Below are 138,987 nucleotides of genomic sequence, written 5' to 3' on the forward strand. Positions count from 1 at the left end.
AGTCTATAGGGGCTACTAAATAACCAATCACAACATTTATTTGGCACCCCCAGGGACATTTTTCATGCTTGTGTTGCTCCCCTACTCTTTTTTTATTTGAATGTGGCTCACAGGTAAAAAAGGTTGGGGACGCCTGTACTAGACTATCCACAAAACAGGACTTACTTGCTAACAGCCCTTTTATTACAGAATGGTAACTCTATAACAAAACAACAACTTTGCCTTTTTTAAAAGAAAGAATTGGGTTAATAGTGCATACAATATGAAAATGATCATCTAAAAGTCACTCAATCTGAATTCACAAGCTCATAGTATTGTGTAAGAGAGAGAGAGAGGAAATGCTATTGCACTCCCTTCTATGTGTATAGAGGTATGTTATGTAACAAGTACACGCAGGGCTGGACTAGGGGTAGGCAGAAGAGGCAGCTGCCCAGGGCACAACAATTGTGGGGCGCCAGGCCTTCCCCCTAGTCAGAGCTCCTTTGTCACTGGCCCCAGCGCTCGTCATTAAGTGGTGGGGCAATGACCAATCGCATTGCACCCCCGCCGGAAGTGCACGTGTGCGCCAAAGTACATACGCGAGGGGGGGGGGGAAGTGCAAGGGTGAGGCCTGCCCCTGAGTACAGGCAAAAACATTCTATAAGTGTGTACAATTATAACTTGACATTAGTTGGAGTTCTACTTTATCTTTTCTTTTAATTTTTCTGATGAAGGTGGCCGCCCCCCATAAGAACAATATTGCCAAACCCAGGCAAAATTGTATTCTTTGTGGCAGCCACAGGTCTCTGTGTTCCAAAAGGACTTTATGCACTGCTTTGGAGGTAATAAATAGGTAATAAATGACCCCTATATACCAATATTTGTTGTAACAGCATTGTCCAACAAAATTCCTTGGGTGATATACCAGAGTTTTTGGATATCACATTCTGGCACAGGCACATCTTTTAATGCTGTTAACTTTTTCTTTAGAAGCAAAGCAATTAGAAAAGTACAATTCACATTAATGCAGAAATATGCAGCTTCAGAGAGATCGAGAGGATCACACACATAAACAGGAGCAGGAAACTATAGTCAGGAAGCAAACTGAACTAATAAGAAATCCTCTACATCCCACGCAGGAAATGGCATACTAACATATAGCAGAGCAATTCTGTGGCCTCTAGAATTCTATATATCAGATAACTAACATATAAGGGCTCATTTGCGTCCACAGATGCAGTGAGCAATTAGTGGTTATCCTCCCAGTTGCCCCTAAAACCACTTTGATTTAAGGTACTTGCAACCAAATACACTCTGCACATTTCTGTATAGTTGCACTGAGCAGTGATTAATGAACCCTTCTGTGTTTATTGCCACACGGTGCTTTGTAAACTCTGGAGCTTCCGACACCTTCTGACCAGGCAGCAGCTTCATGTAGCAATGCGCATGCAAGGATGCATGAGTTCTGAGAAAAACAGGTACATTGTAGGAAAAAACCATGCCAACTGCGTTCAAAAGTGCACTTTGTACACTGCATCAGTGCAAGTGAATGCGCACGCAATGGAAGATCATGTACTCAAAACAGAAGAAAATAGTTCCTAATCACCAATTTGTACCACCAAATATGTGCTCCAGCGTTATTAGTTGCAAGAGGGATTCGTGTTTGAAACAGTTGTGTCCAGTTGTCATCATTTCTGGTGTTCGGACAGAAATTGCACTGCAATTGGCAAGATATACATTTCAGACATTAATCACTATATTTGCAGTGCAGTGTTTATTCCACATAATTCCAGTGTAATTGTGTTTATAATGCTAGTTCAGTTACCACAAGTCAGTTGCAGCTACTGGCACAACCTCCAAAGGGAACCATGGAAGTACTGGCAGGTCCAGGCTGATGGTAATGTCAGTGGCAATGTGTGCAGTCGCTGCAAGTACCCTCTGAATAGCGTCAATGCTCGTCCACATTTGTGCATTTAACATTTTGTCTTTGCATTGACATGTGACAAGTTGCTGAAAATTTGTAGTTCATTTGATATTTTACCATGGTCGAAAAGCTAGGGGAGAGGTTTTGCTTTAGAAATATGACCAGATAAGAAAAGATAAGAAATGTTAGTTCTGTGCTTTTTATGATTTTTTGTAATTTTGTGTTGTGCAAAGCATTCTTGGCTCTTACTACCTTTTTATGAACTGACATAGCAACATTATGGCACAACATCTGTCAAAACAGGGGAGGTGTCTCAAAAGTTCTTTGTAATCCAGGAAATCTAATCTGAGAATATGCAAAGGAGAACCAGAAGATAAGGCAAACATTCACAGTATTCACAATATAGACTGTGCATCAAATACATTTTATTCCTGTGCCCAAAATCTAACAGAATCAACAGGCAAAAGCATGGTAAGCATAAGATTTTTTTTAACAATTAATAAGTTTATCTTTAATATAGTTCCAAGCAATAGAATCCTGTATTGAAAAACAGCATCATTGGGCAATTTCCCTAAGGACTTGCAGGGGGATACATTTTGTACTCTATTCACAAAAAATTTGATTTTTTTAAATTTGCATTGGTCTGTTGAGTAATTTTTTTGTGCCATCCCCTAAAATGGGGAATAAAAAAATCTTAACAGCCACAGTACAAGTAAGAAGCCTGCTGCAATGCCACATATAGCATAGCCCTGGAGCCTATACCAGTATGCCATGGGAAGGAAACAAAAATAGATCAAATGGATCTGAAGTTCCAGAGCAGTTTGCTGCAAATGCATTTAAATACTACTGATCATGAGTGTTAAAGGTTTAATTAAGAAGAACATGTAGTTTATGTAAGATAAAGTTGCTATATTATTATTAATTGTGCAAAATACTGATGGCAAAGCATTGGCCTGATTTGCGTGTTTTTACCTTCTAGTTCAGAATTTTCAAACAAAAATCCATTGTAATTTGCCTGCTGTAAATTGCATGAAAAATATCTATCAACATGTCATTATGTATGTTCACTGGAGTCCTCAGCACAACTGATCTACAATGGGAATCTTGGAGAGTAAATAGACATTCTTTCCAAACTCACCATTAATGGCCACAAAGTGGTTATTCATATTTAAAGGAGAACTAAATCATGCTGAGAAGCTGAGCTTAGGGGTTGTAGCAAAATATCAAGCAGAAAATGAGGTTGGTCTGTCATATAATCTGATGCTCCAGGACTAATTACTAAATTCTGATCCTAATTGCACTGGTTTCTGAGCTGCCATGTAGTAATTATCTGTATTAATTACTAATCAGCACAGAGCACAGAGCAGGGAATCAGCAGAAAAGAATATGGGGAGCTACTGGGGTATATTGGGAGGCACAGATCTTCTCTGCTAAAGGGCTGTGGTTGCTTTGGATTATATAGAAGCCCAAAACATAATGTACAACATTTCTGTTTTACTTCTTTAATTAGGCTTTAGTTCTCCTTTAAGTTAACTTTTAGTATTTTATAGATTCTTAGCAACTTCTTATTTGGTATTCATTTGTAATTTCAAGTGGGGGTCACTGACCCCAGCAGCCAAAAACTCTTTCTCTCTGAGACGACAATTTATTGTTACTGCTACTATTCAGTCTTCTATTCATATACAGGTATCGAACCCCTTATCCGGAAACCCGTTATCCAGAAAGCTCCAAATTACGGAAAGCCCGTCTCCTATAGACTCCATTATAAGCAAATAATTCAGAATTTTAAAACTGATTTCCTTTTTTTATGTAGAAATAAAACAGAACCTTGTAATTGATCCCCACTAAGATATAAATAATCCTTATTGGATGCAAAACAAGCCTATTGGGTTTAATTAATGTTTTATTAATTTTTTAGTAGACTTAAGGTATGGAGATCCAAATTATGGAAAGACCCCTTATCCGGAATACCCTTGGTCCCGAGCATTCTGGATAATGGGTCCTATACCTGTACCAGTTTCTCATTTAAAACACTTCCTGGCTACTAGGGTAATTTGAACCCTAGCAACCAGATACCTGCTGAAATTCCAAACTGGAGAGCTGCTGAACAAAAAGTTAAATAATTAGTGAAGATGAACTTTAAATTGTCTCAGAATATCAGTCTTTATATTATACTAAAAGTTAATTTAAAGGTTAAGACTGGGCTCCCAGTCACTGTTAAGCCCCATTAAGGAACCTTATTATTATTTGGTAAATCTCTAAGATCACAAAGCCCTGATCTCTATTTGGCATATTTATAGAATGCTGGCCTTCCTATTTCACAAATATACTGTATGAATCCATAGCTTACTATGCGCGCACACTTTTAGGGGAGTGGGAAGGCTGGAAAGGAGAATAGTGACTCCGTACCACAAAAAGGGGCGTAAGAGTTAAGCTGTACATCTTTAGTGTTGATAGTTAATATTTGTTATGTGCGTTTAATACAATAATCAACAAATATTTCAATAATAAACAGCACTCATAAATGTTGACACTGCGCTCAAAGCAGTGAGCTCTGTAAACACTACATGCAGTGAGTAAAGCAATAGGTAGTAACAGGACTCTTTAGTGTCTCTATGGGTGTCTTGGGGCAGAGAAGCAGGCCTCCTGCCCATGGAGAGCCTCTCAGAATTCATTCCGTGGTGCCTGCTGATCCGGAGCCACATTGCAAACAGATGAGGCATGGGGTTCAGTGGCGCATTGGTGGTGCATTAGAAAACTCAATGAAGTGCTGGCTGCAAGTCTCAATGACTGTAGAGGGCAAGGAGGAGGCAGAATAAAGAATTTCTGCTCTGTTGCATTGATATTGTTGGCAGTGCCTTGGAGAGGGCTCTGCTTAATAGAGCTTACAGTCTAAAATATACATCTATTTGTAGGTGCAGCATGCTTCATCAGCACAATAGAAATGTAGTGGGAAACTGATTTCTATGCAGATATTGACCACATTTTATATCAGTCATTTACACCCTTCTTATATCATTTGCTTAGTTATAAATGTGATAATATATTCATTTTTTTTCTCACCACCTCCACATAATCTCTGATGTGGCATAGAATACAGGGTGTGTGAGATGAGGGTTATCAGTGCTGGGGAAGGGGTTGTTTCCTGTTTTTTTTCCGCCGGTGCCCACCAGAGACTCATTCTAGTTTTTTTCTTTCCATTTTGTGGTTTTCATCATGACATAATGATAATAATATCATAATATAGCAACTAACAAAAGGTGATTCCATTTTGAATCATGGCAAACTACATCCAATACAGACCCCAGATTCCCTTAGGGCTTGCAATAATTCTACCTGTGTGGTGGCTACCACCATGCTTGCCCTGCATTCTGTCTATGTGTCTCTGCAAGAGTTGCAATTACTGTGTCCTCATTTTATGTGAAAAAAATGACCCTACAATTTATCCTGGATGGTGAATATGCCCTAAACACAACATTATCCTGGGGTTTCGAAGAGTACAAACATATGGTAATCATATTGGAAAAAATTGCATTTTAGCTAGATTTCCAAGGTTTTGTATTTTAGCAATAAGAGATTACACTGTATTCTAGATTATCAACAGTATAGCTGATATTATATTTTGCTAGATTACCACCAGTGTAGTGACTATTGTACTGTAGCACCAATATACAGGGGTGCTGCTATGAGGTAATTTGAAAAACATGCCTCCTGGTAACTTAAAGAGCCAAAAATCAATTTTTCAGACTCCTGGTTATTCTAGTGCTGAGAGCATTATTGTACTCTCTGCACTGGCGATTTAACCCCCCTTTAACCTCTCCAACGCGAAAAAATGAAGCATGGAGGAGCAAGGTGGGCGCCATCTACGTGGGCGGCAAGAAGCCCTGAGATGGCACTGCCGATATAACTAGTTTTGTATTATTATACATATATAGCAGGTATTGTGTCTATATTTATAGCCTTTAATAGGCAGGGATACATGTAGCTGTGTAGGATTTCAAATGGGTGCCATTTTGAAATAGATTACCAGAGCACAGAAAAATCAGATGTCCATACACAGGGGGATTATCTGAGTTCTGGGAATCTAATTTTTCCTGTTTAGCTCAAAAAATAACAAAAGCCATAGTTTTTTTCTAAATTAAATCAATAGGCAAAATGTCTGTTAAGCAGTTAAGTCCCATTTACTGAACCTATGTTAAACAAAAGGATGTACTGTCCCTTTAAGCCTTTCGTGTTGCAGTATAGCTGGTTCCCTCAGTTCAGAATAAAAATTGAGGGGTTTTTTTCGACTCCACAGTTGGTGGTTTTTTCACTTTCTAGGTTGCTCTGAGGGAAACAACTAAGCCAGTTTATTGGGCAGAGCTTCACTTTTTACAGTCTATTCTTTATTCATGAATCAATAGCTGCAATTTTGTTGTCCTTTTTTTTTTAAAAACAAATTTTCATTTAAAGAGCACAGATTAGTGAAGTCTTTTCATTGATTGATTAATTAAATTAATAATGTAAATCCTGTATCTTTATCTATCCCTTCTTTACAGCATCAGAAGAACAGTAAAATATGCCTGACATTTGTTTGGAGGGCTCTGAAAGTGTTTGTCACTCTTTTTGTCTTTAATGGTAAGTAAAAGGAATATTTACCAAGTAAGTGCAATGACTGAGCTTTCTAAAACTTGCCAAAAGTTCTTTCCCATTGGCATTGTTTCAAAGCAGAATAAGTGCCTAGTACCCACATATATGGTCCAAAATGTTTTGATGCATCTTTAGTATCATAATCATCAATACAGGCAAACTCACCATAACAGCAACAGGAAGAGACCGATCAGTAGTACCCAATGGCTTCAGTCTGTTCCACTGAGGGCCCTGAGAGATACAGGGGACCAGTTCACGTCAGTCTCATAGAGTCCTGCTCGGTTTTCCTAATTTGGAAAACTGGGCAGGCTGTTTTGACCTGGACAGCCCTTCCGAAAAGCTGGCAGTTCGGGTCAAAATATATACTTATTTTATATATAGTATATATTTTTTAAAATTAAAGGGGGAAATGTAAAATAATTAACAAATAGTTTTCATAAGAAATTGCAACATGCTGAAAGATGAGGAAATTGATAGCACGAAAATAGAGACTTTTTCATTAAGAAGTTTTATTATATAAACTGCACACTGGCAAAGGCAAAATTCTAAATATTTATTCGCATTGCAAACATTTTTCCAGTTAGCGACTCATATTACATTCCTTAGGGCCAAATTCATAGCAGGAGGGGGGCTCTGACAATTTTGTAATGTGGGCCCCATTATTTCTGATGGTCGCCCTGATGATGAATAATGGGTGTTTTGATCATTACTACAAATAGCAACAGTCAATTATTTTAACCATTTGCCCCCCAAAATGATGTGTTTATTAGAACATTACAATGTACTGCTCATAGCAAGCAACTGGATCCAAGGGCAGTCTGGGCCGTCATAGGAAGCAAGAAGAACAGTCACAGGCCACATCACATTGCAGTGCTCTGTGAATGAAATAGGAATATTGCCAAGCTTGTGGTTACCTGTTCACAAACCTTTAAAGGAGTGGTTCACCTTCATGCCCCCCCCCCCCCCAACTGACTAAAATTGGCTATCCTTTGCCTTTGGCCAATGTACTACTTCATTACTATTACAGTATTGACTAATATGAACCATTTTCTTACGTTTACGCCATAACAACCAATTAAATATTTGCTTTTAAACAGATGACCAGTAAATACTACCTGCTGGTTGCTAGAGGTGACAAGACCTGCAGCAACATTGCACCTTTTATCACATGATGCCAGTCTCATACAGTGGTGTGAAAAACTATTTGCCCCCTTCCTGATTTCTTATTCTTTTGCATGTTTGTCACACAAAATGTTTCTGCTCATCAAACACATTTAACTATTAGTCAAAGATAACACAAGTAAACACAAAATGCAGTTTTTAAATGAGGGTTTTTAATATTTAGGGAGAAAAAAATCCAAACCTACATGGCCCTCTGTGAAAAAGTAATTGCCCCCTGAACCTAATAACTGGTTGGGCCACCCTTAGCAGCAATAACTGCAATCAAGCGTTTGCGATAACTTGCAACGAGTCTTTTACAGCGCTCTGGAGGAATTTTGGCCCACTCATCTTTGCAGAATTGTTGTAATTCAGCTTTATTTGAGGGGTTTCTAGCATGAACCGCCTTTTTAAGGTCATGCCACAACATCTCAATAGGATTCAGGTCAGGACTTTGACTAGGCCACTCCAAAGTCTTCATTTTGTTTTTCTTCAGCCATTCAGAGGTGGATTTGCTGGTTTGTTTTGGGTCATTGTCCTGCTGCAGCACCCAAGATCGCTTCAGCTTGAGTTGACGAACAGATGGCCGGACATTCTCCTTCAGGATTTTTTGGTAGACAGTAGAATTCATGGTTCCATCTATCACAGCAAGCCTTCCAGGTCCTGAAGCAGCAAAACAACCCCAGACCATCACACTACCACCACCATATTTTACTGTTGGTATGATGTTCTTTTTCTGAAATGCTGTGTTACTTTTACGCCAGATGTAACGGGACACGCACCTTCCAAAAAGTTCAACTTTTGTCTCGTCGGTCCACAAGGTATTTTCCCAAAAGTCTTGGCAATCATTGAGATGTTTTTTAGCAAAATTGACACGAGCCATAATGTTCTTTTTGCTTAAAAGTGGTTTGTGCCTTGGAAATCTGCCATGCAGGCCGTTTTTGCCCAGTCTCTTTCTTATGGTGGAGTCGTGAACACTGACCTTAATTGAGGCAAGTGAGGCCTGCAGTTCTTTAGATGTTGTCCTGGGGTCTTTTGTGGCCTCTCGGATGAGTTGTCTCTGCGCTCTTGGGGTAATTTTGGTCGGCCGGCCACTCCTGGGAAGGTTCACCACTGTTCCATGTTTTTGCCATTTGTGGATAATGGCTCTCACTGTGGTTCGCTGGAGTCCCAAAGCTTTAGAAATGGCTTTATAACCTTTACCAGACTGATAGATCTCAATTACTTTTGTTCTCATTTGTTCCTGAATTTCTTTGGATCTTGGCATGATGTCTAGCTTTTAAGGTGCTTTTGGTCTACTTCTCTGTGTCAGGTAGCTCCTATTTAAGTGATTTCTTGATTGAAACAGGTGTGGCAGTAATCAGGCCTGGGGGTGACTACAGAAATTGAACTCAGGTGTGATAAACTACAGTTAAGTTATTTTTTAACAAGGGGGGCAATCACTTTTTCACACAGGGCCATGTAGATCTGGAGTTTTTTTTCTCCCTTAATAACGTAAACCTTCATTTAAAAACTGCATTTTGTGTTCAATTATGTTATCTTTGACTAATAGTTAACGGTTTTTGATGAGCAGAAACATTTAAGTGTGACAAACATGCAAAAGAATAAGAAATCAGGAAGGGGGCAAATAGTTTTTCACACCACTGTATCTTTGTTGACTAAAGTTTAATAATTTTCCATGGCAGCTATGTTGCAGGTTTCACCAGTTCAGTGCTGGACATATCACTACTCCGTAGAGAACATGAATTATGATCAAGCCCGTGTGTTCTGCAAGAACAGTTACACTGACCTGGTGGCCATTCAAAACAAAGAAGAGATAGAATACCTAAACAAAGCCATCCCCCACAACCCAACATATTACTGGATAGGAATAAGGAAGATCAGTGGTACTTGGACTTGGGTGGGTACCAACAAAACACTGACAGAAGAAGCCCAGAACTGGGGGAAAGGGGAGCCAAACAACAAGAAGAACAAAGAAGATTGTGTAGAAATATATATTCAAAGACAAAACGATACAGGGAAATGGAATGATGATGCTTGTATAAAAAAGAAGAGAGCTTTGTGTTACACAGGTAAGGAAAACTTCAGCAACACTAGCAATGTTTTGCCAATCGGCCCGTGGGCCAAACGCAAAGATTAAGTACCATATGGGTATAGACAACAATGCTCAATTATTATTGTTCATTGTAGCCAGTGGCCCAAATAATCAGATCTGATAGCAAGTCTGCCATAGCAAGTTCTGCCGTGCCACGTGCCTGCCAATAAGTACATCGACATGTGTCATTTTAAATTGGACAGATCAGTTGAGAGCCTGTGGGGACCCTGTTACCTTAAGGTGGGCAATATCAGCTTGATATAATCGTTCGGGCCTCGGGCCCTTGGAATAGAGGCCATCGGGATGAGAGCCGCGTCAACACACCAATGCGCTCTTTGTCCCCGACAGGATTTTTATACCTACCTGATCATCATCTGCATGCTTTTTGGCCAGACCTTGGTTAGGTTGGCCTGTCTGAAGGCCTCATGTACAGGCTGATAACTGCCAACTCAGACAGTCAGCAGCTTTTATCGGCCCATGTATGACCACCTTTAGTCTGTGTTCCTGTTATGGGTGCTGCAACAGCATTTACACATATTCAAAGTTAAAAATGACACAAGGGCTCTTTATGATTTCAGAACAAGGTGCAAAGCTAGAAAACCCATGACACAATGCTCCATGTATTTTGTATTCTTGCTCCCTCAGGTTGAATTTTTTTGTGCTCTAATACTTCTTGAGGCAGCGCTGCCTACAATAGTCATACAGAGGGTGTTGGAAGGTGGGCAGCAAATTGGCATCTCCTGGAATGCCCCTTAGTTTGCAAGTCATATGACAGGCAAACAGTGTTGTACAGGTATGTACCTGTATGGATCTGTTATCCATAATGCTTGGGACCTGGGGTTTTCCAGATAAGAGATCTTTCCGCAATTTGGATCACCACAAATTCAAACACAAAATAAACCCAATATGATTGTTTTTCCTTCAATAAGGATTAATTGTATTGTTTTATTACTACAGAAAAAAAAAGTTATCATTTTTAAAAAATTGAATTGCTTGATTAGAATTGAGCCTATGGGAGATGCTTTCCTGTAATTCGGAGCTTTCTGGGTAATGGGTTTCTGGATAAACCTGTATTCTTCAAGTTGTGCATTACTTAACAGGCTTCCAGAGTTTGAATGCTTCTACAAAAGCAGTACACAATACATTATTTTTATACTTTTTTAACTGCATTTACCAAACCTAACTAACCCCTAAGTATATGATAATCTATAGGATATAGGAAAAGGTAACAGTCAGTCTTTCTTTTTACACAGCTTCATGTAACAAAAGAATATGTGGTGAACACGGAGAATGCATTGAAACAATAAACAACTATACCTGCAGCTGTCATGAAGGATTTTATGGGAGCCATTGTCAAAATGGTTAGTTTTTTTCTGTAACAAAAATGGGGGAAATATTCTTCCTTGACTAAAAAATAATTAGATAAATGTAAATTATAATGAGAAAAAATTGCATGCAACTGACCTAGCTGACAATTAGCATGATATTTTACTATTAGAAAACCCTACAAATTGTTTTCTGGCACAAGAATATCCTTTGAATCCTATGAAACTAAAGCTAGCTTATAGGTATGATATTGTGTACTTATTTTGCACTCTCATTGTCCAACAGTGGTGAAGTGTGAGGATCTTAAACATCTGCCTAATGGACATATCAACTGTACTCATCCATGGGGGGAATTCAGTTATCAGTCCTCCTGCAGATTTGCCTGTTCTGAAGGATTCCACATAAATGGATTAAATGAAACTCAATGTTTATCTTCTGGAGGTTGGAGCAGAGAATCTCCCCAATGTACAGGTAACAGCTCCATAGTATAGGAATGTCTTTTCCAGTCATGCCATTACTACAGCATAAGTAATGCCATTACTCCAGCATAGGTTTACACATGCACTCTACTTTTTTTACCCTGTAGATATAGAAGTAATAATATAAATGTCTGTTAAAATTAAAGGGATACTGTCATGATTTTTATGGTACTTTTTTAATAAATTACACTGTTTACATAGCAAATAATTCACTCTTCAAGTTTACATTTTATTCTTGAACTATTAGATGTATTTTTTTTAGTTGTAATATTGGTGTGTAGGCAGCCATCTTAGTGCATTGTGCCTGAGTCTGAGCTTTCAGAAGGGCCACCGCTACACATTAGAACCTATTGTTTCTCCTACTCCCATGTAACTGGAGGAGTCCCAAGCTGGACTTGGATTTCTTACTATTCAGTGCTATTCTGATATCTACTGGGAGCTGCTATCTTGCTATATTCCCATTGTTCTGCTGATTGGCTGCTGGAAAGGGGGTGGTGATATCACTCCAACTTACAGCTCAACATTATATTGTCACTGAATTTTATCAAAAGCACAAGTAACATGGTTGTGGCACCCTGGGAAAATGAAGAATATGGCTAGGCCCATGTGAAATTTCAAAATGAAATATAAAAATCAGTTTGTGTTTTTGAAAAAAGAATTTCAATGCAGGATTCTGCTGGAGAAGCTCTATTAACTGATGTGTTATGAAAAAACGTGTTTTCCCATGGCAGTATTCCTTTAAATAAATGTAGCACATAAATATGATCTTACTGCTTCAGTACTGCTTATTATACTGTTCATTCCATGCAGCTATACAGTGCGAGAGTCTGCCAACCCAACCCCACAGATATATGAACTGCAGCCACCCGCTGGGTGAATTCAGTTTTCAGTCTTCCTGTAAATTTGCTTGTTCTGAAGGATTCCATTTAAATGGATCTCATGAAACAGAATGTTTATCTTCTGGAGCCTGGAGCAGAGAACCTCCACATTGCACAGGTAATTTGTAATCCATGAAGAAAACTACACATTATTTAAGCTAAAGGGGCAACTTCTCAGTGATTTCATTCTCAATCCAACAGTGGTGCAATGTGAAAGCCTTTCAGGCCAAACACAAGAATATATATATATCAACTGCACTCATCCATGGAAGGAATCCAGCTTCCAGTCCAAATGCAGATTCAGATGTTCTGAGGGATCCCATCTATTTGAACCAGATGAAATTGAATGCTTAGCTTCTGGAACATGGACTAGATCACCTCCGCACTGCACAGGTAATAGGAATTCCAATCACTACTGCATAGCAAGTTTAAAAAAATACTCTTATTCTTATTCTGTTCTGACTGACATTTTTCAAGCCAGTTTAAGATATATATTTTAACCCTTTATTATCCTTACTGTCTGGGAAAACATCACACTCAGGTACAGCATGGCCAACATTCTTAGGGCTCCCTGATGGTAGGAAAGGTTGACCTTCATTTTATAGTATAATAATCCCAATTCAGTTGAACCTTGTGGGCATTACAAAGTAATCTTCTAAAGAATACAGAGAACTACCTGAGATGTTTCAGGAAATACCCTTAATTATAAGCTAATTCATACCACTTCCATCCCCAACACATGGTTAATGCAGTACATTCTCTAGAGAATAGAAAAATAAATAGGCACACATTCATTCTAATAATGGCTGATAAGGTGTAGGATTAGCACAGATCATTCATTACTCTGGCAATGACCAGGGGGGGGCTGACCATAGGTCCCTAAACTACTCGCTAGTTATAGATCACTCACTTACATGTGTATGATCCTGATCTGTAAAGTTTTACAAAGAACTCTAAAACGCTGTATTAAAGGAAAGTCATTTTGGCATTTTACTGCCAATAGATTAGCCACATTAGTGCCACCTAGAACGCTATATTTATTCTGCAGAAAACATTACCATACCTGAGTAAAGAGCCCTAGAAGCTTTCTCCATTAGTTTAAGACAGCAGCTTGCTTCCATTTTAAGTAACTTCCTGCTTGCAGTCTAGTGGTTGTTAGCTCAGATCACACATTCCTAATGGAGGGGGGAGTTCTTAGCTTTCTTGTGGGAGGGGGAGCAGGAGAGAGGAGAGAGCTGCGCAGACTCTGGCCCCCGGAATGAAGGATTTTTCTGAGAGAGGAAGTCAGATCCCCTAAAAACATGTTTGTAAAAAAAGGAAACAACAAATCCTTTGTTTCTTTTGATCGAGGACACAGTGCACCTTTTCTGTGTGTGCTTATGACTGTATTTAAAGCTTACTTAGTTTTTACCTTTCCTTCTCCTTGAAAAACAGAATTTTATTTTATTATTTGAGAAATCAAGCTCGCTCAGGGAAAAATAACTAAACTAGTGAGGTACCAAAAGAAACCAAAAGGCTCCAACAATTATAAATCTGCCTCTATGTGGCAGAAAAAGTGTCCAAAGAATCAGTGATTAGTGTCAGTAGACATCACAGTAGTGAGATTCAACTCAGTGTAAACTAAAAGTAAAGTATTAATATTAACTAAGAACTACTAATACAACATCCATTATTAAATTCTGTTGCAACATGATTTGAGTTAGAATGGCTCCACTTCCGGGATACATAAAATGGGAAGAGCTACGCTGCACAGTGGAATGAAGGGTGAGCTATGGAGAGGGTTGGGGAAGGAAAAAGGTAAAATTGTGGGAAGTTAGGGAAGATAGGGGTCAGGGCTCATCTTAAGGATTTTTAAAATGTACCAGCAACTACATTATATGGTAGAGTGACCCAAAAAATGAGAGAAAATGTGAGTTTTCCCTTTAAGTTCTCTCTAGTGAGAGATGTTAATAAACAGAGAATGTTTTCTGTTTAAAGGGTTTTGCTGTCTGGCCCTGGAAGCTATAGGGTTCTGGAAGGAACAAGCGGATGAGGTGATCCATTCCAGTAGTCCAGCTCACCTATTGGAGCTTACTTTCCACAGGAAGGCTGTCCTGTGGAAAGGTATTTAATTGTATGGAAAGGTGGGTAAAGCTCTCTCAGAGCAGGGCACAGAGCAGGGAGGATACCTGTCTGTGTGTTAGGACCCCCAGTGGGGCTGGGAGTTTTCCTGCCACTTCAAGGAGCAGAGGGAGCCTTGCCTTGACTTGAGAAAGTGACCAAGAGACTGGCCATCTAAGGAGCTAAGAGTAAAACCAGGAGGCTGAGCAATTCCCTCAGAAGTGTTGTGAGTACAGGGGTGACCCTCAATATTTGGGTTTCCTAACTGGTAGTCCACAAGGGGCCCAGGTTAGTGAGGGAACTCATTTAATGTGTGAAGGTAGTGTCCAGAGGGCAGGATTTTTATGATTTGTTTTGTATGCTGAAATGGGCACCCCTGTGTAAATAAACAGCCTCAAAGCTAAGAAAGTGTCTGTCGTGGATCCCGCTAGTTTACAATTGCCAGTAAATTTGTAATTCCAGCCCTGGCCTTAGCATATGTTTCCTGGTTAGACTGGTAAATTACCAGCTGGGTGGAAACCCTGCTTACACCTACACAATTATGCCCTCCAACCAACCCCTCTGCCTAGCATTACACATACCCTGACCTGCCACTAACCCCACACTATGCTATTACCCCATCTGCTGATAAGATGGCAGCATAAATTCTAGTTCAGCCTATTTCAGATGTGCATGTGAAATATGAGAAACAGGAAGCTCCACCAAAAACTGCCATCTTTCCTAATTTGATCATTGATGTTTGAGAAAACATCTTCTTTTGCCCCATTCAACAAACTTCTGGTTAGGGCTTATTGTATACCTTTCCATATTTTACTTTAAAAGGGGGACTTCCTTTTCAGGTACACCAACAAATTAGCCAAACTACACCTGTATCTAGTAAGCTACGCCCACACCATTTTTCATCAGGAACACTTGGAACTCTTGGCAAGTACGCCATTTTGCCTGAATACCTAGCTCTATGGCACATATAGCAGAGGATTAAAGTGATTGCCCATTTGATGTTGTCTTTGCCTTCCAGTTTACTTGCATCTGCTGCTCACTGTGCACACAGAATACAGGTGGATATATTAGAGCATATGTACATCCACAAGTGCCATGAGAAAAGTGCAATTTTAAATGCAATAGCCATCTTTTTTTCTCACAATGCAGTATTTTCTTTCATAATTCTGGCATCATTGTGGTCACAAAGAGGCATACTTTCGAATAAATTGCTGTGTGTCTATCACAATGGTAGCAGATTCACCACAACTTTGGGTCTTGTCCAAATTGGGCACAATTGCACCAAATATTTTTACAGTCTGTCTAGTGTTGTTTTCAGTGTTCACTGTGCTAGTGTTGAGTGCACCCTATTATTTTGGTGCAACTGAACTGTGATTGACGGCGGTAGCTCCAGGTCCCTGGTGCTGGTAGTTATGTTATTGTATTATACTGTATATTTCCCTTAATAATTCCTAACAGGTACAACATGCATTTCTTTCAGGTCAAATGGCTTCCCACAACCATGAACAGGATCACTCCAAATTATTAGTTATAACAGGTGGAGCCACAGCTGCCAGTGCTATTGCTCTTGCATTAGTAGCCTGGCTTATCAGTCGAAAACTAAAGAAAGGTAAATCCAATTCACTTTACTTCTTCCAAAGTGTTATGGGTTCCTGTGGTTAAGAGGTGGTTAACTTCCAGATCTGTCTTTAAGTAGGGGATCTATGTATGGGCAATTTCCCTGGGCTCTACACCTAGGGGCTGATTTACTAAGACACGAATTCGAATCCGAGTTGGAAAAATTCCGATTGGAAAACGAACATTTTGCATCTTTTTCGTATTTTTTGCGATTTTTTTCGGCGCCTTTACGACTTTTCGGAAATTGTCGCGACTTTTTCGTTACCAATACGATTTTCGCGAAAAAACGCAAGTTCTTCGTAGCCATTACAATTCGCTCGTATCTTGTCGCGACTTTTTCGTATTGAGCGCTCGTAAGCGGCGCCCGAAACTTTCAGACTTAGCATGATTTTGGAAGCCTCCCATAGGACTCAATGGCACCCTGCAGCTCCAACCTGGCCCAAGAAAAGTCACCATACTGAAGCTTGAATGAATCCGAACGCTACAAAAAAAACGCAACATTTTGCGAAACTTTCGGAATGGCTACGAAAAAGGCGCGACTTTTCGCGCAAGTTTTAACGCTACGAAAAAATCGCCAGATTTTACGCAACATTCGGATGGCAACGAAAAAGTCGCAATAATTTTCCGAAAAAATCGCCAAATACCGATCATTACGAAAAAAACACAATCGGACGCATTCGGCCGGTTCGTGAGTAAGTAAATGGGCCCCTTAGTGAGGCCTTTCAGAATAGAAACTGTAGGTGGACAGATTGTGGGAAAACTAAGTAAAGTACCACAAATGTCAATAATGCTATGTATCAGTGTTGCCCAACAAACAACACTTTATTTCTTGTCGAAGTTCAAATCCCAAAAGATTTAGGATCTAAGTATTACTGTCTTTGGCTTATAATATCTTGAATAAGACAAGAATTTGTAGACGTTTCAAGAGACATTAAGGCACCAAAATCTTTGTTGCTTTGAAACACAGCTTATAGGAAACATGCTATTCTGCAGTGCTGTAGAATGAAAGGGTTAAGAAGGTACATGAAGAGTTTTATGATGCTGTTCATTTTATGAAGTGTACATATGTATTGTACACTGGTACAGTTGGATTTGACTAATAATGCATTCTGGTGAACCATTTTTAATTTTAAAAATCCACTAAACTGTAGTGGATGCTTAATAATTACTTATTCAAAAATCAGTGTGCATTCACCACCCAACAATTTCTACAGTAAAAACAACTCAGCCTGCTGCTTTTAGCTGGTTGCAAACTGCTGACAAGAGCTGGAATCATGAGCTGAAATAATGTGAAACAGATTTATTTAATACTTATCAGAGTTTAGTGAAATGTAATATTAGAGACAGTTGCCCTTTTATAGGTAAATATTAACATAATGTGGGTAAGGCCTGCCTTTGTCTGCCATCTTATCTGCGCCAAATATAACTTTTGTAGAAATAAGAAAGGTGTACAAGTTAGCTGTGACTTCATCCCATCAATGGTTGGGACATCTCTCTTCCACTTGCCATTAGAGCATATTAAAGGGGGCCTAATGAGTTGAATCCATATATTTGTAATTAGCAGAATGCATGAATGGTTTGTTGTCCCTACAGTAGATGGTAGCAAAAAATATATATATATTTATTTATGTTTAGACTATGTTTATTTATAAATACAAACAAATAATTATGTGTGTATTTTTCACTAGGCAAAAAGAAACTCAGGTGAGTAATGCTAATTTATCAATATATATTATTTACGTTTGCATCAAGCTTTAGGGGGGTCCTTCATCTTATTCATCCTGATTGGTGCTGTGCAGTGTCCTGAATTGGCTGTAACAGTATAACAGTGTGCTGGAGCACTCTAGGGTAAATCAGCAGAGTGCCCTCTAAGGTAGGAGCACTCTAGGGCAGGGGTCCCCAACCTTTCTTGCTCGTGAGCCACAGTCAAATGTAAAAAGACTTGGAGAGCAACACACGCACCATAAAAGTTCATGGAGGAGCCAAATAAGGGCTAAGATTGGCTATTAGGCAGCCTCTATGCACACTATCAGCTTACAGGGGCTTTATTTGGTAGTAAATCTTGTTTTTATTCAACCAAAACTTGCCTCCAAGTCAGGAATTCAAAAATAACTACCTGGTTTGGGGGCACTGAGAGCAGCATCCAAGGGGTTGGTGAGCAACATGTTGCCCCTGAGCCACTGGTTGGGGATCACTGATCTAGGGTATATTAGAGCCAGTGGTATAGCTATACCCCCCATCCCCACAAACCCCTGTTTATTTTAGCTCTTAATTATAATAATTCCTGGGAATTGTCATACAGGAAAAGCCAATTGGGAGTCATATTAGTTGAGAGGAAGAGATATGAAAGTGCAGGGTAACAAGCTAAAATAGCAAATTTGTGGTTGATAATCAACCGTAACACATGTATATAGGAATTCACATAAATGATGACATTTTTGTTACATGCCTGTAACTAAATGATGGTATTTATTTCTAGATAATTTCTTTCTCTCAGCAGCCATGGTTTCCTATTGTTCTTTCCTCTTGGAACTTCCACATTCCACACCTTAACAAACCCAGTGGAATTAAAAGGGGTTTACTGGAACCAACAAGAAAATGACCACCACATACCCAGATACCCCAAAACGTGGGGGAACATGAAAAATTTCCACACAGATGAACATATACAGTATACTGAAATTCCACATTAGTCATAACCCCTACAGGGTACTGGGTCTGCTGCACCTGTAGTTACATCTCAGTACACTGGCATGTTAAAGGATTCAGACATCAGAACCACTGTACTGGTATATTCTTTCATGCCTAGGATATAGTTCACCATGCCCCAATCTGACTGGCAGCCCCCCAGCTTGCTGCCATACATACTTGTCAAGGGTGTAACAGTGGCAAAATAAATCAGACTGCTGACTGGGGCTGCTGTGGGGCCCTGTAGAAGTGCTGACAGATGCTCAATTTCAATATGTATATGTACAGAACCCTAAAAATGATGCCCTGGGTTCTGTTATTCCTAATTACTGCCTTGTTGTTTGCCACATGTTTACCCATATCGAATACCTTGTTTAACCATCCTTCTTTTCTTCACACAGGAGTGCCTCATATTAAATGATATAACAACAGCAGTCGGATTCTGATGTTCTACAGCATTGCTTTGCCATAAATGCTATCAAATCAGTTTACATTTCATTTCTACCCACATGGCTGGATAAACTGCACAATGTTACTTGCCAGACTGCCAAATAACTACCCCAACCCTTTGTCCACGGCACAAATATATCAATAGTCTTAAAGTTCTCTCTTTTCTAAATGACCTGGATTTTATTTAAATGTTGGAGAAGACTGAACCCTTCAGTTTCTTATTACTCTAAGCAGCATATAAGATCATTGTGGTGACAAGAAACATCTTGCTACAAAATGGACATAATCCAAGGTTAATAAAGATCAATCCACATTGTTTCTATGTAATATATTTATAACAAAACATGTCATAGTACTGTACTGTTGTACATAATTCACTTCCAGCTAGGAAGTTTCTTGTTTTATACTTGTCTTATGTATTTGCAAGAATATCCATCTTTAAAGGACAAGTAAAGGCTAATTCACCTGGGATGGGCAGTTCCAATGTTAGCTAATGCTAAGCCTTTTCACCACTCCCATTTTACAAAATATGGCAGGTTATGTAAAGTTTGAACACATTTGTGGTGGTTTTGGGGTCTTTTTTATGTATTACAGGTATCGGACCCCTTATCCGGAAACCCGTTATCCAGAAAGCTCTGAATTACGGAATGCCCGTCTCCCATAGACTCCATTATAAGCAAATAATTCAGAATTTTAAAACTGATTTCCTTTTTTTATGTAGAAATAAAACAGAACCTTGTAATTGATCCCAACTAAGATATAAATAATCCTTATTGGATGCAAAACAATCCTATTGGGTTTAATTAATGTTTTATTAATTTTTTAGTAGACTTAAGGTATGGAGATCCAAATTACGGAAAGACCCCTTATCCGGAATACCCTTGGTCCCGAGCATTCTGGATAATGGGTCCTATACCTGTATTACAGTTTTGATAATGATGGTGAAATTGCCCTTTAAGATGCAAGTCTCAGTTCCCCCAAGAAACCTGTTTATCTTATTAGTTACAATTGTATCTAAGTGTAGCATTCTGGGATCTCTGCCTAAAACCTCTAATTAAATTTGAGAAACTTTGTATTTTTTTGCATTCAGTGCAGAAGATCAAAGGGCAATGAGGGATTTTTCAATAAGAATCCAGGACTGTGGGCTGAGCTGTTAAAATCTGGACTGTCCTGTGAAAATCTGGACAGTTGGGAGGTATGACATTTAGGTTTTCTAATGACAGGCAAGATTTGTAAAAATCACTGTAGGTGGTGAGAGATAATGATTGGCCAGCTAGCTGAGCAGCTGAGGCTCCAATGAGAAGTAAGTGGACAGGACCCTAGCAGTACCTTGCCAGTCAGCTACACAGTCTGTAGCGAACTAGAACTAGGTAGGTGCTGTTGTCACATAGAGGGCCCCCCTAATGCAAGCTGTATCCTGTGCCAGAAACATGGGAGCTGTAGAACCACCTGATCTGAAGGAAGAGAATCATGAAGGTAGGCAGCAGGAGAGGCCCAAGCAGCCTGGGAATCTTTGTACAGTACAGTAGTCAATTATATTACTGTTGGGAATTGTGTGAATAATTGAGACTGGAGAAGCTGTGCTAGTGACTGTGAATAAAGCTCTTATTGTCTTCATCAGCAAGATTGTGTGGACCTCCAGTTTATTATCCAAGTGTTCAACTGCACGTCTCTCATTCTCTGTAACAGTGTTGTGGTCACTTAAGGTATTAATTCAACCAATTACTACAAAGGTTCATAGCACACACTCTACACTATGTTACAAGCTGGTCTAATGATGAGTCAATGAAATAATGTGCTAGAGGGTGCCTACCAAAATAAACATATTTCCTGCAACTTAGATGCAGTTCATATAGAGTATATTTTAATATTTCTATTATGCCCCCTACTTTGAGTACATTCAGTACTGTATCCAGGCCTTCCAGCCATGCCACGGTGTATAAAGGATAAATACGGAAATTGTATGTATACAATTTTAAATATCCTTCCATCTCTAAGGTGCCCATTCACTAACCATTGGATTTTTTTTTCCATTCGGATTTTTAGTGCTTAAAGTTGCAGAGATTTACTATGCATCAAAACGGCTAAAAATCTGAATCTGACAATTTGCCAGCTACTGTAAAACTTGCCGAGATCATGTCGAAGTCAATAGCTGATATCCCTTCCCTGGAAGATCCTTATTTTGCTTCAAAACTATAGAGGTTTCAGATTTTTGATGCTAGTTTTATGTGTGACAATTTGAAAAAATCGCAGTTTTCATGCAGCAAGACATCGTAAATATGAAATCTTCATATTCAAACGAACGGAATTTTCGAGACTTTTGCAATCATCAGAAATTATCGGATTTCGTGATTTGCATTCGTACTTTAATGAATGTGCCCCTGAGTCTGTAACTGCCCACTTAGGTTTCCTCCCACACTTCAAAATCATACAGGCAGGGTAATATATTGGCTGCTCATAAATTGACCTAAGTGTGACCTAAATAGACTTGAATGTGTTGTTGTATAATGCTTTCACATCCGCATATGCAGAGGCATTTATCTTTTAAAGACAGCCTAAATGATATTATTACTGTTCCTTTATTAGGGCTCTGGCACATGAGGGAATTTAGTCGCCTGTGTGTGCCAAAGCCCTTAGGAATTAGGGCCTTAAAAATACCTACCATACACAAATCATCTGCCTTGATTTTTGTGTTCCGCCATATGAATTCATGGAAGCGAGCAGCAGATGGGACACCGTGCTTTCCAGCTTTGACCTCTCCTGAATGTAAGTGGTTAACACAGATCTTTATCTTTGTGTTTTGTAAGAGGCACAGATAGTGTCCCAATGACCTAGATCCGGTAAAGGTTACTACACAGGAAATCTGTAGATGCCTGTGTCACCTCAGAATTCAAGCAGAAAACATCCATTGTCATTGTTCACACATTAATTCAATCATCTGTGGGAGATTCCTGTCCAGGAATAGTGACATATACCAGGGAATTTCCCTTGTAGCCTATAGCATAGCATTCTTAAGAATAACTAAAGTACTCCCTCATGTCTGTCCACTTACAGGAAACAATATAACTGTTCATGTAATTTATGGAAAATCTCTATTATGTATGCTGTTTTCTCTTACAGCAGTGCTGGCAGCCCGCGGCCCCCTCCGTGTGGCTCCCCACCTGTCTGGCTGCTGTGACTGCTTATCTAAGCTTTAAATGGTATCAGTACTGAGATTAACTGGAATAGAAAAAGAAAGGAAAAAGTATAACCTACAATGTTGCACATCCCCCTCTTTTAACACATTAAAATGGGTCTAATTGCTCTATTAAGACTTAGCCTTTATTAAAGTATAGCCAGTACAGAACAGACTGAATTGTCTGTACTTCTTTGGTTTGAGTAATACAGGTACATGCTTTCTCTATATACCTGTACAGTGAAGCTTATGATATTGCTCCCCCCCCCATATGAATACATTGTTAAACTTGTTCTGTGCATAATGTGCAAATTAATATTACTTTTGCTTTAACAAAACTAATTACAGTTATAATAGTCATCAGCTTTCTTATTCAGGATACAAGAACAGTTGCCTTGAACTTAATACTGCAAAAACCACAATCCAGACCACACTGAACAAGGACATGAAGCTTCTACACAGACACGGGTGCATTCTGACGTATGGTTCTTTCTGTGCTTATGCAAGTGGCTTTATCTCCCCAGCTTCTGGAACCACAATGTACATTTTGTAGTAAAAGGCAGGAACTGGGGGTGCCCGATAGGAAAAGTATTATAAACAATGATGCAGTGGTATAATTTTGCAAAATAAAAGCACAAAATGTATTTTTATCTTTTAATATCTATCTATCTATCTATCTATCTATCTATCTATCTATCTATCTATATATATATATCAATAATATATATCAAGTTAACTTTTTTTATCTCAGTATCTCACCAGGATCTATATGAAAGAATGAATCCAAGGGCCACTCAATATTATAAGTGACTTATTTCCCCCAGAGTGAACAATATACTTCCAGCGTCTTCTGAAACCAAACGTTTTACCCAAGGTGGTACTGCGTGAGTGTATTCTATATTTTGCAGAATTTGAAGTTCTTAACAAAACATTGCCCTCTGCTGGGCTGAGAACAAATTTAACATGGATGCACATCGCTGGGACACATTTTCAGTCCAAAAACCATTCAGGAAGGTTGATGGGCTATTGAAGGTGAATGTGACTGGGACCATATATTTCTTTTCTGGGAAAGGATTATGAATGATCAACAATTGCTGTTAAATATATATATATATATATAGACTGACATCAACAATATGAAATTGTAAATACATATATTTTGTTGTCACAATATACATTTTGGCAGCAGAAAAGAATTCTGTGGACACAAAAAAAGTGGTAATTCGGCATGTGGTATATTTAGACATATCTTGGAAAATGGGGGCTGCATTCTACTTAGTTAGCAGATAACAGACTGTAGGCTAGTAAACCACCCACTAGAGTGGGAGGGCTCTTGCACCTTTCTAGTTTGAGCCCCTACAATTTCTCATAGTGGTCCTGGCAGAATTGATGACAAATTTGATTTTTGTGATCAAAAAGGTTTTGTGGCAGTGTTGGTTTTATATAGGGATGCACCAAACCCAGTTTTTTGGGTTCGGCTGAACCCCCAAACCTACCCTGATGGATTCGCCCGGATGCCAAACCGAATCCTAATTAAAATATGCTAATTAGGATCCAGAAGGTTTCAAATCAGCGCAATTTTCCCCCATAACATTTAACCCTTCTGAATGCTAACTAGCATATGCTAATTTATGCTAATTAGGATTCGGATTCAGTTCGGCTGAACCCTGCCCCTAAAAGGCTGAATCCTGGCCGAATACCAAACCGAATCCTGGATTTGGTGTATCCCTAGTTTTATAGAATTCATTGTATGTTAGTAAAATTCCAGGTAAATGTATTTCGTTGCAGAATGTTCAAGTTAAAATGGAACCTCATCCATTTACACATTGTGCCTTAAGTTTCAGGCAAGTCAACAATTCATTAGCTGCTTGCAGCCTTTAATGACCTATCACCATACCAATACAAGTTATTTCCATTACCACTTTGATCAGTTTCAGCTTCACTATAACAAAAGGTAACTTAATGGTCTATTCCATCCAATAATGTCCTACTTTATTTATACAGTACATGTACAGTGTGTGATCTGTTAACTATAAAGCTAGGCACATGGGCTTTTGCTTTGTTTTATGGGACGAGGTCCTTCCCAAAATGTGGAGATTTCTGCATAATTGGTTTCTCTATAAAAGACCTCATAACTGTGGGGCATGGGCTTTTGCTTTGTCTTATGGGATGAGGTCCTTCCCATAATTTCAAGCCTTTTGGATAACTGAATTCTGAATAAAAGATCTTATAGCTGTACTACCTAATAACTTTAAAGCAAACTCCAATACCAGCTGAAAATGGTTTTGGAAACAGGGCCGCTGCTGGCCAAATGGGTGCCCTAAGCAGAAATTTACTTTTGTGCCCCCTCCCCCAAATATTACGGAAGTAAAAATAAAATAATAAATAAAACACCTACTATAGGGGCCCCACACACAGTGCCCCCAATTGCCCCCATAGATAATGCCCCCATAGTAAGTGCCCCCAATAGCCCCCATAGATAATGCACCCATAGTAAGTGCCCCCAATAGCCCCCATAGATTGATAGAACTATCCGGGACAGCGGGATGCGCTATAAAAACCGGCGGGACAGTGTTGGGGGGTATGTTATAATATATAAAAATGTTTTTTTTTTTTTGGAGCAGCTGGGATGGTGCCCCCCTGGGAGTTGGTGCCCTGTGCAGACTGAGTACTCCACTTATAGGGAGCGGCGGCCCTGTTTGGAAATGAATGGGAATACTTAACAAGCTGATAGCTTATATCATATTTAGTGACCTATTAAAGAATCTTGCCAAACTGGAATATATATATCTGTAAATATTGCTGTTTTTCATCCTTTCCCTTGAGCCACCATTTTGGCTGTGTGGGGCTGTGTGCTCCCTCAGAGATTACCTGACAGGAAATAATGCAGCTCTATGTTTAACAGTTACCTAAAAAGCAGTTTTCTATTTGGGATTACCAAATGGCACATACTATTAAAAAAGTATATATTTATGATATTTAGATGAAGCGGGGTTTTCCATGTGAGCTGTGTTATGCAGTATATTATATAGAGAGCTACACTGTTTTGGGGTATAGTTTTTCTTTAAGAGAGTGTCGGCATGTATAAGCACTTTCGAATTTGTATCCCTTAGTTCACCAAGGCAGTGCTTGAATAATAGCACCATACAGATCCATAATACAGGTAGGGGAAGCTCTGATTAATCCACAATTACCCAGTGACCGCCCACCCAGTTTTTCCGCACTAAAAGACAATCCTTATAAGTGCTGGAAACCTTTACACACAGCGGCTGGAGGAAGTGTGCACATTAAAACAGGAAAATATAATATTTTGGTATAAATACTTTAAGACTGAAAGACAGAATGTCCCCCTGCTATTGAAAGATAAATGGTAAGTGAGGTTTTTATATTGTAATCTTAAATTATATTTCTTATGTTAATATACAGCTGACTACCAGTCACAATGCTTATAATTTCTATATTTGTTAGAAACAAAAAATGCACTGGGTCATTGTTAATAATACAGGTATGGGATCCATTATCCAGAAAGTTCCGAATTACGGAAAGGCCATCTCCAAAACAAAAAGATTTAATTTTATGATAAATGTCTAGCATTTGTGTAGCATGTTTCTCACAGAAAACCTGGACTAATTATAATTACTAATATAGTAATAATTATTATTAATAACATTTATTTATAAAGCACCAACATATTCCGCAGCGCTGTACAATAAGTAATAATAGCAACTTCTATTGTCTTTTCATTTTTGTGTTTCTCTTCCTTTCTTTTCTATTCTCTAATTTTTTTTCCTTCTTTCCCTACCCCTCAAGTTAATTCTCTTCACCTTTAATTTTTTCACATTTTTTTTTTACAGCTTTATAACTAATCTACTTGTGTCTTGTCACACTTTATAACTGACCTTAGATCCTCCATCTAAAAGACAGGGAACCTGATTTTCTGAAGTGCAGTTGGTCGGGTATAAAGAGGACCAGAGAGGAAAGAGTTGTCGGTGATGGGGTCAGGGAAATGACTCAGGGCAAATTTATTTCCACAGATAAGTGGAGAATCTAGAAAGACTGTTTATTATATACAGCTGGCAGGGGATGTTTCTCGGAAAGAATTTGCACAGTGTAAATGAGGGAACAAGAGCTAATAGATTCATCAAACAACTATGTAACCTTAGCTGTTAACCGCACTGGGATAGAGATGTTCTGCCTGCACACTGTCTCTCCCTGCCTGTGCCTATGCAGTCTGTCTGTATCATTTGTATTGCTCTGTACTCTCACACAGCTTGTACTAGCAATAATGCAACAAACAGAACTCATAGGAGCTGAACAGATGGAAACATAGAATCAGTCCTGAATTTGTCTTTTTGGGAGCTGCCACTCTGGTTGCTCTCATATCTCAATGAATAAAATGTTCCCCATAGACTTCAGTGAATTGGCATCTAGTGGGCAAAAACTGTGCTTTGTTGGATATATTAATTCACTTACATTTAAACAATAAACTTCTTAATCATAGGGGTACCAGGGTACCATTTCTCAATAAGAGAAAAAATGGTTTTAGGGCTCCAGCTGGTGGGCCTTTGGTGCCTCAGTTTCACACTGACTCTGAGAGATCAACTAGCAAAGAAATTGAAATAGGAAACTAAACCAAATGTAAAGGACATAACCAGGGTAGTTTTAAAATGTGTAATTTTATCGGAACTGTAAGTAACAGAAAAGTGCCCATCGCTATTTATGCTTAGAAAAAAACCAAAAGGAAAACAAACACAGGCATTTTATGCTGATAGTATGAAATTTATCAAAAGCTAGAACTCAAAACAAAACTAACAAAAGGTCTAATTCAGTATCACAACTTCTAGGCGTCACCTACAGTCAACATAATTGAAGACCACATTGGTTGGCGACTGAAACATATCCAGTTGCTCTGGTTTGCTGCTGTTACTTGTGGTAAGATATCTGCAGCTTTCTCTTTCCTTTGCTCAGATGGTGAAACATAAGTATTTTGCATAGCATGTTACTTAATGTGCTTGTTAAATATAGGTAAAAAATTAAGTTATGAAGAGTTTCCTTTAAGGAGGAGGATTCTTGTGTCTGCATGTACCCTTATAGAGTTAAGTAGTGTAAATAGAGGCTGCTCACTTTTACTCAAAAGGTGTAATAGTCACAAATCCCTATTTGTTAAAACAATATATATATATATAATTGCGATATTGAAACTGTGTTGTTCCTTGGGTTTAAAGAAAGCCTCCTGGATTAAAAGTTATTACACTGCATGTGTCCTCATAAATGATTGCTAAATTATTAAATTGACCCTGTCTGGTACATGGGATTGGTTGTTTCCCCCCCCACAATTCCTACAACAGTGTTCCCCAACCCTCACCAACCCTTTGGATGTTGCAGTTGGCTCAGATCAAGTGCTCATTTTTGAATTCCTGGTATGGAGGCAAGTTTTGGTTGCATAGAAACAAAGTATAATGCCAAACAGAGCCTTCTATTATTATTATTAAGTAGCCAATTATAGCTCTTATGAGCACCCCCAGAATGCTTTTTCATGCTTGTGTTGCTACCGAACACTTTTTCCATCGAAATGTAGCTCATGTCTATAAAAGCTTGGTGATCCCCGCTCAACAACATTCTGTGTGCTTGAAAAGCTTAGTGACCCCTTATGATTCAAAAGAAAGAAATATCAATACTAATATCCAAGGGAGGACTAGCAACTGTCAGCCTGTGGTTGATGAGGACAGTGAGAGAGTACCTGGATTAAATTTTATCACAAAGAAGTTCATTTCATAATTGTACTGTGGAAAAGCTTTTACTGAAATCTCATTAGTCTTAAAATATAACAGATTTAGAAACAGGATGTCCCAGACACAACCAACCAATCAGTGATTACCTTTTTCCTTTTACCTTTTTCAGCTAGCTGCAGGTTGAACACTGAATGCAATCATCTAATTGGTTGCCATAGGTTACTGCCCAGGTGAAAATTTGCCCAGTGTTAATAAATGACTACCAGTGACTCCGTGGCCCATCGAGCTGGGTCAGGGAAATGCAACAGTAAAGTTTTCACCAGGTCTACTAACCAAAACTATCAGATATTTTATTTTAAACAGGTGACCATTCAGTGTTGCCTATTGATGCTGTGGTTTACTAGATCTGTTGCAAAATTGTGACTTTTATTATCTTACCATAAAAGTAAAGTGACTCAACAGTTCACCACTTCTCCCTCACCAAATGGCACCCATTACTTGTGGAAGCCTTCAGTTATTTTATATGAAAGGAAGCAATAAATTCATTGTGCAGTTGTACTGTATTTGTCATGTTGTACTGTATTAGAGGTACAGTGTATTCGCTGAATCCAAAAATGACTTTTTTACACTGTTGTTGAAGTGTAAAAGCTGATTAATGATTATGCATTTGTTATATTTAGGGCTTATTAAGGGTACCAGAGTATCTGCATGGACATATCATTATAATACTGAGGCAACAACATGGGATGCAGCCCGTTCCTGGTGCCAAACCCATTTTATTGATTTGGTTGCCATACAGACCAAAGCAGAAAATGACTATTTGAATGAAATAATTCCTTTAAATAAATACTGGGCAGGGATCCGGAAAATAAATGATATCTGGACTAGAGTCACAACTAACAAAGCCGTCACAACAGAAGAGGAAAACTGGGCAAAAGGGGAGCCAAGTAATGCTGGAATAGTTTCAGAAGACTGTGTGGAGATTTACATAAAGAGGAGTAATGATAGTGGAAAATGGAATAATGAACGATGTGACACAAAGAAGAAAATAGCACTGTGTTACCAAGGTATTGTGTTTTGTTATATATGTCAAGTGCTCAGGGCAGGGCAGGGGGAAAAGTCAAGTAGAATGAATCATGTTGCTTGAAAACGGAAGGAATCAATATGCATTGCCAAGATTCTTATAGACAAACGTATGTATTAAATAAGAAGCATATTACATTTAGGAAACTGCTATTCCCAACCACACTGGGAATGCTTGAGGTTCCTAACTACTCATAATCCCTACCCCTTAGCTGAGATATTTGGTATAATTTACAAACACAAATGCAGTTGTCCCAGCATTTAAATTTGATCAGTTAACAGCCATGTAGGAAATGAAAGCAAATGTCTGGATGGTTGCTCTGGGCGACAGCACTGGAACAATTTAGCATAGTAGATCAGGAGTTTTCTTTCAAAAATCACCAGCACAACAGGACATCATGATGAAGGGGTGTTTCCTCAAAACGTCACATTTGGAATAAACATGCAGGGTTAATCCCGCTTGAATTATGACCTGTCCATACTGTGCACCAGGTTTACTGTTCAGAGAGGCCGGAGTGTGCTGGTGATCCATTTTAAGGATAGTAAATCAGCCCACTTGTCTTATCTCAGGTTTTAATGGCTCAGAGCTAACATGAACATACATGGACTCACATTTTTTGAGATCACAAAAAATTATACTTTTACAAAACTATTTATTGGTTGAACTAAACTTGACCATACTCATAAATTGCTACTTCTTCAAACACTGAGATCATAACACCCCACTATAGAATACAATTTGGGGCACTACAGAAATCACTGTATTGTTAAGGCATAATGTCTTATCAGTACATGGCAAAATATAAGGGACACCATAGGGAGACATCCACCCTCAATTGCCGTTGGTCACCTGGCACAAACCTTGGTGCTTTCTATTTACCGGTATGTCAATGGGAAGTGATCTGAGACAGGCAGCAGTAGTTTTGATTGCCAGCATATATAATGTGGCAATGAAAACTCTGTTTCTTACCAGAACCCTGACTATTTTAGCCAGAAGAGTACAAGTCCTAGGTTGCAGAACTTATGTTTTAAGGCTATTTTTGGAAGTAACCTCTTGCTGGTAAACAATGCTTTTGGCTGAAATAAAATAAATTGAAAACATTGTTATATCTTTTAGCCAGCTGCAACACTACATCCTGCAGCCAGCATGGAGATTGTGAAGAGGCTACAGGCAACTATAGCTGTATCTGTCACCCAGGATTCTATGGACCAAAATGTGAAAATGGTTGGTACTGGTTTTAATCTGTATATAGAGCCAGATTCAATTCAATGAGAAAAGTTTTCTCTTAGTTTATCACCTGAAAACTACATTGAAGTTTATGGGAAAGCTGGAATTGAAATAGCTGATATGAAATAGGGTTTTCTCCTTTAATTGAATGTAGCCAATAATGTCATTCCAATTTATTGTTTTAACACTAGAAAAACGCAAAGCTTTAGGTGCTGGGATTACTGGGAACTGGATGTCACATGTTACATTTGTCTGTTTGTTCAAGGATATGTAGGAACACTGGAGAATCCATCAAACTCAAGTCAGAAATAGACAAAGGAAAAAAATATTGTGGGTAAATAGGCTACTAAAGACTAGATTTATTAAAACAAAGAGCTTGAAGCATGTTCAACCACTTTACACTTTCCTTACATTTTTAAATTTTTATAAACAGAATCTTAGGGGTTTAATCTATTATTGGATAGAGTGTGTTGAGATGCTGACACTGCCATTGGTACTACTTTAAGGAGAGCAAGCTGGTGGATTCACATAATGAAGATTTTGTAACCTTTTGTTTTTGTTATTATACTGTATGTATTAAAGACTATGCAGATACATAATCAATAAGAATATGTAGAAAATAATTCAATAACGTATGCCAATCCAAATAGAGATATAATCTCTAAATGCATCCCAGGGACATTAAATGAGTTGGCATTGATTTATACATAGGATTGGTCCGTCTAATCATGAAGCACAAATGTTACCAAACAGTTCTGTAACTGCGACCAGAGAGCCCACTATCAGCTTTGCATGTGAGAAAAACACACAAATGACAGGACACAGAAGTGGCAGAAAGGCAAATAAAATGCCAGGAAGTAGATATTCCCATTTGAGATCCATGGAATATATGCAGGAAGGAAAGTGCATATCAAAATAAGCTTGTATTCGTGCTGCTTCTGTTTTTGAACTATGGTATGTATAATTAATGTTTCGCTAGAATTCTGTCAGGATGTGGGTAAGATCTTATCTAAATCATATAAAAACAATGTGTACTTACTATTCATATTACTTTCCCTTATGGTGGGAAATGGCTCTAACCCTCTCATAATCTCCTTCAGTGCTTCTGCATATCTGTGTGTGCAAGGTCTCTAAAATATGTAATAGATTGCATTCAAATTACAGATAAGAGGTTTGGAGTATGCTCAAGGGCCCAGGTTCAGTTATAATCAGCACAAGATGTTAACATCTGGAACTGCTATTATAACGTACAGCATAATTCTCTCTCATAATACCTGAACCAAGATAAACCCAAAGTGCCCTTAGTTACTGATTTCACAAACATTCAATTTACACAAGGAATACAAGTGAAGAGACTAAAATTCATAAATAATTCTATATGTTATATAGTTATGAGATCTCTTATCTGGAAAGTTCATATCTAGAAAGTGGAAAAGCCATCTTACAGAGCATTAATTTAAGCAAATCATTCAAGCTTTTTTAAATGATTTCCTTTTTCTATGTAATAATGAGACAGTTTTGCAAGTTTCAGCAAAGAAGGTGAGACGCAACTCCGGGACATTACGTAAAACAAGAGCTTTATTCCAGTTCGATTATAAAATCAACACCATAAAGCAATGCCAAAGGCCTGGCATGTTTCGGGAGCATGCACTCTTAATCCTAGTGAGACAGTACCTTTTATTTGATGATAACTAAGCTGCATGAATCCATATTGATGCCAAACCAATAGAAATGGGTTTTATTTAATGTTTAAAAGTTTTTTTTAGTAGATTTAAGGTATGTGATCCAAATTAGGGAAACACCCCTTATCTGGATAAGAGCTTCCATACTGTGTAATAACTAAAGGTGGTCATACGTGGGCATGTACACATCTATGGGGCCCTCCAATGGGCCTGTCCAACAGATATCTGGCCAATATTTATCAGATAAGTTTAAAGATTTCTATCAGTATAAGGACCACATTGGCTTGTACGCCTGCATTTGCCTCAAGATGGGCATATTGGGGACAGATCTTCTCGTTTGGCAACATTGCCAGACGTGGATATTTTAGCGTATGACAAACTTTAGGCACAAAGGTTGAACTTGATGGATGGATGCCTTTTTTACTTCTTCAACCCATTCACACCTACAAAAATCAGCCACTTTCTGTTTTTCTGTGTTCTGAATTTGTTCTTAAGTGCCTGTTACTACAGCCTGTTTGTAAATAAATCCAACCTAATAACATGGCTAAATAAATTAAACCACAAGAGGCCTGTGTCATAAGAAAAAGGACATATATGGTCACATATAAGTGTTATTATAAATGTAAATCGACGGTGGGATGGCATACGCGGCCTTGAGAGGAAACTTCTGCGATTTCACTGAAATCGCGCCCCCGCGTATGCCATTCCACCGGCGATTTACATTTTTGCCGGTGGGATGCCATTTTTAGGGAGATTAGGCGCCCGCGAACAGGAAGATTTGTCGTGCGGGACTAATCTCCCCGTGTGCCAGAGCCCTAAAGGATTTCTGATAATCTGTACACCAGTAATCTGATTATCTGCCTTGTAAAGAACAAGCATTATAAACAGGGATTATCTTATATTTCCCTGTTTGCCATGTTTGCCTCAAGAAATAAAACAAAAACATAGATTTTCGTGATTAAAAGAATAGGCAAAGAGTGTGATATCACAAGCCATATTAAATAAACTCTGGTTGAACAAAGAGATATACTGGCAAATTATCTAGATCCCGGAAAAAAAACGAGAACAAAAAATACTGGCACCATCCGTCATCCAATGGTCCAGATCTAGAGTCATGTGATTTAGGTATAGTCACGTTCTTGGATTGGACCAAATTTACATTTTGCCAATTTGGCTGAATCCCAAACCTAGCCAGGGGTTATGTGCACCAATAATTTAACTTTCTCACACAGAAAATCCTCTTCACATTGTTTTACCTGCAAGTATTGGGATTCAGCTAAGAGCTGAACATAACCATTGAGACCCATTGTGATAGTCTACTGAGAAGGGGGTATTCCAGTTCTATAATTATTATAGCCAAGTGCTGGCAAAATAAGGCATATTTTACATAATATACAGACATATTGGAATGTGCCAGAAAATGATGAAAGCAGATTAGTATCTCGTTTGCTAAAACCATTGCAAGAGCCATGTAATGACAGAAGATCTGTTTTTATTTTTTATTTGTTTTCAATATTAATCTTATTAATTTACTGTCTCATTTTAGCCATTACATGTGATCCACTTCAGAGTCCTCCCCATGGCTGGATGAACTGTACCCATGAGTTTGGAGACTTCAGATACAATTCCACCTGCAACTTTACTTGCACAGATGGTTTTCTGCTGAACGGCTCAAAGTCCATGTTCTGCAACTCTTCCGGTGACTGGACACAGGCAGTACCTACTTGCGCAGGTAACTTCTGTAACCTTCTACAATTCACAGGTGAAACTGTTGGCTCCTATCAATTTCAGTAAATGTAACTGCCCATTAAATAACGTAAATCATATTTTTTTTCATTTTCACGAATCACTGATATATGGGCCTCCTTGACTGACAATATTGAAAGGCCACTATACCTACACTATACTGCCATTTTTATTCTGGAATTTCTAAAGTGAAATAATAATATTTGAATATATACTTACTTGCTGTTGACTGTATTTTGTCCCATGTTTCTGTTTTAGCCTTGTATAAACACTGGGAATATCTATTATAACCGTTTTTCTCTTTATTATTTTTTTTATGTCTGAGACTCCATGGTGGTTTTAGTTAAAGTCTAGGGGTTGATTTAACTTTGAATGTAACGTAAAATTAAGGGAAGCGAGCCACAAAAAAAATATATGGTGACCTTCTATCTCTGAGGTTTTGGCTAGGGATCAGGATGTCCAGAGTGGTCCACTCTAAAATAGCTGGCTTGTTGGGAGCCAGATACAAATGTTTGGTTGGAGGGGCAGGAATAAAGCCCCTACAACACCTCTGCTGATGTTGTGGCAAGCTGATGGTTAATGGCTGTACCCCCAAGTGTTGGGGTTCAGTCAAGTTTTGAACATGGTCATAATATGCAGGCAACTTCAAATGTTCCAGAAAATAAAATAAAACAGATGTTAAAACCAGTATAATGGCCACATAATGACAAAGGATCTATTTTTATATTGATCTTACTAAATTACTGTCTCCCCTTAGCCATTGCATGTGAGCCACTTCAGAGTCCTCCCCATGGCTGGATGAACTGTATCCATGAGTTTGGAGACTTCAGATACAATTCCACCTGCAACTTCACTTGCACAGATGGTTTTCTGCTGAATGGCTCAAAGTCCATGTTCTGCAACTCTTCCGGTGACTGGACACAGGCAGTACCCACTTGCACAGGTAACTAACCCATACAATGCACAGGCTAAACTGTTTGGTGTTCCAGTAAGTATGGCTGCACTGATAACACTATGACTGACATTATGACTATTAAATGGCCACTTAATTTCTATTCTGGAATTTTCTAAGAAATAATAAGAACTTAATATAGACTTATTTGCTATTGGCAGTATTTTCCCCTAAGCTTCTGTGAAGGTATTTCTGGTTCAAGCTACAGTTTTAGCCTTTTCTGAACATTGGGGGCACCTATCATAAATGCACATGACAAAGTGAAGGATTCATGATTCACAATGGACAACTTTAACTTATGAGCGTATATGCTTATACAGGTATGGGACCTGTTATCCAGAATGCTCAGGACCTAGGGTTTTCTGGATAAGGGATCTTTCCATAATTTGGATCTCCAGACGTTAAGTCTACTAAATAGTCATTTAGCCATTAAATAAACCCAGTAGGATTATTTTGCCTCAAATAAATATTAATTATGTCTTATTGGGGATGAAGTACAGCGTACTGTTTTATTATTACAGGGAAATTATTCTTTAAAATTATTTGCTGTATAGGTCTTATTGCCTCACTGTAAAGTAATCAGTTCTGTAAGAACCGATTGGTGCCCTTATTAATGTAAACAAAGCTTCTCATTTAATTGGAGGTCGTGTGCACTTTACCTAAAGGGTCATTAATCTTACAATGAACTTTGTGAGACAGTTGCTATGCCTTTATATCTTGAATCTTAATGCTAGTATGAAAGCAGCAATTACAGGAAATCAAAAATGTGACCATAACTTTCTAAGAACTAAAACAAATTTCTGTTTTCAGTCTAACTTTGCATAACTTACATTCAGCCACTGATGAATATAGTATTGCAATATAATTTTATAATATAAGTGCCATAATATTTATTATCATTAAGCCATCTGGATATTAACATTGCTACTTAAGCCATCCAAATAGTCAATGTGACTTAATATAAGGAATGCACAGAACTCCCATCCTATCAGCACCTTTAGCTATAAATCAGCGTGTGAGTTTGTTTGTGAATCTGGCTTCATTCTGAATGGCTCGCACATAGTAGAATGTACCATCCTTTTCCAATCTGTGAAGGTAGGCTACCAATCATTACTTTCTTTTTTTGTTGATACTACACAATACATTGACATTCATTATGATAATGTTTACAATAAAGGTGGCATACTGAAGCTGAGTAATGAATTAAAGAATGAACAAATAAATCCATTGAAGGGGGTTCCCGCCTTATAATAATAACACCAATAATCAGTTCCATTAATTTTAGCATGTAAAAGAGGTGCTTATGCTTCCCAGAATTACCTTATCTATGATTGTTTTTTCTTTAACAAATTTACTTTATTTGCTCTTAGCAATAGGATGTCAAACCCTACACAGTCCCTCCCATGGCCAGATAAACTGTACACATGTGCTTGGAGAATTTCTGTACAATACCAGCTGCGACTTCTCTTGCTCAGAGGGCTTTGTGCTGCATGGCTCCCAGTCGGTGTCCTGTAGCTCTTCAGGGCAATGGTCAGGTCTGTCTGCTACATGCACAGGTAACTACAGTCATAGGCTACCAAACTGCATTCTTATTAGCTTAAAGCAGTGCTGTCCAACTTCTGTTGTACCGAGGGCCGGAATTTTTCCGACCTACGTGGTGGAGGGCTGATAATGGAAGCCAGTTTTGACCACTCCCCTTTTTGAAACCGCACCCACTTGAAACCACACCCATGTTATCACATGACCATACCCATATTAATGGTTGTAGTACAGCAAAAACCTGCCATACTCTGCCTGCCCTACCCTGCCTGTGTGTGCCATACTCTGCCTTCCCTACCCTTCCTGTGTGTGCCATACTCTGCCTTCCCTACCCTGCCTGTGTGTGCCATACTCTGCCTGCCCTACCCTGCCTGTGTGTGCCATACTCTGCCTTCCCTACCCTGCCTGTGTGTGCCATACTCTGCCTTCCCTACCCTGCCTGCGTGTGCCATACTTTCACTGTGTTTGCCATTCTTGGCTGGTTTGTGCCATACTCTGCCTGTGTGTGCCATACTCTGCCTTCCCTACCCTGCCTGTGTGTGCCATACTCTGCCTTCCCTACCCTGCCTGTGTGCCATACTTGGCTGGTTTGTGCCATACTTGGCCTGTGTGTGCCATACTCTGCCTGCCCTACCCTGCCTGTGTGTGCCATACTCTGCCTTCCCTACGCTGCCTGCGTGTGCCATACTTTCACTGTGTTTGCCATTCTTGGCTGGTTTGTGCCATACTCTGCCTGTGTGTGCCATACTCTGCCTTCCCTACCCTGCCTGTGTTTGCCATACTCTGCTTGCCCTATGATGCCTGTGTGTATGGCACACAGGCAGCCTATAGTGACACAATGCTGGCACTGCTCCTACAGTCTGCACAATAACTATATATTTAAAAACTTTTTAATTGCAGTACCACCTCAATATATGTTCTTTTTGTAGTGTGCAGGGATTATTTGTGGGTTTCTACTGCTCCTGAGGTGTGAACAGGGGAACAATGGGGGTGATTACAGCCTGAGCCTGAGGTGTGAACACTGCAGGGGGTGAACAATGCAGAGGTTAAAAGGGAATTACATATTTAAACAATACAACCTGATTACAGCCTGAATCTGAGGTGAGAACCATGCAGGGGGGGCAATTAATCACAGTACTGATACCATTTAAAGCTTACACAAGAGTAAGCCATCAAAGCAGCCAGACAGGTGGGGGGCCACACAGAGGGGGGCCGCCAGTTGGACAGCACTGGCTTAAAGTGTCTATACATGCATTTCTAAAGGATAGGAGCACATATCAACAATTTACAGGGATTAAGAAGCCACATTATTTAAAAATTTGCACCAAAGAAATAGCTGACACTAGGTACTTCATCTTCTAGCTTTTAGACACAGCAGTGACCTGCTCTTGTATTGTGACTGGCAATAGAAATGTAGCAACACAGCAGGCAGAGTCCTCAGATGTCAATCTTAACGTTATTAAAAAAAAGTAAACATTTTAATAAATAGTGCAGGTAAGCTTCTTTAGCCTGGAATGCTATTCTGCCCATGCCCCTGGCAAACTCCAATAGAGCATAAGAATCCTGCACACAATGTGCTGTAAATTAGAAGAAGGGATCACATGTCTTAAAAATAACTGGGTGCCAGACGTTCTTCATTGGTTTATTAGCTGGCACACGTCTGGATCAGATCTCTCCAAGTAGATTTTTCAAGGTGTTATAACACCATGCAGAGTTACTTCGTTATGCATTAAATTAGAACTTTCTCTGTGGTTCGGGAAGCATACAAAGCCCTTCAGGGCCCTAGGAATTCTCCACTACACTGATGGATCATACCAAAAATGCTAACCCTCTACACTCGGCAGTAATGCTTCAAATAGAATTATGATTTACTCCTACAGTGACTAAACATAGAATGTAGCCTACGGCTAAATTCATTTATATTTATGATTTCACATTGGTTTTTCTTTACATTTTAGATAGAAACAACAGGATGTTTTTTGTACTTAATGTGTCCCAGAAGTATATAGTAGGTCAGGTTTTAATGTGTCCATTATAGTCTGACTCTCCACTCAAAGAGTACCTTTGATGTTTAACAGCTAAGATCTTATACATTTCTGGGAGCAAGTCCTATATTTGCCCAGGTTATACTGGGCTCTTGTCAGGATCTATTCATCAAAACAAGTATTTTTTATCTCGTCTTTATCTACATTCCTCAGTACAATACATAAATGAAAGTAAAGCACATCATGTTAAAACCTGTACCATGACCACGTTGTGACAGAAGATCTGTTTTCAATATTGATCTTTCTAATTTACTGTCTCCCCTTAGCCATTACATGTGAGCCACTTCAGAGTCCTCCCCATGGCTGGATGAACTGTATCCATGAGTTTGGAGACTTCAGATACAATTCCACCTGCAACTTCACTTGCACAGATGGTTTTCTGCTGAATGGCTCAAAGTCCATGTTCTGCAACTCTTCCGGTGACTGGACACAGGCAGTACCCACTTGCGCAGGTAACTAACCTCTACAATCCAGGTGAAACTGTTTGGTGATCCAGTAAATTTGGCTGCATTGATAACTTTATGACAATATTAAATGGCCTTGTTTTAATGAATTAATTACTTACTTGAATGATGATTATACATTCATAAATAGATATAAAAGATTAAATAACTCCTATATTATTATGGGATACCAACAAGAAATTTTAAAACCATCACTCCATTGCCCAGTTAAGTTTCAACCCCTGGTGACTTTGTTTATAAAACAACCTTTGGATAAACCTATGTGAAAGATAACTATACATTAGATAAAACGTTAGATAATAATATTAATCACACTTGCTCCATCTATTCGACTGCTGGATTGTGCCCATGATTTTTATTATAACTTAAATTGCAGCTTTATATGTGCTGGGTTTGAATGACTAGGATCCAAATTAGTTCTTTGCCAGGCACAGTGTAGTGGACAGATTTAACCCCCATTTTCACAGGTAATTAATCAGTATTATATTTAAATACCATACACAGGTATACCTATACCTATACCATATACAGGTACAGGATCTATTATCCAGAATGTTTGAGATAAGGGATTTTACAGATAAGGGATTTTTCTTTAATTTGGATCTTCTGTTAAAAATTCTTTAAACATTAAATAAACCAATAGGATTGTTTTGCCACCAATATGGATTCATGCAGCTTAGTTGGGATCAAGTAGAAGGTACTGTTTTATTATTACAGAGAAAAAGGAAATCATTTTTAAAAATTAGGATTATTTATTTGCTTATAATGGACTCCATGTGAGATGGTCTTTGGAGCTTTTTGGCAGAAAATAACATTTCCGCTTCTAGCTAAATATTACTTGTTTTTCACCTATTTTCTCTTTGAGCTGTTCCCTGCCTGCCTCTTGATCCACCTGATCATGCCCAGATGAACTGCTCCCACCCCATCAGCACCTTTAGCTATAAATCAACCTGTGAGTTTGTTTGTGCCAGTGGTTTCACTTTGAACGGCTCTCAGATAATAGAATGTACTTCAACCACCGAATGGGACCCTCCACCTCCTGCCTGCCAAGGTACTTAGCTGTTTACTGATATTTACTGTGCCTCCAGGATGAAACAGCAGCCATATGCATAAGATTTATAATACTTTGCTTATTATGTGACAAAACCACAACAAATCTGAATGTAAAAATACACCAGCTAAAACTTGTCGAGATCATGTAGAAGTCAATGGCAAATGTACCTTTTATAATTGGAAGATCTTTCTTTTCTTTGTGGTTTTAGAGGTTTTCAGGTATTTTTTTACTCTGTCTTTTGTGCGACAATATGAAAAAGTCACGGTTTAAAAAACTAGTCATTGTGGTTTTCTTTTTTTTCTGTTACTTTTTTTTGTGCCATACGTTGAAATTAGTACAAAAAGATAAAACCACGAAAATCCGAATGTCAACTTCCCCCCCAAATGTAGTTCTTGGTGGTGTAACTACTAAATGTAATAACTAAAATTGAATTCAGAAAGTACAAATGACTGTTTTTACAGTTTTCATCTGCACTGCCCTTTCAAACTCAAAACCAAGGACCATGAATTGTTTTCACCCTAATGGAGGTTTCAGTTATGGTTCAGAGTGCCGCTTTGACTGTACAGAAGGTTTTGTGTTAAAGGGAACATCAACATTAACCTGCATTTCATCCGGATATTGGTCTGATAGTGTGCCCAGCTGTGAAGGTCAGATGTTGTGTAGAAGATCATATGCACTACATAAATGTATTCTCTCCCATTGCAACTAAGTAACATCCATTCAGTACATCCATTCAGTACATCCATAGCATTCCAATTCCTACAGCACAGGCAGAGCTGTCAACCAACCCTATGGCATTAGGGAGATAATCATCCAGTCCTGTTTTTTTAACATGGAATAAGGTCTCAAAGAGAGTACACAAGGGAAAACTCCCCTAGAGTATCACCAGTGGTATAATTACAAGGTTTCAAATTCCTGTTACCAATTAGAAGGGAATGTGAGTAAAATATATCAGGTAAGGGTCCAGCACAGTGCTCCCCCTCCCTCCTATATATTTAAAAAAACAATGCCTTACTTAATCTGTCAGCATTTCAGTGATGGCAACCCATTCAATCAACCTGAGAAAAAAAACAACAAGGGATACAATCGTGCATTAAAGCTTTTAATAATGTATAAATAATTAAAACAGATGTCTACTCACAAAATTAATAAAAGTACATGTGGTAAAAGAATCACAAAGAAGATGCTGACTGCTGCTGGTTTCCAATGTATTTAGTGAGGCTTCCTGACACTTCATCAGTTTCAGCGTGTACAGTGTCTTTGAAGCACAAACAGTTACCATAACTTAGTAACTGTTGCACTAACAATACACTTAGGGGCTGATTTACTAAGACACGAATTCGAATCCGAATTTGAAAAATTCCGATTGGAAAACGAACATTTTGCAACTTTTTCTTTCGTATTTTTTGCGATTTTTTCGGCGCCTTTACGACTTTTCGGAAATTGTCGTGACTTTTTCGTTACCAATACGTTTTGCGCGAAAAAACGCGAGTTTTTCGTAGCCATTACGATTCGCTCGTATCTTGTCGCGACTTTTTCGTATTGAGCGCTCGTAAGTGGTGGGCGAAACTTTCAGACTTAGCATGATTTTGGAAGCCTCCCATAGGACTCAATGGCACCCTGCAGCTCCAACCTGGCCCAAGAAAAGTCACCATACTGAAGCTTGAATGAATCCGAACGCTACGAAAAAATCACAACATTTTGCGCAACTTTCAGAATGGCTACGAAAAAGGCGCGACTTTTCATGCAGGTTGTAACGCTACGAAAAAAACGCCAGATTTTGCGCAACATTCGGAATGGCAACGAAAAAGTCGCGATAATTTTCCGAAAAATCGCCAAATACCGATCATTACGAAAAAAACGCAATCGGACGCATTCGGCCCGTTCGTGGGTAAGTAAATGTGCCCTTTATAGTGGTTGTTTCCTAGCAGGAATGTTTAATCCGTCACCAGTATAAGTATCCAAATCATAAGTAACACAAATACCTGAAGTTCATAGGTGGGGTGTTCCCTATTGCAGTGTTTTTCAACCTTTTTTGGGGCAAAGGCACACTTGTTTCATGAAAAAAATCACGAGGCACACCACCATTAGAAAATGTTAAAAAATTTAACTCTGTGCCCAGCAGCAGTGCCCCCCTAGTACATTGGTGCCAAGAGCAGTGCCCCCCTAGTACACTGGTGCCCAGCAGCAGTGCCCCCCTAGTACATTGGTGCCCAGCAGCAGTGCCCCCCTAGTACATTGGTGCCAAGAGCAGTGCCCCCCTAGTACATTGGTGCCCTGCCTACGGCACACCAGGCAACATCTCGCGGCACACTAGTATGCCGCGGAACAGTGGTTGAAAAACGCTGCCCTATTGTATTGCAGTGCTCTGGACACACAGGATAGGATCAAACATTTAGGGACAATAGTGTGCCCTTAGAGAGCCCAACCATTTATTATTATTAGTGTAGTGACATCTAGTGGAATATCATGATAGTGCAACATATTCACAATGTAATTAGTAATTTTTTGTCCATAATTATAATTCAGATCATAATTATGGTCTGTGATACCTCAAGTCTACACTATAACTTCAATATCAACTCTATTTTACACATTATTTCTGTGTTTGAATTTTACAAAAGTGACTATATGGATAAACTCAACTGAGTTTTTTTCAACTAATGTATGGACTAAAAATTGGACTATATAATTAAGACTAGTAGGACAGAATTCTGCAAGCCCTAGGATTATGTTGAGGAGCCCAAAATTCACATGTTGGCAATTATACATTACTGTTTGTAATAAAGGGGTGAATGTTTCTTAATATTAATAATTTGTATTAATTTACATTAATAACAAATATTAATACATATGCAGGAGATGATAAAACCTTCTGATAAACATTTAGTGAGTAATAACTTACACGCATCCAAGTAATAATAGAATCAAATAGATTTACTTATCTTTGTATGATCATAGTCACAAACATAGCCAATTCTGCATCAATTCAGCACAATCAGGAGGCCCCACAACCTTTGGTGCAAGACCTTCAGGTTCCCGATAACCAAGTGATGATGCAAATGTCCTGGCACTCATTCAGGAGTCCTAGGCGAAGCTACTGACGCATGCTGGAGACTCCCCTTTATACCAGAGTTCTTAGCAAAAACCCCAACACAATGTGCTGACTTGTGCAACATTATGTGCAAACTTTTGTCTAAACATTTAATTAACTTTGTAGAAGGCCTTATTTGTTTCTCAAATAAGTTGTACATAGAGTATATTGTCTATCTGCTGTCTGTTTGTTTATTCCAAGAATATTTGCTGGGTGACAATATCTGCTGTTTTTACTTGACTCAAACCTAAGATTTAATTCATATATCAAAGCAGATGTATACATTGTAAATCATTATAAAATCAATAGAAATCCACTATGCTACACTGTTCTATTTCTTTTTTTTTCAGGTCAAAGCTTTTCCTTTGGGAAGCAGGTTCTTTTATATACTGGTAGTTCAGCTCTAGCTGCAGGTGGGCTTGCCCTTGGTGGTGGTCTAATCATTTTTATAGTAAAACAATTACGCAAGAAAGGTAAGACCATTTTTTGTGTTATATTTTTCTACTGTTATTTTCACCTGTCCCATGAACGATACAAAATGAATCATTGCAACACCTTTACAACTTTACTTTCTCTGGCAGAAGACAATTCCATCCTCCTGCCACATCCAAAGTAAGTGCTTTCTATTGCATGCAAAGTAGGAAACAACTATTTGTTTTGCTCTGTGGTGAATTGTCCATAGCACAGAATCTTATTGATTGTATATAAGGTAGACGCTGTGCCTATGGCACAACGGTGGGGGGCACCAGGCAGGTGCCTCTTCTGCCTTCCCCTAGTTCCGGCCCTGTTTTTCTGCATAGTAATTTAGCAAGTGCATTATATATAATATGAAATAGCGACCTGCATTGGCCATGTCTACCTTATATACAATCAATAAGATAACTTTCCCCTAGTTCCATGCCCTTTTTCCCCCACCGCATCACCCGCCTCCAGCAGCCCATTAACCCCTGTGTGCATTTATAAGTGCACACCCACGGAGGAGTGAGGGGGGCGGTGGTCTAGGGTTGTCCTAGGGCGCCCGGCCGTCTTGGCCAGGCGCTGAGAAGGGAAAGCAAATCTTCTGGAATACAGATTTACTTGTATATTAATTAGTAGTGATGCCATTTTGCTATTGGTAATTTCTCCTTTCTGTTTTTAATGTAGAAATCCTGTAAATACATTTGAAAATCCAGCATTTGTGAACTCATAAGGTTAGTATGTTGTTAATTTCCTTTCCTTGTTTGAACTGAATATATAAACTGTAATTGTTTAGTATTCAGAACCCCTTGGCCCTTTTTTGCAGAATGTTCCTCTTGCACTTGTAGTAAGAATTTTCTGCATTTGTTTATGAATTTGGGGAAAAAATTAAAATTAACCAAAGTATGTATTTGCGTAGACCCACTTACCTTGAAACTGGCATTTTCTTTAGAAAAAATCAATTCCCACAATTATTTACTCCTATCTAGACCTCTTTTAGGGAGTAAGTAACATGCCCATTCCATAAATATATCTGTGAGCTTCCAGGCATATTTTTTACATACAAGAAATGCACAAAGACCCATACCTATCACATCACACACCATAGGGTCAATTTCTTCAAGGGGACATTATCCTATCTGTGTGCTTTTGGAGAGTTGGAGGAAATCAGAGTACCTGGAGAATACCCAAGTAAGCATAGGGATAACAAACAAGCACCTTGCAGATGGTGCCCTGGCTGGAATTTAATCTAGGACCCCATCCTATATCCTAATTCTTTTTCATTCTTTTGCCATTTGTCTAACTCTCTTCAACCAACCACTTTACAAGTGCTTCCCTCCCTAGTTCTCTCACTCATTCTATTCCCTCTTAAAGGGAAAATTCAAAAATTATTTTCCCCAACAGAGGTGTGGGCTAATAGAGTCTCCAGTTGAGAGAATCAATAGTATTTTGACAAGAAAACCTCTCTTGCAAGTGTTATTATACACATGCATGCAGGACTGGATTTGATAACCCGGCACTCCGAGGCTGCCCTCTTTCTCTGTCCGGCCACCTTCCCACATGCATGTACGTCCGCTTAGCTCACATACGGAGCAATGGGACCGCACTGCTCCATATGTGAGCTAAGTGGGCACACATGTGTGTGGGAAGCAGTGGGGAGTGGGCAGGTGGAGAAGGGGGGCAGCTTCGGGGCACCGGGTTATCAAATCCAGCCCTGCATGCATTTGCCCCAACATGGCCGACCATACAGGAAGATCCCTCTCTAATAATGGGTTTTCCTAACAAAATACTATTGTTATTCCCAACTGGAGTAAGGGATCTATTAGCCCACATCATCAGTAGGGGAAATTAGGGATTTGGGGAAACAAACACCTATAATCCCCGCTTGTGTCACTGGCACCTTTATTATTATTTTGTGAGACTCAGAAATGCGATAGATGCAGGTTTTTAGCTCATGTAAAGCATGCACCATGTATTAGACCACAGAACACTTTATTCCTTTTGGTTTTCATTTACAGATAACAGAAGAAAACAAAAGAATACAAAAAAGAAAATACATTTTCTAGCTGAAGACATCTGTAAAGCTGTCAGTGTTGCTACATAAATCCAACAGCTGTGTTTTTTTACTCTACCTTTAGAAATTTTGTGCAAACATCCAGCATAAAGCGGATGTGTCTATACTGGGTTTTAAAGATGCAGGTACCATTCTGTGACCTATAGAGCTCCCCTTGTATACATTCTGATCAGTGGGTGTTCTGGGCTGGAGAATACGAGGCACTGATATGCATACCAGAAAGAAAAGGATGGCTTTGAATCCTTATAGTCCCTAAAGGATAATGGTATTAGGCTCTTAGGAAAGACAGAATTATATTTCCAAGTATTTGGTGAAGGTACCCTAGGCCTATAACCTGCCTTAGACAATCAGGGGTGACAAAGGTATAAACATAGCTATTCCTTTTCATATAGCAAATAACATGAGGCAGGTATTAAGTATTATATCTATATCCATGTATAAATGTATATATATATATATATATATATATTATATATTATATATATATATATATATATTAGTTCTAAGAATATTGCTAATTTCTAGTACATGTCCAAGTGAGAGGACTACTATTCCCAGTGGCAAGGGTGTGTGTGACCCTTGTCCATTTTTCACTGCATAAGATGTACTTGCTAGATTAAACATTAATCATATTGCCAGATATGTATACAGTTCACTAAACTGACAGATTTTATTGTTTTATTTTTGTACATTCTGCATTTTTTTTAACCTCTTTGCAATTCAATAAAGTTTTACAAGAATTGTTACTATTGTATTGTTCTATTCTTGCATTCTCACTAGCTGTTTATTTTTCTCTTGTGGGGATATGTGAGAACCATATGTGAGATGCCAACTTTGATGCCACTTTTCCTGTGCAGAATGGTTTTGGGCCAGTCTGGAATGGTGTACATACAATGTTGGGCATCCCTGCCTGCAAATATATGGGTTGGAATCAGTGGTCCAAGGTCATTTAAACCCCTAAAGCACCCCTGTTACTTATTCAAGAGGGCAAAATTGCAAAGATGTGGGCCCACATTGATGCAACTTTTCCTACCCCAGGTCAGAATGGGCTACATACAATGCAGCGCATCCCTGTCTGCAAATATATAGGCTTAAATCAGTTGCCCAAGGTCATTTAACTCTTTAAATCATTAGTTATGTATTCACTGATCTGAATAAGAAACTAATGACACTTTGGTGCCAGTTTTCTTGCCCAGAACTGTTCACTGACTAAATAAGAAACCAACTTAAAGGCCTGAAATAGAAACTGTATTGCCCTACAACTGCCAAAATGCACACCAGGGCTGATTTAAGATGACAGTGGGCCCAGGGCAAAGATCTTATAGGTGGGCCCCCTATGGCCGCCCCAAGGCATTTATGATAGTGTTACCTTTAAGCAGGTGGGCTAGGATATAGGTGGGCAGTAAAGAACTGGTCTGTGTTTATCAAAGCAGAGCTGAGGTCCAGGTGCAGCTCCCAGACCTAACAGCCATTGGAGTGGGTTAACTATTACAAAATGGGGAAAAAATCTGTCTCTCTCCATGCAGGAGTTGGAATCAGATTTTGACATTTAGCTCTAATACATCCTGGTATGTGCTTTCATTGCCTAACCATTAAAAGTCATGAATTAATTGAGACAAATACCCTATCATATAACCAAGTAATATTGCTCAAAGTACTCTTCTGAGAACTTTTCTATTGCTTAATTGTCTCTCTGAATATTGATAGGGATCTACCTTGGTAGGTACAGATATGGGATCCCTGATCTGGAAACCTGTTATCCAGAAAGCTCAAGATAACAGGAAAGCCCAAAACACTTTAAGCTAGTCTAATTTTTAAGAATTAAAACCTGTTACTTTGTAATAATAAAACAGTAGCTTGTACTTGATGGTAGCTGCATAAATCTATATTGGGGGTAAAACAATATTGTTTGGTTTATTTAATGTTTAAATGATTTTCAACAGTGGTGATCCCATACCTCCCAACATTTGAAAAATGAAAAGAGGGACAAAAAGACTTGTGGCGTGCAGCGTGGCAAATTTGTTGACCACGCCCACTTTGTGGCCATGCCCCAATTGCCACACCCCATTTTTAAAATTCATTTTTTAAAAATAGTTAAAATAGTGCGTCCGATGGCCCAATAGACGGCACCCCCATAGACAGTGCCCTCATACACAGTGCCACATTTGCCCCCATATACAGTACCCCCCATAGACAGTGCCCCCAATTGACCCCATAGATCATGCCCTCAATTGCCCCACAGACAGTAGCCCCCATAGAAAGTACCCTACATACACAATGCCCCCATAGAAAGTGCCCCCATACACAGTGCCCCCATACACAGTACCCCCCATACACAGTGCCCCCATACACAGTAGCCCTCCTTACACAGTGCCCCCCATACAGTGTCCCCCATACACAGTGCCCCCATACACAGTAGCCCTCCTTACACAGTGCCCCCCCATACAGTGCCCCCCATACACAGTGCCCCCCATACACAGTACCCCCCATACACAGTGCCCCCCATACACAGTAGCCCTCCTTACACAGTGTCCCCCCATACACAGAGCCCCCCATACACAGTAGCCCCCCAATTGCCCCCATAGAGAGTACCTTCAATAGAAAATTCCCCCCATACATAGTGCCCCCCATAGACTTCTTGTGGCTCCTGCTCCTTATTCGGCTCCTCGTACGGCGGCGACAGGACCTTTTATACGGTTGCGCCCCGTGCGTACGTGTGACATCACACGTACGCACGGGCGCAACCTTATAAAAGGACCTGTCGCCGCCGTATGAGGAGCCGAATAAGAAGCAGGAGCCGCAAGAAGAGACGGAGTATGTGATCCAAATTACAGAAAGATCCCTTATCTGAAAAACACAAGGACCCAAGTATTCTGGATATTCTGGATTCTATACCAGTCTCAAGGAGATGGTAGTCAGCCTAAATGGAAGCCCCCCACCCATTACAGAACTAGGTCAATGAGATACCATTATCCATCATATAGGCTTTATTATAATACCTGTAGTAGTATTATATCATTCAGTGAGGACATGGCTTGTGGCTTGTTCACCTTTTAAACACCTGGATCCAAGCATTCTATACCTGTGTGAAGGAGAAAGTAGTCACCCTAAACGGACCCCCCCCCCCATTACATAATTATTTAAGCTGAGCCAATGAGATAGGAGTTTCCCCCAGCGCGCGCTACAGTGCGAGTGATTTTTTTGCGCATGCGCTTTGCTTGCTATGAAACGAAGTATTTTGTCCCTAGCCGGCTACTGTAATGTGTAATGTCGTGTTGCTTAGAGAACACCGACGTGTAATTAGTAAGAAGACGGAAACTGGGTGAAATGGCAGCGGTGCTAAAGAGCTGTGTGTTGGGCGGACTGCAGGGGCCCGGCCCGGGCGGGGGGTCACCGGTGGAAGAATTGGACTGGGGTGAGTGACTGGCAGGCAGTATTAACCCTATATATCCGTGTGCTGCGCAGCCAGGAACCTTATGTAAGGAGCTGGAGCTGTCTCCTGAGCTGATTCACTGCAATAACTTCCTGCTGAGGAGCAGCTGTATCTGGGTGTTTTCTTTACTCTCTCTATATTATATATATATATATATGCAGAAATGTGCTAGCTACTTGCCTCCCCCAGTAACGCAAAGACTGTCTCATTGTTTCTGTTTCATTTGCCAAAGAATAACTTTACATGAGTGTTAACCCCCCACCCCTATACACAGAATGCTTGGGTGCTTGGGAAAGCATATTGTTTGCTGGGGAACTACTGTCCATGGTCTCCATGCATATTAACCAACATATAGGCTTTATTCTAATACATGTAGTATTATTATAAGGTGATGACAGAAGAGCTTGTTCACCTTTTAGTTTATTATTATTATTAATAACATTTATTTATAAAGCGCCAACATATTCCGCAGCGCTGTACAATAAGTGAGTTTCATACATTGGACATACAGAGTAACATATAAAGCAATCAATAACCAATACAAGAGGTAAAGAGAGCCCTGCCCAAAAGAGCTTACAATCTACAAAGTTTCAGACCATACACCAAAAATAAAGAATTTCTAATTATTTATTTCTGACCGTTTTCCTAATGTTGAGGTATAAAGTTTGATTTTTCACCTTCTTAAGTTGCCTGGGGGGGGGGGGACCTAGGCAAGTGCCCCTTCTGCCTACCCCTACCCCTACTTCTGGCACTGGTCACCAACTCTATAAACCGTTCTAATCTCATACATTAGATGATACATTTCTTGGCCCTGCTGAGCATAATCCCTGAGTTTGCCACAGATACTGCTGAGACATGTATCAATTAATGTAGCAAATTGTAACACTTCAGAGACTGCACCTGTTCATTGAACTGCCAGAGTGAAATTACAAGAGAGGATAATTTAAAGTTTTTAGACCTTAATTTTACCAAAATGATCAAAAATAAAACCTAGAAAGCCACCAAAAAAAGCCTTGATTGCTGGTATACGATATGAAAGAAACTGAACTGAAAGGTGAACAATTTTGTAGAAAGAAAAGACAAGCAAGTTCATTTTTATAGTTATTTTCTTCTATTCCTTTTGTTTAGTGTCTCTTCTAATTTATCTCTTCTGACCCCCAATACGTGTTTAAAAAGTTCAGTGATGAAAGAATGAAATAAATACCAGCTGCATGTTTTGTTAGAATTCTGTACATTATGTGCTATATCAGAGGTTCAGATTTGCCACCATGTTTCCTGACTTAAATTGAAGTAAGAATAAAACTTTCTCAGACAGTTGTCTTAGCTAAAATATAAGCATTTGTTTCTTGGGAGATGTTTGAAGTACATTATGTTCTTTAGTTTTAATTAGCCACTGTAGTACATATGTTGAAGGGTTTTCAGCTACTGCTGCACCTGCAGGTTTCAGTTATCGGCTGTTTTATCTAGACTGGGCCCCTGTAGTGTTCCAGGGTTGGATTTGTGTAAGGATGTTATAACACTACAGGAAGGCTACGGTAAGTCATAAAGAGGGTTTTTACTATAAAGCTGAAACACCTGTGGATGGGAAGGAGAGAAGCCAATCAAGGCAAAAGAGTAAGGCAGGCAAAGCAAAAGTAATATAATTGTACACTTATTCAGATATTTGTTTAACAAATATACAGGGTGGTAACTGCATGGCTATTCTCTGGCTTTTTCTATTCAGCGCTGCAGAATATTTTAGCTCTTTGTAAATAAATGTTAATAATAATAATACGAATAAAAATCTCTAACTATGAGTAACAGCACCTTTGGCTTTATGGAATGCTCATATCTATTTACACCTGCATTATTTCCCATAGCAGGCTATTTTAACTAAATATGGCCTGACATGGAGTTTCCATTTGAAGCAGCGTAGGGGGTTTTTCACGGTGAGGGCAGTCAGGTTGGGGAATGCCCTTCCTAGTGATGTTGCAATGGCAGATTCTGTTAATGCCTTTAAGTGGAGTCTGGATGAGTTCTTGAACAAGCATAGTATCCAAAGCTATTGTGATACTAATATCTACAGTTAGTATTAATGTTTGTATATATAGTTTATGTATGTGAGTGGATAGATAGGTCAGTATGGGTCTGTATGTGAGTGGATAGATAGGTCAGTATGGGTCTGTATGTGAGTGGATAGATAGGTCAGTATGGGTCTGTATGTGAGTGGATAGATAGGTCAGTATGGGTCTGTATGTGAGTGGATAGATAGGTCAGTATGGGTCTGTATGTGAGTGGATAGATAGGTCAGTATGGGTCTGTATGTGAGTGGATAGATAGGTCAGTATGGGTCTGTATGTGAGTGGATAGATAGGTCAGTATGGGTCTGTATGTGAGTGGATAGATAGGTCAGTATGGGTCTGTATGTGAGTGGATAGATAGGTCAGTATGGGTCTGTATGTGAGTGGATAGATAGGTCAGTATGGGTCTGTATGTGAGTATATAGATAGGTCAGTATGGGTCTGTATGTGAGTATATAGATAGGTCAGTATGGGTCTGTATGTGAGTATATAGATAGGTCAGTATGGGTCTGTATGTGAGTATATAGATAGGTCAGTATGGGTCTGTATGTGAGTATATAGATAGGTCAGTATGGGTCTGTATGTGAGTATATAGATAGGTCAGTATGGGTCTGTATGTGAGTGGATAGATAGGTCAGTATGGGTCTGTATGTGAGTGGATAGATAGGTCAGTATGGCTCTGTATGTGAGTGGATAGATAGGTCAGTATGGCTCTGTATGTGAGTGGATAGATAGGTCAGTATGGCTCTGTATGTGAGTGGATAGATAGGTCAGTATAGGTTGTGTGTGCTGGGTTTACTTGGAAGGGTTGAACTTGATGGACTCTGGTCTTTTTTCAACCCCCTGTAACTATATTATTCTTTCTCCATTACAACATGCTTTGATGCAGAAAAAAACATTTTAAAATGATTTTACCTCCTAAAAACAGCAATATATTAGAGCTGCACAAAGTCCAGGCTGAATAGGGGGAGGTGGCATGTCTTTGTTTTCCCACATGAAATGATCGTAGCACTGACAATCCATTTGTCCATTTGTGCAAAATTCAAAAGGTGGGCAGACCAGGAAGGGCATTTCTAATGCTGTGATTCTTATTGGGATGGCCATGCTGGCCAAAATGCTAGGAGTACTATAAGCCTAGTTGTAGTTAAAAAGATGAGCTAAACTGAGAGCTGATTTGTGACTGAAAGATCATTGAAATGCTTTACACAGTTAGTCAGACCGTTTCAGTCAAAATGGAGCAGTCTTTTTGGAAGTTATGGACAGTGGACAAAATCTATTCTCACAAGCATACGGCCTAGTTAATTTTTACAATGCCAGACCTTTTTTTGTTTTAGAAACTTTATTCATATTCATCCATTTGGGGGACATAGTGTGATGCTCAAATAGTCTAGCTTTAAGTGATCACTGGCGAATCAAGAAACAGTCTGATCCAGTAGTACTTGAGTGCTCTGGAACATGAGGGAACTTATCTTAAAGTCCCTTATGGAAAAACACAGCTTCCTTGTCCTGTGGCAGCACATATGGCTTTCTTTTTTCCTGTTTGTGCAAAGTATGCTAACATACAAACACAGCCCATATTTGGTATCCCCAAATCTTAATTTCAAGATTTTCGTATACAGTGATTTTCTGAGACAATTTTCAGTAAGTCTAATTTTTATGGAGGTTTTGAATTATTTAACTTTTTGTTCAGTAGATCTCCAGTTTGGAATTTCAGCTCCTCTCTGGTTGCTAGGCTCCAATTTACTATTGAAATTAGGCAGTGGTTGATGGAATATGAATAAGAGAGGGCTTGAATAAAAAGAGAAGTTATAAAAAATAACTGACTATAAAATTGTTGCCTCACAGAACAATAGTTTTTTGGCTGCTGGCGTCATTTGAAAGCTGAAAAAAGGCAGACATGGCAGAAGACCAGTTTGAAGGTTGCTAAACTAACATTGTATTACATACCAACTTAAAAGATAAGGGCCTTTTATGCTCCCTATTACAGCCAGTGGGATATGACCCTTACTGACTGACTAGTCAATCAATACCCAACTCTGCAGTGAGTATCAGTGGCATCTGTCATATAGTAGGACACATGCCAGCTTTTTCAAACACAAAAGTGACTATAACAGTTTACAAGTGTAATTACATTTTTCCCTACTTACTCTTATAAAGCATTACACACAGGCTAGACAAAGTTTAAATTATCCCTTTAAATCCAATCTTGTTATAGAACCCCTTTCATATATTTTGTATCTGTAAATGATGAAATATATTCTTATATGTGAGAAATTGTTTTTTATGATTATTATTATTATAAGAAACACAGAGTGGTTAGTGCAGAGGCTTGCAATGTGATTGTATGTATGTATGTATGTATGTATGTATGTATGTATGTATAAATAGCACACCATTGTGGGCCAGTGTGAGCTGGACTGACTTGTTTTATAGGCAGGAATTTGTTACACTGCATTTCATCAACCTGTTTTCAGACATTTGCTGCTTCCTACTCATAGTAAGTAGGGTTCTGGCAGTGTTACATATTGCCATATGGTTGCATCATGTACTTAACCTACTCTAATAGCTCTCTGCTGCCTGAAACCTCCTTGAGCGCAGGGCAAGAAAATGAGAGCAAGGCTGGTGTATGTTATACAGATTGTGAAAATGTAATCACAAATTACTCTTTTCCAAATTACAGTTAATTATATAACTTTAGAACCATTGAAAATGTGTTCTTAATGTATATTAGGATGTTAATTATATTTACACTGGCCAACATTTTATTATTAAGGGTTCTGCTCTCACTTTAGCGTTCTGTTCTTGACTCTCACTAGGCTATTCCTAAACTATACATTTGTTATGCTTCAGCCATTGTTATATATACTTAGTTGCATGTTTCAATTATCGTGAGCCAGCTGGGCTTCTGCTAATGTATAGGTGGCAAAAAATAAGAGAAATTTGCTAAACTTTTCAGCCACTTTTGGTGCTGCTTTTTTATTCTTTTTTTTATTCTGTTGCAATAAATGTACCTAGGAATCATAGATGACTCTCTTTGGTTTGTTCATATCTTTTTTCAGATTCTTCACTCTTTGAAGAACTTACTGATTTGGTTGATGTAGATAATATGTTTCCGGATGAGAAAAATGACCTTTACGTGAGTTTCAAATTCTTTGGTGTAAATGTTCTATTGTATTTAATGTCTTTGTGTCAGGCTTCTCAGGTCAGTCTCTTATAAAACGGATTTTAAATTTTTGCTTTTTCTAGGGAAACCATTTTGACAACCTTGATTTCAACATGGACCTGATGGCATGGAATACTTGTCCATGGGATGTCCCTGGTTAGTACACCTATTAAAACATTTTGTCTCATGTTCTTTCTCAGTACAGTTAAAAAAAAACAAAAAAAAAACTAAACCCTACAAATGTATATGACTAGTAATACCATGTTTTATGTACATCTCTATAACAGTAAGGATCCAGGCGTTCAAAGTTTTCATGTATGTTCACCATCTTGGATTTTGTAAGCGTGTCAGTGACATTCCCATGCTCTGCTCTGGGCAGCTATTAAAAAGCTAAGCTTTGGGGGAATCACAAAAAATGAGATTTGTCATACAAGCTAATGCTACAGGGTTGGTTGTTAAATTCTGATGCTAATTGCATTGGTTTCTGATTTGTTTTGCACTTTGCCCACCCACTGCTTTAGGGCATTGTACGAATAGCTGCAGGCTAAACCTGTAGACTGCTCTTTAAATCTGGCCTGTGTTAGGCTGTGCTAGATTCAAAAGTGCGGGTGGGGTGGCATGTGGTCTACTTTCTTACTATTCTTATCCCCACCCATAGTTCCACTCCAGTAGTTTTACAGTTTTCTTACAAAAGGCAGCAGAGTGCATGGCTTCATAGTCCAGGTGGCATGTCCTTTCATAACTGATGGGTGGGGTCAGCCCAGCAGGGTCACAAATACTTCTTTACCATAAGTAAGACTCCTTGCATTTCCTGATTCAAGGTAAAAAAGGTAACCTAAGAAAATTCCAGGAAACTTCAGTTTTTAAAGAAAAAAATAAATGTAAAAACATTGTCAGTTTCAGTTTGTTACTGTTAAATTACTTGTTGAATTCTTGCATGTGATTGTCATCCAGAGGAAAAAAAAAACAAATTGAGGAATTTAATTAAATATATTATTTGGTCTAGTGTTTATATATGATATACAAAATAAAATGCCATAAAATAAAAGAAAGTAATGGTGTGGGGGCTAACAGATGTTTTCTCTGCTACGTTTTAGGTGACGTTATCAAACTAGATCCTTTGTCTCCTCCATCATCCATCTCCTCTGTGCCTTCCCCTTCATCTGTTGATTCTTTAGCCTCTTCTTCTCAGTTTGTGCCAGTAAGTAAAATGTTCAGCCTATTCTTTCTACGTTAGAAGTTTGGCCATGTTGATGTAAGAATGATTAACTTTATATGGAAAACACACACGTACATGGCTGGCACCAGACATATATAGTGATAGAAACTTTATTCATGTATATATATATAATATATATTATATATATATATATATATATATATATATATATATATACAGTGGTGTGAAAAACTATTTGCCCCCTTTCTGATTTCTTATTCTTTTGCATGTTTGTCACACTTAAATGTTTCTGCTCATCAAAAACCGTTAACTATTAGTCAAAGATAACATAATTGAACACAAAATGCAGTTTTTAAATGAAGGTTCACGTTATTAAGGGAGAAAAAAAACTCCAAATCTACATGGCCCTATGTGAAAAAGTAATTGCCCCCTTGTTAAAAAATAACTTAACTGTGGTTTATCAATTTCAATTTTCAATTTCAATATCAATTTCTGTAGTCACCCCCAGGCCTGATTACTGCCACACCTGTTTCAATCAAGAAATCACTTAAATAGGAGCTACCTGACACAGAGAAGTAGACCAAAAGCACCTCAAAAGCTAGACATCATGCCAAGATCCAAAGAAATTCAGGAACAAATGAGAACAAAAGTAATTGAGATCTATCAGTCTGGTAAAGGTTATAAAGCCATTTCTAAAGCTTTGGGACTCCAGCAAACCACAGTGAGAGCCATTATCCACAAATGGCAAAAACATGGAACAGTGGTAAACCTTCCCAGGAGTGGCCGGCCGACCAAAATTACCCCAAGAGCGCAGAGACAACTCATCCGAGAGGCCACAAAAGACCCCAGGACAACATCTAAAGAACTGCAGGCCTCACTTGCCTCAATTAAGGTCAGTGTTCACGACTCCACCATAAGAAAGAGACTGGGCAAAAACGGCCTGCATGGCAGATTTCCAAGGCGCAAACCACTTTTAAGCAAAAAGAACATTATGGCTCGTCTCAATTTTGCTAAAAAACATCTCAATGATTGCCAAGACTTTTGGGAAAATACCTTGTGGACCGACGAGACAAAAGTTGAACTTTTTGGAAGGTGCGTGTCCCGTTACATCTGGCGTAAAAGTAACACAGCATTTCAGAAAAAGAACATCATACCAACAGTAAAATATGGTGGTGGTAGTGTGATGGTCTGGGGTTGTTTTGCTGCTTCAGGACCTGGAAGGCTTGCTGTGATAGATGGAACCATGAATTCTACTGTCTACCAAAAAATCCTGAAGGAGAATGTCCGGCCATCTGTTCGTCAACTCAAGCTGAAGCGATCTTGGGTGCTGCAGCAGGACAATGACCCAAAACACACCAGCAAATCCACCTCTGAATGGCTGAAGAAAAACAAAATGAAGACTTTGGAGTGGCCTAGTCAAAGTCCTGACCTGAATCCTATTGAGATGTTGTGGCATGACCTTAAAAAGGCGGTTCATGCTAGAAAACCCTCAAATAAAGCTGAATTACAACAATTCTGCAAAGATGAGTGGGCCAAAATTCCTCCAGAGCGCTGTAAAAGACTCGTTGCAAGTTATCGCAAACGCTTGATTGCAGTTATTGCTGCTAAGGGTGGCCCAACCAGTTATTAGGTTCAGGGGCAATTACTTTTTCACACAGGGCCATGTAGGTTTGGATTTTTTTTTCTCCCTAAATAATAAAAACCCTCATTTAAAAACTGCATTTTGTGTTTACTTGTGTTATCTTTGACTAATAGTTAAATGTGTTTGATGATCACAAACATTTTATGTGACAAACATGCAAAAGAATAAGAAATCAGGAAGGGGGCAAATAGTTTTTCACACCACTGTATATATATATATATATATATAATTGTTTAGTAATGCCAAGCAAGCATTGTGCCACTGTTACCCAAATTTGTGTGCTGGGGACTGAATGATATTGCAGATGATATTTCATTTTTACCTAAAAATATACAAGAAACAAATGCAGTTTACAGCAGAATATTTGCAAATATTTTCTAGACATATTGGACAAGTGAAAAAAACTTGAATCTTGTAGGCAATCATGAATCATATATGGTGCTGGATTCACTTAAAAAATGAATACTATCTGTAAAAATGGCCCCTTTATTGGAGCTCCCTATAGATCTGTTATGGTCCCCGTCTTTGTTTCAAATGAGGGGTGGGCTTGTCCTAATGGTCCCTGCCAGAAGCACAGTAGGAGGGGAATAGCCAATCAGTAGGCAGCAGGAAGTGGAACAGATAGATGAGACTAGTGAATTTTTAAAGAAATTTTCAATAATTCAGCCCAAAACACTTATTTTTAAAGCACATTTCTTTTATATTTCGATGAGTTTAATTCATTGGCAAAATATTATTTTTCACACAACATTAAATTCTGCATAATCACTAAATAGGGTGTATTTTCTTTCTGAGGGCTCTCTGAAATAAAGTCAGAATGTCACCATGGAGGCTGTAAACAAAAATCCAGAACTGTTTTTTTTTTTTTCTTCATTTTTTATGTGTTTTCATACATAACAGGAAGATTCTGATGTATCCAGTTCTCAGCTGTCTCCCATATCATTGTACTCTGATTGCTCAAAAAGTCCCAAGTCGCCAGATTTCCCTGAAGAGAAACCTTTAATAAGTGCACGCCAGACCACAGGTATGAGCCTCTGCTTGTAGAAATTCTTCTAAATGCAGCATTTCTGGATATAAATACAAAAAACACTGAGTGCAGTGACATATACAACTATGCATCTGGAGTGTGACAAATGTAACACATTCAGACACAGACAAACTTGGATATTTTCTGCTTCATTTCTGTGGGTCATATTGCAGTGACAATAGTGAAGCTTTAAGTCTATGTCAGTGTCTTGTTCACACTAACAAATACTGATGTAAATACATCTAACAGAATTCTACTGCAGTCTTGTAATGCCATGACTTGTCAACCCCTTGTCTTAACAAAATACAAAGCTTATTTTGCTACATGCAGTTCTTTGGAAGTATTGATGCTATGGATTATAGTGCATAGAGATCATTGGCTTACATTAAACTCCATGGTAAAACTGTGTACTTTTATATTATCATAGTGCTGATCTGAGTCATAACGCTTTGATTTTATTTTGTCATATTATTAAGCCTATAGCTTTTCCTGCCACTTCTGTAATATTGCTAAAATACATTTCTTATGTCTCCCAAACTGGTAATTAATGTCACTTTATTATTCTATACAGTTCATTCCTTCTATTCCTTGCATCGTTCTAACAAGATGGTGCAAAGATCATTGATGCGTTCAGTATTTCTGCATTTGCCCCCTTTCTCTAAAGAACACTAGATCTAAAAGGGAATGTGGTTGTTTCTGTGTAACAACCATAATTTATTACAGGCAAGGCACTCTGTAATTTTCAGTTCCCAGGTATACATGTTGTGTATTAACAGATATAGGTGTAAAGGTTTCTAGAATCTATCATCATAGAATATATTCACAGGGCTTTGGTAATTGGTGAGGCTGATTGTCCTTTTGTCATTTTGTTTCTCAAGGTATGCAATTTTGCTACTGTTAATTTTCATGACTATATATATGTATGTGTATATATATATACATACATACATACATACATACATACATACATACATACATACATACATACATACATACATACATACTCTGGACATGAAAATACGGTCTGATTTGTTCAATTTGAGGGGTTTGCAATCAATTTGGTTGCTGAACTCTGCTCTGAAGCTAATTACACTGACCCATTGATCATCACTGGCAGTTCTCATTAGCCTGTGACTTTTAAGTTAGGCATTTTGCACATGGGGCATTTTTTATGCTGATGTTTTTCAGCTGGGGGGAAGCACTCATGCAGCCTGTCATTTATTTAAATTCAATCTGCCTAGTATTGGTGACAGCCACATTTGGGCAGATTCACACACTTTATGATAGCATTGATATAGCTTGGATGTAAGAATTGGTATTTCTCCCACATGTCTTGCTGTGTTGGTATTTTGGGAAAGGGAAAGGCCAAATATTTTCAAAAAAATCAAAGCTTATTCTTCTTAGACAAAAAACTGTATGAATGTTAGTAAATGGTCCTTTTAAGTACTACAACAGCCCTCTGCATTAGTAGAAATATAAATGTGGGCTACTTTAAATCAACCGTTAGCTGCTCTTTGTCTTTTTTGCTCCCTATTGGTAAAGTGCTGTATAGTTAATTTAAGTTCTCTTACAGGTTCTATTACACAGCGGAAGCTGCCTCCAGTGGTACCGAAACCATCCATTCAACCCAAAGCTATAATAATTCCTGCTACTGCTGATATTCAAGCCTCCGCAACTGTTGCACCCAAAACAATAATTTTCCAGCCTCTAACAACACTTCTACCAAAGCAACAACCTCTTATTACCTTGCAGCAAGCACCTTCTGCTGGTAAGTAGTTTGTACCTTTTCAGCATGTTTCAATTGGATATAAGCCATTAAAGGAGAAGGAAAGGCTAAGTCACTTGGGGGTGCCAAAATGTTAGGCACCCCCAAGTGACTTTAATCACTTACCTTGTACCCCAGGCTGGTGCCCCTGTTAGGAGAAAACAGCACCAGCCCGGGATACCTGTAGCGGAGCGCTTCTTCCTTCCATCTTCATTTTGCAAGGACTAAATGACAGGCGCATGCGCAGTAGAGTGAAAAGCCGACTTCTATGTTAAAGTTCGGCTTTTTCACTCTACTGTGCATGCGCACACACTGAAGCAGGAAGGTGGAAGCGCTACAGGTACCCCGGGCTGGTGCTGTTCTCTCGTAACAGGGGCACAAGCCTGGGGTACAAGGTAGGCGATTTAAGTCACTTGGGGGTGCCTAACATTTTGGCACCACCATGTGACTTTGCCTTTCCTTCTCCTTTAATGTAACTCCTTTGTTCTTTGTAAGTAACCAGCGGAATTGTTAGCTTTAGTTATATGTTTTATGAACAGTGAATTCATTTTTTTGCATCAATGATCAGAATTAATATTTCAATTCTGTTGACTTATTCCTTGTTTTTTGGAATAATTGTATATGCACTTTAAGTCTGCAGCACCTAAACTGAGCACTAGATGGCAGCATCTAACCCTGCTACTTTGTAAAGGTACCTTTTTGGCATCTCCAAAATGTTAAAATGTATGTTATTGAGTGAAAGATGTTTTAATACAAACGTGCCAAATATGTCCTTGAAGGGCTTGGGGGTTGACTATTAAAATGCTTTCTTCAATTCTCTTGAGTGTGGGTGAGAAAGTTCTTGTTTGAGTTTGCATTGAGAAGCTCTGTCAGTTTTTCTTTTTGGCCTCTTTTCTTGCTTTCATTTAATTTTAAAACATAGTAAAACATAGAAACCATTGACATGGTGAAAGCCACAAATGAATTCAAAATTCTGGTTGAAGGTTAGCATTAAATTAGAATATTCTCTCTATTACAAATGCCTTGGTTTTCCAAATTGAAGAGAGTTGGGTTGAGTTGGGAATGGAGGAAGGAAGAGACGCTTTTAAATTGTTTGCTAAAATCTTCCCTACATTTCCTAGAAGACTGATGCATGTTATGATTCTAGACACTTTCAGAGAGTAAGATCCTGGCTCATCTGGAACAAAGGAAGTGTATTCTGATGTACTTGGCAGTCAGTCAGCTCTGTGGCTCTCGTATATAAATGCTTAGCCTGATCACCCAGAATTGTCAGTAAAATAGTAATATGCTCAGGCACAATAACCATTGATCAGATATTCTGATTCAACTGGATTTAATTAAACTTGCGCAGTAGCATTAGATGTTGATAAGTTAAACCACTAAGGAATTGAAAAGAATAACAATAGAGCTTTGTGGGAGGTCTGTAGATGGGGTAAATAAGAACATAATGCCGACTTAAATAATTTTTTTTGGATCATGGTAGTAAAATCAACATCAACAGAATCAACATTCTGAAGTTTTGTGGTCATGTTGCCATTCAGGTTTTTTGCCACAGCTACCCACATGGTACCATGTAACATGCCAGTATGTAATGGAATTGATTATTACATCAATATGTTCCTTATTGCCTCTTTCTCTTTTAATACATAGGCCAACCAGTCCTGCTTGCCCCTTCTACGGTGGTGCAGCTTCCTGCTTCCGGTATTGTTACTACACAGCAAGTCCTTACTGTGGGTGGAGGTACAGCAACAATCCCTACTTCATCTATGAACATCCTCACCCCTACTGTTCCACAATGTGCTAAAATGTCACCAGTTAAACCCGTCATGCCAACATCTGTGCAATCTGTGGATTCTGGAACAGATGTAAGTTTGTTAAGCATATCTCTTATAATGTGACTCTGTACTACATTATCCATTCATTCATTATTTATTATGGACTATAAAGCTCTAGATAGTCACCTGTTGGTAACATATAACTTTACTTTTCTATGTCAAATATTGTGGTAAACAATAATTGGTACTAATTCGTGCAGGCATTGAAGGATGATGTGAGCTGTTAGGCTAGGATAACGTGGAATGATGTGCTGGCTACCTGTAAGCCTGTTAATAGCAATACCAGCACAACACATCAAGAAACGCAAAGCTTTCCATATGGAGGCATGCATACAGTATTGTACTGGCCAGTTTTACTCACACTAGCAATTATAAAGTTAAGGTTAACAGTAGGATGTAACATTTTTATTGAAGACTGCCAAATTTTTACTGCTGGGGTAGCGTTTAAGACCAGCTTGGCTTCAGCCCCAGCCGTGCACATTATTTCCATTTGTCCCTGTGACTGAACTAAACCATGCATTTTCATGGCAGTCCTGCTCTGAAATGTTTAATACTTAATGGTAAACAAAGGATGTTGTTTGCTTATATTTATTTTCAACAACACTTAAAATGGATGGTTTAGTAGTTAGATATTTATACATTGAAGTGTCAGCATGCTGTGCCTGGTGTAAGATCTCACAAAGTTTATTATGGGCATATGTTTTAGATAATCCTGGGTAATAGTGAGACGACAGCCTTTATTATGGAAAAAACATTTTGCTACATGATGAAAGGTTTCAGCCTCTCTTAAAAGTGTGACTTTATCGGCAAAATGAAATCAATCCACAGGCAGATGTACTAGACTTTACGCTCCGTGACTTTCACGGGCTTGGGGAAGTTGTCTAACCAGCAATTTGGACCGATATCACTTACACGTAAAGCATAAGGTACAGTGGCCTTGTCATAGCCACATGAGCTGCTAAAAAAGTATTTCATAACTTTTTATATTTTTTCTCACAGAATATGTTTAAGAATTTTAGGAAAGTATTACAGATTGCATTGCTTTTTTTTTTTTTTTTTTTACAAAATTTACACCAGTATTTAGTACAAATACTTATTCCTTCCTTGATATATAAAGAAAGTTAAAGTGGAGAAGTACAGTAGATCTTAATTAAGATTAATAGAAATAAATTTTGCACAAACAAATGTAATCGTACATAGTTTACATTTAAGGTATTCTTTGATGTTGGTGTAATCTTGTGGAGCTAAAATGATATTTTTTTCAGTTTTATTACAAACACTGTTCACTGGTTTATTAAAGTGCCAGGTAAATATCAAGTTTTGATGAGGTAATAAGCCTCTATTCTGTAAACAGAATTTATTGTTTTTATACATTGATATTTAGCTGCTATGTAATGTCAAGCAGAAATCCCTATTATGGTGTTCTAGATTGTAGCCTGCAGATTTCTTGGCAGAGATTAGCCTTCTGGCAAAACTGGGTTAAAGTGGAATTGCAAGTGACATCAATACTGTCAATAATATCCTCTCAATAGTATATTGCCACTAAATAAACTTTGGAATGAAGCATCTTCCATAAATGTCTGGGAAAGTAGCATTATTCCCCACTGGGCAGAATGAGCCACTTATATAGGGTTTCTGTCTGTTTTTTTTAATTTACAAAATACTACATGCTTTCCTATATAAAGAGCCCCTGTCTTTCTCTAATTGCTGGCTGTGCCTTGGGTTCACAGATAAGGATGAGTTGGTTATATAGGGAGTTTCACTGTGACTGATAGATATTTTGATGACTATCTTCATCCTTGTGATGTGCGTGTTGGCCTGAAACTGCCCCTTTTGTGACATCAGAGAGGGGTGGCTCAGGTTTGTAAATAACAAGACTCACTGTGTTAGAGTCCGGTGCGGATGGGAGACAGGTGGGTTAGTGTTGGGTGCAGATGGGAGACAGGCGGGTTAGTGTTGGGTGCAGATGGGAGACAGGCGGGTTAAGGTTGGGTGCGGGTAAGGTCGATTTTGTAAAAAAAAATTTTTTATCAATCCGCACATTACTATTTAATCCCCTACAATTGCTCAAGAGAACCACAAACTTGAGTGGTCACGTGTAAAATGAAATATCACTGTTGCAGAACTGTTTAAAAAAAGTAATGTTTGGTATTTCTTTTGCTAAAGTAAAACAGGCAGAATATGTATTTAAAGTAAGCCCCTTTTTTGTGCTTGTGTTTTTATGAGCAATTCAAAGAGTTCCATAATGTTTTTTTGGCAAAAAAGTCATGTTATCCAATACTTCCCCTATAAGGCGCAAACATTGTAAAACTTTATAGAAAATTCTTGTGCCGCATTCTTGTGGTTGTTTTTTGGTACTTTTAAGAGTGAGGGAGTTAGTAAACTTAACACTGGGTTTAATTAAAGCAAGGATGTATTATTAAGTTAAATATTGTGTCAGATTGTGTCGGCATGTAGTATTCTCCCACTATCTCTTTACTGAAGTATTTTTTTTAAATCCGTATTAGCTTTTAGGCCTCTGTGGGGGTGTCACCTTTTCTTGTTCAGACTGTGCAAGGGTAAGGATTATTTCCATGTTTTCTTTTGTTGGAAACACTGGCTTGCAGTTTTAGTCTCTCCGTGGAACAGAATCCTTGTCAAGCACTTTATAGTGATTATGCATTATTCACATGAATTCCTATACCAGTGGAGCTTACAGTCTAAGGTATCTGTTGTCATAAACACTAACCACTGCTCCGCCATGCTTTAACCATAATCTGCAATAAAAGCAAAACATTTTTACTGATTTTAAAGAAGGAAAGATTTATAATCACTTACCTGATACCTGGGGGGCTTACCTGTTCATGCATTCCTAAATCCCTCGCAGGTAAGGGGATACATTATTTTGCAGGTACCTATTTTTTACATTGGTAATATGGCGATTTAAAAGCATTTTGGGCGCCTAGTACATTGTACTTTTTTGTGAATGAGCCCTACTCTGGCGTTGTCAAGATGTAAGTTGTAACATGATGGCTGTTATACACTTTTTGATTTGTGTTAATAAAGCATATCACACACATAGTTACATAGTCCAGTACATGGTTTACTTCTACTAAATAGAATCACAGAGAAATTTACTTTAAATAACTGATGCCTAGTGCTGACTTTACTATTTAGGTTGTTTTGAGAGATTGCAGGAGATGATTTATACAAAACCTTTTTGAGGGCTTTCCCCAGCAGCACTTGTGTGTGTTGTTTATACATTTTGTTCCCTGCCTCTTTCTTTGCTCCCAGTGATTAGTTGATTAACATTTTTAAAGCATGAATCAATCAGATCTCTATATTAATATGATCTGCGTGTTTAACTTGGGAACTTTCCTCTGCAGCTGAAAATAGGAGTTTGTGCATATCGTTTATTCTCTTAGATCGTTTCCATAAATGCTTTGTTCTGAAATTGACTGCCAGATCCTTGGCATCTAAAGGTTAAGTTCTGATCTCAGACTTGTGCTAACTTGAGCCCCCTGATGTGGATGGTTTTTGGCTCAGAAATGAATGGAAATTGTGAGAGGCGTCTTTCTCGGATGTGCTAGTGCTTCTTGGGGTTTCCTGCAGACTCAATGTATTTAAGACTACAAAGGCATTCTCCTGGGAATCCTGTCTATACAGTTTGTGTGCTGTATATACCTTGTATCCATACTGAAATAGAAATATTTGCATGAATTCACATGTAGCCACACATACTAATTCCAATAATGATGCTTTGTTTAGCGATCTACTCCCAGGGACCAAGGGAAGATTTTAAAACGGCAAATATGTTGAGTGATACTGTGTATCTGTTGTTTTTCTGCTTCTTGAAAGTGTGTTGCTTGCCATCACTGGGTTTTTCTCTGCCAGCCGATTTATAGGGATGCACTGAATCCAGGATTCAGCTAGGGATTCGGGCAAGAATTTGCCTTTTTCAGCAGGATTTGGATTCGGCTGAATCCATGGTCTTGGCAGAACCGAATCTGAATCCTTAAAATCATGTGACTTTTCGTCACATAAACATGGAAGTTGATAGATTTTTGCCATGTACTGACACACAGTTCTTTTCGTTCCCTTTTGTTCCCCTCATTTGCATATGCAAATTAGGATTTGGTTTGGTATTGGGCTGAATCACAAAAGGATTGCGGGTTCGGCCTAATCCCAAAATAGTGGATTTGGGGCACCCCTACTTTATTTTAACTCTAGATACAGCCTATCTGTAAAATGACACAGATGTCTACTTTTGTTTTTGCATAAACAAAAAGTTTTTTATTTTTGCATAATTGTGACTTTCAGTGCAGATAAAGTACTAGGAAGACCTCCACGTGAGGTGGTTTTAGGATAGTGAACAAACATTCACAGACTCCTGACACAGAAAGGACTGAAAGCTGATTTCCAATGGGTTGGTATTTTCAGTACAGATAGCAGCATCGCCTGTGTTCTTTCTGTATTTTTCCAGTTTATTGTACAGATATGGGACATGTTAGCCAGAATGCTCAGGACCTGGGGGTTTCCGGATAAGGGATCTTTCCGTAATTTGGATCTCCATAACTTAAGTCTTCTAAAAATCCTTTAAATATTGAATAAACCTAATAGGCTTGTTTTGCCTCCAATAATGATTAATTAGAAAAAAAAAAGAAATCATTTTTAAAAATTATAATTATTTGCTGATAATAGAGTCTATGGTAGATGGCCTTTCCGTAATTCGGAACTTTCTAGATAATGGGTTTCTGGATAAGGGATCCCATACCTGTACTGTTAACTGACTGTGTAGCAGACTCCAAATTTTGGAGGATAAATCTTTCTTTTAGCATTTCCTAATATAGGGAGTGTTTGGCCCTGCAAAACATTTAGTGCCTATCTTTGCAGGCTTTCAGGGAACTGAAGCATCACGGGAGACTGGTGAAACAGGTGTGCAGGTGAGATGCTAGACAAAGAAGGTTTGACCCATAGATCCCTGGCAGTCCCCGATCGGCCGGGAAAATCAAACCTGCCACTTGCCAATTTTTGATGGAATTCATGGTAGCCACTTAGCATTGGCCCTAACAAAGGGCAAGGGAATTGAGTGAATTAAAGACAGGCAGGAGGTGAGTTTGGTAACTAGGGGATCCTGAAGAACAAGTTCCACTGGGGTAGTGGCGTAAGGAGGAATTAAGCGTAAGAAGTATGGTGCCTAAAGAATTGTGTAAGTAGGACACCAAACTTAGTTCTCAGTTGCATGTAGGTAGGAAATGTGTGGTCTACCAAAAGGTCCCCTAGCTGCTTAATCCCAAAATAGTAGTAATTATGCGCCTTATTTAATTGATATTGTAAATTTTGCACATTTTCTACTGTTAAAAAGACCTATCCTATGGTCTCCCCCCTGCCTCCAGTGGTGCAGAAATCAATGTGGTTTCTAGCTTAGCTGTCTTCCCTGTGCTGCAGAAGCCAAACAGAGACTAGTATGTAAGGAGTAGGAAAAATAATGTTATATAAATATTGTTAGCTGTAATGAATCACTAGGTGGTGCTGTTGGGTAAGGGAAGTCCCTACTAGAGGTTATACAAGGGGGTGCAATGCATTGCTTTCTCTTTGGCAGATGAGAAGGGGATGATAGCACATGCTGCCGGCGACTCCGAAGTAGGCCACCTCAGAGAGGTACCTGATAGAAGTATTTAGGTTAGCTAGTTGTAGCGTAGATTTGTTGGAGTACACTGTAGGTGTTGAGAGTTGGTGCTAAGTTAAGTAGATGAGCAGCTGAGGCTCCAATAAGGAGAAAGAGAGGAATTAGTGTCCTGGCGATACCCTGCCCAGTTAGTGACCCAGTGGAAGAGGATCTAGGCTAAGTAGGGCTTAGGGCGCATCGAACACAAGCTTGAACCCTGTGCTAAGATTCTGTAAGAAGGTACAGCGTCCCTGAAGCGAAGGAAGGAGCAGGGAAGTAGTCATCAGGCTAGGGCCCAGGGGCCTGGGGAACCTGAGCTGTCAAGGAGTGTGAGAATTGTTAAATTGGAACTGTGCTGGCGATTGATTATAAACCTCTTCTTGAGTTCAATGTTGGCATGTGTAAACCTCCAGTTTATTCATATCTAAAGTGAGTACTGCAAGTTACCTAAGCTCTAAATGTGGTTTTACTCAGCCAAGTATCTCAGAGAGGGCCTGGGAAACCATGTAACAATTAGCACCTAAGAGTGACATCACAATTGGGCACCAGGTATGCTTGCTTTTGTTTGGTTCCTGCTGCACAGAGAAGACCAGCTACCAGTTCTGTAGCACCAGAGGTAGGGCTCCTTGAGGTGTCCTGGGGGAAGACAGAAGCTTTATATTTTTGCAGCACAAAAAATACCTGCAGTAGTTAAGTAGGAATGCACTGAATCGAGGATTCAGTCCAGGATTTGCCCAAGTTTTTGCATTTTTCAGCTGGATTCGTCCGAATCCACATTCCTGGCCAAACTGAATCCGAATCCTTAAAATGACGTGACTTCTTGTCATATAAACACGTAAGTCAGAATTTTTTCTGGTGCTTTTTTTAAATGTTAGCAGGTAAGCATATCTACTACAGGTATTGGATCCCTTATCTGGAAACCCATTATCCAGAAAGTTCCAAATTTCGGAAAGGCCATCTCCCATAGACTCCATTATAAGCAAATAATTCTAGTTTTTAAAAATGATTTCTCTGTAATAATAAAACAGTACCTTGTACTTGATCCCAACTAAGATATAATTAATTCTTATTGGAGGCAAAACAATTCTATTGGGTTTATTCAATATTTAAATGATTTTTAGCAGACTTAAGTTATGGAGATCCAAATTACGGAAAGATCCCTTATCCAGAAAACCCCAGGTCCCGAGCATTCTGGATAACAGGTCCCATATCTGTATTTTATCTCTGGTACTGTAGTAATAAAATACCATACGATTGGTCATATATAGCTTATTATGCACTTATGTTTTGCAGCTGTAATGACTTTCTTTCCTGAGAGTACTGCTGTTTAAAAAGAAGTCCTGAAATTAAACCTGTCATATTAATCTTAGATTTAATTTTATGCGTATGTTAAAATAAACTGTGTGTTTATATGAAGCCAGTTTATAAATCAGAGCTGATATAAATCAGATGTGCAGCATATTTTGGGGGTGGCCTTATATGGATCAGTGGCGTTAAACCATAACAGGAAGCAGCGTGTCAACCTGTTAGTGGATAGAGCCACATGATCTACAACTTGCTGATCCCACTGTATCTGTTTGGAAGTGGACATCAGTCACCATGCACTTACCTCCTCTCAGTATGTTGTCAGGATGTCATCAACGCCTGCTTCTGCTACTGCCTGTCACATAGCGCAGCACTGGCAATAACTTTCTCAGACAGCTGGGGCAAGCTTTCCCCCCACCTTGTAATTCCAAGTGCACAAATTTAGTCTGCTATCAACAGGAGCTCAGGAGATACAACACAGGCACTTGTTTTGACATATACTCATTTTATTTTACAGCATAACCATATAAAAGGATGCACAGCTGGATCTCTTAAGAGTTTAAGGAATTATTAGTATTTTTTTTTTAAATTTAGCACAACACCCTTTCCAGCTCTTGCTGACTTTCAAACTTTCGGAAACAGAAATTATCCTTCTTAAAGGGCAACGTGCAACTGCAAGAAAGGGTGTACACCTCATACTTTTTATAGTTTCATGTGTGTACCCAAAAACAACTCAAGCTTTTTGAAAAGATAACTTTAAGAAAAATTGCAATATACATCACTTAAAAAAAATATATGCAGCCTTTTCTTTATTTTTAATGTAATAATATGGTTTGGAACAGTTACCTAAAGGCCCCCATACACGGGCCGATAGAAGCTGCCGATATCGGTACCTCGGACCGATTCGGCAGCTAATTGGCCCGTGTATGGGCAGAAACGAGCGGCCTGGCCGACCGATATCTGGCCTGAAATTGACCAGATCTCGATCGGCCAGGTTAGAAAATCCAGTCGGATCGGGGACCGCATCGGCTCGTTGATGCGGTCCCCGAACCGACTGCCCCATGGCTGCATGGGTTATTTTTTTTTAAAGCCACTTGCTACCCGATATCGCCCACCCGTAGGTGGGGATATCGGGTGAAGATCCGCTCGCTTGGCAACATCGCCAAGCGAGCGGCTCTTATAGTGTATGGGGACCTTAAGCCTGCTCTCCTGCAGATCTGGCTGACTACTTGACTCAAATAAAATGTGATGTCAATATGGAAAGTAACATCACAGTGCAATGCATTGTGGGTTATGTAGTTCCTGCATGCTTAGTTTCTGTGTTGTGTGGGACTCTTTAAAGCCAATCAGAAGCGGATCTGGCAGAGGAGAGGGGGGAAGGGAATGAAATACTTCCAGTATGAAGCAAGGAGGGAAAGGAAGGGAGAATACCTTTTTAGAAATGGCTGCCTGTTCTAGAAAATGTGAAGTTAGTGTGACTGAGTAAATATTTGATTAGGTGAGCCAAAAGTGTGGCGTTTTTACTAAACAATAGGAGGACCATTGGGCAGTATGCTTTTTAAATTTTGACTTGCATTCTCCTTTAACAAATTTTTGTTCAGAAGTCGGAGTGCCCCTTTAATGTAAAATTGCTCATAGTGTACTACTGCAATTTCCATTCATTATTATTTTGTCCACTGCAGAAATAGGAGCAACCTTTGCTGTTCTGTCCAGAGATATATATGTGCAACATATGGTGCTCCAAAGGCAGTGCATTTCTTCTATAAAAGCATAACTGGTGTAATTGAATCCAGAAGCAGTGACCTATTATCACTTTCCTACTAATAGTTGTATCTTTGTTTCTTATGTGCAGGTGTTCACCTTGAATTTATGTTAATCCTGGCAGCCCAAAAGCGATTTCACTGATCTCTTGCCTGCAAGTTGCGGCACTGCTCATGGCAGTAAAGCAATTAACATTTTTGGTGTCTTTTCTGCAGTTTTTCTCAGAATGAAACTACATCTGGCTGGAACCAATTTTCTGGTCCAATTGCTGTAATAACTTTGTTATAATATCCATGAATATGCTTTCATATAAATGTGACTGGTAAAGGTGCAGAACATATTTTAATAGTTGGATCTGGTATTTATTGCTTTATCATGTGGCATTCTGAATTGCCTTTGTAATGTGTTCCATTTTCATAAAACACATGTACTTCTATTTATATAATTCACTATAATGTGTTAAAGATGGAGTGGTGGTCAGACTAGGCTCAGTACAAAGAAGGCCGCATTGGATGAAAAGACTGGCACAAGTGTTTATTTTTTCTTCTTGGTTGCAAATCAACCTTATATATAGTGGCGATGCATGTAGATGAAACAAATATATAGTAAGGTTAATTTATCAGCCCTGGGCTTTGTACCCGGGCATTAACCTATTGTAAAATGCTAATCACTGATTGGTTGCAGTGGGTTACTGCAATCAAGGTCAAATTGTGTTTTTTATTAATAATAATATTAGACTCTGCTGTCTTAAAAAATGCCAGAAGAGAAGGTCCCATATGCCATAAGCCTACAAGGGTGGGGACAGTACTATTTTCCCTGTGCTTGTCTGTAACTGTTTTGCCCACTTTCATTGTGCAAGGAAAGCTATACTACTCAAGTCTTTGTATATAAAACATTTTGTAATGTTAAATAATGCATTTTCATATCCGTACTGATATCATCTTTTAATGTTACAAGGACATTTCTCAACTGACCTTTGAACACTTGTTTGAATACATTGGGGTTGGCGATATTGGGTTAATCCAATTGTATAGCGGACAGCATCAACGTGCAAATGCGGTCCTCAATCTGATAGGAAAATCAAGCCTGTCTGTTCGATATCTGGATGATTTTTGGCCAGATGTCTGTCAGGTTAGCCAGTCGGAGGCTCCCATACATGGTCTGATAAGCTACTGGATAGATCTAAAGGGGTCGAATTGGCAGCTTAAAGAAGAAGGAAGGTTCAATTGCTGGGTGGGGGCCAAAATGTTAGTGGCACCTCCCAGTGACTGTACCTTTCCTTCTTCTTTAGAGCAACCCAAATATGGCCACCTTCAGTCATTTGCCTGTTACATTGTCATAATTTATAAATGTTGTGTTGTTGCTACTAACCAATTGATACATACATTGTTGTACAGATAAATGTCTTAAGGAGGCAACAGCGAATGATTAAAAACCGGGAATCGGCCTTCCAGTCTAGAAGAAAGAAAAAGGAATACATGCAGACACTGGAAGCACGCCTGAGAGTAGCCCTCTCTGAGAATGAGAGGCTAAAGAAGGAAAATGGATCCTTGCAGAAATTGCTAGAAGAAGTTGTAACTGAAGTAAGATTACTGTGCTTTATAAGATATCAACACACTTGCATTTTAAAATCTCTTTATTAGCCCATGTGAGACTCACAGCTGCAGGCGGTAACCAGGATAACCTTTATACTTCATTTGCATTTGTGCTAGCCAGTAGTTTTCCAAAAATAAGTTTGGTCTCTAGAAATTCCTTTAGTAGATACTTGTTAAATTCATTTTATAATGATGAGTAGGCTGTATTCTAAGACAATTTGTCTTCATTTTTTACAAATTTGTTGTGGTTTTGAAACCATGGGCTTGGAATTTGCACTGTTACTAAAGTTTTTACCCTAGCAATCTGGCAGCATTTTGGAACTCATAATGGAAGAGGAATAAAGATGCCAATTCGGCACATTCAGACAGTCAACAGCTCACCTGGGGGGCCTCCAACAGGCCTGTCTGACCGATATGGGGCTGGAAATCAGTCCCCTCAGTCTGTGGGATTTTTTTTTTTTCATCCAGACAATGAACTTCAACTACAATTTTCAGTTGTAGGCTGGAAATAGGGAAACAACTCTAAAACCACACATAAATAAGAATATTGGAAAAGTTGCCCAGTATTGTCAAATGAAAGTTTAACATGCCCATGTAAAGGCACAGGGCCTCAGGCTGAGTACTTTTGTATTTAATGGAATTCCATGGCAGCTTCTATTAGTCTTATATTATAAAGCAGTGGGTACATTAATTCTTATAATCAAGTGTCATATAAAAAGCGACATCAGTAAGCTACTATAATTAATGATGACATGTTTAAGCACCAGTTATGAGGACATCATGTACAGCTTTAAGTTGTCAAACACTTAAAAAGCTCACAAAATCACTACCTTCGACTATAATGAAAGCACCAGTACAAGCACTTTTTAAGTGTGCTAAGCAGTTTGAGCCATTAGCCTAAGCATGCAGGTAGATTGGCCAGTGTATTTTTACAGACTTTTACATTTTTTTCTGTAGAATCAAAAGCTCAAAGTGACCGCACCGAAGAGAAGAGCCGTCTGCCTAATGATGGTGGCTGCATTTCTACTGCTCAATTTTAGCCCATTAAGGTATAGTACCATGTGTGCACTTATTTAAAGAGAAGTGCAAATAGTACCAAACCATATTGCACAGGTGTTATACCAAAGGTGGCACCCCACCCCACAAAAGCAGCAATAGGTCAATGCTCACTGATATTGTAAGTGAATATTTGGTTCTCTATGCTCACAGTATTCTGGAATCAAAGCCAGGCTCCTATGATGTTGAGGTCAGCCCTATCCGCCACAACAGGCATCTTCTTGGTTTTTCAGCTAGTGATGAAAATGTAGAAGCCCAGAAAGTTCCAGATAATACCAGGTAATAATATATCATTATTACATTTTGTTTTATTTGAATGAAAAGGAACATGTTACGATTAATCAAACAACATGCTTCATTAACTGTATTACTACATTAAAGCTAGGTCATTTATTGCACGTGCATGTAAGGTTAAATACACTCTTTCAACAGGCAGTCCTTCTGTGAATTCCACTAGTATTACAGAACAGACTGCACCCCTTCAACCAAGTTTGCTACATTTGACTTGTTAGCCAATATTTTATTGAGGCCATATTGTTTCTTTGTTTCCTCCATAAATATATGATTTTGAACAGGTTTATAACAAAGCTAGCCATTAACTTTTTGTAATAGTTTAGTACAGTTAGTATATCTATGTGTAAAGGCTTTGTACAGGTATGGGTCCTGTTATCCAGAAGGCTTGGGATCTGGTTTTCTAGGTAAGGGATCTTTCTGTAATTTAGATATCCGTACCTTAATTCTACTAAAAAATAATTTAAATATTAAATAAAGATTCAAGGTATCCTTTTTTTTTCCGAATGAGTTCACCATATTAATAAATAAGCGAGCATTCAATATTGAAGTTTATTCGATTTAGAAAAACAAACTCAGATTCACAAAAGTCAAAAATTGATAAATACACCCATTAATGTACCAACAGAAATATCATCAGCCTTGTAACAGTAATGATCTGGGCCTTCAAGTTTATCCACTGCAGTTCACCATTTTGGACCTTATGAGATTTTATTTTGAGTGTTTCTGACACTGTACTTTCTCAGCTGTTGAGAATTCAAGTTCAGGGCTCGTCAGAAATCACCAAGCAGAAAATGAGGTTCACATATTGTAGAAGCTAAAGCTACAGGGCTAATTATTAAATAATGACTCAGTTAGTAATTTGCCTAGAATCATGCTAAAATCTTTACAGGTAAAGGGCTGTTGTGGCCTTAGTCTAGTTTAAAAGCCACACGAAAAAGTTTATATCCACAGCACACAGTTTAATGGCTAGTTCAAACATGGAAATTAGTTTAAAAATACAGATGCCCATCTGGAAAAAGCAATACAGGTTCCCCCACACAAAAACTGCTCACCGCTCAAATCCTCTGGTCCAGGTGCAACTTTCCACGGACCCTGCACTCAGGTGAAAAAACTCACGGCCAGGGAGAACCCACTTCCAAACAAGAAAGTATTATGCTTACAAAATGGTCCTGTTGACGCAGGTGCTCCTGCCCTGAGTCCGTAGCCAGGGGACAAATCTCATCACAAAACTTCACACATTGGCAGTGCACTCCAGGTCAGCATAAAAAGTTGCAACAATTAGTATTAAAATCAATCAACCTTTATTTGCACATCTAAAAAACACAGCTTGAGGTCTTGCGCGTTTCGTGACAGTGCACCTCTATTACTAACTGGCTTTTAATGCTGACCTGGAGTGCACTGCCAATGTGTGAAGTTTCGCGTCTGGTTTAAAAGCACCAAAGGCTTATTTACCAACGTTAAGCAAATTTGTACCTTAGTAGCCCATAACAACCAATCATTGATTAGCTTTGTTCAGCCTGCTGAAGGTAAAACAACAAAAGCAAGCATTTAACTGGTTGCCATGGATGCCAGCCACAGTTCTAATGCAATCACTACTGATAAATAAGCCCTTGTGTATTTCTACTCAACTTCTTTGTTTTCAGTTTTCAGTTACAATTTTCTAAATCATTTAGAAGGGGCAAATCTGCCTCTTTTGTAATTGATTTGATCACCTTTGTACCTTGTACTGAAACAGCAAGTAATGATATTTAGTATCCCTGCTATTGAACAGTTAAACTTTTTGTTGGGTACATAAGAACATAAAGGCAGTATTTTGTCTCCCGCCATGACAAAAGAACCAGTCTACAGTTTTTAGTAATAAAATAAATATTTCTTCTTTTTCCAGAAATGATAGGTACATTTCCAATGAAAAGGCATTGATGGTAGTAAAGGAGCCATTACTCTACATTCCTCAGCCTCCTCCTTGCCAACCACAGGTTAATAAAACACAGACCCTCAGGTCAGTACAGTTTTCTTATTTACATCTTTGAAAATTGAGACCCTCTACTGGGTTGGAAGTAACCAAAAAAAGCATTTTATTGGATGAATATGAGAGCAACTAGTTTGACACCACTGCCATCAGGTGTTCAATGCCAGTTGGGCTTTGGTGGCATACCAGATCCCGTTAGAGCAGTCCTATGCTTGGTAGAGTATTGTTGATCACCATGTAGCTTTTATCTCTAGTTTCTAATAGGGGAAACTCCATTTGAGTAAAAGATTTTTTTAAATAAGCGCTTAACTCTTCAGCACTGTAATTATATGGTGTTGCCAGTAAAGAGGTCTGCCGCTAAACAACCTCTAACAAATATAAAGTAAATGTTTCCTGTACTTAGAAATCATAATTGTTAGTACAATGTGTGTGTTATTCCCAGAATATTGGTTTGTTTCCTTAAGTGACCTTAAGTATTTTATGGAACTAGTCTAAAATCACCTTGTGATTTATTGAGTATTAATATTTTCCTGGTCTCTTTTGCTTGTATGGGCAAAGGGAGAACATACAATTCCAGCCAAGCTAGCTGGAAAAATCCATTTTCTCCTCCCATGTCCTAACTCGACAGATTTGTTTTTGTTTCTTTGATTGAATTGTAAAGATTTGTCCCAGTAAAGATGAGGCCAAAATGAATTAACAGCATGACAGTTTAGATCTGCTCCACCAAACCACAGCCTTTTTATTATTATTATTATTATTATTATTATTATTATTATTATTATTATTATCGTTATTCTTTCTGGACCTTGATATTCTAGTGCCAGTTATATCCAGTGTTCTCGTCAAATATTTTTTGTTGTTGTTGCTGTTCTTTATTTATTATATACATTGTGTTTCAAGTCTGAAAAATGTAGTTTGCAAGCATCATACCTCAAGTATCTAAACAAAACAGCCTAGATTTATTATGGGTAAAACTAGGAAATCTAAAATGATCACTGTATTTTGCAGTCCGTTTTGTAATCTACCAAAACTTAGTTTTATAAACGTTAGTATAAATGTATCAATGCTGTTACCTGTGAGATTGTCAGGATTTGTTTGACTGCTTTGAGCAGTGGAGCACCATTTCTCTCTAATGGGATGGGGCTGAGCAGCATTACCCATTCTTATCTTTACTTCCCAATCCAAATCTCATGCAGGGTAGTAAGAATAAAGGCAATTGATTTTTATGCTGGAATGGATTGCTCTGAAAATAGATTTTTAAATCTTAAAGCTCCAGAAATGTAACCCTCCTTAATGCTTAGTAAATATTCCTAAATTGTTCCTGTATTTATCCAGTTGGCCCTCTATTTCTCCAGTAATTACAGTAGAGGTGTAATTCTTAATAACTCTTCAACTTTTACATACCTTCTGCTTCCAACTCCAAACTGCCAGCTCAGCAAACAGGGAGATGGTGGAAGGGGCTGTGGGGATAGATAGAATATATGTGAACAGCAGCATCAAGGGGGGAGTGGGTTTTTGTCTTTGGCTCCTGAGAAAGTGGGAAACTCATATGGTGATGTCTCCACTAATGCTTCAGGAAACGGTGAAAATGAATCTCTTGCTAAAAGACTAAATATATATATGTTCATGTGGCTGCTTGTTTATATTATTCTAAACATGATTTTCCATTTCCTTGGAAATCCACACCTGCAAAAAATTACATTTCATTTTCCAGCTGATTTTCATCCTGCTGAGCAACCTGCATGACAGATTGTGTTGCTAAGTTAGGGGAGGCCTTTGAGCAGGCTTATAAACACGTTTATCTTGTCAGTCTGATTTTATTGCATACTGCATTTAATAACATTCTTGTCTTATTTATCAGCAAAACAAGATATAGCTTTCTTTATTCATATCCTGCAGTCTATTATTCATTCTATACTGATTACACAGTACCTTCTATATAATCATATTTTAGGTTCTGAATGGTTGAACGGTAAACCACAGACCATGAAAACTGAAGCGTTTTCATATCTATAAAAAAAAAAAAAAACAAGGTTTCCATAAAATGCCTCATGTTTGACGCCTGTGGTATTAGCCACCAACATCCTATGAGGTACTGCCATAGCTTTAGCATCTCTATAAGAAAGTTTCTTATATATGTTTATGGACCTCTGAACCTAGGTTAAATCAGGAACTGCGTGGTTGGATACACAGGCATGAGGTCGAGAGGACCAAGTCCAGAAGAATGACCAACAGCCATAAGGAACAAGTGAGTCAACATTTGATAGTTCCTCCTGAAATAAGTGGTGACTACAAAGAAGAACAAGTATCTCTCTGTTTTTGCATACTTAATCATAGTTAATCATGCCTTACACACCCCTTCTTCCCCACCCTTAGTTAGACCTAGGGGCACATTTACTAATCCACGAATCCGAACCCCGAATGGGAAAAAATCGGATTGGAAACCAAAATTTTGCGACTTTTTTGTCGCCGTTGCAGTTTTTTCGTATTTTGCGCGACTTTTTCGTCGCTGTCGCCATTTTTCGTATTGAGCAATTGTAAATGGCGGAAAAAGCAATCCAATTTTCTCGCGGCGGCGGCGAAAAAGTCGCGACAGTTCGCGAAAAAGTTGCGGCGGCGACGAAAAAAATCGCAAAAATACAGATCATTACGGAAAAAAAGCATTCGGATGCTTTTCAGACATTCGTGGATTAGTAAATGTGCCCACTAATATGTTCATTTTTGGTGCTTAAATTGGATGGTCTGTTAAGATTGATAAGTCTATAGTTTAGCCACTAACGATAAAAAGACTAAAGAATAAACCAGTTATAAAATGCTGCCTGAGATGTTGCTTTTATCAAATCTAAACATGTATGCTCGTTAAGGGCCTTTAACTTAATACCATCTTAGAGCAGAATTAAATATAGGTGTAAATTTCATTGCCTTTGGAGTATGAATTTGATACATTTAATTTTTTTCATAAATTGCTTTCCAGAAGCCAGAGGAGAAAAGTGGCAATTCTGAACTTGTGACAATGCAGTATACAGACACCAGTATCAGGTAAGTTTATATCCAATCTACACATTTTAAAAAAAACATTGTTTGAAAGAGCAAGCACCAACCCTTAAAGGGGCTGTTCCTATTTAAATTAACTTTAAGTATGATGCAGAGAGTGCTGTTCTGACAATTTGCAAATGCTCTTTATTTTTTATTATTCACAGTTTTTGAATTATTTAGCTTTTTGTTCAACCGCTCCCTAGATTGGACTTTCAGCAGCTATCTGGTTGCTAGTGCCCAATTTTCTTAGTAACCAGGCAGTGGTTTTCTCCTCTTGCTTCTGGAAAGCAATTTATGAAAAAAATAAAAGGCAATGAAATTCACACCCATATTTAATTCTACTCTAAGATGGTTTTATGTTAAAGGTCCTTTGAGCTGGAATATGAACACTAAAATAGAAAGATAATTAATACAAAGGAATAATAATAATACAATTGTAGCCTCCCAGAGGAATATTTTTTTTCCTGCAGGGATCAGTGATCCCCATTTGAAAGCTGGAAAGAGAAGAAAAAGGCAAAGAATTCATAAACTATATAAATGAAGACTAATTGAAACGTTGCTAAGAATAGGTCATTCTGTAAGTTAACCTGAAGGTGAATCACCCCTATAAGCATTAAGGCCAGCAAACTAACCTGAATAGTAACAGCAGTATATAGTGTTGGTTTACCAAATGTTTAGATGATGGTGCATATTGGTGCAATTTAACCCTCACTACTGATGTTGATACAGCACTGTTTAAGCTTGTCATGATAGCAAAGGTTTAGGGCTGTGACAGACGGGGCGATTAATCGCCTGCAACAAATCTCCCTTGTCGCGGTCGACTAATCTCCCCGAAATGCCATCCCACTGGCTAGAATGTAAATTGCCAGTGGGATGGCATACGCCGCACGGCGATTTGCCGAAATCGCTGAAGTTGCCTTGAGAGGAAACTTCAGCAATTTTGGTGTCGCGTATGCCATCCTACTGGCGATTTACATTCTTGCTGATGGGATGGCATATGCGTGGCAACTAATCTTCCCGTCTGCCACGGCCCTTAAGTTTAGTGTTTGTGTCCCCTAATCAATTTTTGCTTTGATAGGAACTCTAACGAGCTTCAGGTTTATTACTACTCCCCAAGGAGCTACCAAGACTTTTTAGAAGCAATCCGCAGGAGGGAAGATACCTTCTATGTGGTGTCATTCCGTAGGGTGAGTGGAAAAACATATTATTTCAAGCTTTTCTTTGGGTGTACTTGCATTACTGTTACATACAACTTTTGGCTTTATTCTAATGTTCGTATTATTTGGTTGATAAGTGATTCCTGTAGTTATTTGCAAGCAATGCTCATTTATTTTCATTGTGGCCCATGTGAATTAAAACATCTACCAGCGTTATATGCATTAGATATCTATATATTTGTATATTACTAACACATACTTATAAAGTGTCAACGTAATCCACAGAGCTGCACAATAAATATGTCTACACACTGAACAGACTGAATACAATACAATTGAAAAAATTTGTTAGATTATATTGTTGACGGGATGTGTAATTTATTGGCAAATGCCATATAATTCTGAAGGATTTTCAGGTTCAGTACTTTCCGTTTCTAAAACCTGTTCTGACTTTCCTGAAAATGATAATGATTTGACACATTTATAAAATGAAATACATGTCAATTAATTTATTTATTTGTCTTTATCAGTATACTCTTGCCTCTGGTTTTTTTATTATGAGGTTTCATGGGGCATATTTTCATTGCCAAATTGTTTGTCATCTTGTTGTCTGTTAATTATGCATGCATGTTGAAGAAAGCTTTGCTCTGAATTTTTTTTATTGAAATGTAAATAATATGGCAGCCTTTACACATAGATACCAAAGGCAGAGTTCTTAACGTTCCAACAACAGCAATGACATATCAAAGAAAAGACTACAGTCACTAATCATTGCAAGAGGCAGTCTATATTGGGATAGCTAGAAAGTCACACTGAAATAATTTTTTGCCTGCCTACTTTGGTCAGCATCCAGTTATTCTTGGTGGTCCCTAGTTGCCTAATCATCCCCATCCATTTGCTGCTTCCCTTTCATTTCAGACTGAATAAGTAGTTTTCCGTTATTGTCACATAAGGGGATTAATATCTCGCTGGGATGAAACTAGCCTTAAATAGTAATGGTGTGTATATCTTTGCTGTAATCTGATCATTATAGCTCCCTTACTTGACCTGAGATGGCTAGATTAACAGTACTAGCTTAGATATAAACTATGGGTGATGCTTTGTTTCTCTAACAAAATGAGCCCTTAATCCTACCCTTCCATTCTCTGACAGCAACATGAAAAATAGAGTGTTATTGTTTCTAGTGTCTGAAACATTTCCCATGTTATTACCAATGTGGCCTATGATGGTGGGAAAGGACTTGAAGGCCGTGAAACATTTATTTATTCTGGGTCAACCACATAGCTTTAATGACAGAATTAACGTTCAGATAATCTGAATAAGATTTGTCTTAATAAATCTTTTATTTTCTCTCTTTTTTTTTTTTTTTTTTACTTTTGATAATACTGTGCCTATAAAGATATATAACTATTAACCAACTTCTATTGTTGGGTTGGTTAATAATATACTGGGCTTGGAGAAAAGTTGTGATTTTCACTGATAAATTAAATATTACACTAAAAATGTATGTAACAGCACCAGCACTTTATGAAATTTATGAGATTTTCAATTTGGTTTCAATGTCACCACATAAAGAGGCTTTCCAAGGCAAATAGACCATTGAGATATTTTTCCTATTTAAAGCCCTTCTAGTTCTACACTAATTTGTGAACTTCAAAGTTAATTAAAAATGAAAAACAATACTGTGCCTATAAAGATATATAACTATTAACCGACTTCTATTGTTGGGTTGGGCCTGTAAGGTAAATACGCCCATGCATGTACCTAGGTATATTTTATTTGTGTTCCCACATTTGATAATTAGATTGCATTATACTGAACCAGTTACTACTCATTTGCTACTTATTTTTTAAAAGTTAATTTTGGATTTGTTTTCCTAACCTAAAGCCTATTATAGGGGTGGCTTTTTTGATCCATTGCCACATGGGACCCCAAGCTCTTTCTTAGGCAGAATTCAAGTATGCCTGTTTGTTGACTCTGACTATAAGAAAGACTTAACGGACTTGAGCCAATTCAAGGGCAGGTGATCCATCTTGCGATTTATCTTGTAGTTCATTTCCAAAGAAACATAAACATTTGTCCAATCAAAGATTTGCTCAGTACATTCCATTTAAATGCAGTCACACACTAAGGTTCAAAAAGTAGTTTTAGTGCCCCAGGACTATTAATCCTTGTGGATATTAGAAAAATAACGGAGATAACTACTTTTAGGTCTATGTAAAAGAACTTTTTTTGTTCTTTGAAGGAGGAACAGAATGATAAAAATCTGCCTGATCTATATTGTAAACAACACACTAAAATTGCAAATGTATATTTGTATTGTGTGTATCACTGCTACACTGAGCACAGCTGATTCTGTGGGAGGAATAGTTCACCTTTAAATGAACTTGTAGTATAGTGTAGACAGTGATGCGCTGAGCCAGTTTGCAGTTCGTCTTTACTTTTATTTCGTTGTGATTTGTCAATTATTTGGGTAACTGTAACAAGTGTTTTCTAAAAAATAACAAAACAAAAAAAATCACAGATTGGATTTGTACCTTACAATCATGTGCCTTGTTGCATAGATGTTGCACATTTTACTGTTATCTTTAATTTTTGTGAATAAAGTTGAATCTTGGGTTTCCAGCCTAACAGTGTGGATTTCCTCTGTGCACTTTTGGTTTCTCCTATCAGAAACATTCTATGGAACACATGGAATCACTGCTTGTGTGATTTTGTAACAGTAATTAGATTGTAAGCTCCACTGACATAACCCCTTTGTGAAATAATGTGACCATAACCATAAGTTTCTATGCTTTCAAACAGTTTACATGAAGAAGCAAACAGTAAGATTCTCTGTAGGCTCCATTTACATGTGTCTGAAAGCAGAGGTTTCCTCCTTTCCGTCAGGGAGAAAAGTATATTTTATTCGCATTCAAAAAAGGTTATATTTTTTCCTATAAGAAATGTGACTTTTCCTTGAGATTTTTATATCCTTTTTGTATAAAATTATAGTGAAATGACTCTGTATAGACACTGTATCTAGTCCTGTTCCATTTAATCACTGTTGTTCTGCACAGTGCATCTCAACATAACCAATTGCTCGGCCAGAGAATCCTCTCCTGTACATGTCCCAGCAGCCCTGTGGTTGGAGCAGGTTTCGGTGGGCATAGGCACAATGTTTTCTGCACTTTCAGCATTCCACGACCAGAGAAGGGCCTACCCTCTCTGCTGCCCATTACCTCTTCATGGAGGAAAAGATTGCTAGGAGAAGGCTTAATATATTGCCAATGTGGCATTTTGTCCCAGAATTACAGCATAATTGTGGCTGCATGTGACAGAGCCAGACCAAGGGGAACATTAACCCAAGGAAAGTACCTTTTGTGCCCCTTGCATTTCAGTGTTGGAAATTCACCACTTGCTACCTCAACCCCCTCCTTCCACACACCATTACCATCCCCTCCCCCACCCCACTCTCTTACCTGCTCCTGCACTCCCAATTAAGGCTGATGCCACATGAGACATGAATGGAATACGCTCGGGTACAGGCACATGTAGCCGATATACGCTTGATATACGTATTGCATTCTCTCGCGGTTTCATGCGTATATCGGCTACATGTGCCTGCACCCAAGCGTATTCCATTCATTTGGGTGCAGGCACATGTAGCAGATATACGCATGATATACGTATTGCATTCTCTCGCGGTTTCATGCGTATATCGGCTACATGTTCCTGCACCCAAGCGTATTCCATTCATTCGGGTGCAGGCACAAGTTGCAGGCGTAGGGCTGAATTTTCGCCAAGTGTTTTTCCGCTTGCCGAAAATATCAGCCCTACGCCTCGTGTGACATCAGCCTAAGCCAGGACAGCAGCAGGAGCTGAATGTATCTTTTCAGTGTGCCCAAGGCAACTGCCTCGTCTTTCTACTCCTAGTTCCGACTCTGGCGCATGGAGCAAATACACGCTTAATCAGTAAATGCAATAAGAGTAAGTTTAGTAACGCTTAAGAAACCAGCAACTTCAGGGAAGTGATTAACTACAATGACGCCTTGTTTTGGATGTACTGTACTTGCTTTTTGGCACAACACGTTAAGGCTCTTGAGATTTATGGTATTCCGCTTATTTTGATTTAACAAGCCCACTTATTTTGATTGCAAAGGGACTGAATGGTAGTTAACATGTCAGGCAGCCTTCATCAGTGTTTGGGGCAGTCTTTGCTTGTATATGTGTCTGGTTCCTAACGGTGTGATTAGATTGTGTCACAAGGCTGGAATTTTGTGTTTAAAACTTTGAAACCCCCGTATGTCCTTTCATAAGGCAAGTAGTGTCAGAATCTGTCTTTGATTTTGTCTCTGAAAAGGGGTTTGTGTCTTTGGTCAACTCACTGTTAAATGTGATAAATGTAACACTGGCTGACCTAATTTGTGCCATTTTTCAAGTGAGGTCAAATATTAATGGCATATACATAGTGTGAGCTTCTGATGATGGCTAACTATTTCTATATTACCCAAAATGAATGGGAAGCATAAGATGTCAGATAGCCACTATACTCTAACCTGTATTTTGTACAGTAACTAACTATTAACAACAATAAATATGCAGTTAGAATATCTAGAACTTCCAAGTTATGGCACACAGCGTTAAAATAAGTGTTGCTGTAAATCAAGGCTGCTTTGTACATACATCAGCTGTGTAATGGGGCATGTATAGGCTGTTACCAATAGTGCAGAAAACTATGAATCTGCTGACTCCAGCATCAGAGACAAATTCTGCCTAAATCCATCGAAGATAGTATTGCTGCAAAGCTCTGTCAAATATTCTTATCACTAGGGGCAGATTGCCTTTACAAGATCTTACAAGCTATCTGTAATTTACATTAAGGTTAACTGCCCGTCCGTACTTGAGAGGCATGTGTATAATATATATGTATTTATATATTTAATACAGATATACATGATTTCTCATGCAGAGAGAAAAATGTGGTGGTCTGCCTCTGCTAATTCAGATTCTTCCTCAACATTTCTATAAGATTATGGACCAGGGCCATTCAAAAACATTAACTTTTTTCTGCTTTAACCATTCTTTGGTAGATAGACTTGTGTATTTAAAGCCATTGTTTTGATGCATGACTCTTCTCTCAACTTTACTTTTCAGATGAATACCTTGATATTTTCCTGCAGAATTTGCTGGTACAGTTTAAAATTCATAGTTCCATTAATGGTGGTAAGCCTTCCTTGTCCAGGGGCAGTAAAGTAGTATCAAACCATGATACTGCCACCACTATATTTCACAGATGGGATAAGTTTCTTATGCTGGAATGCAGGTATTGCTTTTAGCCAAACATGCTTTTCAAGCTGAAAAAAATCTATTTTGGTCTCATCTGTCCATGGAACATTCTTTCAATAGCCTTCTTACTTATCCACATGGTCATTAGCAAAATGTAGAGGGTAAGCAATGTTCTTTTTGTGTCGCAGTGACTGGACAACAACATTTGCTAAAGTGAGAGATGCCTTAAGTTCTTTAGATGCTAGTCTGGGGAATTTTTGTGATCTCTAGGAATATTGCATGCCTTGCTCTTGGTGTGATCTTTATTGGTCGACCCCAGCCCATCCATACTTACTGAAGGACACTCTGGCATGGCTAAAGGCTCCTCTGCAGTTGTGTTAAGGTGGCCATACACGCACCGATAATATCGTACGAAACCTGGTTTCGTACGATATTCGGTGCGTGTATGGTATGTTGGCGAGTCAACCGATATCGCAGGAAGCTGCTGATATCGGCCGACTCGCCGATAGGACCAGTTTGAAAATTTTGATCGGGCGCCATAGAAGGCGCCTGACCAAAATCTCCCTTCAGCGCTGAATTGGCAGAAGGAGGTAGAAATCCTATTGTTTCTACCTCCTTACCTGCCGATTCAGCCCTGAACGGTGTGTGGCGGATCTGACGATGACATCGTCAGATCGCCACGTGTATGGCCAGCTTTAGTCATGCTGGGCTGCAGCCGCATGATTCTTCCATAGGCCAGAGTACTGTTTTTATTTGTAATTAGCCCATAGATGTATCATGCTGCTCTCAGCGAAGCATGACTGACACAACTGCGGCAGAGCCTTTAGTCATGTCAAAGTGTTGGCTTCAGTAGGTAGGCTTGGGGTGGCTTTGGGGTCTGCATCCTATCGATTTTTTTCTTATAGTAACAGGTCAGTTTTGCTTTAATGTGCACACCTTACTGTATATGTAGAATTACAAATAATGCTGGGAATGTTTGTTTGTGCTATGTAAAACAAACTATGCAAGTATATTTCACTAAACATTTAGAGGAAACATTCTTTTAAATCAACAGCAAGTTGTTACAGTTCTTTGAAATGAGATGTAAATGTGTTTTCATTACGTGAAGAGTTTGAAAGCTGTGAGAGCTGGCCCTAGTTTTACTGTATCTATTGAGTCACTGACATACTTAGAATAAACAGGAAGCCATAACATTTTTTTCTTGTGAAACATGATTTTCTGCTCTGCTAGTGACAGATTCCAGCAAACGGTTCTGTAATATAAGTCACAACTTATTAAAATGTAAAAAAATAGGAACATTCTTAATGAAAACATAAAGGATTTCAGCATAAATAAAGTGCACATTATATTGTATGTCTTGTTTTTTTTCTGATGGTAAGTGAACACACTGTGAGCAAATGGTACAGTATATGCTTTCTTATAACTGCAACTGGTTTTAATTATAGCTTATAATGAATGTGCAGGTGTCACCTGAATTAGCAGTTACGTACTCACAGCAAAGCACTGTTCTCTTCTGCATGGTTGATTTCTTTTCTCTTTGTAACAGTTAAAGTCTGTAAATGTACACAAACACTTTCACACTTTCTTTTTTTTTTTTTTTTATAACTTTACCATTTGCTGAACTGCCACACATCCTTTTGCTGTCAATATATACCATATCTAAAATAAAGGGGGCTGATTACTCAAAATGCTTGTTCAATCTATTGCATTCACAAAGTAGTACCAGTGTGCCAGCTTTGTATTCTAGCTTCTCTGACGCAATACACAGGGCATCTATCTTGTATTATAAAGATAAGGCAAAGCTAGACACTTTAAAGGGGACATCTACCATATTCCCACCAATATAACCCTTTCACTGCCAGGCAATTTGGTACTTCTATTGCCAGACAGTTTTTGAACATTTTGTTCTTTTATACGACAAGTACTTTTAGATATTTTTTGTAATACCACTTTTAAAATTATTATTATTATTTATATAGTGCCATCAATTTACGCAGCGCTTTACAGAATAGAGGGATACAAAAGACAGAGCAGTTAACATATACATGTAAACAATTCACAGAAATTGTTTGCAGTTACAATGGATGAGGATCGGAGACACTACGGGGAGGGCCCTGCTTGCAAGAGCTTACATTCTAACAAGGTTTAGGCTACTAGATGTCTGCAAATAGCAAGACAAATCATCATTTCCTTAATATAAACTCATATCAAAGGTGGTAGTTACATAACAACATTTTCCACCTCATCCTAATTTTATGCAGAGCTTTATTTGCACTATTCTTTAAGCTTTTATCTTGTTTGTCAATCCTGATATTACAGTCGATTTTGAAATGCTTAATTTAATTACAGGCACCATTTCCCCCGAAGAGAACTGTATTAAAATCCTACTCCTCACCATAAAGCCAGAGAAACAATATGTGACATCTGACAGTTTCCAAGTTGAGTCAGGCCCAGTTTCAGCAGCCAACATCCAGTCTCCTAATTAGATTTCTTATCTGGAAGTCTGCACGTTTCTTTCTAGAGAATTAGGTTCTCTGTCAGCAGGCCTTCTTGGATCACTCTACTAATGTTTTGTTTTCAGTGAGTTGCCACAATTTTCCATATGCTGTTCCATGGTGCAAAATTAAAGCCTGTAATAATATTCGATATTAGTATTGGATCTTATAAGCAGGTATTGAATTTTATGAACCAATTGGCCTTATTAATGAAACAAGTGTAAAGTTCCAGATGCAGCCACGTCCAGGTTGGCAGAAGTTCCAGGGCTCCCTAGTGTCCCTTGTGGCCATAACGGCCCTTGTCCTGCAAGTTGCGAAGGCCATTATGGGCACAAGTACCTTTTGTCAATAGTGTCATTATACACTCAGCTCTTTGTCCAAACTACCGCTTTGTCTGGTAATATGACCTTGTGCCTCAACCACTGGAAACGGCAGGACTTCTAACCTACACTTTTTGCCTGTAACTTACTTAGGTTCGGTTACTTAGGTTTTAAACTGTATGGAGCAGGAACCGGCTTTCTGCCATTTATCTTAATGCTTTTCACCTAATTTTTAAATATTTTTCAAAATATTATTTATTTAATATGTTTATTGTCCTGTGTGTTGTCGAAGCTCCCTCCCTGAGGGCACTTTCTGCCCACTTTAGTTTCACCACAAATTATGATAAAGATAGTAGGGGCACAGGGCTCAGATGGAGTTTTTGGAAACCTGAGAGATTGTTACCTGTTTTATGTTGTTTGTGCTGCCATAAACTGGAAAGCTGAGAGATTTCATTTTATAATAAAGCTAAAAAAACAGATGACTTGTGCATGTACCATGCTTCCAAAAAAAGGGAAAAGTGTGAGAGAGCTTGCTGTATTTTTGGAGACTATTTTCAAGGTATGAATTGCTTCAACTGTAATTAACATCTTAATTTCAAATAGGGGGACATAGATGCTCTGATGCTGACGTTATGGTGGCTAACATTTGGCTTTACTCACTTTAAAGCTGCAGACTTATTATTGAGATCACAGTGGGTACTCACACTGTGTACCTGTGAAAACCCCATAAACAACAAGTCTGCAGCCAACTAAGTTCACTACCTGATTCTAAATCAAGTCAAAGGAGAGCATAAAATAAGGCTTGAAATGTTGTATTGTTTATACTGCACTTACTATACCATACCAGAGGTTCAGCAGTCCTATAACAGTAATTATATGTGCCTCCAAAGTTGTCAACAGCAGCTCCCCATCTTCTTATTTTCTAGGCCATCTTTTTAGTGTCAGTGGCTCTGCACATGCTCAGTATGATATGGACTATTGTTAAGAGGCTAAGCTTTGCAGCCATTAGACATTATTAAAACATGCATTTGATGCTACAGGGCTTTCAGCAGGTAGAGAAGAGCAAAATTTACTGGCAAATAAGTAAATCAGTGGTGGGAATGCATATACAAAGTTCTATTTTCCGTCTGATGTTTCCTCGCAACACAAAAGATATGTTCTGCCCCTGAGTTCCTCTCTGTGTGCTATCAGCAGTAAATCCCTGATGTCATTGCAAGACACTTTTACTTAACTACAAATCTTTTGCTTCTGTTGATAAACATGAAGTGAGTTTTGGATTATCTGCATTCCCCACGCATTAGACTAGTATTTGTCTTCTCAAACACAGATTGATGACACTAAAAACGATTAGATAAATGCACTGATTAAATTTACTTATATTGAATATTTGTGCTTTTGACCCTTAGTCTGTTTGCAGTAATAATAATGCTTTAGCATGAAACGTTGGGGGGGTTCATGCCAACAAACCTACAATGTTTGTTTCTGGAAACACTGGGAGTTCTGTTTGTTGCTATAGCAAATATTAATCCCATGTACACAGAGTAACATAGCTTTGTGCTGGTTATTAAATAGCATTTCAAATGACTGGAAAGCCGATAGCTACATGCGGTATTCATATGTTAAAAGGACCTTGTACCATCACTTATTATTTTTCCATACATTTTTACAATATGTAATTATTTTGTGGTGGCTATAAAGGAGTTAATGGTTCAGCTTTGCCCAAACTTCCATTGTTTCCCCTTGGTTGCACCAAGATTTCCGGGCCAATAATGTACCAATGCAAATGTTGTGTCTTTAGTAGCCCAATTTAATAAGCCCATTTATGGCCATCTAAAGGTATCCCAGCAGCAAAATATATTGTAAATTGGCCTTTTAATGGGAATGTCCAATTCTCTTAACCAACATATAATAATTGCATCTTATTTTGGGGTACAGGGTACTAGTTGTACTGCAATAACTGTCAACCTGAGCTGTCTGGTTTAGTTGTTCTTCCAGAAGGATGCTTTGCAAAACAAGGGTTAAAATACCTGACTGGCTGGGCTGGCTTGGGTACAGCAGGCATTTGGCTACTGCCTCCAAAGAGTCTCCTGGCCAGTAAAAAGCATTGTTAAAAGTACTTTGTGGTGAATTGTTTGTTCAATAAATATCCCCACTGCTGTGTTGCCTTTGCCCCCTATTCCTTAGCCCTGGCCCTGCTCACGGTATAGTTAAAAAGAATCACAAAAGCATTTCACACATTGCGTTTTGGCAGTTATGCACTATGGCAGATAAAGCATTCCGTGACAGCTTTGTGCCTGTGAGCCAAGTGAATAGAAGTTTTGGAAAGAGTCTGTTGCTTCTCTGAAAATAAAAATATGAATCTGACCCTTGTTTGTTAAAGGGGAAATACACCATAAATTTTTACAATGCACTAACATAATGTAAAATAGATTAAGTGCTTTTATTTTAATACCTTTGGGTTCAAATATGTCCATAACTGCTTTAAAACTGTGCTCTACCCTCCCCTTTTGCAAGCTTCTGGTTAAGCTGCCTGCCCTGATAGACTTCAGTAACAGAGCTGCAGCTACTTAAAGTGCAGTGAATATGCATAGGGTGGGCGGGGCTTAGCGATGTCACAGGCAGTCCATTTGTGCTCTGCTCGCTCCTCTCCCTCTGAACTTTATATTATAGGATATTTATGTACTGGTTGTGGTTTCATCTGTTTATTCGTTAATAATCTGTTGTGTGAACTGATTAACCTGGTAGATAATGAGACGTGATAATATTGAAAATATCAAAATATAGAAAGGAATATTTAAGTGTGCAGGTTGAAAGAGATATTGCAGTAGAATGCATTTGGATGCTGTGTTAAGAGACACATGGAGAGACATTTTTTACTTTTGAAGTCTTAAAGAACCTCTTAATAAATTATAAGTACACTTGCGTGTAAGCACCATTTCATTCATTTTGATTCATCAGCCACAGTTGCATCAGGTGCAACCCCTGGTGATTGCAATGAAAAATGCAGTGAAAAACATGGCAGTTTCCCCTCAAACACTTTGTCTACTGCGGTTGCGATCATAAATGACCCCTGTAGTGTTTAAAGGTACGCTGAGCACAGTAGTTATTTTGGGCTTTGTTTAAAAACCGTTAATAAAATGGCTGGTAGTAGGCATGTTGAAATAAAAACAAGGGCTTTTGCCTGAAAGAAAACATTATTACATGTGCTGGATAGAATCAAGTGGGATCTTAGGTCAAAGAAATAATTTTCATTTTGGTTTTACTGGACCATTAACTAAGGGAGGGATTAGCTGGAAACATTTCTGTAAAATGCTTTTTTCTTTGAAAGCTATTAAAATAAATGCTTTCTAATTTCCCCTCCACAGCCAGTGACATTAGTTACTGTTTTTATTCCCATATAGTTCTTATTTGCTCTTTTATTCTCTCACCTAAATGCAGGAGCACTGTTCAGAAAATTTAAAACTGTTGAGCTACAAATCTCATCATGCCTTGGGCCTGCGAGGGAGCGCTACATGTCATTTCCCATCATTATATTGCTGTGTGTTGACAGGTCCCTATCTGACTGACAAGCATTGAATGGTATCAGAATATCTACACACCAGCTCTGAAAGAGACATTATACACACATTTTTAACATGAGCTGAATGAAAAGGGCTTATGCTGAACATAGCTTTTGCCTATAGTTAATTGTGATCATAAATGACCCCTGTAGTGTTTAAAAGTACGCTGAGCACAGTAGTTTTTGCTATTTCTGGAACTAAACAAGAACATGAGACCAGCGCCACTTTAGCACTTCCTGATAAAAATAATTACCAAGCCACTGAGAAGCCCCTAATAATGAGTTGTTCACAGGCTGCTGCTTAGAGAAGAAAGGGATTTGTTCAAAGGTAGAGAGGATGCTCTGAACAAATTGCTCTGTAGGAGGGGAGTTTAGTGAAATAGGCAAATATACTTTTATTTTATTAATTAATAAACTATAGGCAGAATGTAATTTCAACACATGTCCTATTAGTGTGCTCAGTTTTTAGGTGAACACTGTCCCTATAAGTTTAGAAACCCTGGTATTATCAGAAAGTGTTAAATAATGTATTCCCTCAATCATCAACCTTTAATTATCCATTTTGCTCTGATGCTTGCCTACTGGGAGTCCATTAAGCAGTTTCCTCTTGCTAATTAGCAGGCATTGTGAATAGGTTTGAATAATGGCTGCCATGCTGATTTCAAATATCTGGGTTTAACAAAGTAATTGGTGCTCACAGCCTATGCAAACAGTACATGTTTCAAAAGTGTTTTCCATAGGGAATTAATAACAAATTACAAAGCATATTATTTCTTCATCAGAGTAAAGGTCTTTTGTTTATACAGTTTTTCATTTTCTCTATTGCTATTTAATTTTATATAACCCATCTGAGTATACTTGAATTTCTTACTTAAATATGTTATTGCCCATGTATTAGTTCTGCTTGATTATATCTGAATGCAAACAGTAATGGCAGCTAGTTTTTTATACTGTTCTTTCTTTCTGTGTACTGTACTGAATAGTCCAAAGACCAAAAGGTTTGCATGTCCAAAGGCAATGGCCAACGAGGAGATTAGTCGCCCCGCGGTTAAATCTCCGATGCCGTGGGCGACTAATCTCCCTAAAATGCCTTTCACCAGCAATAAACAGAGAAAGGCACACATGTAACTTTGGTTAGTGAAGCTGCAGGAAACTTTGTGCGACTTTGGAAACAAAGCGACACCTATGCCTTTCCACCGGTGATTCACTTTGTGGCATTTCGTTAAGATTAATCTTATTTTGGGCTGGTTGTTCATATGACAAACACACTCTCTTACATTTTTTTCCAAATGAAATATTTGTGAAATGTTTGTGAAGGGAAACAAGACATTTTGCTGTCAGGGAATTGATTATATTTGACACAAAAATGCTGTGAGATATATGTGATAATGATAGTTTGTCAATGTGTGACATAATTGCCTATAAAAGTATGTGTTTGTGTGTGTATTTATGAGCTGTGGTCCAGCTGTTTCTCTGTGTAAAGTTTTATTTCAAGGTTTTAAAGGTGTAAATATAATTATAGTATAGACATATGTAATTGTTCAACTCAGCCTCGATGGCTCCACAAAAGACAAAATTCAGGGATATTCCTTTTTAAGATGTTTGCATTTGTCTCAGACAGCTGGTGCTAACTAAAAATATATACATTGTGCCTTGATCTTTGGTACTGGTATAGGATCTGTTATCTGGGGTTTTCTACATAAGGGGTTTTTCTGTTATTTGGATCACCATACCTTAAAGGACAACGAAAGGTTAATATAAATTAAAAGTAAGTCTAAAGGCATTCTTTTTAAGTACTTCCTGCATATCTAAATTCCCAGATCCCTGCTTGCTTCTCTGAGATATGGTGCTGGCAGCCTACAGCAGTGTGAAGCCTACAGTGACATCACTGAAATCTCTCTCCCCTTCCTGTAGGCTGCCAGCGGCAGCCTTCCTATTCTCTGAGCATGTGTGTAACTTGATCCTGTCTCCTGTTCTGAGCTACACATGCCCACCAGCCAATCAGAAGCTAATCTGGCAGAGGGGAAGGGGGGGTTAGGGAATGAAACACATGTGCAGTATGAAGCAAGGAGGGAAAGGAAGGGAGAATACCTTTTTAGAGATGGCTGCCTGTTCTAGAAAATGTGAAGTAAGTGTGACTGAGTAAATATTTGATTAGGTGAGCCAAAAGTGTGGCGTTTTTACTAAACAATAGGAGGACTATTGGGCAGTATGCTTTTTAAATTTTGACTTGCATTCTCCTTTAAGCCTACTAAAATAAAACATTTAAATATATATATAATTTACATTTAAAAATAAACATTAAATTACCCAATAGGATTGGTTTGCCACCAGTATGGATTCATGCAGCTTAGTTACCATAGAATACAAGCTACTGTTTGATTATTACAGAGAAAAAGGGAAGTTGTTTTGTTTTTTTTGTTTTTTTTTTTAAATTGAATTTTTCCCTTAACATTGGATCTTTGGTTTTTTGGTAAGAGATTCCATACCTATACTCAGCACCTGGGTCTTTGAATGTAGAGACCAATAACAAAGCTTTGCCATTGTTCTCAGTGGATAATGTCCCCATGCTTATCAGTGGCAGTTATGAGAACACCTTGCTTGCTGTTGCCTTCATACAGTAAGTGGAAGTGCTTGTTCATGTGTACATGAGAGGCAGTGTATGTGAGCCAGTGTGTGCAATGGCAGTGCTCTATTCTCAGAGAAGTGGGATGTGGGAATAAGTGCAGGCAGCTGCCACAGCTGGGAGTCATTTAGCCGGCAACTGATTCATTTAGAAGTGAATGGGAAACTAGCAGGAGAGAAAGGACATGCAAGTCTTGTCTTGCACCAAACCCTGTATGGCAGACATGTGTATCAAATAGCAAATGTTCTGCTTGCTACAAAATGGCAAACTGATTCACACCAGTCCAGACAAATCCCTTTCAAATACATCTCATAAACATATGTCAACTGTGGAAATATATACAGTCCACCCAGCCCGGAGACCCACCTAGTTATGGAACTGCTTTTGTTTTTGCATTGGTATAGTAGTATTTTATTTTCGAATTTGTCAATTTGGAAATATGAAAATCCTGACCTGGGCACAATCAGACTTGTTGCACCTTGACGTTTAAAAAAAATAAATTAACAGGTAATTTACTTCCCGGTTCTGTAAGTAACCTTTAGTTATATTGGCATATACAGATCAGTAAATATTTCTATTTCTATATTGCAAATCATCTTACTGGAAAGATGCCGGTTTAAATAATAACAGAATGATTTGTGTGAGTGAAATAAAAAACATTATTCATTGGCTGATGTAACCTAGTCTATATATGTGTGCCCTTTGTGTCAGCATGATGGCTCTTAATGAGGTAATGAGATGGACTTTAGTACCTTACCTGCCTGTACTGTACATTCTGTGCTATTGCCAAGGGGTTAACAGCCTGCCAGCAACATAATCTACATTGCCAGGTTGCACTGGAGTCAAAGAGAAAAAACATACTGCTAAGCAATGTACTATTTTTTGAAGCAGGAAAAAGGGTTAAAAGAAAATTACGTTTTATTCTCACTGACCTTGTTTAAAGGATTAACAAAAAAATCAAGAAATACATGTCAATGCCTTAGATTTGTATGCTATATAGGCTTTTTATGTCGGGTAGCTTCAAAAGCTTATGCATTTGAACATATTCATTATGTTTCTTTTTATTCAGTGACATAACTTTTTATTTTCCTGCCTCTCCATGTTACGTTAGTTTGCACCCACCCCTTGCCTCTGCCCCCCCCTCCCGTGAGCTCATGGACTGGTCGGCACAGATGCAGGAGGGGAGGTGGGGGCAGGTGGGGATGTGGGCCCTAACAGCCCCCCCCCCATAGTTGTGGGGTCTCCTTATAGGTAGTTAAACCACTGCTTCTTTGTAAATGTTTTTTTAATTTTGTTATAGGACTTAAAAAGAACTGCAGAAGCTGTAGCTAATTATAACAGGATAAAAGTTTAACTTTTCTTTAAAATCTTCTGTTTCTTATTCAAAAAATTAGATCTTGCTTTGGGAAAGGCAAATTAAATAAAAATTAAATATAGTTTAACGAGGGATGGACCTATCTTTGCTTATTTTGTATGAATTCAAATTGCTACATTGTCGGCTAACAGATGTTTATATGTAGAACTCTGCCAGACCTTTCTAGGCTTTGATCATTTTATTTATCTTTCCATGAATGTTGAAATTTAATATGCAACTGTTTTTACTTTTAGCATCTAATAGAAGTAGGCTCTTAAAGTAAATCAGATTGCCAGCTGTCATCAAAAAAAAAAAAACTGGAGAATCCATAACCGTGTTTTTAGTGCAATATATTCTGAACCTAAATTCCATTTATAATAAAAACGCTAGTAATGTTCCTATTATAGGTACACTCTAGACTATATTATATGTTTAATTTTCCCTAAAAAAAATAAATAAATAAAGCTGTTTTAGGTCAATAGGAGATGAGGTGACTTCTGTCACCGTATAACACTTGTGTCTGGGGTGATGGCAAATTACCCCATTTTTTATCTTTGTTAATTTTATGTAAATTTAAGTAAATCAGAAAAAAATGGACCACTTGCTGGGTCATTCAACATTTTACTGAATTTCTGCTTTAGAATGTGAAGGAAATGGGCACTTATGTTAGTGTACATTGAGATGGCTTTGGAAATAAAAGATCTTTATCCATGATACCATCATAGTGCAGTGCACCTAATGCTATGCATTTGATGTAATTCACAAGAACATATTGTATTTTGCTATTGTTTATGACCTCCACTGGAATTGTACTCGTGCTATTCTGTGGAATGCTTAAAAAGGCATATGTGTAATTATGGAGGGGTTTTAGAGGTAATGTGTATCCTATTTGTAACACTGTTAAAGTCAGCCTATGTTCATTACTTACAGCACTGAAAATTAAATGACGCATAGTCAGTGGCTAAATGATTAACATGTATTTGTCAATATCGTTCTTCCTATAGGATACAGGTATGGGATCTTTTATCTGGAAACCAGAAAGCAAAACCAAAAAACACTAGTTTTAGAAAATAATTCCCTTTTTTCTGTGTAGTAATAAAACCGTAGGTTGTACATGATGGTAATGATGCTGCATGAATTTGTATTGGTGGCAGTACAGTCTTATTGGGTTTATATAATGTTTAAATAGCTTTTAAAAGGTATGGTGATCCATATTAATGAAAGATCACTTATTTGGAAAACTCCAGGCCTAACCATTCTAGATAATACATCCTATACCTGTAAATTGTAGCTTTTGCATAGTAACCTGAAAGGAAAATGAACATTCATACATGGAAACTCACATTGACTTACTGCAAATACTGCAAAACCTACTAAAATCTTTGTGCTTAAAGGCTCTAGAATGGGTTTATAAAGGAAACTCCCTCAAATCAATTAACAACCTTATTTCACTAATGTGTCACTGTGCACAAGAAACTCCAAAGCACATGGGGTATAGTGACACTGCCAAAAATGTTGCCGCCTTTATTTATTTCCTGGTCTTATGTTAAGTCTTACAAATTCAGCAACTTTTACACTAAAGCTTGTTATAAGAATAAAGACAATTGTTTCCCCTTTTACAATGACTGAAATTATTTAGGAAAATGTTAACACACAGTCTTTCTTTTCTTGGACCACATCTCATGACCTTGCTTCAACTCCTCACAGAGAGCTTGTTAATAAAAGAGAGAGAGCCCGGAGCATTCTTGTTTTTATTTTGTCCCCCTTCGAAGGGTTTTTCCAGTGGTTTTGCCAGTGTTGTCATAATGGAGGCTTCTGCTTAAACCAAAAGTCTATGGAAGTGCAATACTTGGCAAACGTAAGGGCCATCTGCTTCTTGGAAATAGTTATACCCCTTCCCGCTCATTACAGCCAAAGGCTCTATAAATCCAGTAAATATAAACCAATTTGCAAACAACAAGTTACTGTATTCATGAATAAATTGATCAGTGGTATTTGGAACTGTATTGTATATTTATTTTTATGTAAAACTCTGATAATGTCAGATGGTTTTTATTGAAAAATAATCAACATTTTGGTGCTTAATTTCTCCTTCATAATACAACTGAAAAATGGTGTAGGTGAAAGGGGATATACGGAGCACCACACAGGAACACAAGACCACTAGTTTTATTCACCGTGACCTTTTTCACTAAATATAATGTATAAATGAAGGTAGAGCCTATTAACTTAGCGCACCATTTTTCATTGTTACGGATGCCAGCACCAGCCCTCTCTGTGGCCGCATTATTGCGGTGTTTTAATACTTTTAGTGCTACAAAAAAAAAAGTAAAACGAGGGCCTTGTATGTACGAGATGGGCATGTTGCTAACATGAATGTAAATACTTTCTAAAATCTTCATTTTAATGTTTAAAATTATATTTAACTATAGTTCAGTGCAAAATTCACCGGATCAATTTACTTCAGAATTTATCTTTTTATGATATAGAAGCTGGCAGTATGTTTACATAAAAAAAGAGCAAAGCCTCTAAAGGTGATATGCTCTTGCTTAGCCAATGGAGATGTGCGTGATATGACTTGCTGTACCTAGGATTGCATGTAATGTTCATGTTCAGAATAAAACAACTTCCCCACTGCCTTCAAGTTCTTGTTTCAAAGGGGTCTCAAATAAATGGAATTTAAGTTATGGTGTGAAAACCAATTAGCCAGGCTGGAATTGTATACATTCTATTAGAAAAGCAATAAAAGCAAGTCACTTAACCCTGTAGACATGACATTGACTTGAGGGGTAGGGGTTCGAGAGGCATGCATGAAGGAAAACATCTCAATAATTGTTCTTCCTTTGTTTTCAAAGAATCTTGCTTTTAAAAGAGATTCAAAGAGATTTCATAGAGATTAGCGTAAACTGACGTGTGTCTTGTTTATATCCGCTGACAGAAATGTAGCGGGTAGGCCTGTTATCTTGGCAACCTGGTAAGGATTTATAGCAATAATACCAACAGTACTCTTGAGCTAAATGAATTAATTTATCTTTCACTTTATTCTATTAAAGGTTATTGAGATATACATATGAGTTTTATCATTTATAATTTTCTTGTTTCTTTTACAGGATCATCTTTTGTTACCAGCCACCCACAGAAATAAAACCACTAGACCAAAAATGTCAATAATACTGCCATCAACTAATGTGAATGGTAAGTAAAAAGTACGGACACAAGAATTATACTTGATAACCTATTGTAAGATATTACAGAACCTATTTACCATAGCAGTGCTTTAAAATAATTAGCAGAAGTCATTCTATTAAGTAGAAGTCACAAAACTAGCATGGTTTTGGGACTTGTTGGCTCGCCTGCTCTGACTTTTATATTTTTATGTTTATCATTTTGAAAATTAGAATTTGTAGAAATAAAAGCAGAAATTAGCTTTTTCTCAGACACATCATAGTGGCAATAGCAAATGAATGACTATTGGTGTGCCTACACCTTTCTCTGCATTACATTATGGACATTTCTAATTTTTAGATGCAAAATTGGGATTTTATTGAACTGTCAGCATTTAGCAGTATAGTGCATGGCATCTTAGTGAGGTTACACTGTACACCTGATACATCTGACAGAGAGAGCTTTCCCCCAAAACAGTGAACATTTTTGTACTGAATGAATATGCAGTAAAGTAACCACAATTTATCTTAATCAGAGCATCATCATGCTGACTTAAAAAGATGTTAATTTTTAAATACAAAATGTTGCTCTAACATTTATATTTATATTGCTCTGTTTGTAAGAATATCTACCATTAGCACTTGCACTTACTTAAACAGATGAGAAACAACTGTGTTTCCTTCTTAAAGCTCTAACATGTCTATGGGATGTAGAGTTGTGGAATTGCTTGCTTTGGCTAAGGCATAGGTGATAGACCACTGCAGAGAACTGTCTAATGGAAGGGCGAATTCACTAACTAGAACACAAATACTGTCCTATTATTTTTCATTTTTATCATTTTTATAAGCATGGCCTTGGGGTTTAGATGTTACCAACAGGGTTTGCATTCTCATGTAAAAACAGACTCCCTTACATATATGTCAGGTTTTAATAGTGCTCCTGCTTTGTGGTCACACAGATGTTCGATGGATAGATCTCGAACCACGTGAAATTAGATCTGCCAGCTTTGACTACCTTATTTTAACAGTGCAAGTTTATATTAATTCCACTTTGAAAGAATGTTTATGGTTCTGTCCATCAGCTTTTCCAAAGCTTAAAGATCTTGTGACCTTGTAAATTCCTATTTAAAATTCCACAGTATGTCTCCTCCACTAAAGAGGTTCTGTGACCCCTGATGTTCCATGGATAGTTCTTATGATCCTCTCCAATCAGGGACTTTTGCAAAATGTCAAAAGTAAAATAAAGTAAAATGTTCTCCACATTTAAAAATAATACAATATGGTTGGTCCTAAGCCAGCAAATACAGGTGTGGGAGAAACAGGGTGAGAAATTCTATGCCTGTGGGCTCTGGATACATAAAGACTCTTATAAAGTCTGCAGCTGCAGTCACCAAGGCGATGTCTATCTTCTAGCAATCCGTGTCAGTGAGAGTATTTAGGCTTATTTTTGCACCTGAATTTTTGAACTTTATTTTATTTTTTACTGCAATCTATATGTGTGCCTACAACATATGTTCATAGTTACATGCCAGCAACTTGAGTATTACAGTATGCTCAAGTAACATTCTTCTGAAAGCATATTTTTCTTCAGGATTGCCATTCCTTTTGAATTAAAATTGATTTTTTTTCATAATATTTCAAAAGTCCAAAATTAGATTTCAGTTTAATACCAATTGCTGTTACTTTTTTTTATTATTATTATTAAATTGGGGTTATAGGACTGAAAATCGTAAGTAGCCCTATAACAGTACTGATCTATGATTTCAAAATAATCTGCTGCGAACATCTGGTTGTTTACAGTAGGCATCTGCTCTTGTGCATGTTTGCAAGTATGTTTGTAAATGAGCCCCAGGATATAGCAGTTCTTGCCCAGTTCTTTATTGAGCTTCATTTAAATAATCTTTCTTGGTGTGCTAAGCCCTTTCCCTATACTAACGCAGACAACAAGGTGCATGGTTTATACCCCCTGCACGCTAGGCTTGGGGCATTAATTGCTATTATAGGCAAAAGAAGCATTTATCTTTCGTCTACCTATGTTATGTCAGAACCACATTCTCAAGGTGTGCAATTTGGCAGGCCCAGTTGAATATAAATTTAAAAATTCAGTATACAAAATATTTGTATTTAGGGTTTTTAGCACAGATGTTTTGACCATGGCTGTCTTTTTGAGAGAATAACAGTGAATAAAACACCACTTCTCAAATTGCTATCCAGTCAAATACAGAATTGATAGCACAAGGCCAGGGACTAGCTTGGGATGGATCTTAGGATGATTCTGTTGAGTGGCTTAAATGAAGGGTTGTCATCACGGGCAGTATTGGAAATTTACTGGCGATGTGACATTACCTGCCCACTCATGGCCCTGCCCTGCTGGAACAGATTTTATAAAAAGGTGGAAACCCTATTTCCATGGAGCTAGAGGCCTGTCTGTCATATAATTATGTTGTTTTTGTTTTAATTGCTTATATAATATGTTTGTAATTTTGGCTGTAAAAACAAATATACTGCTCAGTAAGATGAAAATAGTTAAAAAAATAAATCCATACTGCTGGACATTGTGTGAAATTGCCCATAATGAGCTTACCTCTAATAGCCTACCTTACTTATTTTCTTATATGACAACAAATTCTCATTACAAAAAATAGAAAATCATACATATTATCACTAAGCATTACATGTGTCTGCTGCACAGTGCTAAGCCCTTATTGTTTTTCCTGTAGCTGAGTTAGGAACATTTCCCAGTGATCTTAACTTTCCATAAAACTCTACCAAAAGCCTTGCTTTCGAAAGCAATGAAGTTTTCCCAAGTAGTTGGTGAAGCGTGACAATAGATGGCAGATTCCCGAAGTTATGATTTTGCTTTTGCGTGCGGAACACTCTCTTGTGGCCAAAATAGATTGTTTTCAATTTAGTATAGTTTACACGAAATGGGAACACTTGCTCATATACATATTTTATATTTCATTGGACTAATTTAGAGCAAAACTGCTAAGCAGCGTTTGCCAATGAATGTGTGGGCGCTACCATACTGCTTTTTGTTTAAAGGAGAAGGAAAGGCTAATACCTTTAGTTCTCTTAATAGTGCCCTTAAGTCTCATAGAGCTTTATGATAAAGCTTACTTAGTTTTTACCTTTATTTCTCCTTTAAGATGAAAATTTCAATGTAAGAGAGACTCCAGACCTTGAATGTTAACTTTTCTTTGCTAAACAACCTTCTTTTCATATGTCAGAGACACACACTATGGTCAGTTTAATCAGGAGCTAATTAACTTGCCTGCTTGTATGGTTTTGGAGTTTGGAGGAATTCAGAGGCCCTGGCTATTACACAAGGGTCCAAACAGCCCCCACAGGTCTAATATAGAGTAACTGCCTATGGCATTTTACAACAGTCCCTCTGGCATTTTCCAGAATCAACAGATTGCCAGTTCATCCTGGATGACATCTATCCAGAACATACAAACTCCATTCTAATGGTGCTTAGGTCAGAATAAAATTTTGGAGATCCAGTGCTAAAGCCTCCATTTCACCCACTCTGTAGGGCTTAAATCCATGGGAGATTTTGTAGGACTGTGTCGGATCAACAATACACATGCTACAAGTCAGATGTAACCTGAAAACAGTGTACACCCTGGTCGGTGCAGTTTTCTCCTAATAGGACCACCGGCTGGGGTGAATGCGGGTGAGCGTTCCTCTTTCTGCTTTGGTTTCCGCACATGCTTGGGGGTGCCTAATGTTTGGCACCCCTAGTAACATCCTTTTTTATTCTTATTATTTCTAAATTTATATACAATGTAAACTTGCGAGATCCACAACAGACACTTCACTTTAAGGCAGATTATTTAACACAGGGGTGCCCATTTCAGCATACAAAACCACAAATCATAAAAATAATTCCTCCTACCTTTACACAGTAGATGAGTTCCCTCACTAAACTGGGCCCTTGTGGAGTACCACAAACTGTTGGGGTCACTCCTGTACTCATGATACTTCTTTGGGGGGAATTTCCACAGGACAGCCTTTCTGGGGAAAGTGAGCCCCAATATGTGAGCTGGACATTCTCTGTTTAGTAACATCTCTCTTCAAGCCTACATCTCCTACTATGGAGAATTTAAAGGGAAAACTTTTTTACTGTTTTGTTGGGTCACTCTACCACAACAAGTACAGTCTTCTTCCAAGATTGTAACAAAACCCTAGGCAAATGATGAGAGCCTGGCAAGCAGTTGAGGGAAAAGCCATTACAAAGTGGCAACATAAAATGGTATGGCAGGCAGATGCGTCACATACACCCTGGAACAGTGCCTAAGTACAAAACACATTCTGTGAGCATGTCATTAGTGATTTAAGCAATTTGGCTTAAGCAATTTGGTATATCTGCTCCCCTCCCCTTAGCCCAACTCCTTACGATCTTATTTATTTAGTTACATGTGCAGGAAATGATGCCTAAATGAAGTCATATAGACAAAACGCTCCGGGGTTTACTTCATGTGACATGATTATTATTATTGATTTTTGTGTTTGAAGACTTTACAGAACCAGAATGTCAGGTTGTTACAGTTTATCATTTGCAACTATACCCATATACTAAATTAAAATGCCTAGTGCTCGTTGGTGCCAGAGGTCAGATTGAAAGTATGGCGAAAATTTTGATATGTGCTGTGAGTCCATCATTATACCAAAGATATCTGTTACAGGAGAGAGAGATAATTTATGACTGCAAGTGTGGTTGCAGCCAAAATCCTGATTTTTAAATCAGCTATTGCGCTCTCTGCACTAGCGATGCGGCCCCCATCGCACGGGGGGGATCGAGGGGGGGGGGTATCTACTTGGCCCCTCATGCGGCTAGGCCTCTCATTCGGTGCTGGAAGTATCGTTCCCTGGCAACTACAATTATGCTGGAATCATTTTAAAAAACGCATTGTGGGTATAAAAACATGGTCACTGCCCTTACAATTGCACTTAGCCCTCTGAGCTTGTGGTCGAATGGAACAAGTAGAAAATATTACAATAACACTTTTAAGGGCAGTGACCGACCAAGTTGTTATTTTACATCTGTTAAGTCTCACAACATTACTACATCTCCATGCACAGAGAGCTTGAGTCAACATGACATAAAGTATTCTGTCCTATCTTCTAGTTAGTAAGCTGTACCATGCACTCCCCTGTGTATCTCTTGTATCACTTTGTATTTTATTGCTGTCTCGAAACTAGCACCCGTGTAGCCCACACACCTCTGCACTATCATAGGCTGTAAATTACTTGCTGAAATTCCACCTATGTCCTCATTGTTTTCTTTATCTCTTCATTTCTCCACATTTTTCCAGTGAAAAACACTGGAAAAAAATATTTGGGTCTCTCAAAATAAACAATGTAATTTGTTCTTTGCTTACAGTAGCCATGAGAGCTGGGAAGGAACGGCTGTTTATACATTGCTGTTTCTATGGCCCTGTGTACAGTAGCAGTTTGTGATGGGGTCGGTAAGAGACTGCATGAACGGAAGCTTCAATGAAACTTCTTGCACCTGGGAACTCTTATACCTTAGTTGACATCCAACTTTGTTCTAGTATAGTGAGACTTTAATCTGATCGTAAAAGCATCCTGCACATATCTTAGTAGGTATGGAAGGGTGTGATTTTTACTGTAACTCCTGTTGTATTTGCATTAAAACAACTAATGCGATTTTTCAAAGAAAACTCACAAAAGAAAGACTCTGAATGTAACATTCTTTTCTATGGCTTCCTCTTTGGGACTTTCCAGAGGCAGGTAGAAGTTACTTTGCTTTATTTATAAACTTAAGTCTTAAAGTGGCAGTTCAGTTTAAAATGAAGTATTATGTAGACATTAGTAGACGAAAAAACGAGGTTCCAAGCACTCCGAACCTTCTAAATTAAAACATCATCTTTATTGATCCATCAAGATACAAATTATGTAGACATTAGTAATACAGGTTTAGGATCTGTTATCTGGAAACCGATTATCCAGAAAGCTCTGATTTACTGAATGCCCGCTTCCCATAGACTCCATTTTAAACAAATAATTAAAACATTTTTAAAAATGATTTTCTTTTGCTCTGTAATAATAAAACAGTACCTTGTACTTGATCCCAACTGAAATATAATTGATCTTTATTGAAGACAATCCTATTGGATTTATTTAATGCTTAGATAATTTTTAGCAAAAAAGGAATGGAGATCGAAATTACAGAAAGATCCCTTATCTATCTGTTACTATCACTTTAAAACTACATAAGAAGTAAATGTGACTGACTAATTTGGATTGAGGCTATATTTATTTAATTCAAGAAAGATTTTGTTTGGGCCTTCAGTACAACAGTAACAGAGCCGAGAAGAGAAACAGCTGTTGCTATTTGGGTTACAGACAGATAGTGAGGTAATCAAAACTGAAATAGTGCTTTACTATTTGGCTGTCGCTATTTAATGTAAGAAACATTCCTCACTTTATCTTCCTCCTATCAAAGGTTTTTTTTATTTTTCTGCTTTTGAGGAACTTTTTTTCAGTGGGCATCTGAAATAGCATTTATGTCCTGGCATTGGGGGGGGGGGGCAATCTAAAATATAGACTTTAGCTCCATCGCATTGAATTATGTATATTCATAGATATCACAAATAATTAACTTATGCCAATCCACACTCACCAGCACACCCTGGCCTTTCCACTCTGTTACGCCTGGTGCACATTATTAGGCGAGACTTCGGCACTCTCCACCACGATCCAAAAAGCACAAAAATACCGGCACAACAGGACTTAATTTAAGTGGGATAAACCCTGAGGGTTTATCCCACTTAAATTAAGTCCTGTTGTGCCGGTATTTTTGTGCCGTTTACAAATAATTAACTTCCCATGTGGGGTTAGTGTCCCACCAAGGGCAATGTCACATTGGGGGCTTTCCTGTCAGTAGTTAATATATTTATCCACCAAGGCTTTTATAATTATTCACCTGGCCAAGTGCAGCTATTGTTATGACTGGGTGATGTAACTGGCTGGATCTTCCTAGGTATGCTCCCCAGTGGCTGGAATAATTGTAGCCACCTTAGAGCTCTTTCAGGCAAGCTTTTTGTCATGTGTTCCTATGCAGTGTCTTATAAATGTGTTCCATTGCAACGCCTAAGTTAACACGGCCCATTGTTTTCAATAGAGGCTGTACTCGCTGCTCAGCACGGAACCTCTAATTGCAGCAAGTTCCATTCCACCTGCCTTCTGGGGTTCTTTGTGGCACAGTGAATACAAACACATAGCAAAGTGTGGGCTGTGTTAACTTATGTGTTTCCTTGTCATGGAATGCATGAAAGAGCCCCCCTGGGGAAAGCATGAGCCCTTGAAGTGGATGTGCATCAATGGCCCACAAACAAGCACCCAAACATCTCACCCTCTGTGATCCTACACTAAAGATGAATAGTGTTTCCCATGTTTTCAAGTGACTTGACAGCCAGTGAAATACTCTGTTATCCATCTTTATCATCGAATCAGTTTTGTTTTAGTCTCAGATTCCATCAGCGTTGTATATATTTCAGCAGTTGATCCTTCAGTGAATGATTTGCTGCTAATTTATAGTTTTATGGGCAAATAGCTTTTTTTAATATCCCCTAAGGTTTGTTCTTTCTTATAGCAGCTGTATCGGAGCTTTATAAATCTCAGCTGAAAAGAAGCCACCTGAATTCTATATCCACATATGGAGGAAATGGGTCAGCCTTTTACAAAAATATGTTCCAGTTTGCCTTTCAGATTTTTAAGATTGCCAATAGTAAAAGTACTTCTCAGCTCAATCATTATAATTCCTATGTTTTTTTTTTTGTTTTTTTTTTCCTGTTGGCACCATTTGTTCCTTCTCTTTGCTCAGAACAGGAATGGTGTACCTGGCTTCTGTTTTATTGAGGCTTAGCTGCTAGCCCTTATAAACAGCATTTGACTGTTGGGAATGCTGGGAACTGTTGTCCAACAATAGCTAAAGGCTTATAGTTTAATAGCCTCTGGCATTGACAGTAGCCGTTCTTCTTGTCTCTCCAGGCTTCTGTTCTTCCTCTCCCTTCCAGTCTACTGTCTGTCTACTTCTCTGTAGTCCCATGGAGTTCCAGGGCTAATTTACAAAAAATTATTGGCAGCTTGCACCACTGAGAACACTTAAAGCAACCAATCTCTGTTTGTTTTATATGCGGAAAATGTTAGACAGTAAAATAAAAGCATCTGATTGTTGCTATAGGTAATCACACTGTTTTAATTTGGCATCAGTGTTCATAAATAAGGCCTCTTATTCCAGTCGGAAATCTGAATTTTTTATTGTGGGCATTGAATGTATGCTGGTATCTCCTTGGTGGAAGTCTACAATCCTCTTTATTTATGGCCGGCCATATAGACCATTTGATGGGCCTCCAATGTAGAATTTTGGATGGTTTCACCATAGTTGTCCATCCATAGATTTGCTGAAAGGCATTACCAATAGCACACGTGAGAATAACAAGCCCCTGCTATGCCAGTTTTAAGAGTCGCATATAGGAAGTAGGAGGAATAGTGGGGAAACAGGACACAAATAATGACAGGTATCTTAAAGGACATGGCAACCCCAAAAATATTTTTTTGCCAAAGAAAACATAATTCTAAGCAACTTTCCTATATCAATTTATTAAAAATGATTAGTGTTTTAAAAGTTATTCTAAATGTAATCACTATAGAAAGCAGCATTTGCTGAACTCTGTAACATCTGCTGGCGTTTGTTACATTGTTTCAAACCCCAGAGCCACCAGGGCAGAGAATAGAAAGGACAGGCAGACACTGATTTTAATAGCAGTTATATATACAAACAACTAAAAAAAACCATGACAAATATGTAATAAATGTATATTGCAAAGTTGCTTAGAATTAAGTTTTCTTTTATTAGGCAAAAAAGTATGCAGGTTACAATGTTCTCATCTGGGCCTACATGTGCTTTAGGTCATGCCAGTTTTAGAGGAGTATGGTAGCTTTTCTATGAATGTCTTTAACTGGTACAGAACTTTTGTCTTTCCTCTATTCTGACTGTTATTTCTACTAATAATCTTTATAAAAACACCTTCACAATGCTTTACACCAAGGAGCTCATTTACAAACATACAGAAGGTTTCACCTTTCACAAGTGAAAATCAACCAATCGGGTTTTTAAATTCTAAATTTTAGTAGACTCTTCAAAACTAATTGATGATTGATTGCACTTGCCCTTGATGTATTTAAATCTGCCTTGCAGGATACAAAGAAGGGGACCCTGCATGAGCTAGTTATTAGCTTTCCTGGCTCAGACTGCTGTTATTTATTGGGGCAGGCAGCAGTTAAAGTTTGCTTGTAAAATAAATGGATAATTGATATTTTATGTATTCTGGGGTACCAGTTTAAGCATTGCCCTATTGAGGCGAGGGACAACAGGAGAAATAATGCCTAACTGTGCACTGGAGGGATGACGTTTTATTGAAAAGTGCCTTATGCAAGTGATTTACAGTTTAGGCAAATGTCCCATTTCATATGGGGGTGGGGAGTTGACTTATCTGTTATGTATTTAGCGAGATTAATAATTCTTTTCTTTCCAACAGATGAGAAATGAAAGCCATATTTGTTGTCCCTTCTTAATTTAGTATTTCATGGCATTCCAAAACAGAAATCTCTGAGAAACGGACTTTCCATATTTTCTCATAATTTATCGTTAAATTCCTATATTGGGCGGGGGCTAAAGGAAAAATTGCCTGAGGAATTTTATATTCCTGTTTCTTTGGGGTTTACAGCTGCTTTGGCTGAAATTAGGAATACTTTTCCGCTCTGGATCATGATCCCGTTATTCTTTTGGGAATTTCTTTCTCTGAAGGCTTGTCCCATCCAAAATTTCAATATTTTATTTTTGTGATTTGATACAGATTTTCCTGTTGTTTACATAGGCAACTCCCTGTTATTTATTCCAGGAACAGGACCATCACTTTTGACCCCCACTTTATTCACTGGTCTTAAATGTGTCCTTTAGCATTCCAAGTATGATCCAGCATAAAACTAGCCACTGTTACTATAATTAGATAGGCTAACAATGGACTCCATAGCCTCTACTATACAATATTTCTGCAGCCTGGGGAAAACATTGCTTTTTGTACCCTGGTTATACTCCTAGTAGAGAAAATCAGGAATGTATCATTTGCTTTGCATGAAAGTGAGACCATTCATATGTTCATATCTGATCACTTGCACAATTCATGAATAAATATACCCAGACAGTACCTGGCATTATGGAAGGTTGATTCTTGGTATAATCATTACAAATATATTATGATGTGCATATTGATTGCACAGATTTTTGGTATTTTTATCAGTACTTTTGGAATATTGTTGACTGTGTTTTTTAAGCTAAAAATCTGTAAGCTGTCAAGATCTCTTCATGGAGACACATGCACATGTATGTAACTTGAGCTCTTTCTGCGCTCCATGTAGTTTACAATTCTCAACCATTGTCTTGATTTTTTTTTTTTTTACCATTAATGCAAATGCAAAGTGCTTGATTTGTAACTACAGGTATGGGGTCTGTTATCCAGAATGCTTGGGACCTGGGGTCTTCTGGATAAGGGATCTTTCCGTAGTTTGAATCTCCATGCTTTAAGTTTACTAAAAAATCATTTAAACATTAAATAAAGCCAATAGGGTTGTTTTGCCTCCAATAAGGATTTATTATATCTTAGTTGGGATCAAGTACAAGGTACTGTTTTATTATTACAGAGAAAAAGGAAATAATTTCTAAAAATTAGAATTATTTGTTTAAAATGGAGTCTATGGGAGATGGCCTTTCTGTAATTTTGGGTATGCCACAGGAGCTTACTCTTCATTTATGTAATAGGGTCTGTTGCATACTCCTACAATCTGTCTGCTAAAGTCTGTGAAAACTTTATCATTGTGGCCATATCACTAATTTTGCCTCAAGTCTTCCTTTGTACTACATTCCATATGATGTCTAACCATACAGACACAGCGTTACATACTGTAGCCTTCAGTGCTTATATCACTCATTCAGCCACATTGCTGGGAGACCAGAAAGGAACAATTGGTATGGGTATTTTGACTTAGATCTTAGGCAGGTTTCATTTTGCACAGAAGGCTGGGATTGCATGCTTTCCTGTTCTCCAGATCAATGCAATTTGCAATATAAAATGTATAAATATTTTCACACAGTCCCATTGCAGTTCTGCAGTAATGGCATTTCCCTTTAAGTAATTCCCTCATCTGCTTAAGACGTAATTATCCCATTTGGAATGCATATATCCATTCTCTCCAGACTTGGAGAACTTTCTTCGACTGACAGTTTACAAGTAAATTGAGCTAAAATTCACACAAGTCTGGTGCCAGCAGAAAACATGTAATTCTTATAAACACATGCACTTCCCTAGTATGTAGTGCTCATCCTCATATATAAAAGTCACAGATGGAGCCAATATGATTCACACATATCCCATACTGCAGCAATTTTATTTTACTTCTATAAACAACAAGGCATAAATATCAATAGTGTCTGCTCCATCAGTGTTGAGTATCTGCCTAATGATAACAAGACATTTTGCTTCTTCTTTCCATGTGAGTGTTTGTTGGATTTGCACACCTGGGATCTAACAAAATAAATAAAAGATCACCTATATGGATTTTGCTTATTACCAAGGTACATGTTGGAGAGAAAATGTCAAGTCTTAAAAATGTTAGTACTCCTATCACTGATAGTATATTGTATAACCTATAGAACTCCTTCACCATCTCCTATATTCAGAAGAAGACATAAGCAGTCTGTTTCAACCTCTTATTCAAGTGCATGTGCAATCCTCTATGGACCATCAATTTTTTTTTTTTTTAAAAAGGCACCCCAACACCCTCCAACCCAGCTGTAATGACAAAGCCCCATAAACTCCTGCTTAGGTGCTAGGTACAGAGAGTTTGTTGTGTCACTCATGCTGAATAGATGGCAGCACAATCTTCCTGTATGTTGGAGTATAGGTTATATTTGTACTTCAGCCTATAAAAGGTTATTAAAAGGCTATATATAACATGTTTTGATCATGCCCAGTACGAACTGCAAGGCTAGTTTTTTTCATTTAATTCTTTGCTAATAGTGACTTCTTCTATCTCTGGTGACAGTGATTTGTCAATTATAGAGGCATGTCAGTATCACTTTAAGGCAGTTGTTCTCAAACTGTGGTGATGACGATTGTGCCCAGACTATAGGAACATTAAAGTAAGATTTAGGCACGATGCCTCTTGGCTGTCTTAAAAAACTCAGACATTTAGGGTTTATTGAACTTAAAAAAATGGCATGAGTTGCCACCTTCTTTCACTTTAATGTTTGTTGCCACTAATTGAATGCTTCATAGAATGGGAGCGATAATTACTACAACCCATCGATTGAGCAAAGCACAACTTCAGAAAAAGCAGACACAGCAACCTGTATTTTTGTATATTTGTATTTATTTTTGTCTTATTCTTCCTAGCTATGGAGAGAATGATACCCATTGTTTCTGGCATTCTACATGCAACAAATGTTAAAGCAGCTTAGCTGGGTTTATGAATACCTGTTCATCCACCTTTAATCAAGGAGAATATCTCAGCACTTTTCATTGCTTTTGTGTATGTAAGAAAGTGGCAGGATGAGTGCTGGCAAATAAAAAAAAATCAGTAAATGTTTGATTTTAATGTTCTCTATGTTATTACACAAGTACTGACTTATTAAAAGAAAAGGAAATGATATGTTCTTTTCAAGCAGAGACCCCAAGCCACAGCTTTTCTTCTTTTGACTCATTTATTGATATGCAAAAGGCACAGTATGAATTGTAAATTAGATTTTTACCTTAAACATTCAGTAATTACTTATTTGCTAGTTTAAATTGACATTTCTCTTCCTGTAGATAATGTGATTAACGGGCAGGATTTTGAGGTGATGATGCAAATAGACTGCGAAGTGATGGACACCCGCATTCTACATGTCAAGGCTTCAACGATTCCTCCATTTTTACGAGAGCACCGAGAGAACCAGACAAATTCGTTCTACAACTCTCCCACATCTGGCCCGGAACCTGCCCAAGTTGTGAGCGCAATATAAAAGTCCTTACCATGAAGGAGACTGAGAACAGTGTTTAATCCACTTGCTGCCTCAGTGTGTGTACTGGAGACTGCCAAGGAAGCATTCGGTGCAAACAAACATCACATATAAATGTTAACATTCACTTGCCATCAGTGCATAGACAATAGTTTTAGTTTTTTTTTTTTGTGTTTTTTGTTTTTTTTTTCCTTACAGAATTTCCCAAAATAGAATTTAGAAGTAAAAATAAGAATCTCACAAGAAGAGCAAGTAGGATGCAACTAAAAAAAATCCAGAAAGTTTGTTACGTGTTATCTTGCTGTTGTAGACAAATCAAAAATTGCTAAGATGAGCTTATATTGGATATTTTACCAAACCAGGATCTTTTAAAGGTCAAGTATACAGTTCCCTTTACACAGGAAAATCCACTCAAGGTCATGAAACGGGTACATCATGGTCAAATTTGTCCATCCAGGTGCTGAACTAAATCCAAGTGATCCAATTATTTGGATCCCAGGCCTCACCTGACAGGACTGGTGAGGCCTCGATAACTATATCTGACATTATTAGAATTAAATTTTAGTTGCGGTTTGCCCCAATAATGGCAATAAGCTGTTGACTTTAGCAAGAGTGGCCAGGTTGGCAGACAGTGTCAGATTATCATAGAGACATAGACATTTTAAATGTGTAGTAGTTGGAAATTTATTCCAAAAATATTTTTTGTACAAATTATAGTCCAATTTAAATGTTTCCATATTATTGACTTTACTTTGTAAATTACTCCTTAGAGTGCTACTTACACACAGTGTAGATACACTCTCAGCCTTTGGCCTTAATATTGTTTCATTTGTAAGTTAGCTGCCCTTCCCATTTACTTTGTGATATAGGGACAAGCCTTAAGCAATACAAACATCCACTGTCCTTTGGCATTCCACTGATTCATTAATATAGCCTTAAGGGAACCCCCTTATCAAGCTTAATACATTATTATTTGCTGTGCAGTGTTCATGGTCAAGGGTAGGACACTAGATTGTCTTTGAAAAAAAAATGAAAAACTTTTATTTAAATAATGATTTATTGCAGCTTAAAAGGTGACTGCTGCAGCAAAGTGTCACACTGCAATGGATGCCTGTGGGACAGCCTGCTAACACTTTCCTTTGCTCTCCTGGGAGCAGGGATGCCTAGTATCTTCCTAGGAAATAATGAAACCTATTTCTACTTATGTCTCTCCCTATGGCATCTTTCTGGGGAGATGCTCCTTGGCAGTAGAAACTGTTCAAGTTCTATAATTTTATTCTTAGTAAAACATTTCCCCTTTATAAAGTCTTCACTTGCTAAAACACACTATGTAAGCCACTATGTTGCTTTGATTACTGTACACTGATACAGTAGATTTACAAATAGCGGTTTAAATTGAAAACCTAGTCTTCTCTTAAACACATAAACATAATGCCCATTATAAATGTTTTAATTACTTAGACACCTGCATAAGGCAGACTAAGCCCCCCTTGCCCCCCCAGCTTACCCTTATGAGCTGAGCCCTCTAAGGGACATGCCTGCATTGTCAGGAAGGACAAAGGTTGCCCACATCTCACTCAAATGTTGGTGTGGATGGATAATTTTATTTATCTTTATATTTTTACACTGGGATATTAAGTTGAATACTGTGCTTAATGTATAATTTTTGTATGACTGATGTTTGATACAATTTTGCTTTATGGGTGGGTGTATTAGATGGGTGGGTTCTGGTGGAATATTTTTCAAACCTATGTGCACTAGTAAAGGATTTCCACAATAGATCTGTCATGATATTTTTCTATTCAACCATAATCTATATTTCCATATCATCACTTCCAGGGACATACGCTTGCCTATCTCTAGGTGCTTTTGCTTGTAAGCAACATGTTTCTCACCGCTCCCTTTTCAAAATTCTGGTTTGGAGGCAAGTTTGAAAGCACAGAGGCTCAGTTTTACTCCAAGCAGAGCCTCCTGCAGGCCACATGGGGCAACCAAACAGCCAATCACAGTTCTTATTTGACATCCCCAAAAAACCTTTTGTTGTGTGTGTGGCTCATCAACACTTTGGACTGTGTGGCTCACAAGTAAAAGAAGTTGGGGATCCCAGTGCTAGGGTATGGCATGTTCTGTAGAGAGTTTTTCTGTCAGTAGTACAATTATGTAATGTATTTTAGTCATGTATAGTGTTCTGTGCCTTATAAATGAAAGAATACCTATATCCTATTAAAAGAACTTGTGTCTGAACATATGTCCTGCCCACAGATTTAATACGTGGGGGGCAGTGAATTTAAAAAGCATTTTAATTTTTTCAGGTTCCTTTTTTTTTAGAGCAATATGGGGGAGAGGAAAGGGGAGTAACAAGATCACTGATAACCAGCCTGTGTAATCAGTTGCTTCTTACTGTGAGACACAGGCTGCAGCTGGGCAATGGGAGGGGCTGTTTATACAGAGCTCATTATCTCTATTTAAACAAAGTCTTCTGATTACAGTGGGGGTAAATACATTCAAAACCAAACCAAGAAGCATTTTCTATAACATAAGGAACACATGTGGATTTTTTTTTAATATAAAAAATACATTTTCAACACAAATTCTTTTAATATTACTCATGTTAATGATATAGGTAAGTAGCTAATTATGGGGAGTTAATATACAGGAGACAAGTTGTACTCTTCTTCCCAACAGTAGGAAAGGAATGCTCAAGTCTGAGCTCTTTATTAGTCTACAATATTTTGCTGGAAAGGCTATTAAAGACAGTATGATGCTTTTTATTGGCTCAACGTGGCCTTAAATACATTACATAAATGTTCAGGCTGGAAATTATATAAACACTCTAATTTGTGAATGGAAGCAGATGGTTTTGGCTTTCATGTGAAAAACAAATCAGTCCCAATCACAAATCCATTTGCATAAGAGAACCAACTCATTCACCCCAGCTTTTCATTTCAGCTGTTCCTTGGCTTTTATTCATTAGTTACCGCTACAGCTTTCATATATTGCTTCCTGAATGGAAAAAGCCTTTCCCACTGAAATCTGCAGCGTGTGTCAATCAGATATTCCCTTAGAAGTAGCGCATAACTGTAGTGTTTTTCTTTTTCCTCCCAGGCTTGCTAAATTATTCTGACCTGTAAATTAAACTTTATGCAGATAATGACATGATGATGGATTACCACACTTTCAGGTTTTATATATATATATATGTGTGTGTGTCTTTTATTTCAATTGTGGATAAATAATTGACCTGTTTGAATCCATATCAGTGACAGGGCGTGCCCATGCTTATGTGCAACTGCCTGTTTAACTTAACTGCCCTGGTGATTGATTGATTGAACTGATTTATGTTCTCTATTTAGATTTGATTGTTGTGTATTTTACCCTTGTGGGAATCCACTGGCCCTTGGGGATGGCTGTTTTTCAAGATACAAAAGTTTTATAAAGTTTGAAATATAAAATACTAACAGATAATCTTGTATCCTTTGAAATTAGGTTTTGTAAAATGTTTCACAATTGTAAGAAATTTGCATTGGAAGAACAAGTACAAGAATCATAAGTGATAGGTCAATGAGGCACCTTCAAAGAGATATCATTCATATTATGTATACAAGGTGTGGGTAAAAATATGGCAACATTTTGATACTGGTATGGGATCCCTTGTCCAGATACCCAGTATCGCCGGTATGGGAAAGCTTATGATTATTTAATTATTTCTGTCACTTGGTCTTTTTATGATCCCTAAGTTTTTATTATTCTCCACTGATGTTTGTGTCGGTAGCTATGGTATGGAAAAAGACACATTGCAATCATTACAATTTAATTTTTGAAAGTTATAGTTTCCAAATCTCATGTGGTTTTGTGCAACAATGAAAGCAATTCATTTGTGCACACCATCACTTGGCAAAAAATATTAGTAACAAAAATTAATTCTTGCAACCGATACTGGCCAAACGCTAACACAGCTGCACACAATGTGTTGCTTCACTCCCTGGTAATGTCACATTGTGGTCTGAATGATGGCTTAGGCTAGTATTCTCTATGGATAATAAAGATTTTCCACCACTGATATTGGTGATAAGCACTTACAATTCAACTGATATCCAATCCCCCTATAAAAAAAAATATAATCCCTCTGTTTGGGGCTTGTTGGAGACACCTAATACATCTAGCAGCAAAGTGCTAATGTCAGACCCTATTAACAAACAGATGGAATGCATTTACTCCTATTGAAATAAATGTCATCTATGTATCTCAGGATCCCCTTTTTATATGAAAAGAATGAGGAATCTAGATTCAGTTGACTCTCAAAGGGCCATTACACATAACTGCTTCATACTTGAGGCATAGCAGCAGCAACCCTGAACTTTTGCTCACAGCCTTTACAGAAAAAAAACATAGAACTATATTCCACATGGTGCTATTAAAGTGCCCCTATCACCCGAAAATTGCTTCCCCTATCAGAGGTGCGGGTAGCCTAGAGCCTAGCAAGCACTGTAGGGGAAATTGTTTCCCCCAACTGGAGTGCAGGATCTATCAGCCCACACCTCTGGTAGGGGAAGCAATTTTTGGGTGATAGGTGCCCTTTAAAGGCACAAACTGGGTTCTCTCATCTGAGTAAATGTGGCTTTTAAACCATATTTTGAAAGTGAAACCACATCACATAGATACATTAATGTGTGTTTATAGGGCAAACATGTTAAACACTGGATTTCATTTCAATGGGTCTTTATGCATCTGATGACAGGAAAACACTGAACAGTAAGTCTGCAGGAATAGGAAGCCTTCTGGAAAGAGTCATTCAGAAAAGAGACTGATAGTTTAGTTAGGGCTTTTTTTTATCCTAAGATCATTTCACATTTTCCCCAAAATGCATTCACAATGATGTCATTATAAAAACAATTACATTGAACTTTGAAAAACGTGTAAGGCATTTTTTTTAGGATTGACTTATCTCATGCAATAGCATACACTAACCTCATTTATCATGGTTATTTGAACAAATATACACATGTATATGTACATGCTGCTTTGCTTTACTAAATCAATTAATCCAGATGTAGCGAGTATACTTTTGTATAATCCAAGACCATTTCAAGACAGGCCAAAAATAGGGGTAGTTAAATTATAACTAGATACCCATGGGGATAGTACAGTAACTGGTGGAGATTCTGCATTTCTCAAATGTGTAGGGGTGCGAGTATGTGAGTAACAGACACGCAATGATCAAAGTGCTTTAATAGTACAGTAATGACTTTCAGCCATAGTGACAATGCTCCTTTCCCATACTGAACTTCTGTAGCCATAAAGTGTTAATCATGTGCTCTACCCTGCAGATATCCAGTTATAAACTCACTGAAACACTACAACAGCTAATGTAAGGAACATGCTCCTACATTAATCCCAGGATTTTATGTCCTAAAAAGGGGCTCTATTCCAAAAAAAAATAAAAAAAATTAAGTGGCAAAGTACTGACGTCCTTTAACATTCAGACACTTTCAGAATACTGAAGGGCAATGAACCTTTGAACTAAATAATTCCCCAAGTAAAATCACAAGCATCAGGAATGTGTATCAATTGACTTATCATTGCCAATAATAAGAAACTGATTTTTCCTGCCACAGTTGCTTTCAGCTGCCATAGACAGCACCATTCCACTTACTGTAACAGAGACAACCAGCCATAATTATGGTGGGCAATTTGATTGCTAGTATCATAAATCATTGAAAAGGCAAAAACAGGAGACATAAAGTTGGGAGACATAAATGTAACCACTGAAAAAGTCAAAATGGCACTCAAGCTGCCCATTTCTAGGCGAGCGTGTTGTGCCAGGACACTGGGAGCCACCCAGAAGGTAATCAAACCCAAGTCCCAGCAGGAGATTTCCCCTCCTGAAGGCCGACACCCCAACCACTAGGCTAGCCTCCCTCCTCACACTTTTAGGAGGTTCTTTCTAGTCTCTTATGAGCAGTTGGCATGTCCTAACTGTGTGAATGAAGATGCAGTGTTAAAGCCCACTGCTTGTACCAAGACCTGTATAAATAGGGGGACTGTTTAATAAGTAGAGAGTACGAATCCGCAAATTGTGCTGCACTTTGTATAGCACAATAATAGGCAAAACATCTATTTGAAAACTGTTTGACCTGAAAGCAGTTGCTTGTGTGGCTAGCCAAGCTGCAAGTAATAAAGCCCTATGTGGGTTACATGACAGAGTTTCCATAGAAGGCTGGCCGGGCACTATTATATCACGTACGTTTTCTGGTTTTTAAATGTGTATATTGACAGACATTCTAAATGGTTTAGAAGCAGGACGGGCAAACAGAGCTGCCAATCAGTGGGAAGTGCCAGAACATAAAAGACTTTATGGGAAGTGAAATATAGACAATAAACACAGAGGGGTTCAGATTGGGATCTGGTGAGTTTACTTGGTGCTGCATCCACAAATAGCCATGCCCCCACCCAGGTTTGGCCTTAGGTCAGTTGGTCAGTAGGACCTTTTGGGCCCAATATGGCCCTAAACCAACGGGAATAAGCACATAAAGCTGTCCGGCCCACCTTCAACAACGATTGCCTAATAATGCAGCTATGTGTACTGAGACATTAAACACAAAGTGGGCCCTGCATTCATACTGCTACTGCCCAGAGTACACACTGTCTTTCACTGTGTAGAGTGTGCTTGAGGGGCCAGTAATCACTGTATATTTTATACTTGGTGTGTCAGTGCTTGGGGGCCACATTGTGCCATAAAATGTTGGGGGCTTATGGGACAAGATAAAGAAAGGGCTACCCACCCAGCCCTGAAATCCTGTGCCAGCTGGCAACACCTTGGGGGGAATTCACAAAAGCGGAGAGAGCCCTTTTTTTGAGTAAAAGTGGTGGAAAAACTGGTGGAAAACACTTTCTCCAGATTCACAAACAGAAATCCGCCTAAATTCTGACTCAACCGCCACTTTTCCATTTTGGTGAAAGACAGTTTACAGACACATTTGTGAATTTGTCATTTAAACGACATTTATATGACGTTTTAACTACATTTTTCCCCGACATTTTCAAAATGGAGTAAAGCTTAGTGTAACTCTGTCAGACCAATTCTAAGCTCTTCTGTTTTGTTTTGTTTCCCCCAGTCCCCATTTCACACCTAAGGTAGGGGAGCCATTAGGGGGTAATTAACATATTAATGGGGATTAGATTCTGTCTAACCCTAGAACAATAGGTGCAAAAAGCCTCATTAACATTTTATAATGAAGTAAAACACTGATTAAAAAAAATTTAATTTATATCTTATATATAAAAAGTTTTTACCTCACATTTGCATGATTATGCTAGTTTTAACTTAATCAATGAGGCAATAATAACATTTTGAGTGAATATATTGTAAACATTTTTATTAAAAGGCAAATTTTTAGTTTTAGCAGCAGTGCCCCCCTTTAATCACTTCACTGACATTTGCCCCAACTTATCTGTGCCCCCATAGCCTGCCCAGAACTACAGAGCTGCTTGACAGCATTTGCCCCCCACCTGTTCCCAGTAGCCATCTTGGTGATCAGCAAGCAGCACATACACACTGGCACCAAAACTGGAATATTGGGTTACAGGGTTGGACTGGCCCAACAGGACACTGGATAAAAACCCAGAGGGCCCTAGTCCTGTTGGACCTGTTTTCACCAGGCATGTTGGTGTGTGGGTCGGATTGCTGCTGACCAGTAATGAGTAGGGGCTAGAGAAGAAGGTATTTAGACCCTTAATCTCGTTACAGAAGTGGAATTACACAGAAATATAGAAAACATTAGAAAGCCCAGATTGCCCTGCAAAAATGATGTATAGTTTCCCTGGGCAAACTAAAATTACCCCTCAGGAAATGCACCAAAGTGAAATGACAAATGGCATTTAAAATGCAAAATCCTGCTGGTAAAATCCTTATCCCAAGGCTCCTGTAGATGTGGGGCTGGGTTTGATGGCACCGACACATTTACTAAGAGCTAAAGGCAAATTCATAAAAACAAATGTCGGTAAAATGACAAAATCTGAAAACTGTCTGTTTAAAAGACAAATTCACAAAAGTGAATTTTGTCTCAATATCATCGCTTTTTTGTATTCCCCCCCTAGTGTTGGGAGCCCTGCCAAAATGGTCCCAATTGGGCCCCGCCATTTATAAGACTAACCCTGCTGACACTAATGGAAAAACTGAAAAATGGCAAGAAGAATGATAAAGAGAAAAAATATGCCTTGAAACATAAAATGTTTTTTGCTGTAAAAAACAAATAAAGCACATGTTTTCAAACTCAATAATTATCCTATTGATCGGATTGCAAGAGACTGCATTTTCTGGATATTCAGGTTAGAATAACAGATCCCCTTCCAATACGGTACCTGATTTGTGGCAAAATATTTGACTTGAGACAAAATGAATACATTTACTGCTCCGCACTGCCACCTTTGCTTTTCCTTTGATTATATTTATAAATCACTTTCATTCAGTTTATTTTTCTTACCATAATCTTCTCTGAAATGTATTTAATGATAAGTCTTTAGTAGTGTTATGATGTTAAACAAACCATTAATTATTGTGGTCCAGTAAAACTTTTCTTTTATCCTAATTTTTTTTTTTCTATAGATTCATGAAAAGAGGCCAGGTCAGATTTAAAGACTAACAGCCTTAATCACTTTGTGTTAAATACACTGAGCTAAGTTTCTAATTTCTCCTAAGAGCCTTCTTCGTGCATTAAAGCCCTCTTGGGTCACCAGAAACATAAATGAGCAATGAAGCAGAGGTTGACTCCTGTCAAGTCCAAATTCCTCCTTTTTCTATAGGGAAATGAGGATAAAGCTGGAGAAGTCACAATGTGAAAAGCCATTGTAAGCTAAGGTGAATGAGGCTCATGTCCCACGGAGCAATTTACTCGCCCGTGATAGATCTCTGATAGATCTCTGATAGATCTCTGCTACCGCTGGCGACTAACTGCTCCGAAATACCTTTCCATCAACAACAATACAAGTCACCAGTGGAAAGGCCTATGCATTTATTTATTTATTTATTTATTTATTAATGTAGCCCACTTTAATGAACGGTGCTGCTACTTGGTTTTACTTTGGCGCTAACAGGAGCCCTGAGCCCCGCTTACTATTGGGGGACAGGTGTTTTAATGCTGTTTGGCGTGCCTCCACCCAGGGGTTATGTTGGGGGACTATAACTCCCACCCTGGGACCTAATATGATACTGTTGCAATGTAGGGGATCCACACAACTCCCAGCACCTTGCCCCTCCCTGGGGTAGTTGCTTACCGGAGGGTAGGTGATCCCTGGTGCAGGAATGAGCCAGATACACACGGATTGTGACAAATCAGATGAATGTCGTTTATTTGGGTAGAACCTCTCCAGGAGTGGAATGCAACTCAACAGCAGGGCATATACTCCTTAACTTCTCATTGAGAAGTAACCTACGGTACTCCCGCCACGTGCTCCCTTCTAGGTGATCCCCCCGGTACTCTTGGCAGGAGACACTCTCTCTTAGAGTTCTCCCCGGTACTCACGCTAGGCTGACTCACCACAGGGACCCACCCCGGTACTCACGCCTAAGCACCCTCAGATCCGAACTCCTTAACTAGTGGTGACTTGATCCACCTACCTAGCCACTTTGTGCCCTGCACTCCAGCAGATGTAATGCTGGGGGGTCTTAACCCCACTACCACTCCTGGAGGGGCAATATCCACCCATTCTAGCTGAACACCTACCTATCACTCCTGGAGTGACCTATTACCAAAACTGTCTATCTATTAACTGAGCCTGGGGTGCTCCTCTACCCAGAGGCTATCCCAGGCCTAAGACCTCAGCACATGGCTGCTTCCCTTTATATAACCTGCACACCACCCTGTGGCTGCAACCCGAACTGCAGGGATACTCCCTGTTAACTATTGATAACCCAGACCATCCCATTGTGCCATTAATCAGCACCACCCTGGGGCCTATACTAGGGGTGTCTATCCTACGGGGCCCATTTTTGGCAAACCCCTACATTAACATTTATTTATAAATATATAAGCGCTGTACAATAAGTACGCATCACTTTGGCTTTCTAAAGACTTCATGGGACATAAACCTAAAGGTTTCGCTTTTACTGGGTATTTGGATGTGGATTACTGGGTATTTGTTTTATTCACTTCTTTTTGACACTGTATTTATCAGTAGTGATGAGCAAATCTGTCCTGTTTGGCTTTGCAGCAAAATTTGCGAAACAACAGTAAAATTTGCGAAACGGTGAAAAATACACAAAACACGTTTGACTTGTGACTTTTTTGTTATGCGCATCTTTTTTTTTTTGCCGACCGTGCCTCTTTTAACATGGGGAATTTTTGCGGAAATTTCCCAATGTCAAAATGCAGAAATTCACTGCAAATCCATACCTGACGAAAAAATTAGCTTTTTCGAATTTGTGAACTGGAAAGTTCATTTTATAATTCAAATTAACTTGCGTTTTAACAAAAAACATGAATTGTTTATTAAATAAACTCACAGGCTTTTAGATGCCGAAGCTTTACCTTTGAGTTTTTTAACTTAATAAATACCATACATTCAAGTTTTCGAACCAATAATTTGAATCTGAATTCAAATTTGAAATCTTGAATTTGAATTCGGCTTTTGATAAATCAAACCCTTACACTATGGCCAAGCTTATTTACATTAAGGGGTCAATTTACGATCCTATTTTTTTTCCTGGGTTTTTGCCCTTTATTATGACAAAACCACAAAAACCGTAAATGTAAGAATCTGCCATCTAAAAACTGTTGAGGTCATGTAGAAGTCAATGGAAGTGTCCTAGGCAAATTGTAACAATATTTAATTTGTGGTTTTTAGAGGTTTTGGGGGGGGGGGTTGTTTGTACAGACATTTTTTGTTTTTGTTTTCATTCTTTATTTTTTCATTCTGCATTTTAATTTGTTTGTTCTTTTTCAATTTGAATCTTTTAATAAATGACTAGACAGTTGTGGTTTTTGTGAAAAATAATTAATTCTGCCTCCACATTTTTTACTGCAGTTTGAGAGAAGCCTTGATTGAAAATGCAAATTTCATTTCAAGTTTTACAGACTTCAATTTTAAAGATTTATCAATCGAAAAATTCCTGAAAATTTGGCAAAAAAAATGAATGGAACAATTTACTTTTTTTCATAAATAGGCTAGAGGTTAGGCATGTCAGTTTTTTAATTCCAGAAAGATTTGAACTCGAAAATTTATAAATCAGCCTCCCAATTTCCTGAGGATCTCATAAACCTTTATTGGTTAAAATATTCTGTAATGTAACTATTATCAGCAAGATGCATTTCTGTATATAACCTGCCTGTGAGTGTGCTGTGGAGGTATTTGAAGCTGAGACTTCTAACAGAATGACAGCGTTGGATTCGTGACATAATAATTCCCCCAGGTTGTGCACTTAGTTTAAAAAAATGGTTGTTAAACCCATAGGCCTGGCACTTCTCTACATGGATCATGCTTTCTGCTTTCTGGTGTGAGGGGCGGGGCTTCCTCTGTCTCTGGCTGGGAGATTTGACAGAGAGGAGGATACACCTGGCAGTCAGAGCTAAGCACAGATGACAGCTTGTACAACAGAGGAAATCCCGAACCAAATTACAGAACCAACTCTGCACTAAGTGCAAGGTTTGGGGCAAACCTAAAAACCTAATAAAAACACACAAATACAGGGTATTTTTTCTACTTTACACCCTTGAGCTTTAGAAAGGATATAAAGCCTGACTGTGCCTGTTTCTGTGCCGTGTACCATATCCAGGTTTTCCTATTGCAACTGTGCAAACAAAATGTCCTCTGATTCATAGATTTAAATACACACCTGCTTGAAGAAAAATGATATTAAATGCAATGTATATTATATATATTATAACACCTAAGATATTTTGTTCATAGCTTCCATGCACATTAAGCAAGTCCATAAATGCAAAGAAAGCAGATAAATATATATATTGGCCGAAGACAATGACCTTTCTCAAGACCAGGTTACAGCATGTGACCAAAGTGTAAATAAGACTTAATTAAAGTTGTGTTCCATCATGTTAAAAGCAATTAATCAATCAGTCTGCTGAAGATGTCGAAAGAGTCAGTACACATACTGTAATAATTAAAATAAGCAGAAGGTAAACTAAATAACATGTCAGCAGCCCTGTAACAAACCCAAGGAGCTCTAAAAGCAGTGCAGTGAGTTGTTTTTGTTAAGGCCATTGGGAGCCGCAGTTCTCAGGTCATGAATCCATTAGGCTTCAGGTTGCAACAGTTTCCTGTGTTTCTCCCCCTTATGTCTAAAGGGGAAGAAAAACATGTTTAGCTTTCTGAAAATGTCTCACTTGTGTATAAGCAACAGCACAGTATGAAACCCGAGGTATACAGGAACAATGCTTACTGCTGATACTTCTCCTCATAAATTCATACTTTTCATATTAATCATCTAGCCTGTTTAGATATAGCAATAAGTATAAATATTTAAATGTACTTGACTTGTGACAGGTTTCTCCCTCATTATGGCAATGCCATTATACTGTATCTATGTTTTACACCACTGAACATTTAGATTAATCTGAGTTATTCTATCTAATGACCTTTATTCACCATGAACCCCTTTATTGTGTCTCATGTCCCTTTCTTGGATAACAGGATATTTTGCTCCCCTGTGGGCATAATACTATTGCCTGTAAGGAGGTGAAATATATTTTGTTCCAAAAATGTAAATTGTTGGGCAATATCCAGATTCAGCTAGCAGGTGGCACCATTCTTTAAGGTTAATCCCTCTACAGGAGCCTATCAGTTATCCAGAAACCCCTTATTCAGAATGTTCCGAATTACAGGAAGGCTATCTACCATAGACTATAAAACCAATGTCCTTTGTTTTCCTCTGCATTTTTAAAATCATACCTTGTACTTATTCCCAACTAAGATATAATATGAAACAATCCAAATGGGTTTATTTAATGTTAAACATATCGAGATCCAAATTACAGTTTAGGGGTCCTGTAATATACCCATCACTGTAATCTGTTCCTTCAACAAGTATAAATAATTACCATTTTTATATGCTAAAATCCAGCTGCAAAACAGTTCTTCTCTTTCTGCTTCATTTGAAATGCTAGCAGGGGAGGAGGGACTAAAACACTGATGCAGCACATTGTAACAACTTCTCCACAGCTTACAGACAGCATGCAGGAACTACATAACCCACAATACATTGCACTGGGATGTTCCTTTCCTTATTGACATCACGTGTGCAGGGAATTGTGGGATTTGGAAGATGCAGGCTGAGGACAGTCAACTACTGTTAAACTCTCTTTTAGTCTCAAGGTAGTCAGCCAGATCAGCAGGAAAACAAGGGGCCAGGTTTAAGTAACTGTTCCTCACCATATTATTGTATTAAATATCACAAAAAGGCTGCATATTTTTTAACTGATATATATTGCAAAGTTGCTTGAAATTATGTTTACTTTCCAAAAAGCTCAAGTTGTGTTTGGGTGGAGTTTCCCTTTAAAGTTCAGCAAGAACAGTAAAGTTTCTATAGAACTTGATGATCTCATTAGCAGGGAAAACTGAAGTGAAAGAGTATGATTTACCATAAGTCGTTTTTTCTTAAATACCACAATATTTATGGAAAAACCTTGATTATGTTAATTATACAGACAACAAAAACTTGAGAATAACAGAATAATCTGTAAAATCGCACATTTCGCAAAAAAAAATTGCTAGAAAATGGAAAAGACACCCCCATTGACATACAGAACTTACCAGCTTTCCACTAAATTAAATTTAAGTTTATGAGATTTGTTTTGACCAATAAATATAAAAAATGATGTGGTTTGTGTAATTGCGTCTGCTGGATTTGTGTATTCCGAGTGTGAATAAATGTTACAGAAAAAAGGCTGATTTTTGCCTGAACCTTTAAAATTCCAACATTGGAACATAAGCTCAGTGTGTCTGGGGCATGCTTCTTGTATGCTTTATCCTTGGCTTGTATGCTTTATCCTTGCCTAGGGTAATAAGGTAAGAAATATGTTCCTTTCCTCTGCTCATATTTTACAGTAATATCATTAAATAGCGTGCACATAATCTTTTGAGTCCAAAGGTTTTCCTTTGTTTTTCTTTCTTTTTTACTTTTTTAACTTTTTTACACCCACTGCATCGGTTTCAGCCAAGATCGTATCTTTTATCCTTGCCAAATACAAAACACGTAATAGGATATTTAAGAGTAACAGAGGCTTGGCTGCAAATTGAGCACGATTCCCAGATATGGCAGGATGGGGACTTGCACAAAAGAAGAGCAATGTAGCTGTGCTCCTGAGGAATCCATATTGCTCCTGTAACATACAATGGGGAGGGGAATGTGTCCCAAGCCACACAGTGGCAGGCATTATTATTCAACATTGTGCATATCATGCAGAATAAGATTTTCAAGATCAAGGAAAACTGTAAAGCCATTTTTAAGGGTGAGGATTTTGTAGGTGGACAAGCCAAAATCAAGTAAAACTTTGCCGTACCTGGATTTATTGCTAGTAGATTGCTGTATCATCATAATATAGGGAGCAAAGCGTGTAGCTCAATAGCCGTCTGTGTTGCACTGTGGAGAAATTGCATTGAACCACAGTCCCTGACCCTTACAAATAACATCATGCCCTACTGATGGGTATCAGGCATCTAGAAAGAAAGGCACAAAAGAATTCCTTTACTAGAGAATCCCAGGCAAATACAAGCTTGTGACATGTTGGGACAATGTGTGGGGGTTCATGCCACGTCTACAATTTCTGCTTACTTTTGCAGAGGGATGAGTTATTGAGAAGCAACACATTTCACTTCAGCTCATGAAAGGACTGTAAGAGGTTGCTATGTGTGTAACCCAACTATGCTCTTTTTGCTGCTGGGTATACTCTATATGCTCCATGGCTCTGATCATAGGGAAGGGGGTTACTGCGGTAGGACTTTTTCTTTAGTTGGGTCACTAAAGTCTATTAAGAAAGATACTGACACAAAAAAACTGCTACTACTACTTCAAAATATAAATTTACATTAAAAGTTACCTATAGGTTGTGTTGATCATTTTTTGCTGCTAGGCCTGCTTCTCTAAGTAATTGTTACTTGAAGTTTCTAAACCTTTTTGGCAACCTAACTTTGACTCCTTTCTCAACTTCCTTCCTAACAGAGGAACATGGGGGATCAGATAGGTAATGTTAAAGCATCTGGCAAATACTTATAAGGCTTTATTATAACTGACATATTCAGCTCTACTGTGTCTTTAGATGTTTAGATTCTTTGCATTACTCTAAGGCAAGCTCTATGGGCTTCAGTGCACTGGTACAAAACTATGGATTCCAGATACTATTATGATATGATACTGATATACATGCTTGCCTTCAGGGAGCTGGTAGAAGCAATTTCTCAAAGCCCCTGTCAGACCTTTTCTATATTAGTGTAAAGTGATATAATGAAACCCAGCCAGAAGTGGCTAGAAATGAGCCCATCCAGTTACACATCTTATCAGGTCCAAACTGGCAGCTCAGGTATGGGATGGGCTAATGTTGCAGTGTTTATTATGATATAGTTTTGAGGGGACAGGCTGAATCTGGCATAGAATGTCAGGTCTGGTGATGAGCAAATTTTTCACCAGGCATGGATTTGTGGCGAAATTCTGCATTTCACCATCTGCAATTTTTTCTGCCGTACTCTGGGCACAAAATTTACTGCAACAATTTGCTGAAAAAGACACCCATTGACTTTAATACAGTATATTTGAATTAAGAAAAAAAGCTGTGTGCGTAAGAAAAAATTGCCATTGCAAAGAAAAAAAGTCCATTGTCTTTAATACATTTGGAAAAGGGAAAAAGTTGAATGCAAAAGAAAAACTGTTGCAAATTTATCGCCATTTTGCACATTTTTTGACGAAGTGAAACAGGACAGATTCTGTCATTACTAGTCAGGGCCTAAAGCATTTTAGCAGGGTAAACGTTGTGCTTGGGAAACTGATAGCTTTGCGCAGGGACTTATAACTGTATACAGGTATGGGATCCCTTATCTGGAAACCTGTTATCCTTACGGAAAGGCCATCTCCCACAGACTCCATTATAAGCAAATAATTCTAATTTCTGAAAATGATTTCCTTTTTCTCTGTAATAATAAAACAGTACCTGTACTTGATCCCAACTAAGATATAATTACCCCTTATTGGGGGCAGAACAGCCCTATTGGGTTTATTTAATGGTTAAATGATTCCCTTTTCTCTGTAATAATAAAACAGTACCTGTACTTGATCCCAACTAAGATATAATTACCCCTTATTGGGGGCAGAACAGCCCTATTGGGTTTATTTAATGGTTAAATGATTCCCTTTTCTCTGTAATAATAAAACAGTACCTGTACTTGATCCCAACTAAGATATAATTACCCCTTATTGGGGCAGACCAAGCCTATTGGGTTTATTCAATATTTAAATGATTTTTAGCAGACGTTAATTCAGATCCAAATTAGCGAAAGATCCCTTATCCGGAAAGCCCCAAGTCCTGAGCATTCTGGATAACAGATCCCATACCTGTACCTATATATACGTGGCAGGAGGAGGCTACATCTCCTTAAAACATCATTATTCTCTGCCTATGTGTTTAGACTCAAATATGGCTACATTGCTAATCTCACTAGGGGTTATTTAAGGCCCCAGGGGGTGCAAGAGTGTACCCTTCAGGCTCATTTCTTTACCTCCAATGAAAAATCCACACTCAGTAAAAGCACAGTTTTAGGACGTGCAGCTCAGCCCTCTCCTTACCGCCAGTCAATGAGATAATAGTATATTTTCAGCTTTATCAGTATATCAGAGGATAGAATTATACAATACATTCCTTGCTGGTGATTACTGTATGGAAATCCCCAGTCACACTTGTGGTTTTCATGCACATGTATTCTAAGCTTGCTTCTACATACAAGTTGACTCAGAAAGGTCTTTAAATTCCTTTGGGAAAACAGATACATTTACAAGATCTGACAAAAATAAAACCAAAAATGAAGAGAGAAAGCAAAATCCCATAAAACTCAAAAAAAGTGGCTTCCAATCAGCATTTTTTTAGTTTCTTTCCCACACAACACTGTCATTTACTGGAAGAAATTAAAGGGAACCTGTCACCCTAAGAAATGATGCCAAATTTGTTTCTATTGTGCTAGTCAGGCAAAATAAATTTTGATTCTACTATATAAATATTATTATTCCTTCATTCACAATCATAGCAAGCAGGCAGCTGCCATTTTGAGTTATTAAAGCAAGCTTTCCGGCATCCACAAAGTTTTTCTTATGCTTCAGAATGGGGGACCTATGCCCATGCACAGGCTACACAATTATAGTTAGTGGGGGGGGGAGGAAATGAAAGGCGTGCAGTGGCATCTAAGGAAATGCAGAATGAAAAGTGAAAGTAACTGGCTGGTGGCTGGGCAGATAATATATGATTGACAGCTGACATTTTTAAATACATTTATAACAGGTATATGTGTATTTTATATTTAATTTGATAAGGGCTTTTATTATACAGCTTTTAATGTCTGGGTGACAGTTCCCCTTTAGATGGTTTTTAGTGTTGTATCTTCTGGTTTCTTTTCAGTTCCAGTGTGTTGCCATGTTGAATGTGTGGCTGAAACACAGAAAATGCAAATATCTCTGACATATCCCTGATGAGAAAAAAACAAGGCCAACTCTCATTGTTAGAAGTTATAGGATCCAATTGCTGGTGGTACCATTATAAGATACTGTATCTGTGTGTGGGGTAATAATAATTGTTTCTAGAATAACTGCTGTAATAACTCTTCCCAAGGCACTGTTCTTCCCCCATAATTCCAGCACCTGCTAAATAACATGCAACCTGTGCGCAATTCACCTGTGTGAAAGCAAATGCGAGTGTTTGGCAAATCACGTGCAACTTGTGGCTCAGTTTACCTGTGCATTAGTAATGGCACTGACTATACCCTTGAACAATGTAGGTCTCTATAAAAATATGTGATAAACAGCTCATATGTAAAGCTGTGCCTTCTCTAAATAAACCATTTTCATAATAACTTTTTTTTACTAATATGTGCCATTGGGCTATCCTAAATAGAAAATTGCCATTTTAGGAATTAAGGGCCGCCTCCTGGGATCATACATTTCACTGTGCACACAAACAAGCCAAGGCACCCATACATGCTAGCTCATATCAGCCAATAAATAGACAAAGTTCAGCCTTTTACTCCCACACTTCTTCCTGTTACAGTCAGAGCTGCATTATTTCCTGTCAGCTGATCTGTGAGGGAGCACCCAGCCTATCACTAAATGGTGGCTCAAGGGAAAAGATGTAAAAGGGCAATATTATATATATTTATATATATAATATATTTCAGTTTGGCAAAATTCTTTAATAGGTCACTTAGCATGATATGTTTAAACTGTTGGTTTAAAATTCATTTGAAGGGTATAGTTTTTCTTTAACGGCAGCATGCTTTTCCATACAGGGTACAGTTCAGTCCAATCAGATTCTCTTGTGCCCAGAGTGCCAAGTTCACTTGTTACCTCAGGGAACATAAACGTATGAAGCTAATTCCTGATTGGTTGCTAGCACAGTTACAACAATAAAAGCAGGTTTCTAATTGGTGCCTGTGGACCGGGGTAAAGGTTTTCACCGATTGCTGCATGTGCATCTCCATATCATTTTTCCTCCACTTTATCTTGCTATAATATAGTGCAGTATGTAAACTAGCAGTGTCAGAACACAGGCATTTTGAAAACAATCACGCAGAACTGCACTTCTATGTTACTGCACAGTATAGAAGTTACTTTTTTAAACCCAATTGTAAACAATTTTTACAAATTCTGCTAGACTTTCCTATTTTAGTTAAACTTAATAAATATTTTCTGCCAGTGTCTATATGCTGTAGTCAGCTATGGTTCTTGGCTGAACCTTCTGTGGTGCCATTTATGATTAATCTCACATCTGGCCAACATAAAATGCTTGGGTTTGGTAGGGTAGCAGCGCACAATAGCACAGTGCTTTCATTTATTGTGGAATAACGGTGGGTATTAGGTGCTATATCTCTCATGTATGTCTCTTGGTGATTGTCCTTGCATGGACTGACACAGGATAGGACACATTTTGCTTTAAAGTTCTCATATGTGCAGCCTGAAATATAGTGTTGTTAATCATTTTCCCACTTGCTGAACACACAGATGGTTTTCTAATGTCTTCGGTGTTCAATGCACTTTTCTTCTTCCAAATGCACAGAAAGCTTAGTGGGAACGGGTTCAAGGGACATTACTCTCCTCCAGTGTCAAACCAGGTCCTTCCTTTGCTCTCTACCCACGTTGACAGGACATTCTTTAGTGTTGAAATCATTGTAACTTACTGATCCTACTAAATACTGGATCAGTGGTAATGGAGAGTCTGTACTGAATCACTTTCACATTTGGCACCCAGTATAAACTATTTTAGGAGTTGAGTAGAGTAAAGTTTTGGACCTATAAGGTCAGCCTGGTGAAATCTGGCTGGAACATTTGATACAGGGCAGGAGCTGGTGCTGTTCCTTCTTCATAACAATGTCAGTCTCATTTCCTAAACTGAAATGAGAGCCCAAAAGATGTTCTTTTGTACACTGCACTTCACTTTTATATGGTTGCTTAACACCAGAGTTGCCAGAGGCATCTAGAGTTTTTCTTGCTTTCTTCTTCAAGGTCCAGCTCAACCATAAACAGCCACAGAAAATAGCAGCCTGAACAATTTGGATTACTGTCTTTATAAACACATCAGTAGTGAAGTAATGCTTTCAGTCTGTCCATTTATGCAGTAATCATTCTGGCATGTCTGAGGTAATGGAATGTTAATATTTTGCAGTGATCTTACTGGCAAGTCTGGAGTTAATGGAATTCCCATTGGCCATTTCTGAAGTGATCTTACTGGCAAGTCTGGGGTTAATGGAATGCTGACGCTGTGTGTGAAATGCTAAGGGACACTATATGGGATGAAATAATGGGGGCCACTCTGTCTTCTTGTGCACTTTGTGCTTCCATACCAAACATTGAAAAGCGGGTGTTTTCTAAACAAATGGGCATGGCATTTGGGGTTGTGGTCACAAAGTGTGTGTGGTCTATATTTTCTACTGAATCTAACTTTCTACTATTGGCAATTCTTACTTATTCTTATGGAAAACTGTATCATAGGTTCTTAAGCACCTAAGGCTCTTCCATGCATCTGATATTACCTTGAGGCCCTGTAGATGTTATCTATATATTGCTCCTGTTTCTGCTTGGTGTTTGTTTCATCACTTCTGATTTTCAAGTTTACATCTTACTTCTAGTTGCCCCTGGAGACTCCAGCATGTTTGCTATAGCTGGTGATAGAGAAATGTGAAGACAATAACAGGAAATTATAACAAGAGAACAACTGTTTTACGTGCAGCCAAACCTCAGTGTATGTTATAGATAATAGATGCTAATAGATTTTTCATGTAATTTTTTTATTTGTGTATTTTTTTCTTTTCTTTTTGTAATTAGAATTAGGCGTTCTTTACTCCTTTACCTCCTGGCATCTCCATGTAATGTAAATGTCTGCAGTTTACTATACAGGCCATTATTACTGTCAAATTACTAAATTACTAATTACTTATCTGAATAATACAAAAGTAAACACTGAGAAACAAAGAGCTGAGAATATATAGATGTGGATTCATATTATGCTGAGCCAGGAGGTCTGCAAGTTCCAGCCTTGCATTTAAAAGCCTTGCACAAAGGACCCACATACCAATTTTTTTTAATGTCCTCCCATTTGCTTCCATTTTCTCTATTAACTCTTTTTGTATTTCTCTCAATCTCTCTATTTTGTATCAAACCATGCACTTTCCTATCATTTATCTATTCCCTTCTTTATCTCATTTTTTTATGAATTTGTGCCAATGTCCATTTTCAGTTCTCATTTTTAAGGTGGCCCCTGGGAAACAAGTCTGACAGGTGGAGTGGAAGGGACATGACCAGGGGCTGAATAGATGATGATGTGGTAGCAGCATGGGCAATATTGTCAGACAGCTCATAAATAGTAGGGGGGGCAAGAGAGGCTATTAATAGGAGGAGAAGGGAGGGGGGAGCCAGCCATTTTACCTGGACAGAAAAAGGAGCAGTCAGCTCCACCCACTACTGCACAGGGTGGGGGAATAAGTGTGGGTAGAAAGTGTCAGGTATGCCAGCTGTGTATGTGGCCTGCCCTAAGAGGCAGCTGGAAAAGGGGGAGGGGATGGAAGTGAAGTGTAGGGCAAGTATGAGAGATAGGCTCAGGGCTAGATTTGAGTTAGATGCCCAATATGTGGGTGTGTTTGGTTGGGGGTTGAGGCCTAATCTCAGGCTTGGGAATCCAGTTAAGGTATGTGGTTGTATGCAGCCAGTAACTGCTTGTACATATTGATGACTTATTATAAGTTCAAGAAATAACATTATGGGTGGTTAATGATATGTATATTTATTGGTTATTGTTGTTTACAGTGTTATTCTGTAATAAATCAAGCTGCGGCCTTTCCATCCATTGGTGTCAGTGTATGATATTGGGCAGGGTTGATAAAAGGGGGCCTGGTATTGAATCTCCTTGAGTCATGTCTACCATTCTTTGTCTTTAATTTGTCCTTTTTAAATTTCTGCTCCCCCTCCCCCATTGTCTTCTGTCTCAGTTGAAAGCAAGAAATTGCCTTTTGTCACTGGAGAAACAATGGGGCACATTTATCAAAGTATGATTGTTTCTGAATACAAAAAAATAGTTTCATACTGTGCGTATTTTTTGCGACTTTTTCATTAATTTGCATACTTTTTCATCCTTTGCGAAAATCGTATTTGTCACGCCGAGTACGAAAGTTCCGGATTCATTGAAGCTTCATTATCGTGAATTCCTATGGGAGACTTTCCTTGGGCCAGGTTGGAGCTGCAGAGTGCCATTGAGCCCTATGGGAGACTTTCCTTGGGCCAGGTTGGAGCTGCAGAGTGCCATTGAGCCCTATGGGAGACTTTCCTTGGGCCGGGTTGGAGCTGCAGAGTGCCATTGAGCCCTATGGGAGACTTTCCTTTGGCCAGGTTGGAGCTGCAGAGTGCCATTGAGCCCTATGGGAGACTTTCCTTGGGCCGGGTTGGAGCTGCAGAGTGCCATTGAGCACTATGGGAGACTTTCCTTGGGCCAGGTTGGAGCTGCAGAGTGCCATTGAGCCCTATGGGAGACTTTCCTTGGGCCGGGTTGGAGCTGCAGAGTGCCATTGAGCACTATGGGAGACTTTCCTTGGGCCAGGTTGGAGCTGCAGAGTGCCATTGAGCCCTATGGGAGACTTTCCTTTGGCCAGGTTGGAGCTGCAGAGTGCCATTGAGCCCTATGGGAGACTTTCCTTTGGCCAGGTTGGAGCTGCAGAGTGCCATTGAGCCCTATGGGAGACTTTCCTTGGGCCAGGTTGAAGCTGCAGAGTGCCATTGAGCCCTATGGGAGACTTTCCTTGGGCCGGGTTGGAGCTGCAGAGTGCCATTGAGCCCTATGGGAGACTTTCCTTGGGCCGGGTTGGAGCTGCAGAGTGCCATTGAGCCCTATGGGAAGCTTTCCTTGGGCCGGGTTGGAGCTGCAGAGTGCCATTGAGCCCTATGGGAGACTTTCCTTGGGCCAGGTTGGAGCTGCAGAGTGCCATTGAGCCCTATGGGAGGCTTTCCTTGGGCCAGGTTGGAGCTGCAGAGTGCCATTGAGCCCTATGGGAGGCTTTCCTTGGGCCAGGTTGGAGCTGCAGAGTGCCATTGAGCCCTATGGGAGACTTTCCTTGGGCCAGGTTGAAGCTGCAGAGTGCCATTGAGCCCTATGGGAGACTTTCCTTGGGCCGGGTTGGAGCTGCAGAGTGCCATGGAGCCCTATGGGAGACTTTCCTTGGGCCGGGTTGGAGCTGCAGAGTGCCATTGAGCCCTATGGGAGACTTTCCTTTGGCCGGGTTGGAGCTGCAGAGTGCCATTGAGCTCTATGGGAGACTTTCCTTGGGCCGGGTTGGAGCTGCAGAGTGCCATTGAGCCCTGTGGGAGACTTTCCTTGGGCCAGGTTGGAGCTGCAGAGTGCCATTGAGCCCTATGGGAGACTTTCCTTGGGTCGGGTTGGAGCTGCAGAGTGCCATTGAGCCCTATGGGAGACTTTCCTTGGGCCAGGTTGGAGCTGCAGAGTGCCATTGAGCCCTATGGGAGACTTTCCTTGGGCCAGGTTGGAGCTGCAGAGTGCCATTGATTCCTATGGGAGGCTTCCAAAAACATGCACAGAAGGATCAAGGTCAGAAAGGTTTTTCCGCCGTTTACGATTGTTCAGATACGAAAATTTTGTGACTTTCGGATCACCAATACAATATTATTGTGACTTAGATTTTTTCATAAGCATATTCGTGGCATTTCGATCATCAGAAATTATCGTATCTAATCCGAATGTTACCCATTTCTGGATTCAAACTCGTACTTTGATGAATCAGCCCCAATGTGTTTCATCCCAGATGATAGTAAATATCAGCAGATATATATAACACCTTAAACATTTCATGATATAATACCAAATCAAATCCAGCAGAAATTGTTATAAAGAACAAAACAATTTGACCCCTTGCTTTATCTCTGAGATAGGAGGATATAGGAGGAGGTGGGTAGAAACAATATTGTTCTGGCCAGGGACATGCCACCCATGCCCACAGCCTGGATATTCTATTTATCTCAGCACTTGCTCATTCCTACCATGGGTTCCATATTCTTATTCCAAGAAATGCTGCACAGGGAGGTGCCAGTCTTCAAAAATAGGTAAATGGTTAGGACCACCATATTGGGTTTGCCTTGACGTCATATGGTGGCTTGTCAATGTTATGGTTTTATGGTAGTCACGAGCATTTGTTTTTGCGCTTTCACCTGTTGCATTCCTCTGTGTTCCACCACAGGGAAGTGCAGAAACAAAAGCACGCTATTCTTCCTAATGCGCCCGTACTCAGGCATATATAAGCCCAAATGCAGGTAGAACGTAATGTGCTGCTCATGACCTAACTAAAAAACCCTGTTTATGAAAATACATGTACTAGCATAGATACTAAATGACTAGTGAAACAGGGGCCAGGGAATGTTCATTGATCCATCCCCTCTCTTTTGTATGCTTGTAGCCAGATCAGTTGCACTTCCATTGTACTGTATTTATATATTTATAAATAGGTTTGCTCCCACAACACCCCCTTTTGTGTATGATTGTACCTTTGGGAATTGCACAGACTTCATGCAATAAGGCTCCTTACACAAGAGGAGTAGCAGCTAAAGTTCTGACACTGAAGTAACGTCTGGAGATGTGTTTAGATGTGGGCTCTTGCAGTACAAAAGCTCTTCATATGAGACCTTTATTGTTGGTTTTTCTGTTAATGCCTTTTTTTCATGACAGGCTTTAAATGTATAATAGTCATTCAAAAACAAGACAAAATATATAGAATGACATGTAATCAGCATCTTTCAGCAGTTGCCATTGTTATACCTCATACTACATTCCAGTGTTTTACATTTACCTCCCTGTAAGACTAAAAGAATCTGCAATCCAAATTCTCCTTGTGGTAGGTGGCCTATTTACCTACATGTGCCACAATGGAGCGTGTGCGAGTGCCAAGCCAGCGCTCAGTGCAGTGGAATGTGAGTAAAGCCCAGTGCTAATGGGGGCAGTCTCTCAGCCCAGGAATGTAGAGAGAGGGGCACATATTCCATTAAAATGAACTCTTGTATGTTCTTCTTCTATGCAAACTCCATGTGAGGACTGGGAAGCAGCAAAGCTTTCAATCTGCTTAGAACCTGAGAAAAGGCAGACTTGGGGGTGGGTGGCACATAAGGGGTCTCTTTTGTACTGCATTCTTCAGCATCCAAATGCATTCCAAGTGTCTAGAAAGGAAACAACCACAGACAAAGGCATTTTTGTAGGACCTGTCTCATTTTTTTTCTATTTCATTTTCCTATCACCACATTTTTTTTCTTAGCAAGATAAGATAATGTGTCTCTTGTAAGCCGCTCCTCTGTCAGGCATGGTAGGGAAATAAATCATGTTTAAATTCTAGCTATTGGATGATAATCTCTGTTGACTTTCCTTTGGCATGCTAATGTTTTATGGATGTTGCCCAGTCTCCCAAGTCCTGTATAGGGACAGAATGCACTGACATAAATAATACATAGCTGGCTGTGCCTGCTCAGCAGTCTCCACTGGACCTTTAGTCGAAACCATTATATGCAGTTATCTGAACACAAATTCCAGATGGCAGCAGGAAATTGTTTTAATGTTAGTTTGATGGAATTTTCAATTTATGCCACATTTAACACCCCATCCAGTTGTGTATCTCCTCTATATCCAGTCTGGCAGTCTTCTGCACGTTATATGACAAGTGTTCTTTATTGCAAGCATTGAATGTGGCAAGGAGTGAGTGTTGCAGTGCCAGGGAGTCCCTGTGCCGCACTAGCTGAGCCGCCACATTTCTCCATGCTCCTAGGTGAGCAGTTTTACAATATGACCATTTCACAGACATATATTTTATGCTTTATTGACTGGAGTTTGCCTTATACTTCATCTGAATTCGTAATATTAAACTGAGATGATGGTCTGCATTTTCCAAATACTCTGTGCACTGTGTTCCAGTTATAGTTAGGCACTTAGTGAGCTAAGGCTGACATCATATGTAGGAGAGGGAAGAACATGTACGATGGACTAATAATGTGGGTTTAATGAAAGGACTATTTATACATTGCTACATAAACACTGTTAGGGCAGATGGGATTTTAGGAAAGTAATGAGTGTAGTACAGTCTGCAGATGTCAATAGAATCCCAAAGAATGCCAAAAGCAGGGGTTATATTGGCTGTGGTTATATTTATACCTGTATATGTTAAATGTTGAATAATATAAACTTTGAGTGCAACTAAAATGGGGAGAAAATGAGCATTTATTAGAATGTATTTGATATATGTGTAGATTTAGAAGTAGAGGCAACCAGGGCATGTTAGGGCAGACATTAAGTGTGTGTGTGTGTGGGGGGGGGGGGGGTTGAGCATTTTCCCTTGGGGTAATGTTGGGGTTATGCTATATCATTCGTTATTCAAGGGTTTAAGCAGGAAAAAAAAACTGCTAAATAATTCTTAGACCTTCATTTACAACCACAAGTGCAGTGACCAATGTGCAAATCTGAATGCAATCGCAATATTTTTCCCCTATGCAGCATTTTTCCCAGAACTCCAGTGTCATTGTGCTTGCTTGGGATGGGGGGAGGCATCTGATGTGGATGGGAAGCAATTGTGCTTTATAAGTCTGGTTGGCATCATTTTCAGTGTTCGGAGAGATTGACCAGTCCAGTTCTTTAGAGGCAAGTGTGCTCTGCCTATTGATGCAAGGCATGGAGGGAAGCCTAGAGCTATTGCCTAGTCAGAAGGTGGCAGTAGCTCCAAGGTTCCTGTACATCAGTAGGCAAGCATAACTGAATTTGGAACAGGAGAAAGGCATTGGCTGAAAGTGCAACTATGCAGAAATCAAAGGAGCGCATCTGGCGCACGTACCATTAGCAAATGGGGTTTTATGCTCAAGTGACTGTGGGAAGTTTGCACAAGCAATTATTAATCTACTTATAATTACCCCTTTACATTGCCTTGGACCTTGCTTTGGGTTTCTTTCACATTTATGATATGCCTCTTTCTCTCTCCTGCATTTTCTGTTGAAGTCTAGCCATCCTGCATTTAGGGTACTATAACATATGGCCATTATGAGGAAGATTTGGAGAAGGCGTCCATCCTTATACACATCATGCTGTCAGGGTATTTTAAACCTTCTCTGTTGGGGGTACTTGAGGCCTGGAATGAGGGTTAGTGTATTTTCTTGAGGAGATAGTGAAATACTGACGCTATAAATGCATGTTAATACCTCCATTCCTGCATTTATAGCTTGCCTAATGCATAGAGGCCCCAATAATATAAAAGGAAGCTGGATAAACAGTCTGTTAATGGAAAAACCATAAAACGTCTGCACAGTCTTTACTTGCTAGGCCAGACAGTATTTACTCAACTCATTATAAAATGGACAGGATGGTACATCTCTCTAATGTATGGAGTCAGTTTTTGTTTCAAGAGGCTGCTGGGTCTGCAGTGACATCTTTTCCTCCATCGATAATAATGACAAAGAAATCTTATTTGTGCCACACCCACATGCTACGCATGGTTTCTTTGTCCGGCTCACATAAAGGTACTACTGAACACCGCACAAAGCATTAAGGGGCAGTTACAGTTTTCACTTTCTCATTTTATCTACAAAATGACACTATTTATATAAGGCACTTGCACTCAAACACCATCCTTCCACTTCCAATTAGGGTTGCCACCTGGCCGGTTTATGACCATCCTAGCCCATAAATCACCAGCTAGGGCCAACACCGGTATTACAAATTTATCAACAATGTACTTGCCGATCACCCATTATGACTATTGGTCCACCTCTGCTCCGCCTATAACCCTGCCCAGTCTGCTCTTTCCCCTGCCCATTT

The 138,987-nt window shown here is 38.6% G+C and overlaps 2 protein-coding genes across 2 annotated transcripts; both read left to right on the forward strand.

Annotated features, from left to right (window-relative positions):
* Window positions 1–2,244: 2,244 nt before the first annotated feature.
* On the forward strand, window positions 2,245–46,391 carry sell (selectin L). The gene is made up of 22 exons (XM_031901341.1): window positions 2,245–2,374; window positions 6,442–6,520; window positions 9,376–9,762; window positions 11,039–11,146; window positions 11,397–11,582; window positions 12,401–12,586; window positions 12,670–12,861; window positions 16,049–16,177; window positions 17,874–17,889; window positions 20,945–21,029; window positions 27,343–27,430; window positions 28,911–29,297; window positions 30,431–30,538; window positions 33,770–33,955; window positions 34,727–34,912; window positions 36,292–36,477; window positions 38,772–38,957; window positions 39,835–40,020; window positions 43,468–43,590; window positions 43,699–43,729; window positions 44,261–44,307; window positions 45,592–46,391. Exons 1-21 carry the CDS (start codon window positions 2,372–2,374, stop codon window positions 44,304–44,306), a joined length of 3,084 nt encoding a protein of 1,027 aa, XP_031757201.1. The 5' UTR covers window positions 2,245–2,371; the 3' UTR covers window position 44,307; window positions 45,592–46,391.
* Window positions 46,392–48,860: 2,469 nt separating this feature from the next.
* atf6 (activating transcription factor 6) lies at window positions 48,861–113,227 on the forward strand. Its single transcript, XM_002933780.5, has 16 exons — window positions 48,861–49,062; window positions 54,200–54,276; window positions 54,387–54,459; window positions 55,401–55,504; window positions 58,026–58,149; window positions 59,726–59,920; window positions 61,568–61,782; window positions 71,863–72,048; window positions 73,018–73,109; window positions 73,270–73,395; window positions 75,296–75,409; window positions 77,540–77,627; window positions 78,354–78,418; window positions 79,494–79,602; window positions 98,305–98,389; window positions 111,258–113,227. Exons 1-16 carry the CDS (start codon window positions 48,975–48,977, stop codon window positions 111,449–111,451), a joined length of 1,935 nt encoding a protein of 644 aa, XP_002933826.2. The 5' UTR covers window positions 48,861–48,974; the 3' UTR covers window positions 111,452–113,227.
* Window positions 113,228–138,987: the final 25,760 nt, after the last annotated feature.

This window comes from Xenopus tropicalis, chromosome 4, assembly GCF_000004195.4.
Source record: "Xenopus tropicalis strain Nigerian chromosome 4, UCB_Xtro_10.0, whole genome shotgun sequence".
Classification (NCBI taxonomy): Eukaryota; Metazoa; Chordata; class Amphibia; order Anura; family Pipidae; genus Xenopus; species Xenopus tropicalis.

Excerpts from the sequence above, each read along its gene's own strand:
- sell (XM_031901341.1), top strand. Across the intron at positions 33,956-34,726 it reads GGCAGTACCTACTTGCGCAG|CCATTGCATGTGAGCCACTT; the intron begins GTAACTTCTGTA and ends GTCTCCCCTTAG. Across the intron at positions 36,478-38,771 it reads TCTGTCTGCTACATGCACAG|CCATTACATGTGAGCCACTT; the intron begins GTAACTACAGTC and ends GTCTCCCCTTAG.
- atf6 (XM_002933780.5), top strand. The coding sequence starts at position 48,975 with ATGGCAGCGGTGCTAAAGAGCTGTGTGTTGGGCGGACTGCAGGGGCCC. Across the intron at positions 58,150-59,725 it reads AAGTGCACGCCAGACCACAG|GTTCTATTACACAGCGGAAG; the intron begins GTATGAGCCTCT and ends GTTCTCTTACAG. Across the intron at positions 79,603-98,304 it reads ATGTGGTGTCATTCCGTAGG|GATCATCTTTTGTTACCAGC; the intron begins GTGAGTGGAAAA and ends TTTCTTTTACAG.